Raw genomic sequence first — 144,179 nt, forward strand, 5'->3', positions numbered from 1 at the left:
AGTCACCTCCAGAGATTGCACGCTGCATTTTGCTATTCACTGCTTTTAAGCTGGGATTCTGCCTCTATGGAGAAGAGAATGGAGGTGGTCATGAGATAATGGTACTTTTGCATAGATATCAGTGTGTTATTCACATGGGTTTACAGGAAGACACAGCATCTAGTAGTCCTACAGACTGAAGCACAGGCAACCAAAATGAGCTCTTCTAGAGCAAAGTCCTAGAGTAGAGGAATGAGACTTTGCATCTGGTGAATCCAACAGCTGTCCTATTTCTGCTTCAACTGTTAGCTGAAAGGCCGTAAGTGATTAACCTGTGAGCCAATACAGAGAATTGAGCGTGCTGGCTGACACAAGATGACATTGAAATGACCAAGGTGTTGCCTTTCTTCTCAACTCTGGAGCCCAGGAGGCATAAACACAGTATTAGGGATATCTCAGAGAGATCAGAGACCACCTCTTAAAGAAATTTGTGGAGGAATGTGTTTGCATGGACACTATTTTGGTGTTAATGCAACACCAAACAAATGCTATGTAAATGGATATTGTAGCTGTAATCCTATTAATAGAGGTAGTAGAAGAAAAGAGACATATCTGTGTAGGTAGAACAGTATCACTGTTAACTAATATCTTTTTTTAGTTGTGCAAAGAATTCCAGATAATATTTAACTTTTTATGTTATTTATAATACTTTTTTTTCCTTTGATGTTTGCTTTCTTAAGAGCCTTTTCTCTCTGAACACTGGCTGGAAAACATTAGCATCTGCTTATCAATATTTTAGCTAAGTTTCTCTGAAGCCCAATGTCATGTAATGCTTTTGGAGCAAATAGAGCCTTGGCTCACATAACAGCAGAGAGTTAAGCTGAGGGGCAGGGAAGGGAGAGCTACACAGAAGGTTGCCCAATAGCCCTCTTTCCCAACAGGAGTGCAAGGAAAAAAACAGGCAACACTGGCTAGCACCATCAGTGGCTGGCACAGGGTGCTAGCCACTTGACTGCAGTCAGGCTTTCTGAGACAGGAGAGGAAGGGTGTTATCCATTCTCTGAGTTAGCGTTGTCAGAATGCATCCTTCACAGTGAGGTGAGTGTCACTCAAAACTTATTGTACCCTCCTCACCTTTAATATTCTGCAGATGCAGTCTTCAGTTAGGGATGAGATGGATTTGCCAGAAAACAGCAGCAAAGAGCACAGAGGAACTCAGGTATTTTTTCTGGATTCAGACCTTATTTATCTATTTATTTATTTTATTATTTTTTATCCATATAAGAGGCTAACATTTAAAAGTAACCCCAAATGCTCTTGAGTTTAGGGATGTGGATGTTGAATTTTGAATCAAAATTCCAGCTTTCTTCACTTTAGGGCATTCAGATTCAGCACATTAGAGCAAAAGAGGCTTGAACTGTCAGTTCTCATTTTTTTAATATTGCACCAAGCTGGTAGGAAATATCTGCAACACTCGCTAAGATATGTACTTTCCCTTACTGTTCTAACTGATGAAGTTCAAAAACTGCAATACACTTAGGAAAAAGGTCTCATATTTGGCCAAACTGAGCTAGTTAAGAAATATTAGCTCTGATCATGATTTTTAATTTTCAGATCACACGGGGACAAAATTACAGGAGTCCCAGAAAGAGCTCTGGTCTGCTTAGTCTAAATCTTCCCTTCACCTGCAAGATAGTACATGCTGCCATGGCAGCTCCTGCTACTCTTAAATGAGCATAATGTGTGCTCCCATCCATGTAAACAGCAAGTTAATTACCAGGGGCCAGAACCATTGCACAGTCCTGCCTGAACCTATCATCAAGCAAGTGTTGCTGTAGGCACAGACTTGTAGCAGGACTAAGATCAGGATTTCATACCAGAATCAGCTTTGGCTGTTGAAGTCAATTCCCTCACTGTAGGTACAAGATACTCCCAAATGAGCTCAAAGGTCCTTGCTCCTCTCCTGTTTCTGAGGTTTGTATCAGTCAGAATAGAAGAAATTAAAATCAAGGCGGTGGAGAAATCGATCTAAAATAATGTGACTCCCAAGGTAAGTGAATACATATTACAAGCACCTCTGGTAATGTGAAGGGTTGCCATGGTATATTTTGAGTAAAACTGAAATGTCAAATGAATGCAAGAGGACCAAATTATAATGATAATAACATGGCAAGCACCAAATTATCAAATGGCTATCCAGCAAGACTTTGTTGCTGCTGTAATTTGTCTGAATGAGAAGATTGTTACAGCAGGGACTATGGAAAATTACAACACAATAAAGTGTTAGTGGCTTATTCTGAAAGTATGTATTGAAAACATAGGTGCAAGTGAAACTTTAAAGATACTAAAGAAACTTAAGAAACTAAGTGAAGGATACCCTTCACTTCTTGTCAACCATGTTCTAAGTGAGATGCCCAGTGAAATAATAGTAATGTTGTAATGCAAACACTGAAAAAAAAAAATACAAAATTAAACTTTTTGTATATCTATCTGAATTTCTGTCTGTACAGCCCTGGGCTGTCCCCTTGTTGTATATGAATTGTGGCAGTTTGACTGAGGATCACATACTGTTGTTTCTGTAAGACTGTTTCATTCAGTGCCCTGGGTGGACAGCACTCAGTGATTGAGTGGCTCCACAATATTTTTGTTTTACCCTCATATTACAGTGAATGGCCTATGGACACATTTACTTCTTATTGCTCAAATCCCTTCATGTGACAGAGTCACAAATGCTCTCAGGGGATCTTTCTATGGTCTTACTCATTATAAGCTTTATTTACTCAGTATTTTTTTGGTGTGAGGGGTGATATTATTGGCATTTTATACATGGAGAAAGGCATACAGATTAAAAGTGACCTTTAATTTGGTCAGTTAGTTTGAGGCACCAAAGACCGTATCTTTTAGTGCATTTAGTATAATGACTAATCTAGCTATAGCTAGGAATATTCATCAGGGATAGGGCCAGAATCATATTTAAGCTGTGTTAATCACAAGACCATTTTTTCCTTACAGAAATTCTTATTCCCCTTCAACACAAACCTTTCAGCTTGTTACAGCTGCATTAAAGGAGTTTACATCAGAAACCTGAGTCATTCCAGAATATGGTCCACATCATGCAACTTTTATTCTGGTATTTTCTGCTTTCTGAATGATCACAGAATCACAGAATTTCTAGGTTGGAAGAGACCTCAAGATCATCGAGTCCAACCTCTGACCTAACACTAACAGTCCCCACTAAACCATATCCCTAAGCTCTACATCTAAACGTCTTTTAAAGACTTCCAGGGATGGTGACTCCACCACTTCCCTGGGCAGCCTGTTCCAATGTCTAACAAAATTATGCTACTGTTTGAGTTAGTGTAGAAACTTGGGGATGATAATAGGTTTATATCTTTCATGTTCTTCAGATGGCATTAGAAGTAAAGCATGAACATTACATGCAACTCAACACCCTCATATTCAGCCTTTGGATGGTTTTGGAAGTTCACATTAAATCTAGTTATTTTACAGTGCCATTCACTGAAGGCGGAGCAGTGTGGGCTGCAGCAGCACAAGCAAAATGGTGCTCAGGTCGTGGCTGCAACAGAGCCACCCCAGTCTACCTGATGAGAACAGCTGGAGGGAAGCAGATGGCACCAGGTGTCCAGAATAAAGCCTTGACATGATCAGGAGGAAAACTAATGAACAGTTATTGTCACTCACCCTTACTCCTACATCTTCCTACATCTTCTTGGCATTTCTTAGAATAACACTAGATGCCTCTTGGCAGCTGTCACATTATCGCTTCCCCAGACAAGGAAATAGGAAACTAACTGTTATGGCTTTAACTGGTTGCAGGGTTACATTTCTCCTAGCAACTTTTAACCTCAGAGCAGAGAGCTGCGTTAGATCTTGTCAATATATGTTCCCTTAAGATAAAGATAATTAAAGTTTATATTGAGTCAACATTTTTATCTAATCTTCTTCTTTCCATGCCTTTATCCTCTCCAACACTAGGTTCCTTGATACATACTTAAACCCTTAGTCTTCTCCTACATCCTTTTCAATGCTTACTGCCCAAATCTGCTGTTCTTTATGGACTTAGTGCCTTGTTTTCCTTACCACACACTACCCCACAGCAGTGCTGTTTTATACTCAGAGCCTGGTTCTTTGCCCCAGTCTTTCCACCCCTGCTCTGCCTTTTCATGCCATCTCTCAGAGCCACTTTTCTGCTGGCCTGTTTCCTGTATCCATCCCAAAGCCTTGTTGACAGTCAGACCCCTCTGCCAGCAGCTGTGTAGCTGCCAGTACCCTCTCTCCCAGTTTTCTTCAGGCCTTTTCTTTTCAGTGCCTTCTGATAAAACCACCATTGCTCATCCTACTTGGTTTTCCTCCTCCTTATCTATGTCCACTTTAATCCCTCATCTCACCCTGTGTCAGTGCTGTTCCCATCTGGGCAGCCTCAGCTCCTGTGCCCAGCACTGCATGACTGGGGCCAGCAGCCACAGGGACACTGCTCTGCTCTCCAGCCAAAGTCCAGAAAAGTTGTGAACAAATGGACACAGGGGCTTGTAATGCAAACTGGCAGATGATTTTGACTGGGCATCACTACTCACTCTGCCAGTGCTGGTGCTATCTGTAACAGTGAATAGAGAGCAGCAGACAGCTGATGTGTCATTTGAATTACCTGTTCTTACACAATGAAACCATTTTCTAAAGATCTATTTACCCAAGAGTTGGCTAAATTGCAGAGTTCCTTCTGCTTAAGTCTATATCTTTGATATGTAGCTCATATAAAGCTAGACTTCTGGGACAAATAGAAACAATGGAGAACAATCTGGAAAAGAATGTTCTAATAAAGGGAAACTTATTTGGACCATTGTCCCCACTGAGCAAGCCACATTTCTCCACCAACACAGATAATAAAATTAGGGCTGCTGACAAAAACATGTATCAAAATTCAAAGAGACAACTGCCTACCTGAGCCTGCCTACCTGTGTGTATATCTGATGGCCTTATGAAATGCCTTATCTTCAAAGCAATCACACTGCAAGAGGGCTGTCCTGTTTCTCATGAACAGATAATTGGCAGTGATGTAGGATTTGTACATAGAGATTTTGTTTTGTTATTGATTGAAAATCTATCATGTGGGCAAATGGAATTGCTGAATTAGCTAGGACATTGCCAAATGTTCAGCTAAAAGGGAGTATCACGTGTCAGTGAAAAAATGTGGAGCTTGGCTGAAATCATTATATTCTTTGAATTTGTCCTTGCATCTTCTAGTATATGGTCTGTGCCTTTCAAAACAACAATGGATTTGGGGAGGAAATCATGGGGGAGCAAACATATAAAGGAAAAAGAACTAGCTGGGTATGACAGTTTACAATCTAATAACTTATAATTTTGAGACGTGTTAATTATGATTCTTGCACTCTTAAAAAAGACTGGAATATTTTAAAGTACAAAGCTGCCACATAAAAGCATAACCAGTTTGAAGCTTCAAGATAATGATCCATGTAGTGACATCCCTGCATCCTAGCCCAGGCCTACCTCTTTATAGGAATGTGCTCAAGTCTCTGTAATCAACAATTGTGGAGTCATCAGGGTTTTTTTTTTTTTTCCCAAAATCTCCTAGTAGTTAATAGATGACATATAGACATTGTCTTTCTGTAACTGCTTATCCTCTTTAGTATACTGATAAGCTCTCAGATTCAGTGATAACCAGTGAGAATGAAAGTATGATAGGTTAAAAATAAACAAGATTCAAGAACTTAACATTTCGCTTTATCAGGTATAAAAGGTTGCTTTTGAATATCTATGAATAATTTAAATATATTTAGCTGTTTTTGGTTCATTCCATTCATACAGACAAAGAAAGTAACTTCCAAGTAAAAAGAGGTGTGAAAACTTTAGGCCAGCAATATTTATTACGATATGTTCTGTCTTTTTACATAGTAGAAAACAGATAATCTGAATCAATAGTCCCCATGAAGGAGCTGTTTTGGACTAGAACTGTCAATAATGAGAGATATAAATTTTATTCACAGAATAAAAGTTATTATGCTCTCCTCATAATCAGGTCTCCCAGTAGTTAATTACTGCCATCACTAAATATTGGCACATTGCGTCCAATCTGCATGTTTTTAGTTTAAATTTCTAGCACTCTGATACTGTCTTTGCCTTTTTCTTCTAGGTTAAAGATTTCATAAACATTCTGATGAAGTTAATTTTATTTTGATTATTTAATGGAAAACAGTTTCCTTCAATAATTCTTCCTTATTCTGACAACTGTTCTAAAGTTAAATAATACAAAAGATGTATTGAATCTACAAAAGATTTGCTGAAGGTACAACAGTCATTAGACAAAATCCTTTTAAATAGAAACCCAGTATTCTAGGACAGCCAATAAGGCACTGGGAGAGAAACCATCTGCCTGTAGCAATGCCACAGGATGTATACACAAGAGTCTGTTCCTCAGTGGACACCAGGGTGCAAAATACTGAGAATAAAAAGAAATGCAAATGCAATTGACAATATCCAGGAGGACAAAACAGCCTGAAGAGCCTAAGCATGAGATCTGCCACGAATCTTCAATACTACTGCAGAGCACTCCCCAAAGGGACAGATGGTAGGAAACACTGCAGTCATATCTGGTTAACCTGAATGCATCTTTAAAATCAATATTACATATCCTTTTAGACTGGTTATCACCTTTTCAGTGGTTATCATCTTTGAGAATGTGCTCAGCTAAACTGATAAATCAGACCTATACTACCTTTATCTGGTTCTTTCCCAGGGAAAGAAGCTGTGATTCTAAAGATCTACTTAATCCCACTCCATAGACATAATAATTTATCATTTTCATTGCTAGAAATAAATGGAACAGAGGAAGACTGCATTTTTTAATATATATTTTAAAACATTCTATTTTTTTTATTATTATTTTAAAAGGTGTTTTCTTCATTCGAGATTTTAATTTCCATTTTGCATGATTTAAGAGGGTAAAATCCAAATGTTAAATCAGAACATTTCATTGTGTACAGCTACTGTGTACCAGCAGCAGCATGTACCAATCCTCTAAGGAAGGATTTCATCTGGGCAGGCTCTTGGACCTCCTGTGGTCTCCACTTTTGGGTACGGGGTCTTACTCTCCTAGAAACCACAGATCAAGATTTTTAATGTCACATACAATAGCAATTTGAACTTTTTAACAGAGGGTGAGATTTCTGGAGGGTTCAGCAGGAAAATAGATTTCTAGGCAGTGAGGTGAGTTAGATGGGAGTCATAGATCTGCAGCATGGGAGTACACAGGCGGAAATGAAGATGAGGCTTTATACCCCTGTCAATAAACCTTTTATCAGGCTAAGGTTTTTATGAATGCTCACTTGTGCCATCCAGGAAAGAGAAGCTTTACCTGTTTATGATACCTGTATGGCAACTATCTGAGATTTCCTCTCCGTGGCGAGTCACTAATGTAAGCAGAAAACTGAATCAATATTGTGACCTTCCTCGCTAGATACACATGCTGCATATATATAATGATTTATCTCACGTTTAAAGTGCACAGTGTTTAAAAACAATGAGCTCCAAATAAAATATAATTCACATACCAAAATTCAATTAAAATAGCACTGATCCCAAGAGCTGTGGTTCCCTCATGGAAGGGTGATCCAGTTCATTACGTTAATCATTTTGTTCAGTCAATTTGATCAGTCCTAGATCAGGAAAATGTCTCTGATATCATAGCACTGAGACCTGCAATTCTTTGCTATTTCCAACACACGAAGTAGAAAAAATACAAACCTGCTTCAGGAGGGGGCAAACAGGGCTTTGTCCTTGCTCAAACACTGTACTGGGCAATCTTAATATGATAGCATTGTGATGCAGCTCTGGAAGCAGAATCCAGAAGTGTGATCCTACCTCTCTGTCTCCACATGAACATCCTGATCCTTACACTAGCCTAAGCCAGGTCCCTCAGGTGGATGAGCAGAGGGGCACTTGGTTTGTGGACTTCAGGGGAGTTTGTGTCACTGTCTGAGTAAGAATTGAGGAACTTTATTCATTAAAAAATCAGGCATCTACAGATTTCAGGCACTGACAGAGCCAGACAGCAGCTGAGCAGAGTTGTCAGGGTTCTATATTTGAACTGGAGTCCAGAGAGGCAGTTGGGTAGGATGTCAGCATGACAAATGTGACAGGTTTACACAGATCTTCACTTTCTCTTCAGAAATATAGTTAACAGGTTTTGCAATTACACAGGGTGCAGATGCGAGCTGTATTTCATGCCATGACTTCAGTTGTCTGACTCTCACACTACATCGGTAAGAGAATCCAGGTGATCTGTGCTTTAGCAACTTCTTATGCCATCCTTTCCCTGACATCGCCAGCAAAGCTCTTCCGCCTCCCTGTTTCTCTTCCCCTCCCTTAGCCAACAGGCACTTTAAATATACAAGTACAGCTGAAACTTTCATTTAGATTGCTGACGACTGGCACCACAGTTATTATATCCACAGACTGACAGTTCCTGCTGATTGGTGCCAGTCAATTCAGAAAGCAATATCACTTTGATATATCAACCTGGCAACTGCCTGCAGGAAGCTATTCTAGTCTTTCTCTCAGAATTTTACTCTAAGAAATATGCTCCTTTCAACAGGATTTTTCATGGAAAGAAAGGCACAGAATTTAAGAGAGGGGATGGGAAGCTCAGTATGCCCCCCATTGCCTCAAACAAGAGCACCTTTTTTCTTATTGAGGAGGTAGTAACTCTACAGGAGACAAAGACCCTAGGAAGAGCCTTTACTCCAGCATTTTACACACTTGAAAAATCCAGGTCTTATTCACAGAGAAAGGAAAGTTTTTTAAAAAATTTACCTCTGACCTATACATCCTTTATGAAGAATTTGACATGTTGGTGTTTTAAGAATACGTTGTTTGATGTCTCAGTGCTGGCTCTGTTGTGGATCTTGAGGGTCAAAGAGTCAAGATGCTACGGAGAAAAAACCATTGGGAGAGTTGAGCTCTGCAGCACTTGAGCTGGGAGGGGTAGGAGAGAGTTCTCTGGGATACTTACAGTACTCAGCTGCCAAGTCAGGGGACAGTCCATTTGACTGTGTGGGAATCTGCCAATAATATTTGAAGGTGAAGAGTAAAGACAAAAGCATAAGTTCTGAGAGTTTATCTCAAAGAGCAAAACTAACACAATTGGAATATATATTTTTTAAAAAAGGTAAACAGTTTTTATTTAAATTGTCTAGAAGGAAGGAAATCTGAAATCAAGGAGTTGTAGAACCAGAGTATAATTAGATCAGTCACTACATATTCCTATATATGTTCCCACTGATGACCTAGTAAGAAGCTAATTGTGTTTTCTTGTTTCTGACTACCAAAGTACCTTCTAAATTTTCCTAAAGACAGCACCAAACAAACCTAGCCATGACTGGCTCTTTCCAGTCTTAATTTGAACAGTAGTCTCAGAACAGAAATTTCCCCTCTGTCCCATGGCACAAGTGAAATCTGAATTTGTGTTCCATATGAAAACATCTGGGCTAACCTGCAGGGGGACCCTAATACATACAGGGAGCATTTTTGGGATCTATCTCTTGGCTGTCCTGTGGTTCATCTGCTTAGGTAGTTTTCTCTGGCACTTAGGAAAGATTCACTTGAGTTCCTGGGGAAGAACGGCATGGGTACTTCTTATTTCTAACAGCCTTTCCTACTCCTAAGTAACAGCTTTTCATAGAGGCAGGTTATTCTCACAATAGCAATGCAAGCCAGAGCCTGTGGTTCAATCTGAAAGCTTTGGGAACAGACTAGGGTGTATGCTGTGAAGTGTTTTGCTAGAATTGCCAATAGCAAGTGCCCAAGGACTTTCTAGAAATGCAGGTGGCTGCTTATGATTTCTCCATCTTCTGTGAATGTGATTGCATTCCCTTTAGCTATTGTGTGTATCATCCTTCCATTTAGAGTTATTTTCTTAAGTGTATCTGGAGGGCAGTGGAAGGCTTTTAGTGAAGCTATATTGCATGCTTCAGTAGTGCTGTATGAGAATATTCATTCAATGGCTTATTTAAGAAGGAAGCAGATGTTTTTGACATGTCAGAAATGTAAGAACATTTTATCTTGGTGAACTGCTTCTATCAGTTTCTACAGATATTATTCACCTGTTCATGTCTCTGAAGAAAGACAGCATTTGCAAGCAGCAGAGAACTCCTCCTGAATTCTCCAACGTGCTGCTGCAGACAGAGGTCAAAGCATCTCTCTGCACTTTGTTATTAACACAGTTGTAGATGGAGCTGATGGCAACATCTATTATTCTGAATCCTATTAATTGAATGCCCAGTTAATTTTTATTTTTTTTTTAAGATTACTGTATAGCTACTAGTTATAGTGACTTAAAGGTCAGTTCGATAGCTCATTTTCCCAAAGATTTGTAATGATCTCCTTGCAACAATGAAAAGACAGTTTCTTCATCTTCTTATCCTTCCTATTCCTGCTTTCACCTCTTGCCCCCTTTGTTAGGAAGTAGCATTTTACACTTTATGTATCTCTTTGCATACAGCGAGAAAAGTAATTGTCTCCTTCTTCAGCTCACCTACAAATGAGATGCCATCATGTAAAAGAGGCTTTATTATCTCGTTTCTTTCAAACCTACTGTTACATGCATGAAGCTGTATTTCTGAATGACTTCATTGCCAAGAAGCTAGAATATGAGGTAACTGACAGATCTCTGTATCTGCACACCCTCACATCCTCATTTACATGCATAATAATGAGTGAGAAAAAGAAAAAAAATGTTATATTGCTATGTGACTGCTAAGGCAGCTGCATATAATATTAAGAAATGTAGACTTCTAGTGTTTGTGCTGGAGCTGGAAGAACATGTAAAATGTTTCTGTCCAATTAGCAGGTAGGTTGATTAATGGACTACTGCTTAAGTGAAGCATGGGAGAATCAATGGTTTGTGGTCAGGCCACTTGTCAATGTAGAGCAGGTGTTAGGTTTGCAAGGCTGTACACGTACACTACATCTGAAAGGAGCAGTACTAGTTGCCTTTCCTGGTACTCACCCTAACAGCACTATGAGACAGCTTATCCTGCACAGGTAAATGCATCTTATTACACACACTGTGAACAATTTCAGATATTTATCGAATGGAATATTGAAATAAATCTACTGTCTTCTTTCTGGTTATTTGGTTAAGGAAAATTTGCATATTTTTTTCTAAATCAGAAGCGTATAAAAATCCCTCCGTAGAACAATATTTTGGATGGTATCAAAGATGATTTAAAGAATCCTCTGTGGGAGGAAGAGAAAATTTGGCACTATTCTTGTACTTGAATTACCTTTCCCAGACAAGTCAAAAAATGCACCCAAGGAAAACAAAAGGGTGACAAGGGAAAATGTTTCTATTGCTCTTTTTGATGCTGAATCCCTTTAACATCCTCTGTTACAGAAATGCAGCACCTGGTCAGATGGTCTGCTCTTATAGCTGGCAAGTCCTTCCAAGTTGCTGAAGGCGTTTTATCTCACTGTGTCAGTCATGGCTCACAACAAAGCAGCAAAATCGATAAACACTACAAGCATGTGTGTTTTTTTGTTGTTTTGTTTTTGGTTTTGTTGCTTGCTTGCTTGCTTCCTTGTTTGTTTGTTTATTAGTCACACAATGAAGGATGGAGATTTTAAAAGAAATAGGAAAAAAAAAAAAAAAGCTGGAGATGGAAATGACCCCTTGGGAATGGTGGTAAGATACATGTGCTTCTTTCCTAAGCATTTCATGGATGTGGGCTGAGATGGCGAGGCTGCCATAGCTGGATATCACTGAGATATCCCAAAAACTAGTAAGCTTTAGCAGCACTGGGAGGACACCATGGTGTTGGGGATATGGAGAAAGCCATGAAGGTTTAGCTTGCTGCTTGTATCCCATACACCACTGCATTTGCTATCGATGAAATTTCCACTCAAAATGGCCGAAAGTCTAGTTTGAGAAATTTAATTTAAAACATGTGGACAACTAATATTTTTTCTAGTCTGTTCTTGAATACCCAGTTAATATTTAATCCTATGTACATGTAAAACAGTCTCTATATGTTGAGCTAAACAGGGAGCACATTTTACAATTTTCTATGGTACAAAGGGAAAACCAAGGACATCCCAGGTAATTCACAGGAAATCTGAAATACTTAGATGAATTAACAGTCTGATTTATAGTGTGGGCAATGCCAGCCATGTCTGGGTGTGTAAGATGCCATTGAAGATGGGAGTGAAAGAGGAACACAAGAAAAGAAGGGGAAAAAAACCTGCAGAATTAAATCCAAGGTTTTTATAAATGGCCATTACTCTACTGATTTTACAGGCTGGTTTCTCAAAGCCTGGAATTCAGGCACTTCACTTGTCTTCAGACACTTCACAGTGTCCTCTACACTGACTCAGAGGAGCTGGTACCACAAGACCTGTTGCATAAATACTTCACCTATGTTTCTTCCACAGCAACAAAAAGTGTTATTAATAATGAGTCAGACTACTGAATTCTCTGTAAGTGCTTTCAGGATAGCATAGCAAATTTATAAATTCTCAACATTTTCCATCTAATGGTCTTATAGCAAGAATACCTTCACAAATTCCACTCATAGATATTTGCAAACCTCACTGTTAATGGGAAATTTTTTTGTTATCATTTTTGTCAGTTGCATTTGTAGAGGGGCTACTTTGTTGACAAGGTTATTCTTAGTTTGCTGTTGTTTTCCTAGAGCTACCCTGTACCCATTTTCAAATGAACTATTTCTTCATAATAAAATATGTCAAACCACTTTTGCAGTGAATCAAAGAGATTCTGCATTGAAGTGACTTGGGAAAACTTTAGAAACTGAAGTGTGCCTAGAATTAAAACCTGAATTTAGGAAGTTTGTCCTAACACTCAGTTATTAAACATCAAAGATTCCCCCCCCCAAAAATGATAAAGGATACTCTCTGTAGATGATATTCAGGGATGGTTAAAAGAAATTTGATAGCTTTCTTGTTTCTCACAGTTCTGCATTCAAGTTTGATAAAGTTCCCCTGACACACTGGCCAGGTGCATACTTGAGAATATATACTTCTGAAAATTGTTAGAGGCACAACCTGAAGCTGATTTGGTCTTTTTTCCTATGCTTGTCAAGCTCAAGGCCTGTTTTGAAATTGTTTAGAAGGCTTCCAAAAAGATCCATATTCAAGAGGCACTGTCATTAACGCTTCAAAAGGTGGCAGTCTGCCTTTGAGTTGCAAGGGAAAGCACGCTGTGAAAGTAAGGGAATCAAGTGGTGAACAATACATAAATTTCAGTATCACAAAGTACTAAACACCCTGCTACTGCTACAGTAAAGCACTTAAATTAATGACCAGTCCCTTCCTGAAAATGAACACATTCAAACATACTGGACTGGACTGAACCAAAATCTTTGTCACTTCGCAGAGCTGGGCTCAGGAATGAGCTATGGGACACATATCTGGGTTATTTTGGTCATTTCCAGTAATAGCCTGCATAATTGGTTTCCCATAGTAGGGTCAGGATAATTGTTCTCTATTTATCTGTTTCCAACATCATATGGTGAACACTGCTCAGCTGCTAAAGTACAAGTGGGGCCTGATTGAGAAGCTTGCACTGCAAGAAAGAACAAAAGATAGATAGAGAGAAAATATAAGAAATCAGGTAAAGCATCCAGGATGTGATGAACCATGTATCTATCTGTGTTTGCTAAAATAATAGTAATAAATAAATAAATAAATAAATAAATAAATAGGACAAACACACCACACTCCAAGGAGTCTTGTGGCTACAATTCTTCTCCCCTTCCCTTCCCTTCCCTTCCCTTCCCTTCCCTTCCCTTCCCTTCCCTTCCCTTCCCTTCCCTTCCCTTCCCTTCCCTTCCCTTCCCTTCCCTTCCCTTCCCTTCCCTTCCCTTTCCCAAAATAACTAGATTTCCCAGCTTTTCTTTTATGTTCATTGTTTTCTGTGCATAACATATGTTGCTTCTTGGGATCCCTTAAAGTAAGACAGATTTTGCAATTTATTCAAATTATTTCAGTAATGTTACATGGTTTCATAATACTTTCTTTTTCACTAATATTAAAAGTATTAGAAGAATATATACAATAAATAACATTTTTTTATGCTAAGAAAGCATCCATAAAGAAATAAGTTTTATTTGGACACATTAAAGTGTCATTGCATATATTGCATACACATTCATGCAAACATTAGTCTTGTAGTGCAATAAAAATTATTAAGTGCTATAACAAAATTATCAGCACCTGACCATATCCATGAAATATTTCAAATACAAAAGTCTGTGATATGTTTGTTTCATTAAACTTAGAGCACAAAATAAAAACATTTGCTTATGCATTTTCCTGATTAGTTTTTTTATCTCTTTACAAAGAGAACATCAGTGCATGTGAACAAACATCCACTCGGTAGGGCACATAGCTCAGAGCATTCTGTCCCATTTTCAGTGACCTGGAAAACACAAAGCCTCTTTTGCTGAAAAAATAAAAAAGAAAGAAAAAAAAAGAATAATAAGAAGAGAATGAAAAAAAAAAAAAAGAGAGAGAGAGAGAGAGAGAGAAAAAAGTCTTACTAGGATAGTTGTAGACAAATAGTACTTTCATTATTAACACAAATTTGAAATCTATTTGTTTCCTGGGAGAAAGTGATTATCAAGGAAATAGAAGTGTGGTGCTCTATCTCACCATTGTTTCATTTGGGAAATGTTGAGAAACAACAATGATAATGAATTTGAAAAGCAACATCTCTGTTACTGTCATAACAAAATACTAATAAATGAAAGACAAAAAGGCCAAACAAAAATGATGCCTCTCATAGGAGAACTCTTATCATGTAGGACACCACTGGCTAAAGCACTATTTTACTGCACAGTCTTTCTTTGTGGAATATTACACAACATAATGAGACATTATTCTGGTTATACAAAATCAATTGGAATGAATTTCATAATTATCACACAGTGATTAGAATTCACCACAGCCACATTGAAATAATGAAGACAATAGGGCTTCTTTCCACGGCTGTATACATGACCTTTTCCATAGACACCCTGTTACTAAAGGATGCATGTCACTGCTTCTCTTTCTCTCCTGAAAAATAACCATGTAACCCACCTGTCAAGCATTTAGCCTTTAGGGTAAGACAAAGGCACACAAGGGGATGAGCATAGAAGGTATTTATGATATGAATGTGAGGGGAATTTTGGCAGTGAGACTGTTGGGTAAGGTAGAGATAGTACTCCAGATGATGAGAAAGATCACTGAACAGGTACTGTATAGATGTGACAAAACCTTTGTTAACAGTAGTAGTGATTCTGGTGGATTTTCTACACACCACACAAGGTAGCAGGCAAAATTACTGTTGTCAAATTAGTTGTGGGACCAGAGCATCAGTGCAGGATATGCAAGTGTGATTAGTCAAATAGAAAAGGAAGAGTTGTTTATTCAGTAAAAAAATTATCTGACTTAGGGCCATGATGATTATTTGTTTCTGTCTGGTTTAAATGAGATATCTTGTTGGTGACCAATGGAGAATTCTAATGAGGCACTGACAGCACAACCCCAACTCATGATATTTTGTAGTGGAATGAATGCAAACAAAGAGGTAAATTTCCAAAATGGTGAGACTTTGAGGATATGATTTGCCTACTAAATTTGAACATGCAGTTCAATTACGCATAGAAATTTGAATAGTTCTACTGCTAACTACCAGATGGCTAAAGGCTAAGTCATCTAGCTGGAGGCATATGCAAACCTAGCACACATTTCAAAATATAAAGACTATTTTTTTCTGTAAACTTGGAAAGATGACCTTAACCTTGCTAAAAATATCCACCAGTGACTACCAGATTCACTGTAAGTTATTCTTAAAATGCTAAATTCAAATGTCTGTAGAAATCCATAACTCTTTCTCCTCATATTATAGTCAATCTTTGGATATTACAGCACAGAAAAAAATCTGGTTGACATTGGGATACTGTGTATTCTACCTTTGTTTTAATGTTATATAGAGTTGAGAGCTGGTCACTCTTGCTAAAACTACTGGCATTACAAGTAGGTAAAAATAAACAGTAAGTTTGAAGGAGAGGAAGAAATTAGTACAATGAAACAGAACTTAAAAGGATTATGCTATTTTGTTATATATAAATCTGCAATTAACCATGTTTGTTTTTAAAATTCATGAAATATATTACAGCATGATGAAGGTCTACTTTTATAATTCCTCCCATGAAGATTATTTATAAATAGATTCAAATATGCTTTTAAAATTATTAGAGACTATTAGTATTTTTTGACTGGAAAATAGATGGCAAATCTAACACTCAGAAATAAAACTTACTTAAAACTGTAAAACCTCAGAACAATACAACCAAAGACTAAATAACTATCACTGATATAAGAGACTATCTTATTCAGAGCAGTCCCATAAAAATCTAGACACAACCATATCACATTCAACTACCTCCTCAATGAAGTGAAAAGCATTTTAATGTAGTTTAAAATCATTAGAAAATAAATACATTTGTTTGAAAATGGAACTACAGTGGTGACATCTAATATGTAAAAAGGCTACCCAAAACAATACCAAACAGTACTTAAAAATATTTTACGAATATACCATGAAATGCTGTGGAAAAATAAAAAAGGAAGCAGTAAAATAAAACTTAAGATGTTGATTTGCTGAATGAAGAAGTGGGATCAGAGAAAGAGTATAATCTTTGATTAGTAGATCATGTAAAAACATCAAAGCTATAAATAAGAATTTTCCAAGTGCCCAGTGTACTAAAACCATGTAATGAGAGTAACCGTGCTAAAGCTAGATACATAAGCCTTAATGCTAATATCCATATTGTCATTTTAAAATACAATAAGATATTATTATTGCCAAACACATTTGCAGACTTAAATCACACACATAAGACTGCAATAATAAGTGTATCACAGTTAAATGTAAGATCATAGAATCACAGAATCATTAAGATTGGAAAAGACCTCAATTTTTCCAACCATCTGGTCCAACTATCCCTATACTACCAATACAACCCAGAAACCATGTCCCTAAGCACCATGTCCAACCTTTCCTTGAACACCCCTAGGAATAGTGATGCCACCACCTCCCTGGGTAACCTGTTCCAATGCCTGACTACTCTTTCTGGGAAGCAATGTCTCCTAATTTCCAACCTAAACTACCCTGGTGCAAATTGATACCATTCTCTCTAGTCCTATTGCTAGTTGTCTGTGAGAAGAAGCTGACCCCCAACTCCTCACAACTTCTTTTCAGGTAGTTGTAGAGAGTAATAAGGTCTCCCCTGAGCTTCCTCTTCTCCAGACTAAACAACTCCAGTTCCCTCAGTCACTCCTAACAGGACTTGTGTTCCAGGCCCTTCACCAGGTTTGTAGCCCTTCTCTGGACATGTTCCAGGGCTTTGATGTCCTTCTTGTAGTGTGGGGTCCAAAACTGAGCACAGTTCTTGAGGTGCAGCCTCACCAGATCAGAGTACAAGGGGACGATCACCTCCCTGGTCCTGCTGGCTACACTATTCCTGATACAAGCCAGTATGCCGTTGGCCTTCTTGGCCACCTGTGCACACTGCCAGCTCATGTTCAGATGAGTGTCAAACAACACCCCCAGATCCCTTTCCTCTGCACAGCTTTCCAGCCACTCTGCCCCAAGCCTGTAGCGTTGCATGGGGTTGTTATGAACAGAGTGCAGGACCCAGAACTTAGCCATGTTGAACCTCATCCCATTGGCCTCTGTCCATTGATCCAACCTGTCCAGGTCCCTCTGCTGGACCTTCTGACCCTCTGGTAGATCGACACTTCCCCCTACCTTCATGTCATCTGCAACTTTACTGAGGGTGCACTCAATTCCCTCGTCCAAATCATCAATTAAGATATTAAAGAGGATGTGCCCCAACACAGACCCCTGGGGAACACCACTGGTGACCTGTTGCCAGCTGGATTTTACTCTGTTCACTACCACTCTCTGGGCCTGGCCATCCAGCCAGTTTTTAACTTAGCAAAGAGAGTACCTGTCCAAGCCATGGCCTTCCAGCTTCTCCAGGAGAATACTGTGGGAGACTGTATCAAAGGCTTTGCTGAAGTCTATGGAAACTATGTCAATAGCCTTTCCCTTATCCACCAGGTGGGTCACTCGGTCATAGAAGGAGATGAGGTTGGTCAGGCAGGACTTGCCTTTCACGAACGCATGCTAACTGGGCCTGATCCCTCAGCTGTCCCACATGTACTGTGTGATTACATTCAAGATGACCTGTTTCATCACCTTTCTGGGAACCAAAGTCATGCTGACAAGCCTGTAGTTCTTTATGACCCTTCTTATAGATGGACATCACATTAGCAAGTCTCCAGTCATCTGGGACTTCTCTGGATGACCATGAGCACTGACAGTTAATGGAAAGCGGCCAAGCAATCACATCCACCAACTCCCTCAGCACCCTCAGGTGAATCGCATCTGGCCCCATGGACTTGTGACAGTCCAGGTAGAGCAGCAGATCTCTAACTTTTCACCTGAACTGTGGAGGGTTTCTTCTGCTCCCTGTCCCTCCCTCCCTCCCTCCCTCCCTCCCTCCCTCCCTCCCTCCCTCCCTTCCTTCCTTCCTTCCTTCCTTCCTTCCTTCCTTCCTTCCTTCCTTCCTTCCTTCCTTCCTTCCTTCCTTCCTTCTAACTGCTTTTGTACTATTATTATTATTTCCACTTAATTTCTGCTTCTAGTGGGGACAATAATACCCTCAAGTCTCAGTGGTTTGATAACATCAAGTCTGCTGCTACAGTTCTGGAGAAAAGCCAAGATCCATCAGAAAATGCACTGAGTACATATCACATAGACTTCAGTTCTGTGCTCTAGTCTGTTACTATTGAGCTTGTGATGTTTGATAAATTGTTGAGCTTTTTTTCTTCTTACTCTTCATTTACCTTCATACAGGCACAGCTTGTGGAAGGTAAGGTTTTTGTTTATTTGTTTTTTTTTGTTTCTAAAATCTGTTTTACTGACTAGGTATAGACAGGAAGTATGTGATGCTCATTGGTGAACTGCTCTGTAGCTGGACACTGCTGTTTCACATTTACAAATGGTTGGTCAGTTAGCTGTTGGACTGAACAGTGACAGCAGAAACTCCTTGCCTAGTACTCATATGGACAGTGCTAGCTCTTGTTTTAGCTACCTGCACCTACTTTTCAGCTTTTCATGCTAAAGTCACATATGACACTCTCCACCATTAGTGGGCATCTTGATGATGCCACAGGGCTGTTAACAGATAGTTGGTTGCAGTCATATCAGGGTCCTGAGTTTTGAGGGCAGCCATCCTGTATGTGTTTACGTGGATGGGGGATGTTCTTGGAGAGATCCCTCATGTGAGCTGTCCCAACTGTGTTGGCAGAGGTAGAGACACACCAGAGGCACTTGTAAAGATCAATGTCCTTTGAAGTATATTCCTCTGTCATGTCAATCGGGCAGCTCTCAACATAGCCTGGAGTCACCTCACGAGCAAGGCAGAATGAATAGTGAAGTAGTTTGGCCTGAAGGATCCTGTCAAAGATGATCTAGAAAACTGTGGAAAGCTGTGAAGTTTGCTGTGAATGAGTAAATAGCTCCTTAAAATGTCAGTGTTGTTAACATTATGTGATCAGTTAGGAAAGGCTGTGAGTACCTGAAGTCAGCTAAACATCGCAAGGCACTTCAGTGAGGTCATTACAGTGCAAGTTGATCTGAACTATTTTGTATAGTCAGTACAATAGGTATGTAAATTTTTAACTTGAGAAGTATGTTGGTATTGATCATGAAAAGGGCAACACAAATATATACAATCTCTGTTTCCCATTTTTTTTCTAGACCTTTCTCTCCTTAGTTTTCTTCTTTTTTCCTCTGTTTTCACTTTCTTTGTATCCTTTCTTCTGTTTCTCTCATCTTCCTTTCTCTCCATCTGGTCTTTTCAAGATGTTGAAACAAATCTTAATATGTGCTAAAGAGTATTCCTAAGGAAATTTAAAATTTACATAAGGAGGAGCAGAAAGAGAAACTGAGCTGAGGAGAAGAAAGAGCATAGCTCAGAGTTGCTACCAGGTTTAGCTCATTTCCATAGTCAGCTGTGGTAAGTCCTATGGTATTTACAGTAGCACAAAGGAAAGAAGGGAGAAATGCAGATGGACTTTTTTTTTTTTTTTTTTTTTTAATAAAGTAATTTTGAAATTCTTCAGAACATCTTTTTTTTTGGCTCCAAGTACAGCTGCTTAGTCACTGTGATATTTTTGAAAACACAATTATCACCTGTACCTGAAAATCCATTTCTAAATTAAGAAAAAAATAAATGGCATTGTTTTTACATGAATTAACTTGAGAGCAGAACCATAGCTGTCATGTTCATTACATGCAGCTCTACTATTTTGACTCCCTGAAAATTCACAGCACAATGTAAAAGCCTCAATTCCTTGTACCGATAGATGGAGCTCTATGAGGATGAAGGTCTGCTGCAGCCAGTATTGAAAAATGAAGAAGCTGAGGAAAGCAAGAGAAGCCTGGTGTACAGCAGTATGTTGCAGTGCTTGAGTTCATCATGGGGCTTACAGATTTTGTGCTAGATGAGTATGGACTTCTTGAGCACAACAGAAGGAGCTACCCTTGCAGCCCAGGCTGGAAGAGGCAGGGGTACCATGGACATCATACACAAAGTGTTCTCCAGGGCCCAGTGGCACCAAGAGAAGGAAAGTCATTGCTCTGTTGCACTGGAAAGGAAATATTGATGACATGAAAACTATGACTGCCCTATTTTGTGCTCCATTCCTTCATCTCCTAAATGAAGATGAGAACTCTCTGGAGGATTGTGAGGGGAACTCCTTTAGTGATTAAAAGGTGCTCAGACACTGTACTAGTGAAGGCCATATAAACTGATATAGACAAAGCTCCTAGTAAGAGGGAGACACTAAATTAGGGTGAATAAGAGAGTGTGCCAAACTTTAACCCTTCCTCAAGACTATAGTTTCCCTCTGCATGAGGATTTTCCCTGAAACATCTTTGTTCCTTTCTTTTTCCTCTTGTGGTGTAACATCTCTTCCTGCTTCTAATCCCTGAACACCAAGATACTATCTACTTCCTAATGAAAGGGCAGAACAATAAGGCCCTTTTTAAAAGCTCAAATCAAGCTATAAATTATATGTTATTTTCCTTTTTCCCTGAAATACTGGTGGAAATGTCTGTGGTGATTTTTTTTACTGAAAGGAATGCTTTGAAAATACTATCAACCAAGACAGATCCAGATGCAAATTCCATCCCTTATCTCCTCCATCTCCTGTGTGTTTGACTGGCAGGCTACTGAGTGAGGCTTCCAAGCCCACAGAGCCCAGCCATGAGGGACAGTCCCACTGCACAAGCAGCAGCTGTTGGCTGCCAGCTGAGAAGCCAACAGTTAGATATGGCAATACGTGGAGCTCCCAGTGATTTTGGCTTCCAGCTCTGTCAAATAAGCCTCCATCCTAGGTGAGCCTTGTCTTTGCTCACAGGTTATCCTTGAACTGCAGCACTGAGCAGGATTCCCAGCAAGCTGGCAGGAATTCACCGAAGTTTGGGATAGAAATGTGCCTGACAGGCCAAATTCCTTCAAATGGCTGCCTGTGTTTTGGCTGGATTTGCTGAGTTAGAACCCTCTTCAAAAAATATTTTAGTCTCAACAAATCAGCATTTTGTTGGAAAAGCAGCTTTATCCAAAGAGGTGTCTGTCACTGAAATCCATATTCAGAAATATTCTGCTTTGTGGATAGGAAGGGATTCTCTTGTCCCCACAGGCTGTTCTAAGAAGAACCAGAGAGAAGGTGTGCCAAAATGTGGGAAGGCTTTAAATCTCTTCTCATCCTTTCACACTGGGATCTTTTCTAGCCCTGGATATGTATAAGGATGTGTATCTGCATTCATAATTATCTATTTAAATTGCAGTTGTTGTACAATGTCTGAATTCTTAGTAATGTATGGATTTTTCCTCACAGCTCTTCTGAACCTGCTACCTGTATCACAACAACTGAAACACAAATTGGAGTTACCTACACAAGAGTAGGTGCTGAACAGAACACAAATCTCAACACACTGCCTGTTCTTGAACCATCATTTTCTTATTCCTGTTTTCACAGTTTCTACCATCATGTTTTCTGCTTACAGTCTGTTTCCTGCCCTGAGAGATCAAATTAAGAATCGCCAAGAGTGGAATCTTGTGAATATTTCCTTTTTAGAGCTGTTTATACTTATTTTACAGTAGAATGAAAGGAAAAGACATGGTCAATCAAAGCTTTTCTTGAATTCTGGAAGGACAGAGTACCACTACATATGCACTGAAGTACTTTCCTCCAAGAAATATTGTGGTGTTCCTTTTTTTTTTCTTTTTTTTTTTTTTTTAATTTTAATTTATTTTATTTGGGATGAATGATGTGATTTACATATTTACTTTGCTAATAGTAGGCTCTGTATATGAATAATTCTAGATTGCTTAAAATATTTCCAACAGAGTACAATGTGTTATTCAAATTATAACAAATCCTTGACTTCCCAAAATTATTATATCAACGATATAATTACATCAACGATATGTACCATGTACACCTTAGAAAATCTTTCATAACTTCTCTGTCTTTCACTTTTTGTTAGAAAACGTGATCACGGTTCTTTTTTTCTTTACTATCTGGGGAATGCTGCCCTGTAATATTCTTACCCATGCAGCCATTATAATAGAAAAAGCTTTGACTTTTTAAGTACTGTATAGAAAAGCTGGGAAAATGTTTTCAAAAAGCCCAAATGCATGAAAAATATTGCTTCAGCTATAGCTTCGATACATTTTAATGGAATGATGCTTCTCAAAGGGTTCCAGTTATCTACCCTGCTTCAAGTGCAGCTGAAGGATCTCACATGTAGCTTCTTCTTAATTAAGAAGCTGGTGAAGATTTCTATATTTCTACTTACATAGATGCCAAACCAGTCATTTCTCGGTTGCTCATATCAGAGCTGACATGACAGAATGGAGCAATTCAGTCTAGGTAATGTGAACTCTTCCTTCTCCTTTGATTAATGTTAGGCATAGAGAGGAGATACAGTCTTTTAAAAGAGAAATCTTGTACACTTACCATGTTTTAACACATCTCTGTATGCATATCACTGTAGTTAGAGTCTTGTCAAGGAAGAAAGAGTGAAATTCTTAAGCAAGGAATTCCTAACCAAGCTGAAATTGAAAATACATTTTGACAACTGATGTTCTCCAAACTTAACTGATGTCATCCAAACTTAACAAGGAACCACACTGGTTCTCCCTTGCACTTCTTTAACAAATATGAACCTCATGTTTTTGATTGAACCAAATATTCCATCCCATCAGATGACTTTTAACCTCTAGTTACCCATTAAATTGGCCAAAACTTCCACATTCAGTTAGCCACTTTCATGGCTCAAGTGTTCCCCTTTTTCCTTTTTTTTTTTTTTCTCTTTCTTTCTTTTTTCCTTTTCCATCAGCACTTCCATGGTCTTGTCTAGATACTTCCCTCAACTTATTTTCTGAAGGTTTTCTTACCTTCAGAAGGGATAGTGGTTGCAATTATTGAAAATGAGAAATGTATCTGACTGTCAGGAACATATGGCTGGCAGCTGAATGAAGCATATGTTTTTCTCTTTCAATGGATTCATGTGTATTTTGAAGAGCACTACAAAAAGTACCAGACCTTTGATACCTTGGAAAGAAAGAAGAGCTACGCTGTGGTGGTTTTACTCAGCTGGGCAGTTGAGCTCTTCCACAACTGCTTTCTCACTCCCCCTTCTCAAAGGGAAAGAGGGAGAAAATAAATGGAAAGGGCTCAAGGGTTGAGATAAGGGCAGGAAGATCACTCAGCAATCATTGTCACAGGCAAAACAGCCTCAGCATAGGGAGATTAGAGAAATTTATTGCCTACTAATAACAAGCTAGAGCAGTGAGAACTAAAAGCAAAACAAAATCACCTTCTCCCCATCCACCCTCCTATCTACCTCCTCCCCCTGAGCAGTGCAAGGGAACCAGGAATGGGGGCTGCAGTCAGTCCCTAACACTTCGTCTCTGCTGCTTCTTCACGGTCACTCTCTGCCCCTGCTCCACATGGAGTCCCTTCTACAGAATGCCATCCTTCCTGAACTGAGCCTGTGGGGGCTGCCCACAGGCAGCAGCTCTTCAAGAACTACTCCCACATGGCCCTGTACCACAGTCCTCCCAAACCCCCTTATCCTGCATGTGCTCCTCTCCATGTGCTGCAGCTCTGGCCCAGGGCCTGCTCCTGCAGGGGATCTCCATGGGCCGCAGCCTCCTCCAGGCCACATCCACCTGCTCCAACGGGGGCTCCTCCACGGGCTGCAGCGTGGAGATCTGCTCCATGTGGGACCCATGGGCTGCAGGGAGACAGCCTGCTCCACCAGGGGCCTCTCCACAGGCCGCAGGGGAACTGCTGCTGCGTGCCTGGAGCACCTCCTGCCCTCCTTCTGCACTGACCTCAGGGTCTGTAGGGCTGTTTCTCACCCCTCTCTCCCAGTCACTGTTGCACAGCAGGTTTGTTGTTATTTTTTTTCCTTTCTTAAGTCTGCTCTCACAAAGGCACAAACATCTCTAATTGGCTCAGTTCTGGGCAGGAGAAAGAGCAGTTGAAACTTTGGAGCAGCTGAAACTGGCCTTTACCTAACATGGGGCAGCTTCCAGATTCTTCTCATAGAGGTCAACCTTGTAACCTCCCGCTACCAAAAGCTTGCCACGTATATATACATACTCATCATCTCCCTTTTCATTTTCCCATTGGCTGCCCTGCCTTTGTTGAATTGGAACACCAGCATGTTGTCCTCATTTTTTTAGGTTTACAAAAAAGCTGAGAGTTTATTATGTGTAATATTCTTTTGGGGTTCCTACTACAATTATTTCTATTTGCTTACAGTGCTTATATATTCAGTCTGGCAACATAGCTAGCTGGCAGGCTATGCATCAGTTTGTGCAGCTCAGCTAACTGTGATATTTTGATATCTTTATTTAATTAGAATCAGAGTCTCTGACAATAATGTGGCTTGAAAGGAAGCTCCAGAGGCAGGTGTAGCGACTGCAGCTTGCTCAGAGCCTTCTCCATATTTATTTATTTATTTATTTTTGTTCCTTCTCCAAGGATGGAGATCCCCCAGCTTTCTGGGTGACCCCCTCCATTGTTTGAACATTTTCATGGCAAATAACTTGTTCCATGTATCAAACAAGAATTTCCCACATTGCATCTTGTGTCTGTTGCCTCTCATCCTTCCCTGTGAACCTTTGAGGAGATTTTAGCCTCTCCTTCTCTGCATTCTCATACTAAGTAAGTTTAGATAAGAACTCTTCAAACCTTCTCTTCTCTGTGCTGAAATAACATGAATATCGTAAACTCTTCTCAAACAGCATGTGCTTCATTCCCTTTATGTGTTGGCAAGCCTCCCCTGGATTTGCTCCAGTGAGTCCATGTCATTGTTGGCATGGGGTTCAGGGTGGGGATTGAATTTAAGACTGTAAGATCTCGCAAGTGCCAGACAGAGAGAGAGAGAAATAATCATTTCACTTGACCTGATTGCTACACTCACATTAGCACATCCCAGGCCTGCCTTGCTGTCGAAATACACCACTGGATAATGTTCAATTTGTCGGTCACTAGGTCTTCCCAGGTTTGTTTGTGGTTTTTTTTTGTTTTGTTTTGTTTTGTTTTGCTTTGTTTTGCTTTGTTTTTGTAGAATTATAGAGTGGCTTGGGTTGGAAGGGACCTTAAACATCATCTAACTCCAACCCCCCTGCCATAGACCAGGGTGTCAACCACCATATAAGGTTGGCCAAGGCCCCATCCAAACTGGCCTTGAACACCTCCAGGGATGGGGCATCCACCGCTTCTCTTGGCAACTTGTTGCAGTGCCTCATTACCCTTACAGTGAAGAATTTCCTCCTAATGTCTAGTCTAAATCTATCTTCTTTTAGTTTAAGACTAAAACATTTTGTTTTGTCTTTTGTTTTGTTTTGTTTTGTTTTGTCAAAACTGCTTCCTGGCCAGTTAGCCCCAGTCTGTACAGCTGCATGGGGTTATTCCATCCTGGGTGCAGGACTTCTTTATTTAGAATCATAGAATCATTTAGATTAGAAAAGACCTATAAGATCATCAAGTCCAATCTATCACTGCCAAGTCTACTGTTAAACCATGTCACTAAACCATGTGGTGCTCCATGTTTCCACGTATTTTGAATATGTCCAGGGATGCTGACCCAATTACCTCCCCAGGCAGCCTGTTCCAATGCCCCACAACTCTTTCAGTGATTTTTTTTTTTTTCTAATATCCAACCAAAACCTCCCCTGCCACAACTTGAGGCCAGCTCAGATCTAGCAGCTGTCACATCTGTGTGTATATTTTGAATCTGGTGCTAAGAGTAACTAATTTCAAAACTCTTTATCCAGCCCCACTAATTCCTGCTTGGGAACTAAACACAAGACAGCCTGCTTGTAAGGTCTGTGGTTCCTAGGGAGATCCCAAAATCACTGACATTCATTCTCCTTTGTAGATCAATGGAAAAAAAATCTTATAAATATTAAACATTAAAAAATAAATGAAACAGGACTTCAATTTTTGTCAATATGAGTCCTTTCTTCCTACTTTGGAACTGCATTTCTTCATATGATGTGAGGTCCCTCACCACCCCTTCAGTTAGGAATACAATAAAATCTGATTGTAGCAGTATATACATGTAGATATACCCCAAAGTGAAATTGTGCAAACTTTGTAAAATACTAATTGATTATCTCAGATAATCAGTAAATACATTTTACAGCTTGATGAGTACATTGATGAGATTACATCAGAATAAATGTTTTCATTATGTAACCAGTGGGAAGAAGCACTTTTAGGGAGGCATGTGATCTATGTTTCATTCATCTTTCCGACCTCTTTCACCCTAGTCTCTTGTAAGGTTTTAGCTGAAAAGTAAGGCAGCCAGGAAGAAAGATGATCATAACAAACACATTTATAAAAGCACACATATACAGAAAGAAGAACTGAAACTGCAAATTGCAGTCATTTGCACATAGAATTTAACACAAATTTGATAACAGATGTTGACAAATGTAATTGTACACAACATCACAAACCTATTCTTGTCTCTGCTGTTATGAGGCATTTGATTACAGCCAAGACACCTGTAATCCTGTTTAAAATAGGAGAATGTTATAGTATCTTAGGATGCAAACTAGAGGATTTTCCATAGAAAGGAATCAGCACAATTTTTTTGTACTGTATCTCCACCTGCAACTTATAATAAGGAACAACAACAACAGCAAAAACTCTTCAAGGGGCTACTACAAAAACAAGATCCAAAATATAATGAAATCACCATGAGTTTTACTCCATAGCCCTATGGGACCAAAACATGGGGAAGTGACAAGATAGCATTAGAAAACACTGGGAATAGTTGTCTTCTCATTGAGTAGCATTAATAAAGCTAGTAATACTATTTTCCATGTTGTTTGCCTCTATTATTATTATTCATTTGTAACTAATTCTCAAAAAGTTATGATTGTGTTTCTTTATTGTTTGTCTTAGATTTTAGAAGGCAAAACCTGCAAGCAGGATAAGATAGGGCTGTGAAGTGCAAACTTGTGATTTGTGTGATAGAACTTCAGGCTGAAAAGACAAATGCAAAACATTTTCACAATGCTTTTCTTTAAAAAATATATATACACAACAATGCCCCTTTAAAAAAAATCTAGACATAAAAGCAGACAATGATGTTAACATAGGTGACATTCAGTAAAAAGTATTTTCTTTGTTAAAAGATCATGTAATTTCACTCAAAATTTGCTGTTATTCTTGTTCCTCAAATAATCAGTGCTGTAGATCAGCTTCCTCTCCCCAGTGTAACTCCAGTTGTGCCTTTTTCCAAAATACTGAGCTTAGTAAAAGCTCAGTTAAAGTATATTTTTAAAGCCCACAATTTAGTTTTAAACCAAACGAGTAGAAATTCTGATTGAAAACAGAGGAATGAGAACAGGTTTTGAACAGATGTTGGCAATTTTTTGTTTTAATTGAGGCAAAGGATTCTGAACTTCAGATGGCATGAATTAAAGCACTTATTCTGGGGAAAAATGACATGATTTAGAAACTAATGCAGAAAAATAGACAGAAACATTTTGACAGTCTGTTTAAACTTTTACCTGGTTGGGGAGCAATGATGAATGGGAAAGAGGTGAAGGGGAGGAGGAAGTAGGGAAGAGAATCAAGGAGATTTGATAGTTTCTCTTTAAGCAGTCTGTATTTTAAAGCATTTAGAACAAAGTTTTAAAGCTTTAAAAATCAGGTCTTTTTTTTTTTTTTTTTTTTTTATTATTATTATTACTTTACACTTTGATTAAAGAAAATTTACTCAACCAGAGTATCCCCTTGATACAGCAAATTGAAAATTATTTTCACTACCCAAGCTCCAGTGAAAGTTAAGAAACACAGAACCAAGATTAGTCAGACTGTCACTTTCAAAAAATTCTCATTTAACTGATTTCTATACAGCAAACAGAATCTGGGAGAGCTGGACTGGGAGGCATTTGGGAGCTAGTATAATTTCATGATTTTATGTACTACATTATGCTGGCCTAGCAAATCACAAATGACTGCAGCTTTTGTCCCAGCTTGTAGCAGAGCAGATGAAATATGTAAATCATTGTTTGGATCAAAAATGATATGGCAACTTTCCTTAGAATAATATTCTTTCAGCAACGCTAGAAATGAGAGGTAGGTCAACCATGCTGAAAGGACTCTACTGTTTCAATTCATAAGTCTATGACCAAGGAGCTGCAACAGTGTTCTTACATCTCATTTTATGTTTTGAGCAGCCTCTGCAGAATGGTGCAACATTTCCAAACACATATTTGACATGCTACCCAAGAGAAAATATGCTATAGTCACAAACTACTGACATTGACTTAGACACCTAAGTGTGTCAAGAAGTTAAGCACTGATAGCTCAGCCTAAGTCAGGCTGAAGAGGTGTATGTCTAAAGCACTGTCTCTGTCTCTTAGACATACACATTGTCTGTAGAGTTCTGAAAAACAGTTCTGTAGAGCTTGAAACCACTTCAAGCACACAGGCAATTATCATTACTTTGTGTAGGAATAAGTAACTTAAGGTAGAAAAAAAATGAAACAGAAGAGGTAATATTATTTTCCATCAGTTATGACTCAGTCACCAGAAATGTGATAGAGATTTTTAAGATGACTTTAGGCTACAGAATAATAAGGTGAACTAGCTATTTTGAAGATAGAGAATGAAATCAGAGGATCCACCAGCTGCTTTAGTCGTTACCTGTACTGCTATTTTATTTTATTTTTATTTTTTACCTGTATCATCAACAGCATCACCCAATTCACAAAATCCTTTATGTTGGAAGGGACCTTTTGAGATCACCTAATCCAAACCCCATATCATACTCATGATTTTCTTGAACACCAAGTCCCTGCAGATCAAGCCTCTGTACTGCACAGAACTGCAGTGAAGGCCATTACTTACTGACTGGCTGTGACATTTAGCAAGATTTTGGAATCTGTCCCAAACAGACCTGAAAACAAAAGCAATAAACTTAATGAGGTAGGTATTTCCATGAGAAGCTTCTGGTCTCCTGCTGACCAAGCGTTTCAGGTAATACTCATCTATGCATTTCCCCATAGGTTGTTCTCATGATTGACCTGTCTTAATGGTCCATAATTGGATTCTTGAACATTACAGATTTTCCATTACCACCTTTCAATCAATCTTTTCAGAAATGTCTCATTTAGAAGGGGCAAAGGAAACTGCAGACATTTTATCAATCATTAACCATAGATACTTTCATTTTAGAATGCATGTCAACACTTGACATTTTTTTTTGGTTATTATATATAAAAACTGGGACTTATAATATAACTCTTATCTGGGGATATTCCTATCACTTGTTAAGAGCAGTTCATTTATAACAGTTATAACCCCTGAGTATTTTTTCTCTGTTTTATAAATAAGTAAAATGAGTCACAGCTAAGGAACTGAAACAGGGCTCTAAGTGTCTTTGATGATAACAAAAAGCCCATTCATTTCAGTGGGAGCAAATATACCCCAAATGACACAAAAATGAGGGTAAAAACCTCAATTGCACAAAAAAAGTGCAATTCCAAGAATAGGATTAAGTTCCAGATTAATTTAAATTTAGGACCTCAGTTCATTTCTTAAACACAAGCATCTGTCACCATTTGAACTGGCATGTATGATACAGGAACTACAGGTACATGCGCCCTCCTGGACTGTTATACGGAGGCCAGGGCAGATACCATCTGCCAACTCAGTTGGTACAAATGCCTATGTCCAGGCAACAGAATCGAGCTCCAAGTGTTTACAGCAAGTGTCTTTATGAGAAGGTAGATGTCTCTGCAATTTGTGATCTAGTCAACACAGTAACTGGAACCTGGAGAGCAATTCTGTTCATTCTGCAATGGACATCTTGCAGCTGAATACCTCTCTGAACTTCTTTGACTGTACAGGCTAAAGGTGTAATTCTGTTTACCTAAATATAGGTGTTTAATAACATTTTACCATCTTGTAAATTTTCGATATATTTGAGGCTGAAAGTTGTGATGCAGGTCCTTCAGGGGATGCATATCATTCTAAGAATGAAAGCTGGAGACCAGAGAATGTGCACACAGTTTCTGTAATGTTATCAAATGCCTCTGTTTCAGTCAAATTCTATATTAAGACAACTACAAGTACATGTATGTCTGTATATCCAGGGACTAGGATCAATAGCTAACTAGGTAATTTATGTATTTTCAGATGACCCTGATGAATAGCATCATTAGGTACTTAAAGTGTGTCTGGTTATTTTTTAGAACCATGAAGAGTCATCTGAAAGATACTGTGGGAAAGAAATACAGTATCAAAAGACCAGAGAAAGGAAAATCTTCCATTAAAAGAAGATGAAAAAGGAGGAGCCAAGTACTACATGTTTTCCATATTCAGTTAGACAAATCATCATACTGGCTCTTCATAAGCACCCACAAGACAGCAAGTTGTTAATCATCAGCCAACATGGATTTGCCAAAAACAAAGCATGTCTAGTTAATTTAACTTCCTTCCTCATCAAGATGACAGTCTTGTGGACAGAGAAGAAACGATAAATGTCATATATTTTTCATTTAGAAAGACATTGAAGTTCTCATAAGTCAGTCTAAATGATAAAACTGTAGGACAGAAAACAGTGTACAGACTGTAATTATTAACAGCTCACTCTCAAGACAGAAGAATGAATTGAGGGTATTTTCAGGAGACCATTCTATTGTTCTATTAAATTTTGTCATTAAAGTATTGGTTGATTGAACAATAAATTTACTTAATTTACTATTTACTTAATTTATTTAATTTACTATTGGAGAATAGAAAATACATTCAAAATAGTCATGTTAAAACTGAGAAATGGAAAAAAAGTAGGATGAGATTCAGATCAGATCCACAGGATTCCCCACTACAGTTGGGAAGGAATATTCAAATAAATAACATATGCAGAAGAAATGGTTGGGGACCACAGAACTGAACTAGAGAGGTAAGTCATGCTATTGTGAAATGGTGAAGAATATGAATAGATGTAGAAATGGGAATATATCCTCTAAAATATGTGAAATCATTTCCCTGCTTAGCTGTGCATTGGAAAGATCTCAGCTGAGGTATCATATTCGATTTGAAATACCACTGTCAAGAAAAATATGGACCAGCTGCTTGGTTTGAAGGAGAAGAATGAGAATTTCCAGAGGATTAAAAAATATTCTCCACGAAGTAGGAAGAAGTGCATGTGGTTAGTCTGGAGAAAAGAAGATGGAGGGTAAACATTTTATCAATCTTGGCATCTGTACCAGGCTGCTTGCTCCAAGGAGAATACACACTGGTTTTCCAAGTCCATGGTGACTGGGCTTAACTGAAGCATGGGAGTGACTGTCTGGGAAAGCTTGGGAGTTTCCAGTATGAGAGGCTTTTAACTATATATTTAAAGAACCTCCCAAGTAAGCTGATAATGCTTTTAAGTCTCTGAAGGTATCTTCCAGTAGTAACATGGAAAACAAATTCCAGTAGTTTCAAAAGAGAATAAGATAGGCACTATTTTTGTATTGTTTCTCCATGGGTATGTAAGAAATAGAATAAATAAGTTGCATAAAAGGAAAAATCCTATACCTAACTGAAGAATTTCTATTCATTAGGAAGGAGGGAAAAATGCAGGTCACGGATATTTATGATCTAATATCTATTATTCATTTAATATACAACTTTTTGTGTTTAAGCATTTATTCATGTCCTTAATAACCACAAAGTAATAATTTAGTTAACGTAATAGTTTCTGTTTAGAAGCCTTTTTAATACTATTGAGATTATTATGCTAGAAGAAATTGAATAGAGCCAAAGGAACTTCCAGTGCTCATGAAGGATTCAGATATGCTTTTCTTGGTTACTGTGCTTGGTCTAAAAGAAAAATAGAAACACATAAAGCAATTGGATCAGAGGTTTTCTTTAAAATAAAAGAATTCATACCATGCTATTAGAAAGTCCATTTAGCTTTTTAGAAAATATAGCTATTCCATAGATGAATATTTTTAGTATTTCCTACAGTAGTTGAAGACAGCTAAGCTTTCTTTTCCACAGGTTCTATCCAAAGTTCTCTAAGCAGCTGGAAGCATTTCCTATTAGCTATCTTTCCAAAATCTGAATTCTAGTGTTTCTGATCTGTGTGTTGTTATTGTTTGGTACATAACAGTAGGAATCACATAGTCTAGCCAAAATAGAATAAATGTATAAATATCTACTATGATGATGAAAAGAAGAAAACAAAATGCATGATTCATACGCAATGATCTTGTTGTTCTTTTATTATTATATCAGTTATCTATTTTAGCCAAATTAATAAATAATAGTATTCAAAGCTAATTGATTGTTTACAGACCAAAGATGACCAAACCACAAAATATAGTTGGTACAAAATTAGGAAAAAATTGATGAAGGGCTAAAAACTCTCAAAACCTGAAGTCTTTGAAACCAAATCAGATCCTTTCCCTCTAACACATAGCTTAAGCACTACTGAATATACAAACTGTATGCATCATACAGTTTATCACAAGACTGAAAATTAGCAAATTAACACATAATAAAATAATATAAAGCAGCAGCTCCACAGCAGGATACCGCAAATGTTTCAGAGAATAAAGATCATTTCAATTATAGGCCATATGTGTAATATTATCGTGCTATGCTAGCCAGGTTGAAATTAGCTTCCCATTTTTCATCTCTTTTTCCACAACCTACACAAAACCATCAAATCTACAGGGCTTTCTACATACCACTGTAGAAGACTGTGAACTTTCCACCCAAGATAGTCTGGATTTAAATCAGAGGCACAATTTATGTGTAATCTTCCTTCTCCACTGTTTTGCTGTCATTCAAACAAATAAATTTTGGCAAGAAACAAATTGTGGAGAGTGGTTCTCACTATCTACTGCGGTGGTGGTTTCTTTTGGATTGCCTTGTGTTTTATTTATTTATTTACTTACTTACTTATTTATTGTGTGTGCATGTGTGTGTGTGTTTTTGTTTGTTTTTGTTTTCATGGAGAAGGCAAAATACTTTTTTTTTTTTTAATAAGAGTAAACTTGTCAATATGTGCGTTGAGTCTTTTTTTCCTTTCTTTTTTAAATGTTTACCACAAAGCCAGGACCATGAATTCCCATGCACTGAAGCAATATACAACAGAACCCTACAGCTTCTGAGCTTCTCCAAGATCAGTTAGAGGAGTTATATTTAGTTTCATTTAGTCTTTGTCAATTTAATCTTGTCAATTTAATAATTTTCTGCTTGTATAGGTACAGATACAGATTTAGAGTTGGTTTACTTTAAAATAACTTCTAATTTTCTCCAATTAAGTATATTTTAATAGCCTGGCATGCAACCTGCAAGTTTGTTTTGTTGTTGTCTTTCCTGAAGAAAGTTCTCACAATGGTTGGAGAAAAATGAGGAAATACACCTTATGAATACTAAAGGAAGAACACAAGAGGAAGCTGGATCACATTTGAGAGCCAGAAATATTACAGGGAAGGAGGGAGGGGGAGCTTGGCTAATTGTAGCATATTATTCACAGTCTGAAGAAAGCAGCGTTAGTGTCCTTTGTTTGCTGAGGCAAACTAAGAGTCAACTTGGTCTGTAGAAATAACAGGGGGGGAAATGGCATACTGTCATTATACTTGCTTTATAATTAATTTTTTTACTGGCTAGCTTGCAACATCTGCCTTGTGTATGCTTACTAATTTTGAAGAGTTACTTTTTTTCTCCCATGATTCCCCAAGAAAAACTTTAATCTGTTTTGAAAATTGGAGATGGATCTGTTAAACTAAGAATAAAAATTGTGCCATTTGATTAAATCTGAGCTATTCTGAATTCCAAAACACCCAAAAGCATCTCTTGAAATATTTCACTGGTATCTTTACCAAGCTCAAAAAAACTATTAATATAAATATCTTCATATAATTTTTCTGATGTCACAAAATTTCTCAGTAAACCGTTTTGCAGAAATTCTGTTTTAACAGTTAAACCTACATTATTTTGAACTAGATTCCTATTATTTTTCAAATTAATCTATATTTGCAATATCACTGGCTGAAATGCATGAATATTTTAATATATGAATATATATATACACAAATATAATTTATAAGCACCAATTAATAGGAGTATCTTTTTGCTACTGACATACTTGCTGCAAGTGATTTCCTGGCATTGATATGCAGCACATATGCTTCTTCTAAGAATAACTAAGAAGCAATCTGCCTAGAAATTATCTACCCCTGGCTCCATAAAGCTCTGTTCATCTATACTACCAAAAATGACAGCTGGTTCTAGCCTATTTCAAAAACCAACAACAACAAAAGAGACACTTTTGTGTCTCATTGTAGAGACACTTAAAAGAATGCACATGTTATCGAAGAACCAGCTTATCATAACCATTCCTGCAATGAAACATTATAATCTTAGATAATTTTATGTAAACTACACCATGAAACTGTATAACAGAACCAGTACTTATATCCATTGCTGACTTTACAAATAAGTACCTTGTACTCATCTCTCGCACACGTGCTTTACAACAAAAATGCCACCTGCCATCTGTAACAAAATACTGTCATATATTTTTGGATCTATGGTGACAACCAGGTGTCTACTCACCATTAAATTGGTTTCCACAGTTTAGATCCACATTGTAGGTCTTGTTACATATTTGCTGCCTTATCTAAAGTACCTAATTTTCCACCAGTGAAATTCTCTTTACAAGGAAATTTCTGACACTGAAGCGGAATACACACCAATCATATCATCATTGTACCAGCCTATTTCTTGCCAAAGTGTAGTTAGATAAGGCATAAAACAAAATAGCTCATGGAGACCACAGCTCATTACTTTTTTTTTTTTTTTTTTTTTTTTTTTTTTTTTTTTCTGGCTAAGCTGAAAGAAAACCCACTTAAATATCAGTTTTCTAGTTTTGAAAGAATGATGCTAAGAAATAAATCTATTGAATTCTCCCACTTGTACCTCAAATAAAGTAGCATTCATTGGGCCAGGGAGACAAACTGAAAATTTGACTTAATAGAGTGCTCATATCAGATGGAGGCATCTTATATTTGACTTCCCACTCCACCAATAATTAGTTATACAAAAGGAAACCACTTCTACAGGAACAACAAAGAGATATGTGTTTATGTATGTATTGCAATTCCAAGATTTTCCAAAGAAGCAAGTTGAAATCTGTTCTCCAAAGCAGGTGAATGAGGCTGTGAGCATATGTTTCTGCCATCTTACATGATATCTATACAGATAAGCAAACATCTGGGTAAAAGGAAAAAAAAAAAAAGGGCAGGTAAAACCTTCTGACTGTGTTTGGCATGAAAAAGGATGGATACAGCTTAAAGGTTATGGTGTGGGATCAGAGGACTGCCTGAAGTGCCATGTTGAGAGCAAATCAACAAACTTACAGGTAACATTTAAGGAGAACAATTTGCCCATAGCATTCATTATCTGTTTCTCTCACCTTTTTCATAAATCTAAAAATAGATGCTGCAACAGTTTCCTGAAGAACTATATTTAGCCCCACATTACCTTAAATTAAAGTCTGCTGTGGTACATCACATTTTAGAAAGCCACCTGAGGAAAGTATTTTGTATAGATTCTCTAGATATGAATTATCTTGAAGCCAACAAAACGAAGGCAAATATAAAGCAGAAGAAGATCTATTTCTTTGTGTGCATGAAAAATCATGTGGATTATTAGTAGGAAGAACGTTAGCATAGAAGGTGGAATCCAATTTAAATATCTAAAAGCTGGAAATTTGCATTTAAGTCATAACCCTAGGCTCCCTTTATAGCTATGAGAATGGAACAGAGACCTTCAGAGATTGACTCCTACATTGGATGCTCAGGGAAAGATTCATTTGTCACAACACAGGTGTCCACTGTCTCACTTTTGGCACTTCAGGTAACCAGGATACATAACACAATGACGTGGGTCTCTTACCTATCCTGCATCACATCTGCCAATAACCTACAGATATTTGGATCTCAAACAGCCCTGTTTGAGGGGAACTGATTCTTAGATTTTGCTGACAATGAGATGAATTGCCTGATGAAGAGAATTATTTCTTTCTACTGATTATGAAGTAAATCTACGGTAATGAAGTAAATCTAGCTCTGATTCTGAGCTAGATGCCCAACTACTGGATGCCTAACTGAGGGCAGAAGAATCTCAACTTCCCAAATCTTTGGAGTGAAATAATGATATTAAATGAGCATAAAGAACTGGTACACATCTACATATATATAAATGTATATATATATGCACTACTTTTTTTTCTTTTTTTCCCCCAGTACCTTCTACAATTATTTTAAGAACCCTAGTATGGTGTTTTGAGAATAATATGATAGTTTATTCAACACCAGTTGCAACCAACAACCTTAGATTTATGGATTTTTCAGATTATTTCACTATATGACAAAAAATACCTTTCTGTGTTAACTTTTTTTTTTTTTTTTCAGTCTCAATATTACATGTTTCTTAACCTTGGATTGTATCTCAGCAGTAGTGGCTGCTTTAGTGAATATTTCATTGCCACTTGCATAAATATTCTGATCATTATAGCACACTCTCACACTATAGGCAGGTCAAAGAAATGTATATTATATATGCACAGATATTGAGAAATGAAGTTGTCAGCATCATTCAGTATGTCACATAAATATTTCTCTTAAGAATTATCTTCTGCTTGGTGGAGATTTGTATTTGTATTCATAAATATGTCTCTGTTCTGATAAAAAAAAAAAAAAAAAAAAAAAAAAGATTATATAAATTCTGTTTTTCCTCCAGTGCCTGCACAACATTCTAATACTGTGGTGCTCTGCAGTTTCTCTATCGTACTTCCTTTACTGTTTTCTGATTCTCACCAATGTTTATTCCACATTTTAAATTACTTTTTACCACTCAGATGCACAAACCTAGGCTTGCTACATTTTTCTGTAGTCTGCTTTTGTTCTTTCAATCTGTACAGAATTGCAACTTTAAAGTGAAATAAAAATATTTAAAATATTTACAAAAAATGGTATAAGTTCTGGATTTGTTGATTTCAGGATTGTTACCACTTTAATTCTGTTAGAGGAAACTAACATTTTAGTGGCAATTCTGACTCCTCATTGCTAAGTGGTTAAGTCATAGTAATTGACATAAAAATATCTCATGTTTGTCCATACAAAGCTTAGAACAAAGCCATGATAACTTAGAACAAAGATATTACTCCAATACTGCAATCAACCCTCCCAAAACTAGCTTAAAATTTTCTGCTTTTTGTTTAGATGGCCAGACAGATTGGATTTGACTTAAATAAACCTTACTGGGAGTTTTTTATCGGGTACAAGCCACATTCCTAATGGCATTCTGTGGTCTCCTGTCTTATCTCAGAATAATGAATACAATTTGGATCAATTCATTGGAATACTCCTGTATATTTATCCATTTCAGAAAACTAAGATATAAGAAAACCAATTGGTCAAATCTCTGCCAACATCTTATAAAAGAAAACCATCCAAAAATAAAAAGAACAAGTGTGAGTACAAAGTAGTAGCTATCTTCTCATTCATCCACTACTATTGGCAATGTTTCATATCTTCACCGCATTCCATACTCATTATTTTTTAATTTTCTAAATTAATTTGATCAGTAAATGAATCACAGAATCACAGAATTGTAGGGGTTGGAAGGGACCTCCAGAAATCATCAGGTCCAACCCAAATGAACATCTCTTAGAAAGTATATTTGGATTTGTTTGAGTTTCAGCCCTCATTGTTTAAATCAAGAAATGTGAAACTGTATCAACAATCTTGCTTTTCTCTGTGTATATTTTCTAGAGAATAAAAGATTGAGGAATAACTTTCTGACCACATTAATCAAAAATACCTTATTTTCCAATGCTATGTATTTCAAATAAGGAGAGGGAAAAAAAAAAAAAAAAAAAAAAAAAAAAAAAAAAAAAACAGTTAAATTTCTCCTGTAAATGCTTGGCTATTTTTGGCTGTTCCAGAACAAGTATATACCTCTATTAGTAAAAATAAAGATATAGTTCCCCATTCTTCTTGTGGTGTCTTTTACTTCTCTTTTGCTTTCTTTTTTGCAGGAATTACTTCTCCCCAGTCTTTTGGGAACTTGGATAGACAAAAACATAATACAGTTGAGACACCTTGTTATTGCAATGCTTCCATTCCTTGCTGATTTTGCAGTCTGCCATTTGAGGCAAGACTAATATCTGCAGGTGCCTCTGTCATGTGATTTGTTTGTATCTTTTAGAAATAGAAATAGATCCTGGCAGTTTCTGCATCAGGAATGTTAATAGAGAACTGAAGTTAAAAAACTAGTTACATTGCTGTAGCAACAGGGCTTAGATCTTGAAGTGCTCAACAGTTCCCAAACTGTCCTGTGGCAGGATAAATACTGTTTGTAAATGAGGGTGGTTTAAACTGAAATAATCTGGAGATCATATAAGGAAAAATTAAATAATACTAAAAAGAAGTCTGACTGAGAAAAGATGGCAAAACAGACCTGGGAAGCTGTGCCACATCAGTAGTACTTGAATCCCACCACCATACTCACCAGTCACACAATGAAGCCACACAAACATTGTGCACAGGAATGCCTTAAATTATCCCAAATGAAGGGGTCTTCCTTTAAAATAACTTTCTGTTATTATCTGTGTGATTATATTAACCAAACTGATGCCCATAAAGATTCATGATACACTGTGTCAGAACAGTCTAATCAGACAAAGCTGCATTACTAGGTGCCCATTGCAAGGGGCACAGCTGAAGATCTACTAGCTACTTACATTAATTATCATTACTTAGCAAATGACTGCTAGATAATTTCGGCAGCATAAAGGGCAATGCTGGAACAATTCCAGTGCAGGAGATGGATCTATTTTTGTTTGGCTACTACTGTAGTTTCTTAGAATGGTGCTTGCCTGGAGCATGGTTAAATGCTTCCTCTGAGAACAACGAATTATACCTCTAATAGGTAAATTTGGCAGTATAATTTTTAGACCCTCGGAGTGAAATACTCACTTGTGTGCGCAGGCACTGGGCTTTCTTTACAGAAGGAGAATAAGGCACCTTCGAAAAGGATGTAAACAGCAGGGAGTTCCTAAAGCATTGCACATTATTTGTAGCAGAGTGCTTGAAAACCCCTTTCTCTCCAGAGTCTAAGTTCTCTGGAGAGAACCAAGGCTGAAGGAAGCTGGATTTGGAAGCTAGTAGGCAAAAATATGTTATTTTTCAGAAATGCATTCAAAACACTGTTCTTTCAAAAAGTCTAAGCAGGCTGGCACTTTTGTTGAAAGGGGTGGCATGCACCATTTATGATAACCTCATGCTTGGACCTAGAAAGGTGGGTTTGATTTCCCCTTATTTTCTTCTGAAATACTTCCTTATCCAACAGGGGTTCTCAGATATTCAAAAGAAGAGGCATGTAACTGTAGCATTAGAAAGTTTAATGGACAAACAGCCCTTCACAAACTGCTCTAGACAGAAGTGCCTCTTGGAATGCCAGGACATCACTGTAGTTTTGAGTGTCTGGCTTCACCCAATATCAGATAAAGAGAACTCATCTGCTTGAAAATATTGATCAAACTTAATTTTGTCACATGGCTTTTATGTTGGGGTATGAAAATTGCACACAAAAAACTCGGGTTTACCTCAATATTACACACCATGTGGAAAAAGTCATGGGGTAGAAAAAGCTGAGCAAAACCTCCTTGCTCAGTAATGATTATGCTGTACCTCCTCCCACTCTTTGTCTGTTTTGAAGACAGGCTTTGTAAGCAGAAATCTTTTCTTTAGTTTTTAGTTGTGAAGCAGCTAGTATGCTGCAGGTGTCATAAGATAAATGATTAATAATCATCATCATAAGAGAGAGCAAAAGGGTAAACAATGGTCCCAGATCAGTACTGAATCCTATTTTTGGCTGACAGCAGCAAGTCACAAATCTGATGGGTTTAATAAACGGTTACTGGTATTTACTTTATTTATTTATTTTTTTTTTCCCAAGTTTTTTTTTTTCATCTGGATAGAAAAGGGTATGTATTCTATTAAAAAATATGAAGCAATAGCCAATAGAACTCAGTGTCAGGAGGCTTAGTGAGAATCCACAAGCTTAGAAGAAATCAAAGTGGGATTAAAAATGAAAACTGGTATTGATAACAGGCAGTATTGTACTAGAAAAAAAAAAAAAAAAAACAGGTCATAAGAATCCATGTTTCAGGATTGATTTGAGGCATACCTGTATTCAGCAAGGGCAGCCAACAAGAAGGTGTATTTCCCTGAACTTAATTTTTCTCTTCTGCCTGAATATAAGTAGGGCCATTCTCAACCCAATTTTTTGTTGTTGTTTTCTTAAAAGTTAATCCTTTAAATCCAAGATCTCTGTGCACTACATCTTGCTAATGGCAACATCATGATGCATCAAAGTCCACACTTCAAGGTATTGTACAAAGGGTACAGGAAAGGCATGAAGCCACAGAGGAAAAAGTATATATATATATATTCAAAAGCCTAAAGATATGCTGGCCACATTTTGTCTCCTTCGCCCCTAAAAGTAACCCTGTCAGAGTGCCCAAGGTGGAGCATCTCACTAAATCAATAACGCAGACCTGGAAGGTATATTAGGGTGTTCTTCTTGAGTCCCCACAGCATATTCTGTGTTGCATTAGATTAAATTTTAATTACAGTACCTGACAGAACCAAAGGAACACATTCAGTGAAGATCTAAGATTTAATTGACAGCCAGCTGACATTAATGAGCGAAGAGTAGTGAACAACTTTTCACACTCAAACTGGTAATTTGAACAAGTTCTATCTAACCAGGACATTGAATTAATCTTCCTTATATTAGTGTAATTCAACAATATAGAGTTCCAGGTAAACAATTACATGTTCCTTGCCAATAGCATCTGTCCAAACATCTGGAAGTACAGACCTAAGAAAATAAAAACATGAAAAACTGAAAGTGGTTGGTAATAAATAAGCAACTGAAAAAATCTCCCCTATCCAAATCAATACTTTTTGTTCTAACATATTCTGCATTATCAAATATCAATATGGACCTGCGGAGAAGGACCCAATGTCCTGCTTAATTATACAGTTTTATTTTTTTTTAACTTCCATACATAGCTAGAATATTTTTATTTTTTTTTCCAGAACACTCAACACTTTGAAAATTCATGCTAAGACATTAAGACATTAATTTTTAACCTAAATCATTCGTGTTCAAGCACATGATCATTTAAATGACAATATATAGCAGTATATCCACATCGATGGATATATGTACATGTATAAATGAATCTTCAGATTGTACAGAGTCAACAGAACCTCTCCGGTAATATCTCCATCCTTGAGGCTGATGGAGAAGAGAGCAGTCAGAAGAAAAGACGATGGCTCAAGAAATTCAGGATCCAGGAATTTTCAGAAGAGCACAAGGGGTCAGACAACAGGCAGCCCTCATAGTTAGAGCAGCCCTCTTACTGCTTTATATGACATTTTACATTTGGTCCAATGATAGAAACTTTCACTGATTACAGGATCTTCTGGCTTTTTCAGTCTTCTCTATTCTGGAATAATGAACATTTATATACGTATTGGAATGATGATGAACATATTCCCTTCCATTATCAGAAATGGCTGAAAAAAGCATCTTTGATTAGCCTGCTGGGTTGGACAATGAAGCCTCTGTGAGGATCATTAGTGGCCAGGTAAGTGGAGGCTTTTTTGGAGCTGTCTGCCAAGCAAAGAGTAAGCATTTTACCCTTCCAAGTCAGAACATTTTTTATTAAAATTGATAAAACTAAAAACTAAAAATTTTATTTTTTTTTTCAAATACAGCCTCTAAAGCAGAATATGCTTTTCAGTCACACTTTTAATGTATGGCATAGTTCTGAACTGGATTTAAATCAAAGCTAAAACCAGAGTGTAGTTTGATTTAGATGGCTGAACAAAGGGAAGAGACAGCCTCTGTGACTTTTCTGCCTTCCTATCATGTATAGCACTCTGTAGTATGTCTTATGCTTACAATTATTAACACTGTTGCAGAATTCAACCAGCAAGATCATTCCCTTAGACTCTCTGGGACTCATCCCTTTTCATATTCTTCATACTCTTGCCTTCAAAACAGTTTCGTGGCTTTAAGGCAGTCTTAGCTTGCCTCTATGGCCTGCATGGATTTCTGTTGTTATAGAATCATAGAATCATTAGGGTTGCTCCAGCAGGGGGATTGGACTAGATAACTTTCAAGTTCCCTTCCAGTCCCTAATATTCCGTGATTCTGGGAAAAGATATCCAAGATCATCTGGTCCAACCATTACGCTACCACCACTGTCACCCACTAAACCATGTCGCTAAGTGCCAGGTCCAACTTTTCCTTAAACACCCCCAGGACCGGTGACACCACCACCTCCCTGGGCAAACCATTCCAATGCCTGACTGCTCTTTCTGAGAAGAAATGTCTCCTAATTTCCAAGATAAACCTCTCCTGCTACAACTTGAGGCCATTCCCTCTTGTCCTATCACTGTGAGAAGAGGCCAATGCCCAGCTCCCCTCACCTTCCTTTCAGGTAGTTGTAGAGAGCAATAAGGTCTCCCCTGAGCCTCCTCTTCTCCAAACTAAACAACCCCAGTTCCCTCAGCTGTTCCTCATAGGAAACCACACTGAGAATTAAAGATTTAAATAACAGCAAAACAGAGAGAAATTTGCTGTAATCTACATATTTTCACACCTCCCAAAATCTGAGGAGGTTCTGTAGGTACTGACAAATGTTTATAGAAACCTAACTAAAGGTGACACCTCATACCAACAAATCCAGCTTGCCTTTCTTTGCCTAGACATAGAAAGAAAATATTACCATAAGAATGTGAGCATTGATCAAGACATGATCTTTTTTTTTATGGACTGTCCATTTCTGGTCTCCCTTATACAGGCTATACTATGATTGTACCACAGTTTGGAATATCAGTAACATAGTGAACTATGTTTACTTTTGAATGCATGTCTGTGAGTGATTGATACATGTAGTTCTTACTCAAATCAGGCATGTGTATTCTGACAGTTAATAATGCTTAATCAAAGGGGAGGGGGTGGGGAAGTAGGGAGGGTGTCACTGATACATGAAGTTTGTGCTTAATGTGTGGTACACATTAAGAATATGTATCTCTTGCAGAGTGATAATTTTGAACCCATCCTTATTAACCATTTCAATTAACTGAGCTACAAATAATAATGTTTTAATGCATTTCTAGTAGACCAATTGCATCAATAATTCAAATAGTAGCCAGCTAAAAGCATATCCTTTGTGACTGCGCTAACCATAAATCTATTGACCTCAGAATGATAATCAGTTCCAGCATTTGAATTTTTTTTTTTTCCAGTGCCATCCTGTACTCTTTTTTCCTTATTTGGTTCTGTGTTTTGTTACATAGTCTGCTACATGCTCATATTCTGACATTAACTTGATAACCCCATCCTGCAAAAGTATTTCCCTTAGAGAGGCTCTATACAAAGCCAATCAGTACTCTGCCAGATGAAAACATGGGTTCCCTGGTGTGGTATTGGAACTAGGCTGAAGCTAGGTCTTGTTTTAATAGCTGAGCAAGTACATGTGTGACTGGATGTGTGGGTGGGTATGCCATTCCCTGCCTAAACTGTTGAAGGTCATTTCTCAGTGTTTATTAAAAAAAAAAAAAAAAAAAAAAAAAAGGCAAACTTTGGTATTAGGCATTGTACAGGGCCAATTTTTCATCTAGACAGCTAAAATCAATGAAGCGATGCCAATTTACTCTGGCTAAGAATAATATTTTTTAAAATTAAGATTATTTTACCTAAAAAATTCTCTCTCTTGCCTGTTTTGGTTTGGTTTTATTTTGAAATAATCATGTTAAAAATAACAAATAGAGATTTTTTTTTTAATTGCTTTTAATGAGCCACTCACTGGTGATCCAGACTAGGGAAGAAAAGGAATATTTCCTAATACTAGAATTTGATTTCTTAGTTTTCTATTTCATTCATTGTGAACTGTGCATATATGTCAAGCACTTAAGAATCTTGTCCAAATATTTTTTACTTCAATTAACATGACGACCTGAGGAAATGAAGCAACTTAGATATATCTGCAAGGACATGGCCTTTCCTGTAACAGAGATACTAAGGAGAGCTATTTTTGTACTCCACAGTAAAGAAGATTTCTGATTCTGATTCTTCTGGAGAAAATGCTTCTTTTAGCCACAAACATCAAAAGAATTTTTTTGGCGCATGCACAGAGCCAAAGCCACTACCAGATGCACGCAAAGTGACAATATTGCAATGATGAGACTGAAGTTAAAGCAAAAAAAATGCACAATACTGCAAAATTACTGTCAGAAAGGAAAAAAATACTTCCTAAGAACTGGAAGCAACTATATCCTCACCCTGTTTTGACCAATCAGCCTCCCATTTGTCCAGGTGATATATAGTACTATTTGTCCTATTGGATTTAGGACTTTTCTCTTAACCAATAGGATTTATGTCTAAATAAAGGCTTCTTGATGAAGACTTCTTTTACTCTGTGACATCTTCTCTATTTGGACTTTATCTGTGACTTTATATGTAGTGTAACCTATTAGCACAAACTGAAAACAGAGATGATTTTATTCTGCCTTTGCATCTTTTATCTCACCTATGACATAGGTTAATCATCCAGACAATATCCACTGCAAAACATTTCCCTAATATGCTCTTCAAATGCTCTTTCCATGTCTTCCTCTTGTAGTATTGATTTTTTTTCCTCTTGTGGAAGCATAGCTCGACAGGTCATTCTTCCAAATCCCAGTGCTGCAGCACTGAAGCTATTTTTTATCAGTGGTCAGGGAACATGAGTTACAGCTTCTGACTGGAGAGACCTCTGTTAAAGGGTCTTTAGAAGCACTATACCGTTCTCATAAAATACAGTAAAAACTGTGCATTGATTTCTGAAAGAACAGTTGCAACAAATTACTCACAAATTCCTTAGCCATTAGAGAGGTTTCCAGGTTAATATCATTACACCTGGGTCTGAGGTTTAAACAGCCAATATTTATTAGTATCTAATTAAAAGTTTTCATTTGCTTATCACAGGGTTTTGACACCAGTAGCCTACAGTGGCTTCAGTGAGAAAGCAATACTCATGAATATCAGCCCTTTGTCTTTGACCATCTTGAACTATAAAGAAGTGCCCTATAGATGAGCCCTTAATGACCTATTTAGGTTGTGATTGTTAATTGTTAGAGTAGTAAGTAGTTTATAAGTCACTGAGAGTGTGTGTCCAGAAAGGATAAGCTCCAGAGTATAGTAAAGGGAATACAGATGTGCAAACTTTATTAATCTTAAACCTGTCAACAAATTTAGCTATACATAGCAATAAATGATATAGTCTTGTTAGGCACTCTGATTCATTGGCTTACTAAGATCAGAGATTCAGAAAGAAATCAATCCATTTTAGAGCCACCAAACCAATTACAGGAGCAACTGCAATATCTTAAGGGGGTCTAAAGCTTGATTTATTTCAGCATTTCCACACCTTAGATGGGACTGCTTGTATTGTCACATGCAACGTTGCTGCAAGCATGTATATTTCACAGACAGAAAGAAAATCTCTTTTCTAAGCCTGATGACATTGAAATGAGTGTTCCTCAGTGAGAGATTACCAGTTGATTTTCTGTTTTTTCTTTCAATTCTAAACAAGGCAATTACTTTTCTTTAAGAAGAAATAAAAGTTTATTTATGGTCTGTAGTCATGATATTCTCCTTAGTGGCGTATTGAGTAATAACCTAAAGGATTTTAACATAGTCACAGTAAGATTTCATTCTTTTGGTTATTGGTGAAAAAGGTGATCTTGAAGCAGATCTCTGAATGCATCTTCAAGGATTTGAAAGCATAATATCTCTGAGTCTGTATATACAGTCTAGAGTACTTAATACGAACAAATTCTTGGCAAGACCTTACACAACATAAGCACAAAATATAAATTCATTGAAGGATGAAATAGAACTAGTTAGATGCAAGTCAAAGCACTTTGATAAGTCACAACTAATCAAATTCAAATAAAAATAGGTGCTGAATTTTTACATAAGATACAGTTGATTAGATTGGAATCATTCTGTATTATTTAGCAACAACAATTTTATGCAAGGTGGGCAAGCAGCATTAGCATTCAGCATTCTTTATTCTTTTAAAAGCTTGCTTGTGCATGGGTTCAAATTTGTCTATGTTCTTACTGTTGTTACTGAATGAAAGTGATATAATATTACAAACTGGAAAACATTGATTTGGTGTTTCAGAGATACACTAAAACAGATTTAAAATATAGTGCTGAAGTAAGAATGACAACTTTTTATTACATATCAGTCTGGAAACAGCCATTAAGTAAATGGAAAGGCACTGTGGAACGGAGCTCAGCCATTATTGCCATATGATTGAGTTACCATTAAGTTTCATCATCCTTCTTGCTAAAATCGTCTGTTTGACATTTCTCTTTTAGCAGAAGACAAAAGCAGGAACAATTTGCTATATATAAGTGTTTTTCAAACACATCTTCAGTCACATGGCTTTGAACCCAGCTCATAGAAAGAGCTCTCCAGCACACCCTCTAGGATACAATAAGGTTCATTCCAAGCCTGTCAGCTCTCTGCAAAGTACTGACAATTTCAACTTAAATAGACTGTTGGCCTGCATATTTTCAGATGTAAGGTTATTTCTTACTGTGTTTATCTAATACCAACACACCATTAGAAGCCAGTTATTTACATTGGTCAATGCATGTATGGAACTGGTAGAGCCTGGTAAGCCATTTTACAATCCAGATGGAGCAAAGCTTATGTGTTCCAAAGTTTGTAAACTCCAGTTTTTAAAGACCCTATAACTCTGGTTGATAAAACAATGCTGTTGGACAATAAATGTCAAGAATGTCAGTGTGGAATGACCAATAAGTTATTTCTAGACAATATCTGAATATCTATTTCTAGATATTCAATCAGATGTGGAATATGGTGCAGTAGGATTTACCAAACCTGGATTATATTCCTGATTTTGTTATTTCTGCAATACATGTTACTTTATTTTACACTTACCTGATAGGGTCTTGTTTGGACACGTATCTGGGTGTGCAGTCTTTGTCATTTGTTATTGTTGTTGTTGCTGTGGGGTTTTAAATTTTTATTTGTTTTTATTTTTATTTTTTATTTATTTATTTATTTTCCACCTGAACTTAACATGGATGTAAATGGGGAGCAATTGAATTTTGCTCCCCAGAGGTAATGCTGTGTGTTGTATATGCCCTTTCAGACAAGGATACTCATTAAGCACTCAGCAATATGGATCTTCCCTTATAAATCATGACCTAAAATGTGTATCTCACTTGAAAGGGAAAAAGTTACCTTCTTCTGAAAGATAATTTTTGGATAACTGTAATTTAATATCTAGGATGTGCTAAACTACCATCCAAACAAAAGCTACATAATGCTTAGAATGTATTTTGAAGCTTTGTAATACAAAAATATAATAAGATATCCAAGTCCTATTTATAAACCCTACAGAGCCTTAAAGGCTTGGTCCTTCTGCCTGACTGAATCGGTCAGGAGAATCAAAGTGTTGTCCATAAACAAAATTCACTGAGGGTTCCTGGGACCCATGAACATCTTAGACCCCCAATTTTATATGTAATTTTAAAACCTTCACCATTATGGAGATGCTGAACAAGATGACGTATAAGATGACATATACATAAGATGCAGTTTTCTTTACCTGTTCTTCTAACTGCCATTTACCAGCCTGTCCAAAATTACCCCTCCAAGGATGAGCTGGTACCTTTTGTATTCCGAACACCTAATAAATATCTTGGGCATAAGAAGTGTTCTATCATTATGACTTCACATGCCACTTATTGTAATACCCTAATGAAAGGAATTCATTTTATGTTCATACAGCTGTCATGTGTACTGCCAGGGGTGTTATGTTCTAATTTAGTACTAGTCAACAGGCTTATAAAGCTGTTACTCATCAAATCTTCACCTATACTGCAACCAAAGCATAGGGTAGACATAAACAGCTTCACACTGACATTAATATGCTATAATTTCATGACACATTTAATGTTTATGCTTATTATATTATAGAATGACTCAGGTTGGAAGGGACCTTAAATATCACCTAGTTACAACTCCCCTGCCATGGACAGAGATACCATCCACTAGGTCAGGTTGCCCAGTGCCAAATGCATCATGAAGATAAGCTAATAGAAGAGAATAATTAATTAAATTACATTTTCTTTTTAACACAAACTAAACTTGGTATTATGCTTTCACCTAAATTGAATCATTCTGATTTGTATTATAGAGAAATTTTGAACTAAGGTTACTGTAAGAGGAATTAGCATCATATCTTTAGTTTCTTTGTGCTTCTAGTTTCTGTGAATTGCCTAGATATCCCGTCATCTTTTCAAACTGCAACATATATGAACAAAGATTGCTTAGCTCTTCTTTTTTAAAACAGCTAGGCAAGAAAGAATATATTAAATGAAGAATATATTAAATGAAGAATATATTAAATGAAGAATATGTTAAATGATTCTTGGAGTTCTATAGTTTATTCCTACCATAAAAGATGGTCTTTGTGGTATGCTCTTTGTGCACTAAATTCAAACTATTTTATATCCAGGAAAAAATATCAGATTCAGGAGTTGGGCAGTTCCTAAAGTCCACTGAAATTGCTCTAAACCTTCTGGTCTGGGTATTGCACCTAGTTGTGACTGATCATGAGAGCATGTCAAAAAAAATCCATCCAGGAGCTGACAGTCCATATGTGACTTGTAAAGTGGAGGTGTAGTGGAGCTCATGAAATTAAAATCAAGAAACAGACTGAATTTAACACTGACTCATCCACTCTGAAGTGAATATCTGATAAACCTCAGAATGGTTTATGCTATTGCACATCATACTCAGTGGCTGCACTACTAATATTATCTACATAAAATAAATCTACATAAAAAAATAAAATGAAGTTGCCATTAACTATGAATCCTGGACAGAAGACATCTGTGGTTCACTAGTTTGAATTTTAAAAATAGTTCTTGCCAAAAAAATGTTGGACATTTCTAGTATAAGAAGATGAATATTCACATAAATTAATTGCATTTGTTAATTTTGACTGAATAAAACCCTAAGATAAAGCCATTAACACAGTTATGCTGTTGGGTAGTGTCCCTTCAGTAGTCAATAAACTGTAGTCCCTAGCTCAGTCCAACCGCAAAATACACTAGAAAATGAATACCAACATTTGTAAATTAATTATTCAGATCCTACAACTCAAAAGGAACAAAAACAAAATGCAAAATAGTTTAAAATGAGACAAATTATAAAAGTTTGATCAAAACTTAGACCAATGCAGTGGCCAGCATTCAGATAAAGACAGAGACTTTGTAAACCCAACCAAAACTGGTAGAACTTAAATCCATGTGTATGAGAGCAATCAAAAAAACCTTTTCTCCAAAACTGTCCAGCCAGAAAGGACCTGTTGAAACTCTTTAAATATCTCAGTGCACAGCATGAAGGTTTCTTCCAGGAACCAGTGTACAACTGCCCATTCCAGATAGCTGAGCACTAGCCACAAACTGCCATGATGCCTACAGGCTTGGAAGGTCCTTGTCCAGGTGTGCCCATGGTTAATGCACCAGGTAAAGTGAAGTAGTGCAAAGCACAGGAGTCACACTTACACCAAACACTTAGCTGAGGTTCAAGGTCTGTCTGGGCTCTTCATGTCATAAATCTTGCCAGAGCTGTAAGCTGAAAAGCTGTGGTTTTTTCCTCAGCCTGCAGATTAAGTTAGACAAGAGCACTTTCCAAGCTGGTTCACAGATAAGTGTTTGAACAACTAGGTTGTTGGCTAATTCACTCAGTGAGTACTCTCCTCTGGAAGATGTGCTAATATATAGCTGAAAATGCAAGTATCCTGGAGGGGAAAAAAAAAATAAAAAAAATAACAGTAGGACTTTATAACCTAATAGTCTCTATGCTTTGCTGTGTGGAATCACAACCATGTCCCTATCACTATTTGCCTGCATGGCAGAAAGTAGCTCAAAATTAGATACGAGTGGGAAAGTAAAAAAAACACAAGAGGCTTCACCCTTAAGCTATAGAGTCAGATTTATTTGCTCTCTTTTTCTTTCTTGGCTACAGAGTGGTGCAAGTTAGGAAAATGGGTGAAATGTTGCCCACACTTTCCAGGTTCTGTCAACAGTAAATTCCAAGATTTTTACCAACACAAAACATGTCAATGGCAAATATGCTATGTGGAGCAAGGCAGGGAATTCTCCACATTCCACTCTGCCATTTTGGTTGGCTTTCCTCTTTGTCCCAACATGTAATGTTCCAGTTACATGCATACTCATTAATTTTCTGCAGCGAATGAGATTATTCTTTCTGAGAAGGAATTTGACTGCAGAACTTTGATGCCAATGAATTCCAGTCTCTGGAGACAGTCCTGGATATAGATCATGCTGAGTCTCCCTCATAGAGCCCTGGATAAACCTCAATTCTACCCAAACTCCCTTGGACATGCTGTCATGTATGCAGTACATTTGCACACATGTTAGTTACTTGCTCATTGCACATTAGTTAAAAAGGGAAAACTAGTGGACTGAAAAAGTAACCTTCTCATTATCTCTTGTTTAACTTGTTTTGTTTTGTTTTGTTTTTTGGTGGTGGTGGAAAAATAAGAGAGAAAAAAAAAAAAAAAAAAAAGAAAGAAGAAAAGAAGAGAAAAGACAGAGAAATTTATTTGGGATTGCTGAGACTAGGGTCCTTTGGGCATACAAAATTCTGAACCCTGTCCTAACATAAATAATGGCATGTCATGCTCATAACATCAGACACTTCCAGACTCCTTCCCTGAAAGTATTTATTTTCAGTGATTTCCTCCTGAGATAGCAGAGATAGTTTCAAATAGTGCAGTCTGAATGCAACAAAAGGCCAGTGCCCTCTGACCAGTGAAGATGGGAAAAAGCCATCCTAATTAATGTAGTTACTCGTTTGCCTAAAAGCAGCTGGGAATTTAATTAGTTTTGTAACTTGTTAGTTTTGATGGATATCTGCCCTCTGCCACAGAGCAGCTGTTATCTCACCTCCAGCTGCTTCTTGCAGATCTTGCAGCTCCCAATCTTTTTTGGAGCAAGCCTCACTGCTGCCTGTCTTTCCTTCCCCCTCTGACCAAGCATCACTTTCCTCGCCTGCTTTTGCCAGAGCTGGATGCTGCTCCCTTCATCCCTGCAGCATCCTCAATTCTCCCAGAACCCAAAGCTCTGCTACAGCCTTGCATTGCCATGCCTCTGCCTTCTGCTGGTGTTCTGGTCTCCCCCAAGCTGGCTCTTCCTCCCTCCTCCTCTTCTGATATCTAATGCAGTGATGTTAGCGCATAGACTGTGCTGACAAGCCCAGCCTGGCTTATGAGACTGAGATCAATTCTGTTTTTTTCTTCTGACTTGTCTCCACTGTTAACCTCCCACATGGAACAACAGCCCTAATGCTGCTGCTTCAGAGTGAACACAGTAGCACGGTAAAGCTAGAGAACTGGGCATTACCAGCTAAGGCAGAATGATCTCTGTTAAAAATAATAATAATAATAAAGTATATTTTTATACATATAAACTAGATTCATTTAAGAGAGTGAATTTCTGGTCAATCTGTAACAGAAAATGTTAGCTTTATCTCACTAGAATGAAAACAAAAGGGAAGAAAAAAAAAGATTTCAATTAAGTGCTTAATTCAGTCCAAAGCATAGTTTCTGTTTCATTTTGCTGTGTAATCCTTTTAAAAATATTTGGCTAAATTTAAAGCAAAAATTATTTAAGCTCTTCTATTTTTATATTTTCAAACATGTATTTTTTTGACCTATTAAAGCTGTTCATATTCTAACCATTATGATACATTATGATACAGTTTACAGTTTTCTGGAAATAAACCATTTATGATAACTTTGTCTGAATATGTCCTTAGCCATTTTCCCTCCCTCCTTGTCCCTTGGTGGATCCATAAAATAAATGGTTTTGGAGATTAACATGATTGTGTTCAAACTGGATGCCCCACTAAATGCGGACATTGCTTGGAGATTTGGTAAGAAATGCTTTTTGCTTATGTCTATATAAGAAAGGGAAACTATAATAGAATGGTTGTGTTAGTTTTATATTTATATTTCTGTAAGATTAAAACAGACAGACAAACAAACATAAAACACAAGAGATTTAACCTACTGTTAAACACGCCTGTGCTTTCTCATCTTACTGTTTACTGTTATTATTACAGTTTTTGTTATTATGACTAAGACTAAAGTTTAGATGAATTTGGCTAGATGCACAAGATTTTCATACAACACTCAGGCATAGAAAAACTTTCTTAAACTTAAAAGAGACTTTTCTCTTAAAACTATTTATAATATGGACACAATGTTACTCCCTTTTTGCTCAACTGTTTTTTTCTTCTTTTTTTTTTTTTAATTTTATTTATTTTTTTAATGATCCAAAATTTGCCCTTGTCATCCACAGCACAAACAACAGCATTTTAAGATGTTTTACTGGAGTGACTCTGTGCTCACAAAGTCATTTTTCACAGTTTTTATCAGACCACATACTAATAACATATGCATACTCACTACCAGCTTGTCTGGGACAAATGATAATTTTGACACTCTCTAATGCATCACTTTCACTGTGTTTAAAGATTTATTATCCTCAAAATGTTCATGGGCACTGTAGGAGAATCAGCTCTTACTGCCTTTTTGTAATTTTCTGAAATCTCTTCCTTAATCAACATTTCTGTTCTTCAGCAGTTAGATGGATTCTCAAAGTTAAATAAAGTAATACCAGCCAGTTATATCTGGACTTTTTGCTTTATGTCTTTGCTGAATTTCTTTTTAGTCTTGAGTTCATATTTCACCTTCAAAATCCATGAGGATCCAAATGTTGCTCATATAGGTACCTGTGACCCAAATATAAGATTTTTTTTGGAGTAATGAGATATTAACTTCAGGTGGCCAAGATGTTGCTATCAGCCATTTGAGGAGTTTACATATAGCCTCAGCACATTTTATAGTGCTCAAACTAAACTACTTGCTACTCAAAAGAAATTATTAGTCTAATTAGTCTTATTATTAGGAAGTCCCACATCAATGAAATTTAAGAATTGTTCTTCCACATTTTTGTAAAATACATCAGTAGAAATGCAATGCTAATTTTCCTTTTTTTTTTTTTTAATTTTTTTTTTTTTTATGTTTTGCTTAAAATATACTATTTAGGAGATAATGTTCGAGTCTGGATCAAACCTCTGAAACTTCAAAGTTGGTTTCTTTTTCCACATTACAAAACTCTTCAGTGCTTTTGGAAAAACAGCTCTGTGTGGTGGTTGCTATTTGAGAAGTGCAGTCAGAGGGGACAGAGAGGAGTATACAGAAACCAGGGGCTATGTCTACTGAGCCCTACTTCAGCTCTTCAACTCCAGAAACGTATATCCAAAACATGGTGTTTTTACCATCTAGCTTTCTTTTCTAAAATCAGTTTAGTTACTGGTGCTTGGTTACCGAGCACTGAATAATGCTGTGATGACCTACTGTGAAAGACCAGAAAACCTCAGTTCAGTCTGACCAAGTGCTAGCATATGACTCACAGGGAAATCTGTATGGAGGCCTCTTGCCTTGAGTGCTCATTAAAAATGTTTGGTTTGTGAATACAGAAACTTTGTTTGTCTGATTACTGAGAAGTTCATGAGAATTTTTTCCACTCTCATAAATTGTTAGAATTGTATTTGAGGTCCCTGAATGACCCATGCTTTTGCTTTTGTTGCTGTTGTTGTTCTTCTTCTTCAGTTTATGAACACTTAATAACTTTTAGAACCCCAAATTTTAACTTTTTACTAGCCTGAAATGGACAATCAATATCAAAGTCAGGTTTCATCAATTAAAAATTGGACAGTGAAAATACAGGTCTTGGTCTGAAGTTTGTTCTCAAACAAAATGTCAAGAGTAGTTAACATCAGAAATCTGTCATTAAGTTCTTACTGACTGCAAAATCTTCTGAGCGTGCTTTACCAAAACAGTTACACAGAAGTCAAGTTTTCAAGCACCAAAATTTTAAAAATGAATCTTCCAGTTCTGGTAAGAGGCTCAAAAAACAAAACAAAACAAAACAAAACAAAACTCCTGTGAAAACACTCTTGTGAAATCTGGTGGAATAAAGTATGAAATCAGTGGAATAAAGTATGAAATCAGTGGAATAAAGTATGAAAGTAGTTACATACATGTATAATGATTTCAAAGATCGGGCCCTGAAATGCAGCAGGCCAAAACATTTCAAGAATTACCATGTCTGCAAGACACGTTTTCTTAATCCACTAATTCTCTCTGTCTCTTCTGGTACTCAGTACTTCTCAAATGGAAGCAGAAATAAAAAGAAAATAACTTTCTACATATACAAAGAGTGAAAAATTCTGGGGTGGCATTTTTACTGCCAGCCCAGAAATTTTTGGGACATCCACATTCTTCACAAGTCAATGCAAAATAATAACAAAGAAAACAAAGAATTGGCAAGGTCTATAAATGTAATTGAAAACTGAAGTTCTTCCACATTTAAATTTCTTTAGCCATTTTGTGGTTACCTCCACCACATTAAACCATCTCAAAATTTCATGTATTAAAGCTTTCTCATTTGCCTTCTGGTCTTAAAATATAATACATACAAAGCTCAGATTCTTTTATAATTTATAAAATAAAGATAATAATAATGGTGGTTTGGGTTTTTTTTGTTTTTTGTTTTTGTGTTTTTTTTTTTTTTGTTTGTTTGTTTGTTTTTTGAGTTAAATTCTTCCTTAATGTCTAGGTAGATGTTTTTTAAAAATGTAAACATCACTAGCAAAAGCAGGTTTCAAATAACAAAGTAAATATTAAGAAGAATTACATGAAAAGTCAATCCTGTCAAATAAATAATATCCAAAATCAGAATAAAAATTAATTCTGCAATGGAAAATAAGAAAACATGGTTCTATTACAGTGATATTTTTCAGAATGAATCCCTCTGCTCATGTGTTCATTCATGCACATGTATTGTTTCTTTTTTTTTCTTTTTTTTTTTTCACATATTCAATATTTCTAATTAAAGAAGGATGAAGGATTGGTCAAACACACAGAAATGTGTTGTTATACTAACTAAACTCCATTGAAATGGCGTGTCATCTTTCTTTTCTCTTTTCCTATCTTTAAATCACTGATATGGTCATAATTCAAGAATATCTGTAGAAGGGAAGCATGAGCTTCAGTATTTGTCTGATGCAGTACAAATGGAGACTTGTGTATGCTGTGATATGCAAATGCTGTCCAGTTTAGACACTGCATTTGGCCTGTAAGAACCTTCTGTACAGTTAGTCTCCTCTTCTCAAAAAGAAATGAGGAAAAGCTGGTCAAGCAATAAAATCCATCTGTCCAGTTAAATGTCTTTTTGTATCAAAAGTATTGATACAATCTTGTATGAATATCTTGTTCATCAATCAACCAAGTGCTCTTTGCCCAAGAGTTAGTAAGAGATTGTTCTCAGCAAGTTTCCCTTTCTCTGGAGGGAAGCTGCAGCTACACAACTTGTTCTTCCTTTCTTCAGCTCCACAGTTTCTTACTTGGCAAAAGATGTAGTTCTCTGCTAAATACAGAGGCTGTTACTGGAAGAACAGGGCCATGAAAGGCCTTCAGAAAGGTATCTTCCCCTTCCAGATGTCAAGGTAGGACCATGGAGAATCACTACCACATGACTGTAACTGGAATAGTGATTACTGTTGTAGAGATTTTTTTTTAGTATCCTCCAAAGAAACCTAGAAAATTACATACCTGAAAAACTATGCTGCAGAAATTCAACAGAGTTCATAGCTATATGATCATTCTTCATCTCTGTTCCTTTCATTGACCAAGCACAATAATGAAGATGACCAAAAGAAAGTCAGATAGAGCAAGCCCTGAAAAACAGATGACTTTATAGTGGAATTTCTGTGACATCTCTAAGTTTGTCTTTTCTTGGTATGAGAAGATGGATCAGATGACTCTTACTGTTTCTTCCTTATCTGTTATTGTATATCCTGAAATTTGCTTAAGTGTCTTTTTTTTGTTTGTTTGTTTGTTTTAAATATAGCCGGATTTTTGTATCAGGAACTCCTACATATTTCATCTTAAAATTGTAAAGAGGTGTATGTCCCTCATAAAGCTAGTTTATCAAAAATTTTATAAGTGATTTTTAATTAAAGTTTTAAATTTTTAATCAAGTGATTTTATAAATATATATATATTTCTTTAAAGAAATCATTTAATCTATCTATTCTGGGATTTAAGGTGTTACCACTTTACATATAATAATCTGATTACAGAACAATCCCAGTGGCAGAGAGAATGAAGAATGTCTTTCATGCTTTAATGCTAATACATCTGTTACATTAACATATGAAATGTTAACTTTATACACCAGTGTAGAGTAATCTTAAGGCTTCCAGAGTTTGCAATGTTTCATTCACTGAAAGGTGGAGTGTTCTGTACTTTCAAAACCCTTCCAAGTCAACATAATATAACATTTATTGAAGAACATCAAAAGATTGTTATTGGGTACGTTAGGAGACACTTTTTTAGGTGAACTTCATGATGAAGTAGTTGTCTTCCATTAACTGCAGCAAATTTCACCCTAAAGAACTTTTTGTTCTCAGGCACAAGAAAAGGCATGCATAAAATAGCCTAGTCTGATATAATGCTTAGCATAAATTATGACCTCAATTATCTAATAGAAAGAAAGAAAGAAAAAAAAAAAGTCAAATATTTAACTGCATATGCCAACACTTAATATGTAATTATGCTGAAATTAAAATTACATGTGCAATTTCTCATGCTACACAGAGACAGTTTTGAAAGTTAAGAAAAGCAGTCGTAAACAAGAAAAATAAAAACCTTTTTAAGGAAACAACCGAGAATCTGGTCATCTTAAATGATGGCAGAAATTTAGTGAAATAACAGCATCTTCCCTGCAGGTATCCCTCAGTTTCTTTGGAAACACTGGAAAATTGTTACTATTTTCAATCTATTTTCATTCTTTGTCTATAGACAGTTTCTATAGAAATGCCTCCAGTAGGCAACATCTGCTTGCAAAAGGATAAGCACAGTGATCAGCAAAGCATCTCAAAATCTTACGTCTGAGAAGCTAAAAGAGTTTGAGTTTTCTTTCCTTACACTAGTGCACTAGCCTCACATATATCGGACAGAGACAATTAGATATAGAAAAGGTCTCAAAGCCTGTAGGAAAAGAGCAATCAGCTAATGTCTAAGATTTGGAATATTCGGCTTATATTGTTTAGAATATTCAGCTTATGCTGAAGCTATGAAGGAGACTGTGAGATCTCTCACTTTTTTTCCATTACCTTCTCTGCTCTCTAATCCTAGCACAGTCTGCTCCATCTATGACCGCAAATATGTATGGCATGGCTGTTACTTTAATGACAGTGGAACAGGAATCTTTTCTTCTTTTCTTCCTTTTAACAATTGAGACGGATCCTTCAGAAATGTCAATTTTTTAAGTGATTATATCATGTGTGTCTTTTTTGACATATGCATGCTGTCTTTTTGTTTCATATTTAAGGTTATGAAAGAAGTGAAAAGAAACAAACATTAACAGGGGTATCACTGTCACTGGGTATCACTGGATGATTCTGTATTCCTTTTGAATTTTTGTTGTGACAATCACAGCTGGGATTTAGAAGGCCACATGGGTTTGACAGGATCATTTTGATTATAAGATACAAGACAGTTCTGCTATGGAAATTTAAAAGATATTCTACACACTGCAGTCTGAACTGTATGTTATTTAACATGTCAAAGGGCTAAAAGAAGAGTGTCAAGCTTGACATCGAAATGTGTGCTTTGCCTGACATTAAAAATGTCCTCCCTGTAAAGATAGAAACTGATTCATAATCAAACTTCAGAGGACTATCTCATGTACTAGACCAGGCGTTCATGGAGCTTAAACCTCCAAAGAAGGAAAGAAAACCTATCAATGGAACAAAATGTGCAGAAAATGCTATATATTTGTTAATTCTTTTACATATCAAGTATTCTCATACTTGATATTAAGAGCACTTCTGAGAGTCATAAAACAGTTCTGAAAAGTTTAGATTTAGATATGGCATTTATATTCATGTTGCGTGAGATATGTATTGAATGTAATGAAATGTTTGACAATCAGCATTCATCTGTACCTGACAGTAAAATTCTTACTATATGAGACTGTAATGTAGCATTAGTTCATAGAAGAATGAATACTGACTGCACTGTGTTAGCTAACCAGGAAAAGATCATAACATATTAATGTCAAAAATTGTGATTTTGGAAACTGTAAAACTGTAACTATTGAAATTATGAAAGCTACACTGGCAATGAAGAGATATAACATATTCAGAAAACATTAGCTTGGCATCTATACTATTGTTACTGAGGTAAACTTAGACCCGGTGAAGTTTATACAGAATTTTTTTTGCTATTATGTGTATCATTAATGACCACTGGCTTATTCCTTTTTTTTTTTTTTTTTTTTTTTAATAGACAACTAAGTTTTCAGTTTTCTGTGCAACACAGAAGAAAAAGAGGTATTACCTCTAACCTAAGGACCTATTATCACTTAACCTATTACCACCTAACCCAGGACAATGCTGTGGTTATAGCCAGACTGAGACAGGTTCCTCTTAAATTGGGATTCTGCTCTGATCTGATATCATAGAATCATAGAAACATAGAAAAAGCCTTTCCTTCTACACTGAATATGTGAAGACTCAGAAGGCTAAAGTTTTAGTTTAGTTACCTTAAACATTTAACATAATGTATGCATTGTAATCACATCCTCTACTCAGGAGCTTGTCTTGATATTAGCACAGTCTAAATGAAAGCACTATTAAGTACATATAGGCATTCTCAGAAGATGGAAGTTAAACTCCACAGGTAATCCCAGGAAGAAGTGAAGCACAAAGCAATGGATTGCTACACAACAGTGTGATACAGATTGTCATAAAGCAATGGATACAACTCAGATTGTGATGATATTGCGGTAGCAGGTATAGGAGGGAGGAAGGCTTCTCTTGTTCAAACTGTGTACATGCATTTTATCCGTTTGGAGGGCTACCCCACACTTTCTGATGACAAATTATTCTGAATCAAAGATCATTAGCATAAAATATAGAGGAAATTCTTCACTAATCAGTAGCTACAGATGGCCCAAGTCAGTCTATAGTCTAGCTCTAATAATTCACAGGTTTTGCAGATATGCTACTCAAAGCTGCCCATGATGCAAGAGAGCTCTGCATGTTTAGACCTGGTGCTGTCCCTTGCAGCCATGGAATACATCGTGATTGAGGGAGTCTTACAGAATCACAGAATCACAGAATTTCTAGGTTGGAAAAGACCTCAAGATCACTTGACCACAAGAAAGAATTAGTGTCAAGTTTTAAAATATTGTAAAATCAAATAATTATTTTTCTGACCCTTTAAAGTTTCCTAGCTGACATTACTCATGTGTAGTTATTTGAAAGAAAGCAATACCCTTCATCAAACAAAAATTGCAGAATTTTAAATGGACTCACTGTGGTGACTAAAACTAGAATTTGGCAAGTATCACCATATTTGTTGTTCCTAAATCTAGCTATATATAAATCTACTTTCAGCAGCTAGAGACAGCAGACTTAACCATTTATGTTAGGCTAAAAAATATCAATGGATATGCAGCCTTCTGAAGATTTTCTATATTCTGACTGTTTAAAATATAGTTAGTTATGGTCAATCACAGGGATGATCTTTATTTAATTGCTGTATATACAGCAGTAAGATTTTTTTTTCCATGTCAGGACTCTCTCCACTCCTTTATAAGTGGAAAGTTTCACTGCCTTCTACCAGTTCATCTCCCTAATCCTATTTGCATCTTACCATGCATCCTATTCATACTGAATTTTACTACACATTTGAGAACCCTAGAGCCAGGTTCTAGGGTTCTAGGCTCCAGGTGGAGGGACTTAGGTGAAGAATTTAGGTGAAGGAATTTAGGTGAAGACCACTGTGTGGACCTCCTTAGAAGTAGCTATGTATCCCTCAATTTATTTTAGCTTCCATTTATCTTACAAGCAACAGAAATTAGCTCCTTTACAAATATTGGATGACATCAGTGTTGCATACCCATTGTATTGGTGATGTGATGACTACTTAGGTGTATTAGTTTGATTCAGTGATCTCTGTTCCACATCCGCAAAAATGCCCAACCCCTACTTGGAAAGCAAATGCCTGTAAGTTTGATGTTTGTGCCCATTACTGAACAAGGACTGGTTCTGCTCTTCTGTGCTCCCAAGCAGTCTGAATCTGGCCCTCTGCCACTTGAGTGCAGGGACAGAAAAGGACAAGAGCAAATGTCTTTTTCTAATTCATTCTTTAATAAAACACTAACCTTTTCAAGAAAAATCTCTCTAGTGTTTGGCAGCCTGTATGGAAATCAAAAGCCACTTTTCACAGTGCTTACTGGTATGAAGAAAAGAACAGTATTTTAATACATAGAAATCAAACTCTCTTCATCTTTAAATAAAACACATTTAAAAGTGGGCAATGAATTTGACCCACTGTGGCCCACAGTATGTAATGGAACACACCTACACTCTTCTTTTGTTTATTTCAGGCTATAGTACAAGACATTTCTGCAAGAGAAAATTGTTCAGTAATCTCAAGGACTAAGCTAAATGGATTTTTTTAAACCAAAGTATTAATAGTTCAAATATGTAGAATTTAAAAAATTATATTATTATATTAATTCTGAGTAACTATGCTTATTTAGGTTGTCACCTTTTTTCAAGCCTTTCCTTTAACCAAAAAAGAATTTCAGAAAGAAAAAATTGATCATTTTAAAAAAATAAATTATACAATAAATCATACATTCTTAGTGGGAGTTCTTAAGTGAGTTGCAATGGTTTCTTTTAATATTTAAAATTACTTACTAAGTATATATATTAATCCAGTATATAAATATTGCAGAATTTTAACTCCTGAAAGTTCCTTATGTTAGAAAAAAAAAAAAAAAAAAAAAAAAAAAGGAACTGAAAATAGTAAAATGATGAAGTTGTAATTCATCAAAGAAATGATGGTTTGAGTATGGAATGTTAGTGTGGTTACGGGGACGTCAGTTCCCATTTGAGTGTGGGACATTAGTCTTGTCAGTAGTATGGAGAATTGAATATTAGACCATATATGATAAATCAATATATTTCTGAAAATGTTGTTCTGCACAGTAATTCATCTAAGAGGGAGAAAACCACAGTAAAAATTTCATTCTATTCACTATATAACATAGCTACCTATACATTAAAAAAAAAAAAAAAAAAAAAAAAAAAAAAAAAACCTTGAAATATCTATGCTTTTATTTCCCATTATTGTTTTTGTTTTGTTTTGTTTTGTTTTGTTTTGGTTTTTTTTGTAAATAATCTTCAACAAATATTTTTAAAGGATATTCCCTTCAATGCTGGAGATTGTCTTGTCTGTATTAGTTCCTATAGAACTACTCTTTATTACAATAATTATTCTCTGTGTAGAAATTCTATGTGTAGAAATATTGTCCTCATTCTATATTGACCAAAAGTGATGCTTTAACTATGATTATGTGAAAAAATAAATCTTTAAAATATTTAAATAATGATCTTGATGTGTTTGTTGTGCTGTGACTTGATTTTTAAGTGATATTTACAGTTTCTAATAATATAACTGCAGCTCTAATTATGTATCCTTAATTCTTAGTTAGAAACAAAGACACAGGGTAGCCATTATACTTTAAAAAACATATATTTAAAAAAGCATATGCAAATAACATTTTGGGATGGCAGATGTTCTGGTACGCACACACACAAAATAGCAGAATAAATAAAAATGGGCAGATATTTCCCAGAAAAACAAAAAATAATTGTTAAGGAAAAAGTTAAAATAAAAGTCAGAAATATAACCCACTCTTGGGTTATAGATGAACAATAATAAACTCACTAGCAGTTTGAAAACTTCTTAGCATGGTTGTGTTTGAGTCTCAGAGCCATGCTTTTTGAAAAAATACCATAAATACCACAGTATACTGCAGGATTATGAACCTCCAGTTAAGCAAACACAACCCATCCTTTGAACACTGGATTCCGTCAGGTAGTATTGTTATCCAGATACGAGTCCAGCAGAGCTGAACATATTTCCCTAATTAATATAAAAGTTCTCCGTGTGGCAAGATAGAGAAGTGGGTAAAAACAAGGCATCATCTGGCTGAGGGATAAGACAAATATAAAGTATCCACTCAAGTGTGTGTGTCATCCCCTTACCCATGTGAGGCATATGTCCTTTCAATTACTGCCCTGATGGAAGATTATTCTCTTGAAATCAATGACAGCTCTAAAGCTTTTTAACTGGCTGGTATTTTAAGAGAGAATTCTGTTGGAAATATCTGTGTGCACAGACAGACATGCAGACACAATACAACAGAGCTTCAGAGAAAAATAATGTGAGAAATACAAAAGGTGTAGAGTAGTCATTAATAGCAAGATAAAAATATTTAGTCACTATATACTGGAAAATAAAATTTCTCATTATTTGTAAAGGACCTTGTAGCTTTCTCAGGTGCTCCCTTCTTCATGCTTAGTTCCTCCATGCTTGTTTCAGCACACCTGGGGGTACCCAGTGAAATACACATGAGAAATACTGCATGAGTGTGTCAATGCATAAGGACTCTGACGCACACTTAAACATTAATAAATGATTAAAAAATCAATAGAAACTTGTTACAAGTTGCAACGGGTCTCTTGAGAGAGCTGCCTGCTTGAAACAAATCCACTGGTCACTTTGTCACCTAGAGAGAGTTGTGTCTCCTTGTCCATCCCTTTGAAGGTGCCATTGACTACCAGATTTTTTCATTGAATCCTCTTGTTTTCCCCAGAACGCATATCTGAACAACAACAAAAATAACATTTTCCAAATTGCTTACATGCCACAAGTGTCTAAATTCCCCTTCTGAAGAAATTCCTTCAAATTTCCAGTAAAATACCATAAACTGAGGAAAGTAAGAATACACAATGGTTTGAAAAAGGCAACATCCTCCAACTCTCTTTTCAGCCTACTGTCTTTTTCTTAAACTAAACTTGGTCAATGTTTCTGCTGTGTAGAAATCTGTCATTTACTTACTTGCAGATACATATGAACCACCACAGTCATACCCATTGGCTTAAATTATGGGAGAAACAAATTTTGATTAATGTCATTCATACCTGGCAATCTAGAGAAGTGTGATAACTTTTGAATAAAATATTGATGAGATTTTGGTATTATTTCATGGATTATGCCATTTTACTAAACCAAACATTTTCAATTTTGCTTCATAGCAAAAATCTTTACATTTAACGCATAGCATGTATCGTATTTCAGGATTTCAGCTCTGAAAGTGTTTTCCCTTAACATGCTTACACTCAGGTATAAATCAGTAAGAAGTAAAACTGACATCCAAATATGAATGTAAAAGTCAGATCATCTGCATGAATTGTCCAAGCATGTACACTCAGCTATAGTATAGAGCCACAAAAATCACCATTTGTCCACAAATCCTTTATTTATAGGAACCTGTTGATACAGAAGGAATATAAGACCAGAGCCCAGATAATCAAACACAACCAAATCTTCCATTATTGCAACTGACAGACTTATGTTGAACTTTTTACAAATAAAACACTCTAGGTCACTTGCTGTCTCCATTGAAAAATATTTAGTCATCTCACTATTTTAACAACTTTTTGTGGCAACACTGTCTGTTAGTTGTCTCTTCTGGATGAGGCTTTTCTGTCTCTTTATTGTTGTTTGTGAAATATTTATACAATACAATAATTTTCCCTCTTAGTTTTCATATTGTACTTAACGGTTGCTTAAAAAGAGAATTAAGGTATTGCTTGGTAGATGGTAAAAACATCAGCTAAAACTACATCTGTCACTTAAAGTTACATTTCCTTTTCATCTCTGACTGGATACATTTATCATACATCCCTTGACCTAAACAATAAACAACTGGAACAAAGGAGTCTTAAATTGGCCAGACTCTGGAAAAAAAATATATTGGCATTTTACTGTAATTGATCGTGCTACTGAGATTAGAATTGTAGAATTCAGAATTTAAGCCTTCATTTATCAGACAAAAAGCTAGTGAGATGGAAAGGACCTAAGTAATTACCTCAGCAACTCATCTGTCAAACCTTTCACAATTCTCCAGCTAGGGTTTACTGAATGGAGACTCCAGTGCTCAGCAGAGAGTAATTGCAACATAAAAAAGTGATGCTCATTTTGGTATACCTGCATTTAACAGGACTGCATTTTTAAGCTGTCATTCCATATTTAGTTTTCTCTTTTATTCTGTATTGTCCTAAAACATTTAATCAAAGCAGATTTAAGTGCTGCATGAGTTAGAAGTCACTCAAAAACCTGTGAGATTATCATCAGCAATCAATGCTGCAATATATATTATTATATATATATATTATGTATATGCATTATATATTGTTCATAAACAGCTTAGCCAATTTCTGACCTACATTTATTTTAAGTAATTTGAAATTCTAACTGGGAAGCAAAAATCAAAAGAAACTGGGTTAGAACATACAGGAGTATCTTAAAAATAATTCTTCAAAGGAGTCTTAAATTTAACTAAGATATTTTTAAGATATTTAATATTTGATTAAAAGGAGTCAGAATTCATGTTAATCCCAAATTTACTTCTTAACTAACAAGACTGCACAATGATGAGATGAGGCTTCCTATAGAACAAAAAATTGGTGAAATTCTTTTAAAAAGTCCTTTAGGCCCTTCTATGCCTCTATGCCTTGTATTCCTTCTATGCCTAAGAACTAGAAAGAGAAATTCCTTTCAAATGTTGAATATTGATCCCTATTTCAGAAAAGGGTGTTTGAGGTATCCACGTGGAGAGAGATCACCAGATGCGAGAAGATGGACAGTTGTGGCCATTCCCATGGTGCTTTGTGACTTCTACTAGAGAGATCCTAGAAGTGGTCTTTTGGATTGGGTAACAAGGCTCTTTCCTCCCTGTGTGTGCTCCACAGGAGGGAACCTAACTCAGGTTTCGGCTCCAGGTATTAAAGTTTAAACAATAGACACTGAAGCTTCTAATGTGCTAGTTTCAAAGTCCTTTACCAAATTCAGCTACAGGTACATAGCTGTATAATGTATAATTAGTGGATATTAACATAAAACTATTACAATTAAAGCAAGTGAACTGATGTGTTGTATTCATTGGCCTTTTGAACTTAGCATTATCTTGAGAACTACTATAAAAAATTATTCTCAGTGACACCCTAATTTATGGCAAGATTAAATGTGAAGTTACCATGCATGAATGCTTTGTCATTGTCCTGAATTAATATCAGGCAGGTCAAAGCATGTGCTACTAGCTCCATTCAGATAGTGGTGGCTTTGAAGCTAAAAATTTTTTAAATGACAGCAACTCAGTGATATATGGAACTGATGCAATGCATTGAAGGGTACAGATTTGTCCAGAATTGATTTTGCCAATCAACAATTAAAGTGCAGCTCACTGTTTCAAATATTGAACACTCAATATGTTTCATCAGTATGCAATGCCTCACCAGTTGGCCATTACTTACAATCAAAAAATTTTTCAACTATGAAAAATAAAACAGATTTTTAATATCTATTTAATATCTATTGTTATAATGATACCTGAACAATCCAGGACCCTTTGAAATCTTTTCTAACATAAAGCAATGAAAGTGATAGATGTAAGGCCCCCAGCAGATGGCCTGAATCTTGACTGTACAGCCTAAGATCAGAAAAGCATTTATGCTCCTGTACTTTCCAACATTTTTATTTTAACTCTTCACAGAGGTCAGACTTTGGGGAAACTGATATGTCTCAGACAGATTACCTTTTGAAAATCAGTCTTATCCCTTCTTTCTCTTGCTGATTCCCAAACCATATGCTCACACATCTCTCCATAATGCAAGCAGTGAAAAGCTATAACCTGAGCCTACTTTTCTGGAGACAAAAAAGACATAGATTGTATGACCTAACTGTAGACCAAAGAAAATGCTGAAAAGTGAATCCCAGTCAAACTCAAACAAAGTGACAAACTCTGTGGGTTTTCTCCCATTTCTCTGTAGTGATACAAAGGTAACCATGGAAAGGGTTTCTCTGTTAGCTAGTTTGGCAATAGGAATAGCAGAGTGTTATTTTTACGTGTTTATGACATGTTTATGATTTGATATAAAATTTTTCAATACTAATACATAATAGCATACTTGACTTTGCTACTGCATTTCTGGTTGGCAGAGGAAAATTTAAAAAGTTTTATACTAAACATTTAAGCCATGCATTTAAACAAATATATATTTATAGGTGTGGTAATTCGGTAATTCTTATGACATGAAATATGAATAGATTGTCCTGGAAAAAAGAAAATAAAAAAAAATCCCCACCACTAGAGTAAAAAAAAAAATACTTTCTTGGCCTTTAAATGTCTTTATAACAGTAACTTGAGTTAAAATTTTAATTCAGCTCATGTCTATTTTTTAATAGATATATGCTGATTTTGTTTTAATTGTAAAACCATTATGCCACATTTACATAAAGCACATCCTTTCATTTTATGATAGCAAAAGTTCCAGAAGCTTCAGAAGGGGTCAAAAATTTATTCTTAAAATTTTTCCTTTAAATATTTGTTCTAACATTCTGGTTTTATTTGAATGTATGATTTTGTCATGAGTTGTAAAAGAATATTTTTTTCCATTATTTTGTGTTGACAAAATGGGAAGTAAATGATATTAATAACACTGCATCTTATCTATTACAGTAACCAGTGTTTGGGAGATTTTAAGACGTGAAAATACTCTGAAAAAGATAATGTGATTTCAGGGGTGGGTAGAATATATCTTTATATATATATATATATATCCAAGTATATATATATATATATCCAAGTATATATATAGCAATTTAGCAATTTCTACTTCCAGTAATCACATTTAATTTAATTTATATTAGGGCTTCAATTCATGGTTTCTGTATATATAATATTCTAGGGGGAAGGGGTGTTTGTTTTTGCCATTCTCTTTAACATGCCAGGAGCTTACTCATATTTTAGTAGAATAAATGAGTTATTTGTATGCATGGCAAATGTGTAAAACAGCACACTTATTAAGTCTTTGTAGGAATTTTGCTGGTCTCTAATACATAAACTGCCTGCATAGGATAAATCTAACCCTTCCAGTATTACCAGCTGCAAACAGAACAAAACAAAAGGAGGATGTGCTATACTGAGGTTGTTTGTGAAGTATGCAGTGTTTTACTAAGTGATTTGGAGTCAGATTTGTGTGCATTGATGACAGAACTATCCTTAGTTGCATAAATATGTATATTAGCCTGGGACCTCTCCTGCCACTGGACACAGAGCTCTACAGGATGCTTCTCAGCACTGTCTCTCTAGTTTGTCTGCTCTGCCTGTGCCTTTCTTCACTGCTCTTACTTCAGACTGAGTACATAATTTCATTTGCACTGTGCCTTTACTATGAGTTTTATTTGTGTATGTGATGTAAGGTAGCTGAGCTACCTTATCTGTAGCTGAGCTGTAATCTCCTTTGTTAGTAATGATGTAGCAACTCCAGCAGTTTCTCTTCCCAAGAGATTTTATTTTATTTTTCCCCAATAATGTTATATCAAGCCTAGCTTTAGTTAGGTCATAGCTGACATTTCTCCCAAGGAAGCTCATATGCTGTAAGAGTAGAAACCTCTGTTTTTTCCATTGCCCTTTGAGAATTTTCTAACTTTTTTCTAACTTTTTTCTTACCAATATTGCTAAGATCCAATCAGATAATCATAATAAACCAAATCTTAATGCAAACGCATTATTCTTAATGCACCTGGTCCATCAAAACTCAAATGCAGAGATAAAACAAACTACACAGAGTCATTTTCCATCAGGGAAAAGAGAATTTTAGTAAGCTCAAGAACTGACAGTCTTGCTGGCATCTGTTTTCTGGGGGAAAAAAAAAAAAAAAAGTAATTGAGAAAATCATTTACATACTGCACTTTATATAAAACACTTATATCAAGAGGATTTTCTTTGAAAATTAAAAAGATTAATCCTCAAGGAAATTTAATTGTACTACAGAGAAAACATTTTATTTAGTTCTTAATTGTGGAAATAATGATATAGGTAATTAAGGTAACAATTCCACACAATTTATGTCTAAGTAAAATTAAATGTTTGCTCTCCAAGCTAATTTTTTTTTTGAGAGAGAAACAATGTTGAGTGCTTCTCAACAGAACGACAATGTAATATTAGTTCAATCTAATAGAAGACCTGGATACATGTAGTTTCCAGCATCTAAAAGACCACTAAGAAAATTATTTCCTATATAGGAATGCACCAAATCCAGATGCTGTTGTATTGTTCAGAGCCCTACCTCAAACATGCAGATGGGATTCACAGCCAGCACATTTTCCAACACACAGGGTTCACTCTGTGAGATGTTTCCCAAATATTCAAAACCTGAATACAGTGAAAAGACAAGACCTGAGTATCTTATGTCCATGCCAGCAACTATTATGCATTACACTGCAACAAGCATTTTGAAAACATACATTCAATACCTTGCTTCAAATTCAGCTGTGCTCCTCAAAACAATTTTCTTATGATCCAGCTGACCACACACATCAGCCACCGGTTATTATGGATAAATATCTGTGTTGCTTTTTTTATGGAAGAGCTTGCCTTGATTAGATACTTAATTCTTCTGTCTTTTACCTGACTTTTCCTATTGACTACTGGAACAGACTCTATGCTCTACACTTTTATAAAGCTCCTTGATAGGCATGGAACTTGCTCCTCCTCTTTTTCTTTCTTTTTTTTTTTTTCTTTTTTTTTTCTTTTTTTTTTTCTTTTTTTTCTTCTTTTTTTTTATTGGGGGGGAATTTGGGTCTCTCACTTGGGTTTGAAGTTACTTTAGGATAGAAAGTGTAATCTTTAAGGAAAAAAAAATGATCTCTACTCTGCTAATTTTTACAATCAAAAATAAATAAATAAACAAAAGTGGTTTTTTTTTTCTATTTTCAAAAAAAAAAAAAGTTTACTTTATTTCATAGAATAATGTCTCTGTTTTTTTCAGAGTGGTGAGGGGCAAGAAGAATTTTGAGAAAATGTGAATTGTGATAAATTGCTCCTCTTTTTCTCAAGACCTAGAGTAAACAACTTATAATTAAAACTGATGGAGGTACTGAAGTTTAGAGCTGGTGTAATTAAGAGCAAAACATGGGTCATCACATCTCAGAAGGTCTCACATTTGCTCCTGAAATATCTGAACAAATGCGCTAACACTAGTTCTCTGCACACTGAACAGAAATGTGAGGAGTAAACTGTTACATCTTTCTCCATTTCATTGTTTTCTCTTTTTGGGATATGTTGTCTCCCACCTTATGTGTTATCTACCACAGTCTAACTTCTTGGACACATGGACAGATGCTTATTTTTACAATACTCCATCTAATTAATGGAAAGGAGTGAAACATAAAGTGTATATATAACTGATATTTGGAAAAAATGTTTTATATTTAAAAATAATTGCTTCCGTGTGGATATTGCTAAGGGACAAATAGTTGGTCACTGGCTGCCTCTGGGTACAATTTATGCTTATCGGGCACCAAATAGTCACATTTAGAAATGAATTCATTTTAGAATTCTTGTCATGTTTCTTCCCTTCAAATCCACTCTTTTCCTACTTTTGACTTTCAGACATGACCCTTTCTCCCAGCTTTTTTGGAATCTTTTATCTCCAGAGCCCAAAGATTTCAATAGAGTACAGTATTTCCCAGATGGAGCAAGACTTTGGAGAAATACTAGGTAAAAAACATCTTTTGGCAATGACAGGTGAGGACAGTTAGAGCAAGAGCAAAGCATCTCTCACACACATAAGAAAGGGGAGTTTCAAGCTCCCCTGTTGCTCCATCTTCAGGGAACTGATCAAACACCTCACTTGGGTCAAAATAATTACACAGTAATTGATTCTGTCCTAATTTGCAGGAATAACAGGACACGAGAAGTTAGTAAATTAGATCTTCTGCATAGACCAGTTTAGACTGCAGTAGGGGTTGCTGGGAGTAGGGATGAGCTTCAGCTGGGGAAGCAGCACCAAGCTCAGGGAACCTTCCCTTCTTGGGCATTCACATCAGAAAATTTTTACTTTGCACAAGGAGACTTTTCAAGCAGGATATAGCCAATTTAAGAGTACAGTGCAATTATTTATTGGCTAATGCACATGATATGTATCTAGGATTAATGAGTTACTGAATTAGGCATTAATATTCTCACCAACCTTAATGAGACATTCAATGCATCTTCACTGGCCAGGCAATCATCAGTCACGTCAGGTACGGCTGATCTCCATTGCTGCTTGGAATGGGCTGATCATCAGGATTGCTGAGATTTCATCTAATTTTCTGCTGTATTTTAGGGATTTTAGACATCTTAAGGCAGTGTTTTCCCCATTTAATCCCTTTCTGCTAACTACTGTAGTATTAAAAAATTTATTTCTATGTGTTTCTTTTCTTAACATGCACAGTTTTAGCTCAAACCTTCAAGACAATTTTCTCAGTAAAATCAAGCCAAAGTTACAGAACTCTGATGCACCTCACTAGACCTTGCATTCAAACAGATGAATCCCTCCTCTGTGGAATTATCCTACCTTGTTTCCTAATTTTTCCAAGTTTTCCATACTTTTTCCACCTATATTTTAATTAGTTAGTGGCCCTAGTGGGCTAGTGGGCTTTGCCTTTCACACTATATACAAATCCTGTCAACTCAAAGGCAAAATTTCCTGGGAGGGACTGGAGCAGAAAGAGAACAATGTATTTTAAAGGTCACAGCTGGTTATATTTCTCCTTATGTTGCATATAGGTTGTGAAGTTTGCATCCCTGGGCCCAGCTTATGTTTCTGTTTCCCTGCAAATGGCTGGCTTCAGCATGTTCCAAAGTAGGCCCACAAGAAGTATGGCTCAGTCAAGTGACCTGGACAGCCTTGTCCTACTTGAGCAAGAGGAGAGCAGCTTCTATTTGAAGTGGCTCTATTTTTGTTTTGGCCTGAATTAATCAGGATTCTGCCTCCCTCATGGTGCAACATCCCTAAATGCACAACTTGGAGAAGCCAGACCCTTCCAGGGTAACCTGGGCACTCTCAGAGAAATGAGAAAGGGTTTTGAACAAAAAGAGTGCTGCAGAATAAAAGAAAGGTGGTAAAGAAAAAGGAGAAGGTCATCTTTCACATTCCATCACTCCCTCACTCAACCATGCAGCACAACAGCAGTTTTATAAATGACTCCTTCTAAGAACTAAGTCAACTCTGTCATATCAACAAAACGTTAATCTTCCTTAAAATATTTTCAGTTAGAGTATTACCTATTCCATAAATACATTCATCATTCAAAATCTCATTTAAATCCTTAAAACAGGGCCTCAGTGATACATAGATACATAGATGTAAATAAATGTAGAAACTGAGAGCTATTATGCATTTTGACAATTTTTAACTCATTAATTCACTTTTTCTCATACACAGTAGGGATGTTTTTTACTCCTGATATAATTTCAGATATTTTTTATTTTATTTTTTTGATGACATAAATGAAGTATTTTATAAGGTCTTTCTGGTAGCTAATTCGTTATTTGTTTAGAAAAACATTATTGAAAATGGCCTTTTGCATCAAGTGTAGTTTTAACATTGATCAATTTAAAAAAAAAAAATTCCCCTCCCAAAATCTCATATAAAACTTTAATTTTGAAGGACCTGCAGCACTTACACTTGTAAAGAAATAATTTTTATGTTTTCAGTCAATGTGTAAATTTCCTAGAGTGCTCAAAGTAAGTTTTTTTTGTTTGCTTGTTTTTGTTTTTGTTTTTTGTGATATACATGTGGATGGAAAAATTTAAAACATGGAGCTAGCTTCAAGGTTTAAAATATGTTTTTCTAATAAATTTTTTATAGATTATTAGGAAATAGAGTCTTTAGCACTACTTATTTTTCCAAAGTCTTCTGTTAGGATAGTTACTTCAATATAAAGCTGCACTCATACAATTACTCTTTTGAAATATTTTTGCTGAATATATAATTTCCAATAATATCAAACTCATGGAAATTGGATTATGTTTAATCTTAAAGAGATGTTATAATAATTCAGGAGCTGTCACTGTGTGAATTTTGAGTTCTAGTCTGATCCCAGGTGTTGTTCCCCTATTTCATACCTATGTCATATAACTCTCTTTTCCTTTTTTCTACCTCATTCATCTTGCATTAAAAAGGCAGGGCAGTGCTGTCACAGGCTGATGTGACACTATCAACAGCTGAAAAGATCTGACTGTCAGTTGAGCCCCAAGATAAAGCCTGCTTTCACCCTGCAAGGAGCTGAAGTTTGAAGGAGAGAACAAGCATTTCAGAAAATACAGGATTTCAAATGCATAATAAAGTTGGTTAACTTTGATCAGACAACAGCTCACACAGTCATGTGCAAGCTGATGACTTATAACAATAGAGCTAACAGTGTAAGCAAAGTCGAAAAAAACTCAGCCTGAGTCAACCACCCACAAATTTACTCAGTTCTTTGAGCTACACTGATATAATATCTATAGGGCTAGTGGCATCTGAGCTAGCTAGCCTGTAATTAAAATATGTGTATCCCTGTGAGCTGAAGTTATACAGGGAAAGATAGATCAGAAAAAAAGCCCTACAGAGTTTTGTAGAAAAATGTCCTTTTAACTGTAGGAACAGTAGAAAGCATATTATAAAAAGATCCATTCTAAATCATATCAAAGTCCAAAATGCTGTTACCGATGGCAGCTGAAAGTAGTTGCTCAGAGAAATGCATCAGAAGACAGTGTGTAATGATGATGATTTCCTAGAGTATTCCCTCAGATTTAAACACATGTGGCTTAGGGGCTTCCTGAAGAAAGTAGCAAACTGACCGTACAGGAAAGAAAAATGGAGAAAGATACAGAAGAGCTGTGTACATGGCTGTGAGGAAGATCATGGACTTTTGTGAAAGAGAAAGATCTTTGGCAGGGCTTTAGGCAAGAACAGTGGCAAGTGGTGAGAGCAAACCTTTCCTGTTCCTTTTTTGTTCCTTCTCAAAGACCAATGTATTTGTAGTGGGTTTATGTGGCAAGGTTTTGGTAGTGGGGTTGGAGAGGGGGACTAGGGATGGCTTCTTTGAGAAGAATCTAGAAGCTGCCCCATGTTAGAAAAGAGCTCCGCTGCTGGCCAGAGCCAAGCCAGTGAGTGATATTGTTTGCACCTCTGTGAGAGCAGATTTAAGAAAGGAAAAAAAATAATTTCTGGGGGACAGCAGCTGGGAGAGAGAGAAGAGTGAGAAACAGCCTTGCAGATGCCAAGGTCAGTGAAGAAGGAGGGGGAGAGGTGCTCCAGGCACCAGAGCAGAAGTCCCCTGCAGCCTGTGCAGAGGCCCCTGGTGGAGTAAGCTGCAGCCCACGGGTCCCACATAGAGCAGATCTCCACGCTGCAGCCCGTGGAGGAGCCCCTGGTGGAGCAGGTGGCTGTGGCCTGGAGGAGGCTGTGGCCCATGGAGAGCCCCCGCAGGAGCAGGCTCCGGGCCGGAGCTGCAGCCCGTGGAGCCCACGCAGGAGCAGGGGGGCTGGGGAGAGCTGCCGCCCGTGGGGGACCCGTGCTGGAGCAGTTTGCTCCTGGTGGATGGACCCTGTGGTACAGAGCCGCGTGGGAGCAGTTCTTAAAGAGCTGTTGCCTGTGGCCAGCCCCCGCATGCTCAGTTTGGGAAGGACGGCATCCTATGGGAGGGACCCCATGGGGAGCAGGGACAGAGAGCGACCGTGAAAGAGCGGAGGAGACGAAGCGTCAGGGACTGACCGCAGTCCCCATTCCCCCGTTACCCTGTGCTGCTCAGGGAGAGGAGGTGGAAGAGGGTGGATGGGGAGAAGACATTTTTGTTTTCTTTCCTTTGTTTCTCACTTCTCTGTCTTGTTAGTCATAGGCAATAAATCTTATTATCTCCTTACTCTGAGTCTGTTTTGCCTGTCATGATAATTGTTGACCGATCTCCCTGTCCTTATCTCAACCCTCGAGCCCTTTGCACTGTATTTTCTTCCCTTTTCCCTTTGAGGAGGGGGAATGAGAGAGCGGCTGTAGTGGAGCTCAGCTGCCCATCCAAAACCACCATAGTATGTTAGGCCAGTATTTGGGTGAGGCTCTCTCCAAAATAGATATTTGCCATGTGAGAAGAAATATTTTTGTGCCAGATTTAAGTCAGTTTGACTTAGTGGCCTTAGGGTTCTTGCTGAAAGGGCACAAACATTGCCTGTCACAAAAGCAGCTGGAACACAAGCAGATTGAATTATATGATTTTTGTGTGGGCTTCCATGGACAAACCCAGGGCATCCTGCAGGTGACAGTGTAGTGGGTGGGCCACTTGGTACTCTGGGTTTTATATATTCCCATGGAGATCAACAACAGCCTCCATAAAAGCTTTCTGGAAGACTACCAACAAAGAAATAATAGTTACATGACAGATTATGTCACAGGGAACAGGCAGCCTCCTACCATCTGCTTCCCCCTTTGGGGTTCTTCTGTCAGAAAATCTTATTTTCAGGTTCTTTCTCTGCCTGAGGGCTTTCAGATCCATATCTTCAAAGATATGTCTTACTGACATGTTTATAGAGGCATCTGAATTTGAGGGCATAGGAGAGTGGTCTCGGCTCTACCTCTTGACATTGTTTCACAATGCATAAAAAACAAGCTAATGTCCTAAACTTCAAGCAGCATTTTGTCCAATCCTTGGAACACGGAATGAAAAATTTTCAAATGCCCTGAGTCACTAGGCAAGAGAATTTTTTTTCTTTTCTGACCAAATCAATCTTGAGCCCTTGTCTGCTGATAACAAAATCTCAGCTGGAAGAGTGGAAATTATCTTCTCTTCTCCCTTAACAAATAAACAATATACTGATAGATGATGCACACCCTGGAGAACTAGGAGTCAAATTGCTTCAACAAGAAGAAAACTGTACACTACGTACATCTTATGGGATCTGCTGTTATTCTCACAAAAGGTGGGACTCCTCCAAGTCCAGCTATGTGATAAAAAATCTGCTGCTGCTGTAGTTCCTCATGTGGTAAAGCTCCGGTGAGAATTGAAGAACACATCCACAGGGACACAGAAAAATGCCTAACTTCATAAACAGGTGCAAGCTTGGCACTGCATTGCTCTATGGAAAACGAGCTGGAGTCCCTTATCAGATCTGGTTAGTATTGACGGCAGATGAAGAAACTGGTAGGTGCAGTACAGTTCACAGAATCATGAGGCAGTCATATCTCAGGAGCACTGCAATCATATGATGGTATCATCCGGCATTGCTATTTGAAATGAAAAAAAAATGCTAGTATAGAAAAATAGTTTGTCAGATAAAGTAAGGTGAAATACGGAGTGAATTCAAAGAAATCTGATCTGATTTTGAAAACCTGTAAAAATATACTGGCTTTTATCTTAAACTATGTCTTCGTTAGTGATTTATATTCTGTATTTACCACATAGGCAAGCATCGTACGTGTTCTCATATGATTAGGTATTTAAATACTTGCTCTTGGTACAGTATTTATACTATACTTTGAACTATATGGTTATGGGTACATGTGGGAATTTCCTCTCACATTCTTTCACTCATTGAATAGGTTTCACAGCTTCTGAAGTCACACAGAAAGTGAGCTGAAAACAACCTTTTTCCTGTACCTAATATTTTTATCACAAGAACTTACACCCAACTTCCATATGAATCACCATTGCATCAGACTTTATAGGAGAGACCATGGCAGGTGCTGAATGGTTCGGGTTCCAAAATGGTGCTTGATTCTAGCACCAACTTTGCCCATATAAGTGCAGCCACTAAATCTACATTGCAGTTAGAGCTCGACAGCAGTAGAGAGATTTTTCTGGAGAACATTGAAGTGTTTTACCCATAGCAAAATTCTCGTCAGATAATTTTTCTGTTATTCTGAAAAAAATAACAAAAATTATGTATTAAAAGTTGTCATGTTATCTTGCAATTATTAAGCCAACTCATATTGCACACCCAGATTCTGTGCTGTTCTGTAATACTTAACTTGTGGGATAAGTGCTATGTGGAGTAATAAAACCAAGTAGAAAACCCAGTGGAACTCTAAGAGTCAGACAAGGGAGATTCTGCACTGAGAGTGTTAGGAAGTAGGAGGCATCTTATGCACTTTTGTTCTATCATTCTGTAATATTGCATACTAGTTTTATAAATGGAAGAAAGATGTTTTTTGTAAATATTTTTAGTCACATACAAAGATGCAGCTCTAGGAAGATTTATAAGAATAAACAGTATGTAAATATCACTGGATACTCTACAGGTGCGTGAAAAATATATGTGCTGGCTTTGCCTGTGTACATCTAAGTGTACAAAAAAATCTTGCAATATATATTGAATTACTTTTTTTTTTTTTTTTTTTTTTTTGTCTGGAAGGCTATGAAATCTTTTATGAGCTGCTGAATGCTACCCACCAATGTCCTTCAATGATGTGGTTTTACTAGGTGAAGTTGTTGACCTATTAATAGTTGCCCACTACATTTCAATTGAGGGGCATCTGAATGAAGAGATTTTATGCAGTCTTCACACATAGATAGCAGAACTGTGGCATGGTGGCTAGAATTTTAATGCAGTGATTTAGTGCTGTTCAGCTGGTTGCCATTCCATGGTGAGTGCTGTAATAAACCCAGACTGGCAAAGGGTGGGACAGAAAGCTAATTTTGCTGTGATGCCTTTTTCACAAAATGATTTATTTTAATGCTTATATTTGTTGTCACAGTAAGCCTAAGAAGCCTGCTGATGGCCAAATCCCTATGAGATCAGTCTCATTTGATATCTGAAGATAATTTTCTAGGATGCCAAGCTTATGTTTCCTCCAGAGGTGATTTCATTAGTGATGTCATGACATAAAGCATTTAAGACTGCTGCAACTAGTTACATGTGTCATTGGTGGATGTTCTGACTCAAACGCAGAGACTGACCCAAGGCAGCAGAGCTCATGCATACATCTTCCACAGATGTCTGTTAGATTTCTAGCAACGAGACAGGAAAAGTTCTGTCATTTATTAAATAAAAAGGAGAATTTAATTTTCACTAAATGTCAGACATACCTCAGGAAACAATCCTCTTATAGAGTCTATTTTTTTAAGTATGTTTATTCACCTCTCTAGTTACTAATCTGATTTTTTTTTCATTAGATCTTTGAAGTCTATCCTTGTTGATTGATATTAGAATTGATTTAATAAATTTAAAAATAAAAGCAAATATAAGAAATTAAAAACAGTCTAGGAAACTGCAACACACTTCATGATTTGTTAATTTTGTACAGATGACAAGTTCACTAATTTAGAAACAATGCTTTGATTATATTTTATCAAGTTTTATTTATCCAGGATAATTCTTCATAGCAGAACAGAAAATAACTAACACAAATATTTTATACAATATAGGGCTTTCAAAGGAGCTCGTTTTGCTTTTGCTTGCTATTTTTACCAAGACAAAAGTCTAATTTCAGGTAAACTGAAACTAGATACTATGGAAAGATTCTATTTTGCCATCAGAAAAAATCCCGATTCACAGTTAAGAACATGAAAACGGAATCAGGCCCTTTTTTGTTAAAATGCAGTGGAGTGCAATGGAAAAACAGGAAACTTAAAGAAAAAGGATCCAATCCACCTCATGTGTTACACTGCTATTTGTGTTCTTTAGAGCTCCAAGTTCCCTTCCACATGCATTTCAATCTTTCTTCATCTCCAGCTGAAAGGGGCTGGAGCAGCTGGGTGCCTTTTCTTACCTGTTGACAGCTCCTCAGTGACATTTAAGAAAAAGTAGTGACACTGAAAACCCCAGAGCTTGTCTTGAGTTTAAATGCAGCTGACTCCAGTTTCTTTATCTGAAACCAGTTTTTGAATGCATTCTGTGACATTAATAATGAGTTTCTATGCTATTCATTAATGACCACTATGCATTTTTTAAAATGTGATTTAAGTACAATTATTTCTTTATTTAGCAAGAGAATTAAATAATATTTGAAATACAGCCAGGTGTTACATTTCTAATTATGTCTAATTTTTAAATATTTTTTCTAGCTGTCTTTATTGGCATGTTATGTTACCATTTTTTTCTCTCTCATGAATGTCACTGCAGCAAATGAATTGTCATCTTGTCACAATGAATCAGAAACTTCCTTCCCATGTCCCTCACCTTCAGTGTTGCATTGTGATAGAAACACCCAGCCTGATTATATTGTGACCCTTTCTAAAATGGGAATTACCACCAGCACCACCACAAACTCAAAGCCAAGGGCTACATCCCGCCAAATAACTTAGTCTCTTAGCATGCCTTTTTTTGCTGCTTCAATCTCCAATAGCTACATTTCTGCTCATTTTCAGAAATGTTCCCCTTCATGCCTGACCCCATAGATAATCTATGGCTCTCAGCACCTCTTTTCCTGTCACTGGGAAACTTTACTGATAGCGGTGGCATCAGGTGGCTCTGGGGCTGCCCAAGATTATCTTGACTGCCCAAGATTATCTTGACTCCTTCTTTCACTGGATTTCATGTCAACCACCATGGTCAACTCCCACAGCTGGACGTGGCCATTAAGAGTCCTGACCCTGACCCTGACCCCATTTACCCTTCTGTTGGGCAGGGTGCAGGCTGGTGAGGAAGGTTGCACTGGTTACTGTTGGTTACTATTGTTGGTGCCACGTCCTCACTGCCATCTCCACCTCCTTCCTAAATGACTTGGAAGGCAAAGTTCTATTGCTTTTAGTTGGCTGCTCTGTCAAATTGGTCCTGGCAGAATGACTTGGTCATGTGGTGGGTATTTCTGCCATGATCCCGTGACATGTAGAGGCCCTGAGGACTGAGATCAAAGGTTAAACAGCTTTTTGCTGCCATCTCTTGATAAACCAGAGGAAAAGGCAGCAGAAGCTGTTTGGGCAACACCCATCAGGTCCAGGCAGGCATTTACCGCCTGCTGATGAGGATGAATTTACCTTCTGGGTGGACAGAGTACTAACGAGTTGTCAGGAGTGTTTGATGGATGAGCATCAGAGCTGCACTGGGAGAAAGGCTTCATTATAAATAAACCTCACCACTGCTCCCCTGGGACAAGGCTGCAGGAGGCTGGAAGGGAATGGCAGTTTCTCTCTTTAAGGAAGTGAGTAATTTCCTAATTGCACACACACTGGCACTCCTCTGTGTTATGGACAGATCTTCCTGCTATAAAAATAGGCTTAACATACAGGCTCCATCATCATAGGAGACTCTAGGTGTGCCCCTGGAATGTCCCAAAAATGGTGGCTGCAAAGCTCCATAGGGATCCAAAGTCTCTGCTAAATCTCAGTGACAAGGACCTTTCTGTGGCCATTCTGTTTAATCAGCTTCCCTCAGTTTCATGTGTCCCACAGTTTACCACCAGTAACTACACAGCTCCCATTTTGTTGGCTAGCTAGATCTTTGGTGATCATACATATATAGATCACCTATAGCAATAAATATCCACCATGGTATATCAAGTAGGTCTGTAGCCCACACCTCAGAAGCAAAGAACTCTAAATAAACACACATTCCTTTCCTTTGTCTTTGTAAAATGTATTGTGAAACAAATAGAAATAAACAATTTTAAAAAGAGTAGATTAATTCTCAGTTAAAGATTCTGGAAAACCTGGGTCCATGAATACTGCTTTCATGATCTTCAAGAGCTTCCATAATTTCTGCTTAGCTGATTCTCCAGGATGGGGAAAGATTAAAGCAGCACAAATTCGCGTCACTAGAGAACTTGCTGAGAAATTCCTTGAAAAGGCATTTCATGAAACGCATCTGTAGTTCCTGAACTGAACCCAGGATCCCTACAGAAAACCGTGATAGCCCTGTGATACCAAGTTTCATTCCTGCTTGTTCTCTCTTCTGCTACTCTGTTACCAACCAAATTTAAATATTATCCGATGATTCAATACTCTCCTGGCTGAAGTGGGATTGAGGAAGCAACTAAATGAATTCTCATTAGCTGGTGGGTTCTGAAATGTGTAATTCATACAAGTGCTCTATAAAATAGAATTTTCCTAAAAATTTTTCCAGTGATACCTTGAGTGAGATGGTACTCCTCCATTAGGTGCCAGCAGAGTAAAGGGGGCTTTAGAATGAAGTTTTGTTCTTAAACACTTTTGTCCTACATTACTGTTCTCTAGAGATGCAAAGTTGTTTGTTGGTTATTTTATTATTATTATTTTTATTGGATATTATGCTGAGAGAGACAGAGAGTGAAATGACAGGGAGACTATAAATTAGCAGAACACCAAGAGGATTAAAATTGTGATAAACCTAAACTAGTGAAAAATCAACAGATGAATTGTTGCTTTTTACTTTATTTATTTGTTCTTAATTTTTCTCTGGAAATCATTTCCCATTATGGAAGATTAGTTGTAAAGTTTACAACATTTTTATCGTTTTTATCAAGGAAGCCATCAGCAAAATTAAAGCAAAATTATAATAATTACAACCAGTACTCTCCAAAGATTTAAGACTTGAAATACACATCTGTAGATCATTAACATGTATACAGCAAATACATACTTTTCATTTACTTAGATTGATGCTTATATACAATATCTGTCATTATTTAGCAAATTAAGGAAGCAATTGCAGAACTACTGTGGCTGGTCCAAAGCTGTTGTTATAAAGAAAGACAATATGAGAAAGACACCATGAGAAATGAGAAACAAAATGCTGAAATATGTTACAGTGCTGATGGTGGCCTAAGCATATTCCTGACTTCTACTGAAATAAGCTTTACAATTAAACATGGAAATTACTTTGTTACGCCTATGAATGTCCCTGAGGATCTCCTTTTTAACAAAACTTTGTGCTCTGCCCAGGATAATAATATTTATTTTAATTGATAGGAGAATGTTTTGCTCCCTTTCTTTCCAGAAGTGACTAATGCAAATACAGTGAAGAGTAGTACACACTTATTAAAGGAGAAGGCTGGATATGTCCCGCTATTCCCTGCCTTTTCCTTAGTCATACATTTATATTAAGTCAGTCAGTTTTAATTGAGTCAGTTTAATTATCCCTTTTTTCCAGATTTAAATTTTATATGTAATGTCCATAATATTTCAGTGTTGTGGCCTCAACTGTACTGCTTTTGAGTCACCCTAGATCATCTAGTAAGACTCCTGGTTGCACAAGGGGGAGTTAGGCCAATGGCTTTCTAGTATGAATTGCTTAATCCCGGCAGGATACTTGGAGAAAATAATCCTTTTGAGCAGGAACATGAATCCTGTACATGTATTTAGAGCCATACTCCAATGCCCTGCTGTATCCTCTAGGAAATTCTAATTGTGTTTAGCTGTCATCTTAAGTTCTTATGTGATTTAATGATATGGGATAAGAAGATTATTCTGATAGGATATTAAGGAGAAATATCAATTTGATTTAATCCCATGTTTCTGAATCAGCATCCTCAAATGACCTGTGCTGCTGAGCCACTGTACTTCCTAATGAGAACTAAGCTTTCTGCCATTGTTTCTGTACAACCTCCAACACCGGTCCAAGAGCTGTATTTCAACTTACTCAGCCGTGGTCTGAGACAGGCAGGCAGATAAATGTACAAATACAAAAGCCTTTTTAAAGAAAGAAACAAAAATCACACTGAGAGATTAAAGATCTGAAAAAAAAAAAAAAAAAAAAAAGTGACAGTATACTGACTATCCAACTGCATGACCCACAAGAAATCATAATTTAAGTTTTCATATTGGGAACCAGAAAGTACATGCTTTCTTAGGGGTCAATTATGTTCTCTCCAAATGGCTCCATGCATTACAAAATGTTGCTAAATTACTATTTAGCTGCTGCTCCCCATTTTATTCAACAGACAGCCAGAAAATGAGTACTTTTGAATCTTTGGAAAATACACAAAACTAAAAAGAAAACTGAACAAACTAGATCTCCTGCCTTCTGTTCTTGATCATCTAAATGACCTCAGATAGATTACCTTATTTTTGGCAAAAATATTTTTTCTCTCAAAAATGAAAACAACCATTTTCTTGACTTTATCTCATTTCGTGTTATTATAGGACCCAATATTATTCATAGTTTTATAAACAAGTTTAGTGGATCAGATTAATGTACAGGCCACTGCTTGGTCTGACAGCCATTTGTCCTCTTTACCCATTCATGTCCTCAAACAACAGTTCCAGCTTTGTTAAAGGCAGTAAAATTTCTGTCAGATTATGCCTAGACTCTTCCAAATCTGCAGGTTAGAACATTACTTCCTACCCATTCATTGGACAACTGGCCATGAAGATAAAAGTAGCCTATCCGGCTCAGTTAATGAAGATCAGTATGTGAGGTGGTAGCAAGTTTAGATACAAGTTCAAACATACCCTTGACCATCCTTAGCTCTTATTCCAGTGTTTTCATGTTGTACAATAGTGCAGTATGAAAATGGACGTACAGCTTTGTCAAAACCAACCTTATGATGATTAAAATTTAAAGTTCAATTATTGGATTTTTTATTTTTTTCCAACGGAAAACCTGGCTCTCCAAATATATCATAGCCATATAAACATCAAATAAGTATTGTAAATGGAAATACACTTTTTTTTTCAGTGCTTTGAGAATCACTACTCCACTACTCCCTTTTTGCTCATCAAATTACACATGAGCTTCAGTAAAAAAAAAAAAAAAAAAAAAAAAAAAAAAGTTAAATTTGAATCCTAGCACGATTGCACAGAAAATTCTAAAAATTTCATCATTTAAATTAAAAAATGAATCAGAATTTTGTAAATTAATCCTACAGATGCAAGGTAATGCACAATTAAGTAAAGTAATCTAACATATGTCCTACATACTTAGATACAGTGGGGGGCAGCCATAGAATTAGAGCACCAATCTACATATTGTAGACCATATGTCACATTTGTAGACCACTTGGAAGCTGCAGCTGCTGCAAAATGAAGTTCCTATTTGCTTAGCAGATCTGGCAGTAGGAGCATACCTTATGTTAGTGTTGTTTTTACTATATGTTCCCACAGTGCAAATTCACGCTGTTGATGCTGATTGCTAAACCTGTATGTTTTTGATCCTTGTTACCAGAAAATCCCTATTTCTTCTTGGTGAAACTCTTGCAATTTCTCTGAAGTCTGCAGTGCTTTCTCTGCTTTTGTTTAGATCTTACCTCTTAATTTTAGGAAAATTATAGTGCTAAAACCCTTTTTTACCCTGTAGCTATTCATTTTCATTCTTCATAACAGTTTTTGTTTGTTTGTTTGTTTGTTTGTTTGTTTGTTTTAATCTCCCTTCCCACTTCACTAAAATTTTAATTTAAAAAAATCACTAGATTTTTTCAGGAAACATTTCTCCAACAGCTGTTCTCTTAGAGTGCCATTAATTACTGAAAGATTAGGAAATATTGATTATTTATACTTCTCAGTTTTTAAGAGGTAGGTCTAAAAAAGGATTTAAATACCATTACACCTTATTTAAACACATACCTATTTCACTCTCTGGAGACAAGAAAAAAAAAAGTCTTATTTTAGATTTTGAATATCTCTATAATTCTATTTATTCATCTAGAGATCTAGAGATGCATTTTATTTTTTCTGTCCTGTGGGACTTTTTTTCTTTTTCACTAGGTGATATGTGAGAAGTTTCCCTAATATCTCCCCAGACACTGTGCAGCAGAACTTCTTATTTTGTCCAAGCCAGTAATTAATTTCTTCTACCAGTTTTCTTTGGAGTACAACCTATGACTGATCAATCTTTTTATGATATAGTACTAACCCTACACAGGCTTGATTAATTACCTATCTTTTTCAAGGGTGTCATTTGCTACTAGAAAGAAAAAAAAAAATGTTTTCTCCCCAAGAAAATCCCTCTAGCATACACAAAACATTTCTTTATTTCAATTTTAGATGATGAATGATGGGCTAGGGTGGATTGTACTTGTCCCTAAAGATGCCAAGCCTGTAGAACTCCAAAGACTGTTTAAATCTGTGTAGTTTATATCTGTTAGTTTGCATCAAATGAATGTCTGGGTCATTCTCTATTTATTCTCCTCTGAATGTGACATATGACTTTTAAAAGGGAAGGATTATTTTATATATAATATATAATTTTTGTGTGTGTGTTTTGTTTTGTTTTTTAGAAAATGATGATGCTGAAGAATTGTGAGAACTGCATAGAGCAACATTTTCTGTAGAAAATTAATTTCTGAAAGCTGCCAGTTTTTCACCCTGACTCTATAATTGCCAACCTACATAATCATATAATGTTCAAGAATAGCACCAAAATGTATTAAAAACACATTTTGACTCTCAAAGTTGGAGTGAGAAATCTCAGATTCTGATGTCCTTCTTTTGCATATTCAAAATTGTTACTTTTACATTTTAAATAAACAGGAATAAATTTTTTCTTCCCCTTGTGATACTTCCAGAAGACCTACAGGACGTGTATTTATGCAAGCATGAGGTGTTCCTAGCTGATCTGGTCCATAAAGTGCTGAGCTCAGTCTAAGCTCACATCACAGGACCAAAACCCTCTTGTCAAGGTGGAAGTGCAAGCCCTGGGCTGACACATGTGCATACGTAGTCACAAATGGAGCAAAACCATTATGGAATTTTAAATATTTCCCTGAGCCCATCCTCTTTTTGGAAAGCATTTAAGCTTTCACTTTAATACTTTGCTGAATCAGACTGCTGATTGGGAGCCAGTTTCTGGCTGAGATGTTAAATTGAAACCACTTCTGCATGGATGCTTTGATCTGCAACAGGAAAAGAAGAACTGTCCATCTTGTTAAATTTTTATTAAAAGAAAAGCATTTGAGAGGGATGTGCTGGCCATGCTGTCCTTCTTTTTCTTTTTCTTTGCTTTTGTTTTTGTTTTGGGAATAGGTAATGTGAAAAGATCTTTGCTGAGTGCATATAGCTACTGCACTACCTGTGCCTTTGCAGAAACTAACCGGTTCTGAAGGTTTTTTGGAAGCTTAAATTAAATAAATAAATAGATAAATCACTGTGTAAAATTACATGCTGTTCTATTACATCATCTTACAAGTGTATCACTCTTTTGTTTCCTTTAACATGCAGCTTTCAACTTGCAAGAAAAGCATTCCCGGTGATTGACACCACAATTGTATGTCTGCCTTTTTAGCTAAAGAAAGACTCAGCTGTGTGCAAGATGACTTTCACTGCTCACTTAACACATCCTTGTTTTTATTTACTTGCGTTCCTTTCTTTATTTATTTCGAAGTGCAGAAAGCAGTCGGGCAGGCCACATTTTAGCCCCCGCTGCAACGTCACCCGAGGTGTTGGCAGCTGCTGTCTCCCGGGCAGGTGACATCACCGCATCGGTTCAGCAGCGCCTGATGCAAACCGTGCCCGGCAGCATCCCGAGCGCCCCCCCCACCCGGCGCTGCCGGCTCTGCGGCTGTGTTCCACTGCCCTCTGCAGGAGAAGCACCCGCACCGCCGGCTCCTCCGAAAGCATCAAGCTCAAGCATCCCGACAGTCTCACTCCGATAAATCGTATCAATTCAACGCTCGTTCACAACCACATTTATTCAGCTGCAATGTAAGCATGCCAGAATTTTGCAGTGGTCAGGGAAGTGTGGTGGTGTTTCCTTCTTCCTGGATCGAAAACAGTTGAATTTATAGGATGCTCTAAAAGTTTTAGAAGTGTTTCCCCATATTTCAGTAGAATAAGTAATGTTAAATATTTTTATACTCATATTTTTCTCCCCTACTTAGCATCTCTTTCTGTTGATGGAATGCATTTTCCTGGTACTGGAAGGACTGTGTCTGTGTTTTCTTTCCATGAAGCTTGCATAAAGTACACCATCATTTATAAGGGCCAGATCACATGTCTCTGTGGCTAAGGAGGATTACTTGGGTTATGGCTTTGTGATGTGTGGCTGCTTATTTTTTTTTTTCCCTATTTGTATTAATGTCAGGCAATATATTGTAACTATGGTATTGCTAATATTGCTGAAATGTGTTTAACGACAATTACAGTAGCAGTATTACATGACTGGTGTTCCCAATACAAGCTGATATGACTTCTGTCACAGTGTGCGGTCCTTAGCCCATGGCTGGAGTCAGTAGGTGACATCAGTGGAGCTTCTTGCTGTGACTTCTCCATCTGTGCATCTGCAGAAATGTTTTATCTGAGTTATTGGTAGCCTGCATTCATGACCATCACTCCTCTCCAGTTAGTGTAGAGAAATAAATTAACCCAGAGCTCAGCACATAATGTAGATCTGTTTATCACAGATGAAAGAGCAGATTCAGACAACTCTACTCTGTGAGTACTAAAGACATTGCCTCCCAATGCACAGCAAGCTCCTACTTGCTAAGGACACATATCAAGCAAATGTACAAGACAGAAGCCTATTTGGTTTGTGAAGCTTTGCCTTAGAGGAGTATTAGGTTGTTCAACACCCACCATTTGTTAGGACAGTTGTGTTTATTGAATTTGTTTGAACTGCATTGGTTTGCTCTGGCACTTTCACCACACAGTGCTTGAACAGGCAGAAAATGTGGCTTTAATGGTGGGAGGGAGAAATTAAAGACACTGAGACAGCAGACTGACCTTCCTGTAAACTTGTTTCTTTCTGCTTTCCTGTGCTCCACTGACAGCCAGTCCCACATGATGCATGGTGACTGCTGAAACCTGCTACCTGCTGTGTGTCTGCTGTTTTCCAATGGCTGATTGTAGCTAAAAACTCTCTGACCCTTGCTCTCACTCATACACACAATACGAATCATATTTATTGGGCAGAAGCAAGAAGAGACCTTTTTCTGGTCCTTCACTCCACATAGGGAAGGCACTGCCTATTACTGTCTGTAGTGGGTTTACGTGGCAAGGTTTTGGTAGCAGGGGGCTATAGGGGTGGTTTCTGTGAGAAAGATCTAGAAGCTGCCCCATGTTTGGGAAGGGCCCCATTGTTTTCCAGATCTGAGCCAATAAGCGATGTTGTTTGCGCCTCTGTGAGAGCATATTTAAGACAGGGAAAAAAACGCTGTGCCAGACAGCAGCCGGGAGAGTCAAGGGAGTGAGAAACAGCCTGCACGTGCCAAGCCCATGGAGTACCACGGTGGAGCAGGGTTCCACGCTGCAGCCCGTGGAGGAGACCATGGTGGAGCAGGTGGCCCTGCACCGACGGAGGCTGCCACCTGTGGAAGACCCCTGCCGGAGCAGATTCTGGGCTGGACCTGTAGCCCATGGAGAGGAGCCCACGCAGGAGCAGGTGACCCGGCAGGAGCTGCTGCCCATAGGGGAGCCAGGTTGGAGCAGTTTTCTCCTGAGGGATGGACCCCGTGGTACAGACCCATATCTGGAGCAGTTCTGAAAGAGCTGCTGCCTGTGGGAAGCCCACGCCGGGTCAGTTCATCAAGGACTGCATCCCGTGGGTGGGACCCCACAGCACAGGGGACGAGAGTGACCGAGAAGGAGCGGCAGAGAAGAAGTTCTGTAGACTGACCATAACCCCCATTCCCCCGTTCCCCTGTGCCGCTCGGGGGGAGGAGGTGGAAGAGGGCGGATGGGGGGGAAGGTGCTTTTGGTTTGCTTTTTCCTTTGTTTTCTCACTTCTCTCGCTTGTTAGTTGTAGGCAATAAATCTTACTATCTCCTTATGCCGAGTCTGTTTTGCCCGTTACAATAATTATTGCTTGATTTTCTCGTCCTTATCTCAATCCTTGAGCCCTTTTTCACATATTTTCTCCCCATTCCTCTTTGAGGAGGGGGAGTGAGAGAGCAGCTGTGGTGGAGCTCAGCTGCCCACTCGAGCGGAACCACGACACTGTCTTACTTTAGATATGGACTCTGGGCTTTTTGATACAGCATGTAACATCTGGGCTATTTTGATACAGCATTTAACATTTTGTACTCTGACACATATATTATTACACTGCCTGTTTTTCCCTGGATGTAGAAACATGGAAACATGGAAATGTCTTCATACACAATGCATGCGAACAGTTCTTTTCTTATTCTTACATCCCAAGTGGTACTTTCATTGACTTCACTTTTGCCTCCTGTAATATGAGTTATTGTGCTGGCAGCTTGGACGGTCCCTACTGTGAAGCTCAAGGGCTTTTTCTCCAGTGCTGATATTCTCTTTTTGTTATACGCCTACAGCAGAGGTGAGAAAGAATGAGAAGTATGATGTTAATATCTTACAGAGGTCATGAACTCAGCATGTTTCACAGGCTGCTCAGGTAAAATATGAACTGTTTTAAGTGTTACTAATCATGTTGTGGATCGAGATACTTAACATCCTATGAACTACATACATTTATGAACTGCAAACAGACTAGGAACAATGAATGAGAGCCTACTTTCAGCAATAGATCTGATTTAAGAGTTTCCCATTCACCTCTGAGGTGCTCATTCCTCATTTCCTGCAAGAGATCACTGGTCCTTGGTTGTACCCCTTCAAGGGTGCAACTGCATCCACTAGATCAGTGTATTCTTATGCCTCAAAAAATGATAATAACCTGTGTTTAAATATATATATATGTAATTTCCCAGATCACATAAACAGTGTAATTGTTACACTTAAGGTATATGTATGTTAAATTATGGGAGAAGAACCAAAAACAATTGCCAGAGTGTGTGAAATTGGGAAAGAGACATCTAAAACCCTACATGCTACAACCAGAATAGTATTATTGAAACATACTCAGGTAATGCCTGAAATATATTGTGAGGTGAAACACATAGCTCCAATCCAGAATACAGTCTAAGAGATGAATAATTGTGGGGAAAGAGACGCTGCCTGCAATTAAGATTTTGCCCCATTATTAGAAGCAACATGATTTTAAAACTATCTTAAGTGTATTTTAAGAATACCTTACATATCATTTTCTCACCTACCCGTTTTTTTTCTCAACACCATTCAAATAAATTCTTAAGCAGTATTCCAAAACATGAGAAGATTCGTGGTTGTCCTTTCAGACTAAATGCATCTAAGATTAGAGGTATGTTTTAGCATTATCAACACAGAGTTGCGAAGGTAATGAAATTATATCATTCTTCCATGTTTCTTTCCAAATAAGTTTTCATTACCTAACCTGGGGGAGAAGAAATCTATCAAAAGTTGGGAAAGTTTTAAATCCAGGTGTTTTTAATTACTATTTTGAAACAAGTCAACTTTTGCTTTTATAAAATGATGAACATTTCAGCAAGAAAACGTATGTGTTCATAAAACACATAAGATAACTTCTCTGTGATCCTGGCATTAGCCACAGTGTTTTCACAAATCATAAGTCATGAGTTATTTTTGCCTTGCTGTAAGAGAAGGAGCCATCTAATTCAGGCCACAGGAGGCCCCCACAGAGCAGGCAAAAAGCAAACTTCCACGGCCTCCCTGGATTTCATATTAATAGATATGCAGGATGTCTGCTCTATGGTCTTAGAATGCAGAAGAGACTCACAGCTGAAAAGTTGAATAGAGCATTAGCAGTTCTGTCAAGGAATAGATACAGATTCTGTATTTAGGATGCTGATAAACAACAAAGCTCAGTAAAATAGAGATAGTCACATCAGATTTGTTATTAGAAGTCTAAGAACAGTATCTTTCACACTTTGAAATAATTTCTATAGTAATAAAAGTCACTGTGACAATATAGTTCCATTGTTGCAAATTTCATCTATTCCTCTCTTGTTTATAAGCTCCACTGTAATAATACTTTGCCCATCAGAATTCATTGAAATGCATTTCATTATCCCAATCAGCCCCCTGAGTCACTGCTTTATTGTATTACATTTCCTTCCTACTGTATTTGAACTTTCTTCTAATACTAAAGCTGATTCCAAGCCCATTACAACCAGTTGCAAATTAGCTTTTATTCTGCTCTGACTGCTGAAGTGTGTTTTAATAAATTCATGCCAATAATTTTATAACCTAATATTCATGCACTTTATCTTTTAATTACTCTACCCTAAATTAATCTAGTTATATTTCTGATTTATTTCATGCTTTTTCTTAGTCCCAAGATGGGCTAACATCGTTCCCATTCTCTTGAGCACAGGCAGTTATAGTAGTGGTACATTCTCCTTGGTTTTAAGATCAGAAATTAGCATAATGTACCAATGTTTTCTAAGCAGAAAGGGATACACTATGTATTAAGGGTGTGTTTTCTTGGGAACATACTTCTGAAATGAGCTGGAAAGGCTTTGTAAGTTAAGAGTTATATATATATAAGTAGAAAACATACTCTTGAACAATTTGTTAAGAATGAAAAATAAGGTCCAGCTCCCTGATTAACACCATCTAAATGTTCTTGGAGAAGTTAACTGCTCAGATACCCTTACCATTCAGCTCTTCCAGTGGATTCCAGCATATAGATTTTCACTGAATCTTCACAGGTCAGGATTATGTTTTCAGTATCACACATATCACAGATTTCAAATACACTTGTAAGAGAACTGTACCTTTAAACCAGTGAGTGACAGGTCCAGAGAATATTTTAGAACTGCTTCAACAATGCAATTAGAATAATTTAAATTCTACCATTTCCAGCAGTGTTCTTTCTTCCAGAAAAAAAAAAATATATATATATATATATATATATAATTAAAAGTCATTCATGTTATGATATTCTTTGCTGATTAAAGCCCTGTCTTGGATCAGAAGGCTAAGAACTGTAATGCTAGATTGTCCTACAAATGTCTGATTCTGGGGTATGAAGACATATGTGTCTCCATCTAGCTAGAGAAGATATACGTTAAGAAAGAAACAAGAGGAGGGGCATCAGCAAGCCCTATCTTTCAGCTGACTGACACTTTCCACTGTGAAAGATTTTGGGGAATATAGTCTTTGAAAAGTTTCCACAACAATCAGTGAGATGCTGATACTTGACAAGAATACACTGTTAGACTGAGGAGTACACATTCTTTATCTCACAAAATTCTCTATATATTTGCTGGGGTAGAATTTGCTAGCAATCACCTTTCCCTGTCTTTTCTACATTTTCCAGGTCAAATTTTGTACTATGTTAAAAGTAATGAAACAAATCCTGCTACTAAAGCAATAGCAGCAACACATACAGTGAATTGGTGTCAGAAGTAGGAAGAGCTTGGGCCCACATTTTCTTTCTTGATTTTTTTATTTACTTATTTATTTTAATCATTCAAATGGCTTAAGATTGTTAAATAAAAGGGATGATTAAAAAAAATAATAACCATTTATGGTGCTGGTTCCATGTTATCAACATATATAGCCACACATTCCTCTGTGCATATAGAGGAATGTGTTCCTCTGTTCCTCTAGCATATATCTTAGTTATACAAGGATATAGAGAATGTACTGAACTTTAGCTGACACACTGATATCTTGTCTAGAATTTTATTTGCAGGGACATGCGGGGTTGTAGTTCACCCTACTTTAAGTAGCAACAAATCGTCTTCTGCCTGGTCTTAGGACAAAAGATTTTGCTGGATGTAAAACTTTCTCCTCAGCATGTGTTGCTCACAAAGGGCATTGCTGCTGTGTCCTGGCTCCACAGAGAGGACTCACCTGGCTTGCCTGTACTGACTTTCATGTGTTTCTAGTATGAACTGCTGCTACGATTTAAGTGTTCGGAGAAAGTTGGTTCAGAAAGATGCCTCTGAAGATGATTGCTGTAGAAATTACTTGGTAGGTGACACAATTAAACTAGTTCTGCAATCACAATCTTACAGTAAACTATAAGAAAGTGAGAATTGGATAAGCAGAGAGGATCAGGAAGAACAGCTCTAAGCAACTGCAGAAGAGTGGAAAGACTGATGAAAGATGGAAAATGTAGGATATGCACTGTACAGTGATGGAAAAAAAAAAAAAAAGAGAGAGAGAGAGAGAAAAAAAATAGATATCTAGACCAAACTAGTTATAGAGAGAACAAAATGGGAAAAAGGCACAAAAATATTTTTAAAACATAAAATATAAAAAAATTAGCACAATTAGCTATATTAATATCTTATTGCTTTCCTTTACATTTGTATTTCAGGTTATAGGAAAGCAGACTTTTTCTAAGCAGAAAAAAAAAAAAAAAAAAAAGCAGACTTTTTCTAAGAACTGTTTTTACTGCTTTCTTCATGATTATTCAAAATCTGAGTTTTAGACATATTTTTGTGTTCTACTTTTATCTTTTTTCTTTGCACCCTTATCCTTTTCCAGATTTATGGAATCAGGACTTATCAATAAAATTAGAATAATAAGTCCTTCTGACCCTCAGACACTATTGTTCTTTGTGCTGCTAGAAATTCAAAGATGTTTATTTATACAGACGTTTATTTATACAGAAAATAATTCTTATTAATTTCAAATTGAGAAATTTTATGCTTTTCCACTTATCATATATCTGCACTTGACAATGTGCTGTTCTTCAGATGAAAAACCTCCCTTCTTCCTCAGTATTTATTCCTTTTTATTTCTCCTCCTAGCACAGGTTCAGACGGTATATTTTAAAGTTTGACCTTTTCCACTAGATGGCACATGGGGCCATGTGAGTGGCAGGAAATAAGCATGTTGCTGGACCATGATTTAAACTGCATGTGATACTTAAACAAGAAATAATCAATTTAATAGCAATATATGCATTAACTACTGCTAATCGGAGTATCTGTATTGGCTTTACTATTACAAACCAGCAATGAACTTTAATAGCCAAAACTTAATGTGTACTGTATATAAAATTGTTTTCTGAGCTATCCTGGAACTAACTCCTGTGTTTAATACAAAAAATGTCCCATATATTATATCCTAATATCTTATTAATCTTATTTCTTTAGAGACCATTAATAAGAAGATTAGATCAGATAGAATTGTACCGGCTACCATATCAAAATACTAGTAAAGGAGTATGCAGACACAGTGCAATGGATAAAAAGACACAGACAGCTATTTCGTGAAAAGAAATAAAAATGAAGCACATCACCAGTTCTTTGGAGATCTGCTATCACTTTTAAATTGTCCTGAATTATGGTCCTTCCTTTTTGTTCTTTCAGCATCTTCAGAGATAATTGCTGAAGCCTATACTTCATCAGAATTTCTAAGCCAAAATGTGTATATCCTTCTTTGCTGCCAGAGGACTAGTTTTCCAACAACCTTTGACTGCCCATCTGCTGTTGCAAGAGGCTGTTATTCAAGCTTATTTGTTAGAGTAATTTTAAAAAGCTTGCCCAACATGGAGGGTGAGAACTTCAAGATAGCACTTCTGGGTGAATCTCAAGCCTGTCATTTATCTGGGGGGCACAGAAATCATCCCTGTAAAGACCCTCTTGTTGCTTTAATTGCTCAGATTACATTTGGCTTATACCAAATATAGTGACTTCTGTCTTTCATTTCTTGTCTCGGGCCAGGGTGGAATTGATGGTAGCTGGGAAGCCCTCCAGCTCACCGAATAAAGTCCATGACTGCATTCCACAGGGTCCATGGCACTTACCCAGGTCCTCCCAATTGACATTTTCCCTGTATGGAAAATCCTTTAGGAGATTTACACTTAAAGGCCTTTATGCAACTGGTGCAATCACACAACATTTGTTGCCACTAGAGTGATTTCCAGCTCTTTTTTGTCCTGAAGTGAACTCCAAGCTGTCTCTAAAAATAGGCTTTTATTTTTTCATTATTTTTTATTATCACAATGACCATTGTGTCATTTATGACTTTTGCAGTTATCAAGACTCCAGAATACTCATTATCAAAAACTGGCACAAACCAAACCACCCTAGTGCTATCTTTCTTTCTTTGGCTGTTAGCCCAGGGTAATGAAAACCTAGAGTAAGTATGACTTTTATCTAAGCTACAAATCTAAGCTACAAAGGAGATGACAATTTTCAAGGCAACATCTTTCCATGAGAAATGCTTTGTTATTTTTTCCCCCAAAGGAAAGAGCTGACAGAAGTGGTCAACAAGATATTTGATTTCAAATACTGTTCAGAAACAAAGATTCATGGCACAGAAAATGTCTGATCATGCCAGCCTTTCTCACATAAAAAGTGGGAAGTAAATGAGATAGGCTGAATCTTTTAAGTGGTCTCTAGAATTCATCTGCAGAACAGACTATTGCAGTTGCCCACCTTTTTGATATGAAGACAAAATCATAAGTTTTGCTCTAGGAACACAACATGAAATATCTGAATACAGTGTGGTCATTTCCTGAGGACAGTACCTAAGAAAGATCTCCAGATCCTACCACACCCCAGTGCCTACTGTGCCTCATCTACCCTTCAATTGTGCATCCCTGTAGTTGGCCACATCAGCTATTACTGAGCTTTTCCTGCCTAAAGACTCTAGATGGATATCCAGGGCTGAAAGGTATAGGCCTGAAGAACATCAACATTAGCAGCACTCTTCTTCATCATAAAGAAAACGTACACCTGGAAGCTGCCTGAACAGGAGTGGAAATATCACCTCTGCTGGGCAGTAGGACTTTATGAACAACCATCCATTTTTGTGCCGCACAACAGTGTGGCCTCAGTTTATCTGTTCTGAAAAAATATATATATATGTTCTATGAGAGAGTACATAAACCAAAGCCATGAAAGACATGGAAGAAAAACACTGATAGAATTGAAATTTTTGACATGGCAGTACTTAATTAACTCAAGAGAAAAACATCATCATGATTTAAAACATAATCTGAGCTAAAAATCAGAAAACCTGGAGATCTCGGAAAGATGAAGAAATAACCTATCCAGCTTCTCTTACCTGATTGGTGACTGCTTGGCCAGGAGGCAGTCTAACTCCTGGATGTCTGCATTGGTATAGTGAGCGTGTTAATGCTTAGCCTAATAGCATGTGAATCATACCTAAAACTCCTCTGTGTATTACCCAGCAAAAAAATTGCTTGCTACTCTTTGATTTTGCATAGTACCACTTCCATGATAAAAGGTATCAAATAAAAAGTGATCCAGTACATAAGGGGTTACAAAAGGGAGGAGAGAAGGTTTATGTGACCATAAACACTTGGTTTTGTTCATTGCTTCATAATGGGTGGTCCTTGTATTTTGTGTGGTTTTTGTTTTTGTTTGTTGTTGTTGTTTGGTATATGTGTGTGTGTGTATTTTTTTGACGGTGGTGGTGTTTTTTGTTTGTTTGTATGTTTTGTTTTGTTTTTAATGAAAGGACATTTTAAGGACAATATGGGCCAACAGCCTTCTCTTAAAACTAGCTATCAGTTTTGGGGTGCAAGGGGGACACTACACCTCTTACCTTCATTAGGTCTGCATGGTAGTACCTTGGAGCTATTCTTATTTCCATCCATAAGACCAGCATCTAAAGTAAAATACCTTAAAGTGTCAGATCCTTCACACCAACTGCTGTTCTCAACACTTGTGCTCCTGTTGGACAGCTCCTACTTGCTAATGTAATCACAGCTTTTATCTCTGTACTTGAACCAGTACCAGCGAGGACTTTATTTCTGTTTCTGGCCACTTATACCACATCCCATTCTGTCACCACTGTCTTCAATTATTAGATACATACTCCACAGAGCTTCCTGTCTAACTGCTTAAGTATTCTGCTCAGATCCAAGTCAGAAGAAATGCAGTATATACTCTGTATTTCCTGTTTAGTGGTAAGATCCTCACAAATGGAAAAAAGACATTCAGTTCAATTATGTCTGAGTCCACTGTTTGACAATGGTCTTTATATGCTCACAAATACAGGTTTTCCACTTGCAAAATTGTCTTGTTATTTCTTGATTCAATGGATTTTGGAAAAAAAATCCTTATTTTATAGTCTTCAATTCCCCATAAAAATGTGTTGAATGCAGGTTTTTTCTTGATTCATAGAAATATCTGCTCATTCTTGGCAGACTGGTAACTTCTTTCTCAGATAGAGGGAAAATTATGATGGGAAAATACAGGGCGATTCAGTGGATTCTGACTTTGGGAAGGTGAAGCGTGTAAGGACTTGGGAGGGTCAAATCTATGAACAGCTTCTTGCTTTGCCAGTTTCTTGCTTGGCACCTTAGAATGTGCTTAGCATGTCTGTGGTGGGAAGGGGAAAAGCACAGAGAGAAAATATAGATATATACATTCTCTACTTCTCATCACTGAGCAATGTTCAACCACACCCCAGGAAACAGGGGTGTGGTTGAACGTTACTTGTATTACTTGTGTTGGTTGAACAATACTTGTTGCTGTAGTTTGGGAGGACAGATGTCTTCATAACAAATACCCCCTGCTCTCCTTCCCCTCTCCCACCATTTATTGCTGAGTGTGATGTCACATGGTATGGAATATCCCTTTGGTTGGTTTAGGTCAGCAGTCCTGGTGATGTTCCCTCCGCACCTCTTGCCCACCCGCAGCTTGCTAGCTCTGGGGGGTTTGGAGGGAGTCTTGATGCTCTACCAGCACTGCTCAGCAATAGCCACTGATATTAGCACTGGTGCGATACCAGTGTTGTCCTAGCTACAAGTGCAGTGCAAAGCACTGTATGGGCTGCTGCAGGGAAAGTTAACTCCATCCCAGCCAGACCCAGTACACATCCCATGACAAGAGGTGTGAGGCAGAGACTCCAGAAAAACAAGACCTGACTTAAGGCAGAGAAACGGAAAGTACCAGGAGTTGAGAGAAGGGGAGAGATTGTAGAAGAAGAGAGGACAGAGCAAACATTGTTCTCAAGTCAAGACACTACAGACATCTCTCACAAAGGAGTTGTTATCATCCACACAGTTTCAACTCAGCGAACCATCTAGTCCTGTTACTGGAAGCAAAACTTGAGCTTTCTCTGCTTATACGGTGTTTGTCTGAAAAGGCAGTCTGGAAAAGACAGCCAGAAAAGAGGAATCAGGTGTAATCAAAACCAGAGGCTCCAACACAGAAGTTCTGTGTTTTCTAATACACACCTCTTACTGTCCAGCATTGTGGGAACGCCTTGAGCCCACCTTCCACAGCTCTGGGCATTAGCCCCTGCAACAATGGCTTAATCAGAACTGTATGTGCCTGTACTCATTTGCTTAGAGAGACATACCTCTTCATCATTGCTAAATGTGGACACTCAAATGGTAGTCTGATAGAGTGATTATATGTAGTGAACATAAATTCATAATGTTCCTGGATTATCCCTGCAGGCCAAATATACTGAGAAGGAAACATTAGCAAGATGTAATCATAAAAGACCTAACAGGATACCTTTGAAGAAGACTAGCAATAGTGTACTGCTGTATTTTCAGTTGCGCAAGCAGGAATGGAATAAATAAATAAATAAATAAAGTAAAAATCATTTCCTGCTACTGATGCTAGACCCTGCAAATGAATTAGCTGCAGTTTGTAATCATCTGTGTAAACAACTGCCAAAAAGATCTAATGAAACTGGCATGAGTCAGTTTGTAGTTCGAACTCAGTAGTAAAATATATCAACAAATTAAACGTCCCCACACTAGGTATGGTAGAACATACCTGATTTCCAGATCCTGGAAATTAGATAAAATTGCATATTACTGGAACTTGCTTTTTTCTAGGTGTTAAAAGAAGTGCAAAACTTGATAAGCACAAAACATGGATAACTTAGGAGCATTAATATATGCCTAGACAACTGCAGCTTCTGATATCCATTTAGTCGTATTAATTATCAATGGAATAGTTAATAAAAAGCAAGGTAAAAGAGCCACTTTAAGAAGTTAAACACTGCTTACTCAGCATATCCCAAATATTGCTTTGTGAGCATGAATGAAACCTGACCAGGGAAGTCAGGGTTTTATTTTTATCCCTGACTGCTCAGTCACTGTTTCAGTGGAGTCAGGCTAACTGCAGTGTCATAGGTCTGCAGAAACCTCATTAGCAGATTCAGGATGTTTTACTTCCTGGAAATTTACCTTTAAACCAGAAAGGCCAAGTAGAATGGTGTATATTTTGGTATACTTTTTATGTGATACAGACAGATTTTCCACATGAAACATGCTTGTTTCTTAGAATTTTATTTCATTGCTCATGGAGTACAAGAGACAGCCAGCCAGTCTTTTGCCTAAGGAGACCAAGGGTTGCAAGGATTGCATAGAGAGCAGTGATGTTCTTACTTACACAAGGAGCAGCAGTTACCATATTTAAGACTGGATCGTAGAACTTCTCAAATTCTTAATGTGCACCAAGAGCCCAACAGCCCAGAAAGACACAGTAGCAGCTCAAATGCAGAGAAAATATAGGCATCACTTTCATAGTGGTTTTCTTTCTCTGGTTGTTTCCAGATTCCTCTCAGTGCCCTGTAAGTTGTGGCAGACAGTTTCTGTATTTTCTTTAAGGGGAAAACAAACAAATAATCAGAAAGTAATGTCATGAAAGACACAAGGTTGACTATTTTCATCCCTTTCAGGTAGGATGCATATAGGTCAGAGTTTGCATGAAAATGTTCAAAATTTTGACATTTCCTGAAAACAGACATGCAAAATTCCATCACTAGAAATTTAAAATTCTGTATTTTTTTATTCCTTTCTAAGCTGATGGACAATGTGCTAAGAAAGGCCATGAACTAAATTTTTATGGGTTAAAAATTGATCTTACAGGTTTCATAGACCTGTTAAAATTGTAGCAACACTGTTCTACAGCTTAAAGTTTCTTGATTCTATGAAAGCATGTCATAATTTGTTATAAAGATCCTTTACATGACCATGAAGTCCTAAGTACACCTGGGCTAAGGAAGTTCTCCTCTTGCAGCTTTTGGCTGCTAAAACACCAGGCAGTGAATATTTGTCTATAATTTCCTCAGTTTGAGTGCTGATGAGTCCTGAGAGGTTCCACTGGAAATATTGTCCTCAGATGTTCAGGGTGTGAATTCTCCTTTCAAATTTGCATGGCAGTTGTTGCCTGTCACAGATGGAAGTGCAAATTTATGTTCCTTGTTTGCTCCAAGAACCTCATATTAGTAAATACAGCAAAAAAAAAAAATACAAAGGAAATATGACAAACACAAAGACATATTCTCCTATCTAGCTTCTCACATATATGAGGTGATTTTTGCTTGCTTGATGTGAGGCTTCCTGACTGCTTTTTCAAGTTGTTGACCTTGAGAGTTTGCAGTGACTCTGCTTGACACATTCCTTAGTATTAACTTGATTTCCATTTTTGACTCTCCTTTTCTCTCTGCATATTTCTTTTATTCAGTGGATTTAGCGTGAATCATGGAAATATAACTAAAATGGTGAATAAGATTTTTATGTATTTGGGTAGAAATTTCATCTCAAATTATACAGCAAATGAGCACAAATTTTATTATTATTTATATTGGTGTAGCAGAGAGGACTGCCACACTTGAACAGATTAAGCTAGCCTTCCTGAGTTAACAGCATAATTACTGGAGAAAGAGAAACTCTTCTGGAAAGTGATTCGGAGCAAGAGCCTAGCTTGCTACTACTCTCTGCACCTTCTGAAGGAAAGTATTTCTCTCCACTGAAGAGCATTTAGATTGACTTTGTGAATGCTTTTACCTTACACTATCTATTGTATCTTCAGAGTGCTGAAAGTGGTTCAGCCCTGCTGGCATGCTGGAGCATCCCTGGGCTCCTGCAAATATCACCCACTTTCAAGAAGAAGAGCAAAGAAATGAGCAACCCTTCTGCCTGTTAAAACATATGGATAGTACAGCAGGAATTCCCAGCAGGATATATCTGACCCTTTCTGAGCTCGTGTGTACAGGCAGATCAGTCTGGTGGGCCCAGAGCTTAGCAGAAAAGGAGAGTTCTTATACCCTTTCCTTCTTTTTCCATGTCTCCTGAAATTTTACAGCCTACGATATGGGATTCCTAATGATGTTTTTCAAGTTCACCTCAAAAAAAAAAAAAAACCTTCTGAAAGTAAGCATTGTTATGATAAATTGTTTTTGTCATGTTATAAATCGTTTTTGTATTACAATAAATTTCCATATATTATGAAACATACTACTACACCACAAGAATGTTCAGTGGCCCTGATGAACAGTAGATCATATGGTTTTACAAAATAATAATCATAATAAAAAAAAATACAGAAATATTTCAAGATATATTTTCAGCTTATTTAAAAAACAGTTATTTATCGTATTAGAAAACTTCCACCACAGAGCAGAGAATACCAAAGGAACAGTTGGATGGCTTCATCTGAAGGACCAGTAAAATTGTGTAGCAATACACATGTACGTATAGGAATAGCAATATGTTATAATACTGTGGAGTGAATGTTTTGCTGACTATCTACAACAGTGCTGTCAGTAAACCTACAGTACCCAGGAGCACCAACTCTAGTGATGTGCAGATGATGTGTTTTTTCTCACATGGCCAGTAACAAAACACCTTAAGATAAAACTCACACATAATTATGAGAAGACATGCCACTGTGAGAACTGTGGATCTGATAACCATGAGACATGGCAATTTATATTCTCATCACTGAGACAACCATAACTGTCTCTACTCCCAAATCATGTATTTATTATATCTAAAAATTCCAAGAGGGCAATTAAACTTGCAAATAACTCCACAGTCCTCTCTGTATTAATTAAAACATTATCTCTGTTCTTATATATATGTATATGTTATGAATACACATATAATAAATTAGAATTTATAGTGAACTGTGGATAGGATTAGAGTAGAAAAACCCACAGAGGGGAAGGAACTGGTGAGTCATCATTTTGACTCTTATCTTCTATGAGGTGACAAAATCCCACAGAACAGTGGGGGCAGCTCTCAGGTCTAGGGTGAAATTCTTGATAGATGTCAATTAGATTTTGAAGAGGGCAGTTACCTTAGGACCTGCAGGATCCCCTCCGGACTTGCACACCATCTGGAGGGCTAAATCACCTAGTGTATCTATGGTGACATTGGTGAAGGATGGGTCCTAACCACTAATTTCAAACTACATCCTCCAGAAGTCTATTACTTTAGACTTCTTTCTTAGCTTTGTCAAAGAGATCCTGTCACTTCCTTTGTCATATAAATCTAACTGAGGTCTCCAATGTTTACATACTGCTAAGCAAGCAAAGAAATCTGAACATACATCTTCAAACAATCTGATAATATGAAATCTGATGGATTATGGAAAATAGTACTTGTGAAAGACACAGGAAGATAAGGAATATTTCTCAAAAAAAAAAAAAAAAGGCAAGAACAATGAGTAATATCTTTGTCAATAGCTACTGGGCACATAACAAATTAAGTGAGTCTGCTTGCAGTTTAAGATCAGCTCTGAGAATTTAAATGAGTTTTGCTCAGAAAATGTGAACCTGCCTGAAAATGTTTTCTTTTGTTTGTTTGTTTGTTTTTTTTAAATTCACAGATCAAAAATCTTCACTGAATGGGGTGTTTGCCTTCTCTAGAGTCCAAGTCTTCTGGGTGTCTAGGCGTGTTGCATGCTATGGCTTCCAAGGTCTAGGATAGAGTTACAAATATCTTAGAAAAATAGAAAGGGCAGAGTTTATAACCCTCCCTCATGCCTTTTTTCAAATGTACATGCTGCACATCCAACGTCATCCAACTAACTCTCTCTTGAAATGAAAATCTGGAGGGATCAGCAAGCAGGTTCAAGGGGAACTCAAGAAGAAAAGAGAACACAAAACAGGCCAAGTGTAATATCAAATACCATAAAAACTCTGTCTTCAGATACATATTGGGGGTGGCTGCAGCTGAGGCACTGACTCTTCGCTACTTCAGTGGGGGTCCCACTGCATCCTGCTTTCCCCCCCCACACACACACAAACAGCTGTGTACTTCCACTAGCCCCAGCCAATGCTCATCTGATGGCATGACAAACCAATTTAATTCAATAAAACATCAGAAAAGAAATACTGAAAAAAAAAATGAGGGGGGGGGAGGGGGAGAGAGAGGGAGGATGAGAGAGACAGAGACATAAGAAAGAAAAAAATAGCATTTTTTGACAGGTTAGTAGATTGACCCAGCTTACCGTGTGATCAGATAAGTACCACAGTGATGCAAAGGAGGAAAAGATCAAGCAGCTGGGAGCAGAGGCATGGGGAGGAAGAACAGAGTAGGCAGGAGAGGGACTTACACCTGCTGCTTTTACTGGAAGCAAGCCATTAGTTTAGTTTAGATGTGACACAAAACCATACCCTGGGTATATATACCCTGACTAAGTGTCGCTGCTACATAAGAACAGCATTCAAGGCACCTCCTGAAGTGAATGAGCAATGCATGCCTCATAAAGGCAGATTTTCAAGCCTTCTGCTGATTCAAATGGGCATCACCATGCCAAATCCTATTAATAGATTATTTATAGATCCATGTTTTCAAAGTGGTGCTCAGCATAGTAAGAACTACTGGAAAGGAGGGAGGAGAAGGAAAAGATTATTGTTATTCTCTGCACACCTAAACAGTGGTCCTGTCTGAGAAACCCTGTTCTAAAAGTATATATATATATATATAGATAAATATATGTATTTGGGATTTTTTTTTTCTGCTGACAGATAATTATACTGTGGAAAGCCCTAGTTTTATATCATATAGGGATTATGCTTAAGGATAGTGATGTCAGATCACAATGGTTCTTGCTGTTATTCCCTTTCAGATCACAAAAGTAAAAAAAGACAAAGTAAAGCTTGGAGACTGTAAACAGTGAAGCCAATTTGAAGTCTGTACCTTCTAAATTTAAGGGACCAGCCCATAAATCTGACAGGACAGGAAGTGGTATAATGATTAGGATGCCACAGGGAACAAATATGATATGTAAGCCTGGTGGCATAGGCTGGATTTGATATAACCTACAGAATCACTGTAGTTGGTGATGTTACATGTATTTCTTCCTCATAATACATTTGAAAACTTTGTTTTCTTTTAGAAGAGACAAGAATACAGAGGGATGAGGGAAGGGCCAGACTCCATATAGTATACTTATTAGTATGCTATATACTATACTATACTATATATATACTATATATATTATAATACTGTAGTATACTTATTAGAAATTTTACATGTTTTAAAACAGCTCTATGATAAAGAAAATGAAATAGTTACACCTTTTTTTGGTACAAAATATTTATTAAAAAATATGAAAATAGATATTATTCTGAATGTAAAACATCGCATTTGTGTTCAGGTCCGCACCTAACCTGACAAACCCTTAACTGAACACTAACAACCCACAATGATTGAAAATTCTGATACCTGTAGTAATAAAATAAACTTCTGATTTTTTTATAAGTTATATGGTGTACAGAAATTTGGGGTTAGACCCTCAAAATGGACAAAGGGACCATTGAGTGCTGAAATACCCAGCTGCTATGTATCCTGCCTCGTTGCAACCTATTAGGTTCCAGGTTCATATGGCACATGGGAAAGGTAAGCTGGTAAAAATGGAATAACCCACAGTCAACAAGCAGGCTGGGAGCTGTGCAAACTGCCCAGATGCACATGCTGATTTAAATCAATATTCATTGACCCATATGACAGTAACTTGATAATACAGTGTCTGGGAATACAACTGAGGTCTGTGTGCTAATTAACAACTACTTTACACGGACACTTGTAATACTGGTAGATGCTCAAGGTCTCCACTCCAGGATACCCAACTGCCTGGGAGCCCTGAAAAGACGGGATGGAGATGGAACTTCTGTCACTGACCTTCAAGCAAATGACTACATAACTTGCATTCTTTACTTTGAAAATATTGAGTCATTTTATCTTTCGTTTACATTAGTCCAGTCTTCTATATTGGATATTAATCATAACTTGTCAGTGTAACCTGGAGGAACTCAAACAGTGTTTTTCAAAGCAACCATTCATGACTCCATGCTAACATAAACTCAAGGTCACCTCAGCCACTTCATTGTCTTCTTTGCTGCTTTGGTGCTAATCTCCACCTTCTACATCTTATCAAACAACTTCTACATAACACAGTGTTGAATTTATGACCTCTTCTTATATGATATTCATCACATTTGTTTATAAAATCTGTCATATAATCAAAGTAAGAGGCCAGTCTTTTCTATTGTGATCATCCAGGAAAATCCAATTTGCCTCATATTGCACTTTCTTTTTGTACACATATTATTAATTATCAATATTTGTTCTTTTATTCTAGTAGAATGTAAACTTAAAATCAATATAAGATTTCTTCAGATATCTGATTTTTTTTTTTTGTGAAGTACAAAATGTGCTGCTCTGCAACCAAGCAGTAGCAATGTAGGTTTGTTTAGAATATGTGTTATTAACTGTTTTAGTTACCATCTCTTCAGAACTATAAGAAATTACTCAATCCTTGCATTAAAGGAGTGTTAACTATTTTTTCATCATGTTTTGGGCAATCTGTTCTCCATATCTTCATCTTTGTTGCTAGTCTTGTTTTTCCCCCTCTTTTTACATTCTTATTTTTATCAAAATGCACTGATTGGCATAGTATGACATAACTAAACACTGCCTTTATTAGCTGGTTTTTTTCTTCATTCAGTACATGGAAATTCTAGAGCACCCCATAGTTACACAGGGTTTCTCACTGGAAATTCTGGTAGTTTTTTGTTTGTTTGTTTGTTTTTAATTTTCTTATAGTATTCTGAATATTCCTTACCATGTTCAAACACTACTCTGAGTTGAGTCTGACTCCCATGGGTATTCATGAGAAAGTTTTTTTCATCTTATGCTTTTCCTTTTATTATTGTTTAGATTCAATAATATTCTGTATTATGTTTTATCTCTTTTTGTTTCTTTACAATCTTTTACATCATGACTTTTACATCATGACAAAAGTCCCAAAATCTAAATTATATTAACAAATAAAAATCATACTATCACAGGTACAAACTAGCACTATACAACATATTTATTACAACTTAATGGAAATTTTTTTATGTTGTGCCAGTTTTCTTATATCCCCGTGACTTTGTCAGTTACAGTCAGAGAGATTTGTTGGTGTTTTACCTCACTCAAGCTGCACTTCTTGTTTCTCCACTGCTGAGTCATTGTTCTGTTAATGCTCAGTCTCAAGCCAAAATTCTGTCTGTTCATCATAAACTTATTTTGTTTCATGAATTAATTGGTAAATAGGGTTCTTTCAGTGAATATTTGTGAACAGCCTTCTCTTTTTCTCTGAACTTCATAAATAACTGTCTCACAGTGTGAATGTAAGTGGAGAAGCCTGGTAGAACCATTCAGCTTTGAAATATATTCACTCTTTCTGGGGGAAAAAAATCAGCAACAAAACTAGATTGGTCTTTCTCTACTGTTCATTCTGTATTAAAACCATACTCCTATCTGTCCCTAAATGTCAGAGACAGAAACTAATGAACACATGAATAAATTACAAAATCACACGCTTTATTTTATGCTCTCCCACTGTACCATTTTGAATTAGAAACAAACTTCATATCATTAACCTATTTCATTTTGTAAAATTAGTTCTCTAACACATAGAAAACATTAAGGAAATATTTCTTAAATTTTCAAAACTAATTTCCAAGCTAATATGAAAGTTATTACTTGAAGCTTAATATTATCATATGTACCTGTAAAGGTTGGTCAATTACAAGTTACCCATAAACCCTTTTTTGTTATTTTAACATCATAAATAGTAATCTGGCATTAAATATTTGTGATCTGGGCCAGTAACCTTTTTCTGTCTCATAGGACTTTTTTTAATTAAACTATATCTTTGTCCCATGTCTATAATCCTCTCTTTGACATTTTATATACAAGACACCTTGCTGCAAAAAGGTCAAGCAGTACAGTTATAAATGGAAAAGAGATTAAAAGTATTCTCAAGCCACAGTGATCTAAAAGAGAGTTAAATATGGAGTGTTCTTCACAGGCTTCCTTAGATGAGTTAAGAGGAAACCCTGTTGGCAGATTTTTATTATAAGAGCAGCAAAGCAAATGAAAATTATTTGACAGAAAAAAAAAAAAAAGAAGAATGCACAATTTTAATTTGCATATGGAATAATTATTTCTAAAAGAATCCTATAGGGTTTTCTCCCCATAAAACTTTTATGTAGACCAATGAGAAACATGGCTTATATATTTATATAATTTTTCCTTCTAACATACTTTCATTATAAGAATAACAACCCAAACAACTACAGTAACATCTTGCTATGGTTAATTGCTTCTCCTTCTTCCTCTTCTTCTTTCTCTTCTTCTTCTTTTTTTGTTTGTTTTGTTTTGTTTTGTTTTGTTGTTTTTGTTTTTGTTTTCTGCAAAAGAAACATAATGGAAATAAAACACTTCTTCCTGAAAAATCTGTGAGAATTTCAGGAATGGGAAATAACAAGAGATGTTACAGGAGCTGGTGTAAGTCAGGAAGGGTAGTTATAAAGTACTGTAAGTAAACATATCCATAGTACAAGTGACTGGCTTCTTTATTTTCATCAGAACATTAAGCAGAAACTGAAGGAACATTTTTTCCCTAATATTCTCCAGCTGGCATATTACGACCTCAGTTTGCTCAATCTATGCCACACTGGAATAGTTTTAATGGTGTACATGGGTAGAACTAAACAATACATTACTTGTAATGTCTTAAGTAACCTAGCAAAGCATGGTACCCAATTGCTGAAATGCTGTTGTATATCTTTTAGGGTCTACTTTGTTATCCCCAAGAGGCCAAACCTTGATCTGAAAACTCTTTACTGCTAATTTCTTTCTATCAGTTTTATATAGTCCAGTGAAAGAAGGATGTTTTATTCTAACTCCGTCATCAGAATGTCTGTTGTTTGGATGCAAATGCCAGAGATAGCATGCTTTACAATGACCCCAGTTCTCCATTTCACTTTCTGATGATCTGTAAGTATGTGTGTTTTCAAATGGTACACTGATTGACTTCAGTACTAAAGAGGATTTTTTTTACACTATCTACTTAAGACTGTCTCAGTTATCTGACTTAGGTGTGACACAGAGCACCTAAATTCAAGAGCTGAGTTCCCTGTAGTCTCTGCAAAGAGAGACAGACTCCTCCAGATTTAGTGTACCTAAATTAGTTAAGTTAAGGTGAGGATATCCAAAAAATCTCAGTGCAGTCATAGTATTTGCAGGAACAAAACAAAACAAAAACAAAAACAAAAACAAACAAAGAAAGAAACAAAACAAAAAAAAAGAGTCAATACAGTTGTATTACAGACCTAAATTTACATGAGAGTGCTATGATTCAAAATCTTAAACATAAAATGATCTTAATCCTGCTGTTTCTTTTTTCTTTTTTCTTTTTTCTTTTTTTCTTTTTTCTTTTTTCTTTTTTCTTTTTTCTTTTTTCCTTTTTCTTTTTTTTCCCTTGCTGCCATTTTAATCTTTGTCTGTCCTAAATAAAAGGTTACTTACTGTTTCCAATTTCTTTCAGCTGTTAGGAGGTTGTATAAAGCAACCGAACTGTTGGTATCCAACAAATCCAGCGTCTGTGCAAAGAAACTAGACACCCTGTTTGTAGAACGTCATATATGACAGGGCTAGATTAGCAGCCCTGAGCCTGTTGACTCAGTCTTATTAGATTTGTGTGCTAATGAAATAAACATTCAAAAGAGAATCCATAGCAATTTATAAGGTTCAAACTTGCTAGCAGTGCAAAGGCAAACTGTAACAAATATGTGAAGCTCAACTATACATTAACGTGAAGAAGTAGCATGATAAACACACACATTCAGGTCCAGCTTCATTACGCATGTGAAGACCTATCTGCTTATTTGTGTAAGAGATTTCTGTTGCCTTTTCAGCTGTTCAGAATAAAAGCAAGCTTGTGATGGTCACATTCCACATACCTCTAAGGCAGCTTTCACTAGATGAGGGATCTCCATTACAAAGGGAACACTGCAGACCTTGGGATTTGAGCTTGGCATGCTATGAGACCCCACAACTCTCCACCCTCATTTCATCTCTTTATCGCTTACATGATCTGGCAGTCCTGTAACTCATGATTTTAAGCAGCTTCCACAAAACATCATAAATTAAAACAAACACTATTAATTATTTTTGTATTATTCAAAGTATGTTTCCACTAGAAAAGAGAAATCTATTTGAACCATATTTTTGACACTGCAATGGACCAGCATATTGTTTTAAAAACAGCAGGTTTTTAAAGGTTTTTCTCACCTGAGAAAAGGCTGAGAACAGTTGACTGAAGTCAATTGGAGACAGTGTCAGTAAGTAGAAGTGTATGGCTGGGACAAGGGAGGAAGGAGTTAGGATTCTACAGAATTGTCTTAATAGTGACACATCTTTTCCCTCTGACTTTCTTCTGCTCATGGTTCAGTTGCATAAACATAATTCTGTGTTGGTATATCTGACACCTGTCCTCTATCCACTCCTAAAGGTCTCAGATCTGTGTCATGTCTGCCAGCCCCATGTAGATGTCTTAGATATCCATGGGGTATCTCAAATGGCACTCAGTTTTGGCAAATGAGTTTAATCCCATGGTTTATTGCTGGGGTTTAGGTACACAGACCATGCATCAACAACAACATATAGATAACTACTTCCAGGTACCTTAATCTCAATCTGAATCCCATCCTGAAAGTTCAGTTTATTTCTTAAACATATGTGTCTACTACCATTTTGGCAGTCCCAGAGTATCTCAGATATCTAACGTAGGATGCATAAAAGAGACCTGTGTCCTCTTTCAGTGACAGCTTGACGCAAAGTACATTACAACAGGATGTAGCATTAGAGATAGCATTAGGTGCTAATATTTAGCACCTAGTAAGTGAGTCAAGTCCTGGGCTGTTCAGTTACAAGAAGGCTGTCTGAAAGGAATTGCCCCAATATATAACATCCTACACAGATTTCTCAAGTTGTTTTTTTTTTTGTTTGTTTGTTTGTTTGTTTTGTTTTTTAATTAAATGTTTTGGGTGTCTCTTTCCCTGAGTTCCATACCCTCATATGAGTGAATGCCCCCAGTTTTCCAGTCTGCATCAAATTCCTGCAGCACCAGCCTGCAGAACCTCATCTCCCTTTGGAGGTATGTAATGCACATCTATCTGTTGGTGAGCTGTGGCCAATTAGCTGCCAGGAAAACACCTTTTCACCTCAGACTCCAGGAAATCTGGCCCTCCTCCTTTTTTGTTTGTGGTCTCTGAAAGGAAACATTCTGCTGTCACGTGGCTTCAAAAGAGGGCATTGAGGAAATGCAAAGTAAAATCATAGACTTCATGACGTACTCCTCAGGCATCAAGGATACACTACACACTGCCAAGGATGTCCACCTTGACAGATGAGAATCAGCAGTTTAGAACTAGAAATATAAAAATGTTGCAGGAAGCACAATAGGGAAACAAAGAGTATATTAGTTTCTTAATCACTGCACTGTCTTATTTGAAACCAAGGAATGTATGAAACTGCATATATGTTTTTCCCTCCATGGAATTCAAACTATATTGCACATGAGATAAAAATGGCTTTCCCGTAGTAATTTACTTTCCCATTCGCATCAATATTCATACCCTAGTGTATGGCTTTAAACAGATTTTTCCATTGCATCTGTCCACAGAGCAAACAAATCTTTATGCATATTCTTCAATTAACTTTATGTGGAGCTGACTCCATTAACATGTAAATGAAAAAGTCACTCTGGCCTGGTCTACAATGATCTGCCTTAGAAAGTTTCACTGGCATATTTGGTTACAATTATGAAGAAATCTTGCCTTCAACAAAAACATCCAAAAGCCCTAATACAATGCATTAAGAACTAGTTTAGTTTATTTTTGTCTTCCCTCTTGGAATGTAGCAGCACCTCATTAGTTATGTGACTACGATAACAATTTAAAGCATATTTGTCTACACCTCACCAGCTCAGCAACAAAAAGAATAATCCATAAATACAACAAAGACACAATTCTTCCTTTTAAACATTAGCAAAAACTATCAAGGTTCACTTCTTGTCAACATTGAAGTTGTTAGGATGTCAAAAGCTGTATTGCTCCAACTCCACTGTTGTCAATAATCATTGTAGGAATTACAGTTACTGCTTTACTAAACAGTAGTTCCAATTTTAACAGTGATTACAGTAAGCGAGTTAGCACCTGACAAAACTTATTTATAGTTCTGCTAATGAAAAAAAAAAAAAAAAAAAAAAAAAAGCCATAAAGTGCTGGATTTAGATGCAAATCACTTCCTTGAAGCAATCTAGCAATCTACTTCTTTCACGGGTGATCATAGGTTATGAGAGAACTTGGGATACAGAATTATTTGTGAATTATTTTCTGTCTAGTAATTCACTGTATATAGCTTTGTGCATTATCCCTGATGATTTAATGCCTATCTTCATTATTCCTCATAATTTTCACAATTATTTCTTTCTGTAACTGTCTTCAATATTTTAATATCCCTAGAAAACTAAAAATTCTCCCAAAATTGTTATTTCTTTCATGGAACAAAAGCAAAAGACAAGTTAGCCTTTAGCTAACTGCAGTAGTGAGGTAAAATGAGAACACTATGGATGTTGGGCTCGAAGAATTTTCCTGATACTTTTGCTTGCTTTTTTGGGACTACCCTATTTCTACACACTAAATAGTGACCTTTGTCCTCCTTCAATGGCTTTATTTTTGCAAGCTGCATTTTATTTTTAAATATAAACCTGCAGCTCTGCAGAAGCTCTGCTGCCTTCCAGTACAGCACATCTCCTGCAGGTCCTGAGGACTGAATAATAGCCTCATGCACTCCAGAAATGCCTATGTTCCTATGACTCAGAAGAGCAACTGGGAAGTGCTGGGCTGTCCCACACATTGCCATAACGATTCCTGGTGTCATTGTTTAAATGATTGTAAAGCAGAACTCCTCGCCTCTACAAAATGAGAATTTGCCTGGGAAAACTGACAACACGCAGCTCAGTGGTGAATTTAGGTTACGTTAATTTCAAGTCCCCTGGACAACCTGCCCAAGGAGTATTCATTAACCAGGTTCCATCTCCCAAACATTTTTTAGGTATATGACAGAATTTTTTATTTTATTTTTTTTTTTTGCTCTCAGTTAGTATTTGGCAACAATCTTTAGCAAGGGACATTGTCAAAAGTTTTTAGAAGTCAAGGTAAATTGTATCTGCCTGTATTCCTAGCTGTATCTCTGTGGCTTCCTTCCTAGAATTCTGTAAGGTTGGAAAAATAAAAAATTACACCCCAAGAAGCTGTGAAACCAATTTAAAAGTGTATCACATATTTATAGCACTAGTACCCAAGTAATTTTAAAACATTCTTTAAAGGGTGGTTATGGAAATGGTTTTGGACAATTTCAGTGGTACTAAACCACAGTTCCTTTTTCTATAATTCCCAAGGTCATCCTTTGTTCTTTCTTTCTTTAGACAAAAATCAATCCCCAGGAATGACTTCTGCTATTAGAGGTATATTATGTATTTTACTTAGTAGTTCAGCTACTTTTTTGTTTTTCCCTTTCAAAACTCTCAAATGAATACTTTCCAGCCCCAGGGATTTTCTACCATTAACTTTATCTAGTTTCTCTAATGCCTCATCTTCAGAGGCCACTCTCTGACAATGCTTCATCTGTAAAAATTAACCTTGACTTAGGAATGTCTGCCTCATCCTCATTAGTGAAGACTGATTACAAAGAATTCATGTAATTTCTCAACAATCCCTTCATCCTTTTTAATTACAACTTTAGTGGTCCAGTTGACCTAGACACTTATTTAGTGTGTTCTTCCTGACACAGTTAAAGAATTTCTTACTGTTGGCTTTAATTTGATTTTACTATTAGACTTTTCAAAAAACCTTTCATTGAAAATAATAATTCATTCCATACAAAAATTGTTTTGTCCTCATAAGAAGTCTAATGGCTTATAACAAGATTGATATCTGTTTTTCAATTTGCATAATGTGAACTTCCTCATGAGGAGTGTTAAGCCAGAAAACCAGCTAAGGGATATTGCCTACAGTGTTGTCTGTTATTCAGGTAAATATTAGCCAGAATTCTGGGATCTGCAAAACACCACTTGGAAGAAAGGGATTCTTTCTGTCCACATCATCTCCAGCAAGAAGTGTCAGCATTAGGAAACATGTGCTGGATCTCAGCTGGCACTGGGTACCTACCACCTGTGGATCATTCTGTAAAAATTGTGTTGTTTTTTTTTTTCTAAAAATTGTCCTTGAGTTTGTGTACTATAATCAAAGATGATAAAATTTTACTCCATTTATTTGTTTTATATTCACTGGTAATTTTTAATTATTTTACCAGAGGAGATGGTCTAAGTGGTGCCTGTACAGACCTAGTCACTTCTTCATGTCTGACAGGTATTTAGAGAGAAATTCTGCATTGTTAAGAGAAGTTGCGTGAGTGGAAATAAAACACCTTTCGTCTACACCTATCACAGGGTATTCTGAATAAAGATTTTTCTTTTTCCCCACTTTAAATTGTATATTACACAGCATTTCTGAGAAATCCACTTTCCCAAGCCATTTTCACTTTCTGTCAATTGCACATCCTTCAGTAAGGTTTCATAATATTCTATAATACATCTTAACTGAGTAATACTAAAATATAGCTTTAGATACTCCAGTACTTTCCACTTGAGAAAGTGGAATGCTGAGACATTCACCTTTGCTCACTTATACTTTCAGAACTAACAACTTGTCAAGTCTCTAAACACACACAGGGACACACACAGACACATACACACAAAGCAGAAGTGTTGGTAATAATAGCAAGTCTACCTATTCAAGAAAATTTCATCCCAACTTATTCCGCAAGGGCTTTTGTTATTTAAGAATAGTTGTATATAACTATATTCTCTCTCTCTCTCTCTCTCTCTCCCTAACTCTCTTTCTTTTTGTAAATATTTAATAAATTCATAAGTATATATTTTTTAATATTCAAAATTACTTTTCCCAGGAATGCATATTTGGAAATTTTTGATTTATCCTAAATAATTAAAAATCCAGAAAGTAAGTAAACTGAATTTTCATCTGGAAATTTGTTTTTAAGAAAACTCAGCCTTAAAGAAAAGCAACATATCTATTGCAGAGAAAACTTTAATATAAACTATTATACTCCAATTTTGATGTGTCCTGCCTGCTAATCTTTCATAGTATTGTGCTGTTCTCTGTATATCTATCTTTAACCTCATATTAATCACACTGTAAATCTATTCCTTAATGCTTAGTAAACTGTCTGATCAACAGCTTTATATCAGCCATCTAAATATTCATTGGTAGATAAAGAAAAGTATGATTCTGCATGCTGATTGGGATTTTGCCTGGAAGTGTGTTGCTTCCATACTGAGTTTGTGTCCTAACTCAACTGTGTATGGAAACCAAGAGCTTGTCCTCCTGCCCTTTCAGTTCTGCAGCCTAGATATTTAATCCCCAACATAACAGAAGATTTCTGTAAGGATGACACATACATCAGCAAAATGGTGTCTATTGCTGAAAAAAAAAAAAAATCACTGCTATTTCAAGCAGTACCTCATAGAACTAGGTATTATTTGATTGCCTCTTTTATTGCTTACTTTTAGATATTCAGGCTAGTAACAAAATGCCATACAAGCATAAGCAAACAAACTTGGCTGAGGCAACACAGTTTCTGAAGACATCTAGCTGTATTAGTAGGGCTGTATTGATGATAGCCAAACCAACTAATTGAGAGCTAGCAGGAACATAGTTTGTCACACATTATACTGCATTTTATCCTGAAGTTATTGTGATTTTTTTTTTCTTTATACAGTACATACAACCTTCTTATGCTGATGTTTTAACTGTTGCTAAATGGTTTGTTAGCAGCTTTAAGAATAAATTATTGAGATACTCAAGATCCATTCTTCTCTTCTTAATCCTATTCAGGCTATTTCTTCTCTATTGTGTCATAAATGGAAACATCTCTGTATTTGGAATTAGAGCATTCATGCATTCTTATGTGTGAAGGTAATTTACCTGTTAAAAGAAAACAACTTAGTAACAAGTTGTTCAAGCTTTATTTAAAATTGCAGTCTGATTTCTAGAAGTTCAGATGCCAAGAAACTAGAGGTTAAACAGGTCACAGAGACCTGCAAAGGGACTTGACCTGAGTTCAAACCTCTGTGACTTAAGGCAGCTTCCACTGGTGATAGTAGCAAGATAGTAGAAGTGGCATAGTAGCCCACTTCAGTGTCTATTATCGTAACTCAGAACAGTCTTCATTAATGCGGGAAAATGACTTACATTTCCCACTAAGATGAGGGCAGTATTGAATTCAGGTCTTTCACACCATCAGTGAGTGCTCCAACAACAAAGTTGTTGCTTAAAACAAGAAGCTATAGTAATTACAGGTTTTATGCAGAAGAGTGAGTCCGCATCATCTGCTAAAAGGAAGGTGCATGGGACCTGTACTTCAGCAGAAAGTTATAGACTCCATGTCCCTGGGTGATAGGTCACACACCTAGCGTTTGAACTAGCTTCAGAAGAACCCAAAACATTCATGGGATTGTTCTTACACCCTTAGCTCTTTCCAGATTGGCATCTCACCCAGAAGATGAAAATGCAAATGAGCTGACCTTTTAGACCTTTTAGAACCAGAGTTCCAGGCCTGTTGTTAGTTGGGGTCCAATTCTGGCACTGCTTTGAGCAGCACCTTATTGCACATAGAGAACTGCTGAATTCAGTGTGACTAATTGTGCACTAAAATACTAATCAGGTTGAATAATGGCAGCAGAATAGGGCCCTCGGTAATAAGAATTAATCATACCAGATCTTTGAAACTGATTTTTTATTGTACAGCTGAGCTGACAGAACAGATGAAAGCAAAAGAGACAATACTCAGGAGCATAGTTACTGATAAATAATTACAACAAGGACATTATAATTATTTAATTAAAATTTGTGCATGGGGAGAGATTATGAGTCTTTCAGCTTTCTGCCTCATTTAGATGATACTAGTCATTAACCAATTTTGCTGTAGTCAGCTACTAAATGTCCACACAGCCTGCCTTATTTTTTAAACTTCTTCAATCAGCAAAACTGGCTGCATGCACTGTGCAATGCTACTGAAGAAAAAAGTGCCACACTTTGTACTATAATTAAAGGCAGTCTTGAGTTTTTAAAGGAAACTTGTATGTTAATTAATCAAGGCCATCAAATAAACAGGAGCAGTAGAGTGTTTCTCTCTGCTTCTGAAGTTATTAATTACAGAACCACACAGAGATCATTGCAGAGTTCACAATGACCCTGTAATTTTTCCTACTGGAATTATTTTGTTCCTTTCTTCCTTCATTTTCTCCTAGCTTTTGTCTGGGAATGTAAACTTCATAGATAAATAATGTGACAGAACAGTGATATCTACACTATAGTAGGAAACACTTTGAAGAGCACTTTCCCCAGGAATTTCTTCACATCTACTAATTTTCTACTTTGAATCTTCCTTTAGGAACTTTTTTCCCAGCGTGTCTTTCTGCAACTTGCCTCCTGAATTTGCACCCTTAAAGCCAGCATTTTGCAACCAGCTGTATCTTTTGGTTTTCCAACTGGCAGATATTTTATTTTTTCTTGTGTTTTCCCTTGGTTTCCAGCTGGTAGGTATTCTAACACCTCTAATGTTTTCCCTCAGTTTTCAGCTTCCCATTGCCAAACAGATGGCATGTTCTCACATTTACACAACAAATCCTAATGTTCTTACAGTTACACCAGTACACAATAGGAATGACACTTCTGAATCTGAGAGAGTTCAGGCTATGTAAAATGGGTATTTGCAATGGGGAAAAAATGAGGCCTACAAACATAAGGAGATATGAATATAAAAAATACACAGCTTTTATTGTGACTGACAGAATTTAACTTGAATAAAAGAAAACAAGCATTTCAGAAATTGATATATAAATACTACAGAACAGTATGATCTCGTAGGCTTTTTGAAACACTGTGTTGCATTTTATAGCATTTCTTCAACATTTTATATTTTCCTTTTCTTCTAACAGACTTTATAATAAGTAATTATATACTCTGAAAATCCAGTATCATTGGAATGGAACCATTTAATTTTGTGGGACAAAAAGGTGCTCAAGGTCAATGTGTACAAGTATTTTGGATTCTCAGTGGGAGCATCCTGACCAAAACCAACAGAAGCCCTCAGCCAGCTGACTGGAATTTTAGATGGAATCATCCCACACGGGCAACTTTGTCTTCCTGGGCTGAAAACCTAAGATGCTAATGTAAAAAGTAACAAAAAAAATGAGAATGTGAATCAAAAAAGAAAAAAAAAAAAGTTAAAGTTCTTGGATCAGGGCCTTCTAATAATTCTCAACCAATAGGCATGAAATATAACATTTTCCCTCTAAAATAAACAAGGTGAGAAATAAAGCAAAAATATTACTGTAACAATGAGCTCCCATAAATTTCAGTTTCATGAAAACAGAAAACAGATTTTCAAATTTATTCCCTCATCTCTATTTCAATAGTAACTGCTCTGCAATAATTAACGATTAGTAGTGATTGATAGTATTTATGCAAGTGATATTAAAGTGATAAAATCTCTTCAGTTTTTTGCTCTGTTCTCAAAGTATTTTCTCATTAGGACGTTTGCAATGCTTACATAACACCTGAAACCCCACTTTCATTTCATGAAGAAACTAGGCTACATATAAAAAACATTGATCAGAACAGATAACAATTCTCCAACTTTTTTTCTATCCTCCCTGCAGGGACAAAATTACTTTTTATTGTACTCAGCATTTCTCTAGAATAATGCATGAACCATCTCCTTTAACAATTTGAGTATTAAATACAAGTGTGGAAGACAGCTCTCATTTATCTGAGATCACCATTTCTTAAGAACTAACTACACTTTACAGCTTTTGAACCAATCAAAAAATCATGTCTACTTTCCTCTGAAAAAAAATTTTTATTAATTATTAAGTTTTAAATCAGTATTTATCAATTTCCATTTTCACATTTGCAATACAGAATGATCAAACCTAAGAATTTTCTCTAAAGACAAGATCAATTCTATTCTGAGGACCAGGCTGCAAAGGGTTGAGGGAATTCTGTGGTTGTGCAGTCTGGAACGTCTAAACACAAATTATTTTATGACAATTTAATTCTGTCTCTTGAACATCTTGTTTCATAACACTAGAGAACTGAGTGCCTATAAATTATACTGTGATTTTTTTTTTTTCTCAAATTTTACCAATTCTTTTGAATAGAAATCTTCCCCACATAGTGGTCATTTTAAGTTGCATCCTAAGTTAAGTTCAGTGATTAATCTTATCTGGACCATATAATTTACTTTCTGCTGACATTTGTAATTTTTCTGCTAAGAATGAAGATTTGACATCTATTTATAAAGGAAATTTATATATAGTTTAGATCATGGCTTTTGATACCTGGTCTAAATTAAGTCCTTTTCAATGATGTTCCATCCAGTCTTCCCATTGAGTGACTTTAATGCAGATAAAACTATGATGACAGCAGTGGAACAACTGGTATATGAATTAGAATGGAAATTTTTTGTCCATGCTACGCAGCACTCTCCTAAGACAGAGACTTGGTTTGGAGGATACCATGTGCCATTTTCAAAAGCTTTATATTTAAGATCCTCAGGGAAATGTTGAAGAAGAATAAGTACAGTGTTTCAGACTGTGCATCCACCATTCACCTAGCTCTATTGATGGAAGATACCAATTCATTCATTCATGCAAAATTTATTTTTCTGAACTTTATTTTAGGTATACAAGCCCTTAGATAATGTGATGTTTTTCTCTTTCAAAACACCTTAGGAAACAATAGTGACATGTGCCTTTTTTAAAAAAAAAAAAAAACTAGGGATTCATAATTTAAATTCACATCATGTCCTAAGGAAGCACATATTAATCAAGCTATGACAGAGGGCAGGGGAACATTTTGATTCTGTCTGTGTAGACTAGTTATATATTCTTGGAGCCAGAAAAGTGTGACTTCATGTGTGTGACTTAGTGGTTAAGACACTAAGCGCTCAAGGACATTAGAGGCTGACAGTAAAGATGGAGAAGACCATTTTAATGAATGTTTCACCTAAAGATACCTGACAATCCAATGGTTGTGAAAGTGTCATGGGAAATGTAGGCTTACATCCTCTTAGACAAAGCTGAATGTGTTTCCCACATGGCAAATGACTACTAAAACCACTGAGCTTTTGGGAAGACCACTTCGAGCAGGACTTTTTTTCAGACCAATTCATTAGATTTGATCTAACAATCTTATAGATCACGCTCTGAAGACAAAGTGAATGCAGAATCATTCATGGGTCAGGAATGAAACAGCAGTCATATAGGAAATTTTTCTGGAGAAAATGCTGATGCTTACTATTTTGATGCCTCTCAGCTTTTTGAGCAGACTAGAGGGTAAAGAGAAAGGAGACCCAAAGCTTCATTTTGGTTTTCATTTCTTAAGCCCTACCCACAATTCTTTTTCTGATCTGGCCATTAAAATCTTTGCTTTAAAAAGGTGAATATATGTGGTAGTACTGGTGAGTAACTTGACTAGAAAACAAACACTATGAGACATTTTGCAGGAAAATCATCACTCTTGGATGAGCAGCTGAAACAGTTACAAAAGTAATCAGCCACATTTGCCAATAAGTTAATTGACAGACAAGTACTTCATAGTTTATTTTAATTCAGAAATACATCATATTTAATACAAACTCACAAAGATCACAAACTTGTTCTTTTTATAGTAGACTAGCAGTGGCAATGACAGGCTGGGATAAGGCTGGTGATTATATGCTACCTCATCTGCCAGTTTCCCAGCTATTCCAAACCTTTAAGCCTTGCATACCCAAAAGTCCTCTCGACTTTACTGTAGTGAACTTGCTCTCGCATGTTCTGGTTTTCTCAATGTGTGTGTTTTAGTTCTCATGATTTCAAGTACTCCTTGTATGCAGATGAGGTTCAAATTTCTTTCCCAGTTTTCTCTGAGGACATTGTGCCTCATAGCCATTTCCTGCTATTTATGTGAAGTATCTATTGGAATGCCTGAGAAATATGCTAAGATAAATAAAAATGATATTTTTAGGTTCAGATGCTACTCTGAGGTCTTTTTCCTTTGAGGTGCATTCCAAATTTATTTCTTGTTTCCCCTGTTGGCAGGGTAGACAACATGCCCATCTGAGTCAATCATTTACCCATCAAGCCATCACTTCCGTGTGAACTAGTGCATCTCCTTTGCAACAGCAGTCATACAGGTGATTAGAGACAAAGACATAAGACAGAGACTGCATACAGGAAAGTGCCTCACTATAAGGATCCAAAATCCCATGATACAGAGCTGCTAAGACCCTAACTGAGTAACCAAAATCTGGACTTTGTAGTACTGTAGCCGTGTGAAGGTATAGCTCTGCAGAGCCTGCTCATAGAACATGTTAAATTTGGCCCACTTCCTGAGCTGGTTTCATCAGATGCAGTATAGATGAAGCCTTTGCATCACGCTCACACCCTGTGTAAGAAAAGTGTAGGGCGCTCTTCTTTAATTTATTGCATTCCTTAGGTGGGTTTGCTTTACATTATTGCTAATGCTCTGTTGTCTCATTTGAAAATACACAAGTGGCCAATGAGATTGCAGCCCTATTGGGCACCAATCCAAAGCAATATCAAGCCTCCCGTTAGCTTCCCAGCTGGGAATGCCACAGTAATTAAAATTAGTCACACATACAAGATGAGTGGATAAGAGCGAAGCTAAAGAAAATGAATTAATGGGAAGTGAAAAAGTACAGATAGATAGTGAAAATTAAATATAAAACAACAAAAAAAAAAAATTTCCTTATGAAGCTTGACAGCAAGACAGTGACCAGAAAACACGCAAATTATGCAAGTGGCATTCAAGCACTACAATTAGAGGCTAGCAGCGTTAGTGATGAACTGCATGTACTTGACCAGCAGGCTTCAAGGACCTCTGAACTCCAGACAGAATGTTCAAGGGCTATACAAACTGAGGGAAAGATCAAGAAACAATATCAAAAGGATGTTCCCCAATACTGTTCCCTGTGCCTTAATACCTGCATGCTGAAATCCCAGGGTGGTTGCTTAAAACAGGAATCTTCTACTGCTGGATTAGACCTAATAGTATGGCCTTTCTTTACTCTGCTGAAGCATATTTTAGTTTACTTCTGACTTTATCAGTCCCACTGAATATACAGAAAATGATAAGACACCAGAGAATATTTCTTCTTGGCAGTCTAAGAGAAGACTTGTTAAAGTTTTAGAAATAAGGTTTTTGTAGATATGGGAAGAAATCCGTGACATAGGAGGGCTCATAATGTTGACGATGGGAACTAGGTAACTTAGCTTTTAAAAAATGTAATGACCTCTTCCCAGAGGATGGCTGGATTTGAACTGAAATAGACCACTTCCATTGCTGTCTTTTCTTTGTAATGCTTCAGGTTTTGGTCAGGTTTTTTGATTTTTGTTTTTCTTTTGACCTCTTTATGTGCTCTCTTTCTTTCTGTTACTGAATCTTCCATGCTGATGACCAAATTGCAAAATTTCTTAGGTAGTTCCAGTGTGCTGTTCCTATGTGTTATACTCCAAACATCTTACTCCTGCACAACTGTAGAAAGGGAATGACCTGACTGCTTTTTCTTGTTGTTGTTGTTAGTGTAAATTCACTGAACTGTTTCCACTGTATAAAGAATTTACTCAAAAACGCAGACTGACAGAAGGTCCCCAGAAGAAATATCTCTGCTACCGCCCAGTAGTTTGTACAGGAATATACATTTACAAAGAGAATTATGTCAGTAAACTCTCTTGTCAGAATTTCCCCATTATTTTTTTCTTGAATGGTCCAAACTGTGCACAAGGTTTGAATTAAACAGTAGATGGGACTAAACTTCATGAACTTCATGCATGGCAACTTCTTCACAATAACAATCAGTACATGGGTACAGACATCAGCAAATAGGGATACACTAATCTGCCAGGTACATGAGGTACAAAACTAGTAACTTCATATCCAGTAATTGTGCCACTTTTCTTCTCTTAATACATTTTTGCTGGTGCTGCACAGTGACAGGCCTGAAAAGAAGCTACAGGACAAAAGAAGCTACAAGGACAAAAAGCATCGGCAATTCTAGAAATGCTTTTTTTTTTTTTCTTTTTCCTGTTCCTTACTTATTACCTAATTGCATTCATTAATTTTAGCAAGGATCTGTATTTATCTGAATCTTCATTTTCTGGAGGTAAACCATGACAAAAAAAAAATAAAAAATAAAAAATAAATAAAAAATAAAAAAAAGGAAAGGCAATGTACAGCACCCCAGGAAATATGACAGCAATAGTGAAAGCAAAGCAGCACAGAGATTCCTCTGAGAGACTGTGCCCAGAGAGGAAGCACGCTTCTGTGAGGGGAGCATGGCAGGAACCTTCATTTGAGGTTCTCCAGCCTGAAGTTTTCATCATTCAACAATGGAAACAGTTCTGTTCACAGACTGGCAAGACAATTGTTTAGGATTCCTATTTCAAGTTAGCTTTCTAGCTGATTATGGTATTACACACTGGAGCCTAGATTTATACAGTCTTTGAGCATTCACGGAAGCTTATTAAAATTAATTTTTTCCCTAAGGACTTCTTCATTCTGCTTTTTCACACACAATCTTCACAAGAGAAATGGCTCTTCAAAACATGTTTTTTGTCATAATAATTGCTTTACACCTCTTGGCAACTTTTCACACCATGTGTAAAGTACTGTTTCATTAAGGTTCATTAAGAGACAATATTTTCATTACAGCAAAAATCACAAAAACGTTTGCATATTGTTTTTAATGTTAGCCATGGTATTTCATTTCTGAAGAAGAAGCACAGATGTATATGCAAACTTACACACAAACATGGAAACAACTTTCATAAAACACTCTTGGAACATAAGTGATAGGATAGCAATTATTGATTGAAAGACTTTGTTCTGACAGGAGGACATGAAAAATAACTTAAATTGCAAGGTTGGAAAATGATTTTTTGAGAAAACATTTTTTTGCTGTGAGAACTTCATGGCACTTCATTAGGCCTGCATATTCTTTTGTTCTTTTGTTGTTTTTATGAGAAAATTTTCATTTGTGTTCAACTGTGTTCTATATATATATTGTGTTCTCTCTATATATATATTTAACAAGAAGAAAGATAACAGAAAGATTAAGTTACTAATGTTAAGCTGTAATATTGATTAAACAGGATGTATTTGCAGACTACTAAACAGAACAGTCACAGAAAGGTCTTCAGGCCAGTTTCTGCTTCTTCAGATGGGGAAGCCTGTACTGTGGTAAGACCTCATCTAATGATTATGAGAAGCATCCAGAGATTCTCCTCCAGAACTTACCTATTTACCTTTAAACAAAATGGAAAAATGTTTTTCACAATTTTCATACCAAGTACATAAATTATGAGTGCTCTGAAAAAGAGGTGTCATACCTGGTTGTCTATATTGTAGTTGAGAGATGTTATACCAAGTAACAACATCCAAAAATAGTCAGTATTGTTCACTGGTGAAAGTTGTACACTGCAAATGGCTTCCCATATGTAGCTCTTTATATGTTATCACTAAGAGCTGTTACCTAGGAAACAAAATGTGTGTACATACTATGTATGGGTTTCTTCAGTTACCTCTTCCACTAATAAACTTAGATAGTTTAACACTTTTGAGGAAGTGCTTACCTTTCACTGAATACCACCAGAACCACAAAATAACCAGATTGGCTAGTGTGATTTTAGACAAAAAAAGATTTAATGTTAAAGCAAACTTTTTCTTTTTCTTCTTCTTCTTGAAAGGGTGAGCATGCTGCTTGTACACTTGTGGGAAGTAGCAGTAAAAAGATGACACAGAAAGGATTGAAATATGTATCTAATGTGCAATTAAACTGATTTCTTAAACAACATTCTTTTGATACCAAAACATTTGAAAGTTGAAATGATTTTTTATAAATGAAAAAATATTGAATCCAGGTGCTTATTTCCTTCCATGCTATGTGTTGGTGACAAAGATGGCACAGTTTTCAAAACTTTTGACTCAGGAAATGTAAATATTAAGGATTATCTTTGCATCTAAATTTAGCAAGAGATGAAGTTTGGAGTTTGAGATGAATGGTCAGTCTGTACTTTGGGACATACAGATGCAAACTGTATGTAAATATGTAAAACAACATCATTTCATATGTGGATAAGGAGTGATGAGTCTCTTGGCAAGGTCACTAACTCTGAAATCTGTGGTGTTAACAGGTAAGTGTTGAGAGGCTATATACATCTAGACCAAATGATTTTGAATAAATGCAGATCTGATCTCTCTCCATGCTTAGGTTTTCATAAATCTGTTGTAATAAAGTGACTGTCTTTCAACAGTAGATGATTTCTGTGAGGGAAGATACTAGAGGTCTGTCTGCTACAACAAAAGCAAAACATGATCTAAAACAAAAACACATAATAAGGATAAGAGAAATTATGAATGTAAATGTCAATAACCTAAGGTTTAGAAATCCTTACAAAAACTCTTTACATTAAAAACTGGGGGGGGGGGGGGGGGGCGGGCAGAAAATTTAGTTCTAAATGTAAAAACTATCACAGTGACAATCAGAATGAGACATTCTGCCCACTCTAGCTATCCTTGACAAAGTTTTATATTATTGGCTATGACAAACAGCTCTTCGCTGTGTATTTGTTGTGCAAATTGGCTAATTTTTCTCTATGGTCATTCCATACAAAAGAAAAAAAAAAAAATCAACTCAACTCTTGTTTAGTCAATTAAGGACTTGTTTTCTCCTTTCATCATTAACAAACTGATTCTGCAACCAAGAATTATAATTCTGTAAAAAATCAACCACCTAGTTGTCATTAGGCAACTTTCATGTACACTTCTTCAGACTTAAATGGAAAGTCATTTCATTTACATAAGTCATTTCATTTACATGAAAAGGGGCTGGACAACTTCCCAGGAAGACACAGCATTTCTTATAAGGCTTTACATCAGGAGACAGTGTAAATGCAATGTTTGGTAGTGTATCTTTTATGAGAAGATACACTAGTGAGGAGATCAAACCTAAGCATCAGAGTCAGGAAATCCTAGATAACTTAAGCTGTCAAGTCATTTGTCAGAGGCTTACAATTAACCTATTGATTGAAAGGTTTGGGTTTTTAATGCTCAGAATTTTTGCTGATGGTAGAGATTTTGTAAGAAATGTTCAGCTATTAACTTCCAGATTTGAACTTTCCATTATCTGTACTGAAACAAAGATGTTTTGTTGGGAAATGATGCACAAAATTGATCTGGTGACTCCAGAGCATCAAGGTACTCCTGAGGTTACAATCCCTGCAGCAGAAGGAACCTTTTGTTTTTGCTCCATCTTGTTTTGGTCTAACTACTCACCTCTAGCAGAACCAGAAGTATTTATTTTCTCTCTCCACCCTGTGAGTTCAGCAGGAGCTTAATTACCAGCCAGTATATTGTGATTGGCTGAGGAGTATCAGAAATGAGCACATGTATCAAGGTTTGCACCACAGCTCAGGAGTAACAGCTACAGTCACTCACCAGCCTCAACTGTCAGCTCCATCTTCCTCCTGCATAAAAATAAACATTTCCCCCACAATAAAGTCTTTTATAAAAGCAATAAAACAACTCAAGGGAGCATTGTTATCATGAGCTAATCACCCCCTTAGGGAATTAGAGGCACTTAGCTGCATCTAGAGCTTCAACACCTGAGGGGCTGTGATTATTTCATGATAACCAACAAGGCATGACAGACTGGGAGGTTAATTAGATAATATTCAAACTTGGTAATATTGAGTTTGAAGATTTCTTTTGAAGTTGTACAAGCAAAGCTCTGCTTATAAAACAGCAGTGGGATATCAGCACAGAAAGGATAATTAACATTTCCTACAAACGAACCAAGGTTTTGAATAGCTAAAGGAAAAAATAATAAAGTCAAAGTACTAAACCCTGAGGCACTCCTTTAACAATGAGTAATCCTGATGAGTTCACTCCCTGGAATCTTTGGGAGAAATTGACTCAAATTATATAATTCCGTTTAGCTTCTAACCCATAAATGGTTGAGGCACTTCAGTCAGCCTCATACCACTTAATGGTCCATTGTCTTAAAGAATTTAGTGAGGTAGTAAATGCAGTATTAATAATAAATAATCATTCCAGCTGCAATCATAGCCATTAGTTTGAGAAACTGCAAGAACCTGTGCCAATGCACTGCAAGAGATGAAAGACAAAGAATGCTACAAATATTTAAACCAGACATTTTTCTAGAATAATATTTCATTTTTCTGCAGAATGGCAATGAAATTTCAGAAGTATTTGCATGTTTATGCAGGTTTGGAGCCATACCGCAGCCATGTTATTAGTGGCTAGTTGCTTTAGCTGCCTGCTGGTCCATATACTGCTGCCATTTCCCTCACTCTTGATCTAGCACCCAGGGAACTATGGAGAGAAGTGGCCCACCTGGCTGATCTGGCTACCAAAACAAATAATTTTGTTTATATATCAGCTCATTGACCTGATTCATGCTGTGGCTACCTGGTCCAACAAAAGGTATGGCGAGGAGCTGCAGCTACTGAAAAAAGGATGTTTCCTCTTGATGGACAGCTGGCTGCAACATCAGCTTTTAACTCAGAGCTGTAAAGTAACCTCTAGAAACTACGAGCAACTTTTAAAGGTAATTATTTATAAGGACAATCATTCAAAAAAATCTATCTCTTGATTATTAAATTATAAAATGAAGATAATAGTTGATGTCCCAAATAATCTCTATCTTTGGATTAGTCTCTTCAAACTAACCTTTGTTGAATTATCAGAACTGGCATTGAATTAAAGAGCAGACAGACAGTTCCGATCCCAAACTGCTTATATTCTGCAGCATACATCTCTGCTACAAAGCTGAGATTGCTGGTCAGTCAGAAATTTACCAGCAAGATGCTTTATCATCGTGAAGCTTAATAAAATCAAAACATTTCACTGGAACCTGTCAATTCCATCAAAACCTTCAACAGGTGATCATGTTACTTTGTGTGTTTTCTCACAAACCTCCAGCTCACCAGTCAGTCAGTCAGCTCACCAGCCAGTCAGGGGCTGGCACTCCGCCTGGCTCCACAGGCTGCCTCCTACTTGTGCCACTGGCTGCCAGGCTGCCTGCATCCCTGAGCTCCCAAGCACTCACAACCACACACCCTGTTGCTCTTTCAGCATTCACTGTGTAAGGGTCTTGGTATGCCTGGTATGGAGCCAATGTAGCCAACGAAGATTTCCCTCCTTCAAAAAAAAATATAAATAAATATACATATATATATTATTTATATATATATATATATATAAAATATAAATAAATAAATAAATAAACAAACCCTACAATGTGTCCGTCAGTACAGATTTTCTAAATGTTTTTTTGTTTTGTTTTGTTTTCAAAATGTTTCTTAAAACTTTGCTTTTAATGCTTTTAATTTACATGTTAAATAATAATAATAATAATAATAATAATAATAATAATAATAATAATAATAATAATAATAATAATAATAATGTAACTCTGGAATCCCACACAGCATTTAAAATGAAATAGAAAAGAAAAAAATATCAATTTCAGATAGGAAAGAAGAAATACATATTTAACTTCCTGTGAGGCAAGCATGGATAGATACTAGAAAAAGAAGGAGACACATCTCACTTAATTTTTGGCAGAAGTTTAAGAGTTTGGAAGTTATTTCCTCTTTTCATAGCAAAATGGGCAATTATAAGTACAACCCAAAACATCTCATGTTACGCCAGGAAGTGTATCTGAATGAGACGAGCCAACTTTTGAAGGTGCCTCTTGCAGACACTAGAGAGGACAGTCTGATGGCCACCTTGATTTCTAGGAATAGATGGCTCAAGCTGGCTGAGAGGAATTCTATGCCAAGAAAAGAATAATGGGAATACAGAGCAAAGGATAAAAATTACATTAAAATCCTTAAACAACGTCTTATTTAGTGATATGCACACTAATGATTACCTAGAGAGCAATCAGACTGCTCTTTTCATCGTCCCCTTCCTTATATCATTTTCCTCCTTCACCAGCATTCTCTTTAAGTGCTTTCTTTCATATTTACTTAATTATTTATTCCTTTAGGTGTTTGTATGCTTTTATCATTAAGACATCAGATATTTAAGTCACTAAGAACACAGCCTACTCTCTGGAGTGTTAGTTCAGAACACTTGTCCTTTATCTTATACTTACGAAATGCCTAGTGACACTTGTGGAATAAAGCACATGAATGTTTCATTAAATGAAAACACTTGAAGTGCCAGTGCAATTTCATTTTAGGAAAAACTAATAATAATAATAATAATCTGTTCCAAATAGATGCAATCCAGTACCCACTAAAATCAGAGGAAAGATAGACACTGGAGTCATTGGAGTGTTTCAGATATATATATATATATAATATATAATATATTATATATATATAATATATTTATATATTTTTTTTTTCAGAAAATATATGTTCAAGAATAAAACTCTGGAAAAAGATATGCCAGAGTTTTGGGAAGGTTAATTAGTGGTCCCCATTGCTGTTGATCAATATAGTCTTTGCTGTTGCTTCCATCCTTATCAGATATGTCTTAGAGATCAATAAATGAGCACCAAGATTTCAAGAATCTCAGTGCTAGTAGGGATGTAGGGAAGAGCTCTTATCACCAGACTTGTCTGGAAGAATGATCACAGACTTAAGTCTGTGGTAAAGGTTTAGTCAGGTTTTTCTACACTTGAACATGACCCTAACACAATTTGACCAGTAATGATCAGGGTAAGAATTAAAGTCAAACCTGGTCCAAAAAAATAAAAATAAAATAAAATAAAATAAAATAAAATAAAATAAAATAAAATAAAATAAAATAAAATAAAATAAAATAAAATAAAATAAAATAAAATAAAATAAAATAAAATAAAATAAAATAAAATAAAATAAAATAAAATAAAATAAGGACCTCAACCCTAGAAGAATTCCGTAGGATCCTCTCTTTCATCCTACACATAGTACAGCTTTTTTTCTCCATCTTGTTATGGCTTCACACTTACTAACATTGTCATGTTAGATGCAGCTTTTCAGCGTGTTATTTAATAATTTCACATATCAGTCAGGTTTACCAGCTATACCTTCTGAGCCTAATTACTAGCAATTTGCATGGACCAACATTCCACTGAGGCTGGCATAGAGTGCATCTGTGTGCATGGGTGGGCTGGTACAAAATCCTTCAGCTAGCAGGTGCACCAGCAAAAAATAGAACTTGAGTGACCTGCTTTCACTGGTATGAAACTCATTTAATGTTCATGAAAATCATGAGGATGTTGTTTGCACTGCTGTAAACACTTAGCTATACAAAACATTTTTTCTAACATTGAGTCCCATGAGGTTGCCAGAAGAGAAGAAATATATGTGAGTCTATACAATAACTGTTTTATACCCTTGTCTGTTGTTTATAAACCCTTGTCTATTTTTCACATTGTCCTCCATACATTATCTTTCTTGTTCAAAGAATGAATCAGGACCTATGTGTGAACACAGATACCTATATACATTGTAGGCTATCGGCTTATTGATATGTAGCTAAATTATACTATTTTTAGTTACAATGCATAACATTTTACTCCAGAGAGGGTTACACAAGTAGTCAGAGGTATATCCATGCAGTCTTCCTCTTCTCTGGTCATTTCTGTATTTGCACTGAATCTCTCCGGAAATCTCAATTTTTTGCTTTTAGTTAAGAATTTCAGAGAAGAAAATAGTTTCAGGTACTTAATTTGGTAGATTCTTTTTGCTTAGCTGAAAATTTTGGGGAAAAAAAAATCAGCTACTAAATGTACATATTAAAAATAATAACAAACTGATTGATTTATACAGCCCTCAACCACAAATGCATGTTTTAGGTATCTTTCTGATCTTTTATGTGAAACAACTGCTGCCGAAGGTAAATCTGTCAGAAATACTATCTAAACACTGAGAGGAGATGTGAGGGACGTGGGGAAAACAAATAACTGAGAGTCATCTCACAGAAGTCAAGGACTTTTCATATGAGTAAAGTTACTCACAAATAGCAAGTGTTTGCAGTCAGCCTTTCATGCTGTAATTCAATCTAACCTCAGAGAAAAAAAGATTAAAACTCATTATGTTTTCCTTTGTTCAAGGATGCTTTATATAAAGCTTCCTCCTTGTTCTCTGTTTCTTTCTCTGATAATTACAGCACATATCAAACTCCATAGGTGAGAAGTTTTCAAACACATTCATAGGGGAGGCCACAACTTAACAGTTGCAGCTTTGCAAGCTGCTTTTCTTCCTACTTGACATTTTGTGGACAAGCTCCCTTCTCTTTACTGAGGGAATAACATCCCTGTGGCAATTGCAGCAGTGGCTCACATGGAAAAGTAATACTAGGAAAGTATTTAATGTATGTGCAGCTGTCTGCAGTGTCACTCTAGCTGGTGGAAACAAGCTGAAGAGATCAACCAGTTATTTGGGAAACACCACTGGCTGATAGGCCACAGTGAGTTCTTATCTACATGCTTATGCGGCTTACCAAAAATTTAAATGTCAAAAAGAAAAACCTTCTGAGAGTCTTCCCAGTTCCCAAATGTACATATTCACCCACAAAAATCTCATATACATGGTTCACGTTTTGATTTAAAGGTGTTTCCACTAGCTTTGGCCAAAACTCCTGTCAAACACATGAGTTTTTAAAGAGTTTTCTGATTCTTTTGTTATTTTTGTATATACTTATGACATTTTTTATGGGATTTGTATATTCTATGAGGCAGTTCCTCTTTACTACTAGCAAAATAATTGGAAGAGCCACTCCATATGCTTGATAAAAAGGAAGAAAAATCTGTTCCAAAACTCCAATCCAATCAATAAAACAGATTATATCATGAAAGAAAATGAGGAAAAGACAAATCAGAAGGAAAGGAATGAAGATAACTGAAGAAGGAAGCTAAAGGTACTAGCAAAAATTATATGGACAATTTCTTAAGAGCAATAAAGAGGAATAACTGTGTTAAGAACAAAAGGCAGAGTTTCACTAGCAAATCATCATCGTATAGAATACTAAAGAATTATTAATACATATTTCTCCTCCATTTTGAAAGAAGGAGGTTAATGAATTCATAATTTATTTCATTTTATATGTCATGGTTTTTATTCCTTTAGTCACTGGGGAGCATGTTAAACAACACAATGTCTCTATATCTTCAGGGCCAGATAGCTGCAGTCAGGAATGTTAAAAGAAATGGCTTTAGAAAGAAGTGTAAACCCATGTCTTCACTGCACAATGCAGAGAGGTATTGGGCTGCTCAAGTTAGCTGGGGTATCAAAATAGCTGCAACAACATTCTGGTAGATCTGTTAACCTAGCTGAGAAACAGCCAAATACTGTGCCACAGATAATCAACATCACATTGCACAGAAGAAATCCCAGAAGACTCAAAACATGAATGTCAAACTGATACTTTAAGAACTGGGTGATCCAAGTAGCTATATGGTTAACACAGGCAAGAACACAGGGTTGCATAAGGAAGCTCTGAAATAATCTGTACAGGAAGCACCCTGGATATAACCAGGAAGGAACTTTAAGCAGAGGGCCAACTGAATGTCGTCTCTTGGTCACCAACATTTGAATGAGAGATGCAATAGAGCCTTCTGCTGGCTGATGTTAGACTGCCATGGATCAAAGGAAACATGAGCCATGTAGCCAGGAGAAGAATTGAGGAAAGGGAGACTGACTATGTTGTGGCGATTATAGCATGTATATTGGAAAATGTGTCCTGGAATTTGGAACCTGTGATTCATTTTATTTTTCTTCCAAAATCTGACTCCTAGATAACAATGGTTATTTACTTGTTCATTTTTAGCAGTCAACTGTATCATTCTTCAGGCTGTGAGAATCCGTGCAGTGGGAGTGTGTGACTGGATCACTGGGTCAAGAGTAAGCCTGTGGTCAATATGGCCTCCTGGCCTGCTGACCTCAGGAGTACCCCTGCATGTCCAGAATGGTCCTGGGGTCTGGGTCTGCAAGTGACAGCCCTTGGAGGTATCTCAGCCATCGTGGGGCGATGCTGAGCATGGCAAGACTAGTGCAAGGGACAGCAGCCCAGGACCTATTGCCAGCGCAATGGTGGTGTCTGAAAGAAGTTTGCAGAGCAAGTTTCACAGTGTCCCAGACTCGACAGCTACAGTTTATACATTAACCACTAGATGGCACCTGGTATTTGGCAACAATGTGCCTTTTTAGGCTTTTTTCTTTTTTTCTTTTTCTTTTCTTTTTTTTTTTTTTTTCCCCACGAGTTGAAGCTAGTACAGCCATGGGAATGTCTGACAGAACAAACATAAGACCGGCCCCTCATCCGTGAGATCTCCACTTCCACGGGTTTACATTTAAAATTAGTGAGTGTCTGATTAGAAAAATACTCTTCAAAACTGCCATAATCTCTCCCATAGCCTGCAAGGAACCGGCACAGGCCTAGCCTTTCTGCAGCCCTGCTGCCTTGCTATGTCTGCAGACACAGGCTGGGGACTCACTTTCAGAATAGTTGAACACCTACTGTAGGCAACCATGTGTTTACATATATTAAATTTTGGGCTACTTGGACTGTTATTTTTCATAATCTTATAAATATATATATTCCAAATGTTGTTTCCTGCCATTGTTTCCACAAAATTCTGTTCAGTGCAGTGTTGTTATCATGTTTACAGTAGTACCTGAGTTCTCTATTATGCTGAATTTATATCCATTGCTGTGGGTGAATTTCTGGGTTTATTGAAAGACTTTCCTTTTTGCTCCAAGAAATAAAATGTAGTTTCTTGATTACAAAGGGTCACAGCACTGGAATTTACTTCTCCTCTGCTTTTGGCAACAACAGCCTCTGTGCAAATCTGATAATGTGGCTGGCAAATACATGTTAGGTTAAAACACGGTACAGCAGCTGCTGTGCTACTGGTAGTAACTTAGTCAAATAGCTTCAGTAATGTCCAATATTTAGACATGTACTCTTGCAGATACAGTGGGCCTTTGGGGTTCAGGAAACTTGATAAAACAAAAACAGCTCCCTGATTTTGGACACTTAATATGATAAGGCTAATCATAATAACACTTTTGGAAGGGAAATTCCCAACCCTTCCTGTTATATTAGGACTAGAAAATGTAAAATAATATTTAAGGCTAAAAGCTTATCACAGCTGCTTTTTTTTTTTTTTTTTTTTTTTTTTTTTTCTTATTCAAACTAAAATTCTGCAGTATTTTCATTCCCTATTTGCAAGGTATCTTTCTCTTGTGAAATATCTAGGAGATGTCCAGCTGCTCCAGCAGTGGAAAACTCTGAAGCAAAAGTTCATAAATAGCATTAGGAGAACAATACACTGGGTTGGGTACTGTCCTGGAATTAATATGAAATGGGAGTGCTGAAACACCTCTCCTGCAATTTGATTCTGATTTCTGATCTGGTTAAAACACTTAGTATTGGTGTTGTTAATGTTTATTACAGTAATGTTTATAAGCCAAATATTGCAAGAGACCCCATTGTGCTAGGCACTGAGAGCAGGCACATCCTCTCAGCTGTTGTTTCCCCATCTGTCAAGTGAGTACAATGTGCTTGCTTTATACAAGTACATGAGCTCTAATTAATTAATATTTGTAAAAGGGTATGTAAATGCTAAGTATTATTTATGAACAGTATTATAAATGAAGATTGGTGGAGAGCCATGGAGAGAACACCGAGATGACACTGAGGGCAGAGAGAGCAGTGCACGGTACAAGGATCAGCCTGGAAACAGTAGAAAGGAAGCAAAGTGAAGTAAATGGTTACCAAAAAAGAGACGTTTTTGATTAACAAAAGGAAAGAGAGAATGCGGGGAATGTTAACAGTAAACTAGCGAGTTTTTTTTTTAAAAAAAAAAAAAAAAAGAAAAAAAAGACAACAACAACAGTGATCTGGAACTGGGTGGAACATGATGGAAATGAAAATGGTAATAAATACATAAATAAAGTGAAAAGGTGAAAAAATAGACAAGAGCCTTGTATTGTATATAATACTGTGACCTATATATACTCTTTATTTTAAAGTAGCTTCTGTACCAGTAGAGCATTAAAGCCTTGTTCAGCATAGCAGAGTATAGACGCTTCAGTGAAGTGATTAGAAATGCACTGTCAAGGTGAACAAGCAAGTGTTCATAAGTTTGGACCTCAGCATAAAGAAAGGAATGTTTTAAATTTATTTTTTTTACTGTGTTGAAAATTCTTTTTCCCCCGGGTTTATAAAACATTAATTTGTATTTTTTATTTTACTATTTTTTTTAATTTTAAATCAATAAGTAATCTAGGACTAGCACTTGTTTTACTAGTCCCAGCATTGCTCTGTACATAAGCTTCGAAGTTTCCTTTCCTTTTTTTATTTATTTTATATTTTGCAATGTTTTTCTCAATATTTAATAGTTTTTCCATGTTTTGATTTTTTTTTCTTCAGAGAAGCGAAGTTCTAGATTGTAATTCCTGGATCTTTTTATACATAAACTACAATGTAATTGACAAAAATGTTGTAGACACATAATACTGTGTGTTACTATGCTATATGAGCTGTTCTGAACTTTGTAAATAACTCCACCAATGAACATTCAAATAAATAGGGAAGGTGGCTCTGGATAGAGCAAACAATTCATTTTTTTGATCACATCCAAAGCCCATGCAAGCATCTGTGGGTACATCAGTTTTCTCCTATATAGTCTAGGTCAAATGTCCGATTAACCTTCTTGGTTAGAGAAGTGTATTTTAGCAGCACAACAGAACACTGTGGCAGCACATTTTATTACAAATACTGGGATAAATATATATATTTGTAAATATCATATTCGATTTCTAAAGGAAAGTTTAGTTTGATTCATTCTCATCAATCAGTTGTTTCCTTGCCAGGAATATTCTAGCAAACAGGTTTTATTACCATGAATATTCATGAAGTTCAGGCTTTGGAGGTAAAGCACTCAGCTAATTCAAGAAAATCAGATTGGAAATTGCATTGCGACTTGTAACTTTTACAATTTGCTATTTGAGTTACAGCCGAAAAAGTCAAAGAGTGTCACCTATGCAGGAGACCAAAGCAATGTACGCTGCTTATTGCAAGAACATGCAGTAAAGTGTCTGTGAATGGTCCTACACAAGAACTTATGCAATGAGGAAATAGCCAAATATTTGGAAGGAATGGACAAACAGGATTTTATGATCTACTCAGACAACTCACAGACAGGACCAACAGGCAACATTTTCCCAGGAGATTGTTCGTGGAAATTATTTGCTTCATTTCAGTTGTTAACAAGCATAAGCAGCTGAGCTCCACCTCCTCTGCTGCAGAGGAGTGATCTCTGAGGTTTTTCTTACCAGCATTACTAGAAAATGAATGAATTATGTTTGGACAGTTCTCCCTCAGTTATTTCAATGACCCTCAAAACCAGAAGGGTGCTTTGAGTAAATGTAGAGAAAAACATGAAAAATTATATATCCTGAGTTGACTTTGATCTTTAAAAATGAGAAGAATTTTATTTTAGGTATATAATAATATTCCTAGCCTCTGTTCACTAGGCAATCCTTCCTTTTCCCTCAGCTCTCAGTTTGACATATCTCCAGCATGAAATGGACTAAGATTGCCATGAAACTGAAAGCTGGTAGTGTGAAAATTGGGGAATGCATAGACAAATTCTTCTTTCCTTTTTAAACATATGCCAGTGAATAGGTCCTCTTTTTTTTCTCATTGGTTTTCTGTATTTTTTGGTAAATATTACTATAAACCTAGACTAGAAAGCCCAAAGCAATTTTCTTTAGAGGAATTCCATTAGAGATGCAGAATATCGGACACCAAGAACCAGGCACAGACTCAGCACAGAAATGGTATATTGGGCCTAACTGAAAATTGACAGAATGATCAGGCCATTTTCCTACCTAAGTTTAGCCGATGGGGAAACAAGAGAAAATGAGAGATCACCGCAGAGCACTAAAAAAGCCAGGAAGCATCTGCAAAAGTATTGATTCTGACATAACTGTTCGGCCACCATGGTGTGTTTAAAGAAGCAAACAGAGGTGCAGAGGTAAATCTCAGAAAGGATTGGCATGTTAATCTGTAGTTGTTATGTGCATTGCCTGATCAAAGTAGTGTGAAAGGCCCACCACATTTCTGAAATGTTCAGAAAATAAAATCTAACTGATGAACATAAAGTACAAACATTAAATCCTTTCATTCATAAAGTTTGTAGTGTGAATCTGTTTCTTTGATGTAAATAAACCACTGCAGCTTTGCTACCTGAGACATACAGGGCATAAAGATGTCTTCTAGGAAAAGCCAATTGCTCAAACATTGACAGAATATTCTTGGCAGTTTGTATGGCATATTTGCTGCATGTGATGTCTGGACAGAGCGACATCTGAGATGGGTAAGATTAAGATTTCTGGATAATTTTGGAGAGCTAAATCCCTCCTTGCTTGAACAAACAATCCCAAGCAAGATGGGCAGGTTTTGATGGGAGAGCAAAGAGCTTTTCATGATCAGTTTCTGCAGGCTGTAAAAGTATGTGCCAATGCCTACATATTGGCTTCTTTAACAGCCAACTGTCCATTAAATATATCATACTAACCATGTATATTTTGCCAAGAAACAGAAATGCTGAATGTCACAGAATCTACTGCTAATTTATTGCACACTCAAGTTCTAACTCTTGAGACACGTACAGTGTCTCAATGGGAAAAATTGGAATGTCTCTTCCAAAAAATGGGAAGATCTGTGATATATTTACTTCAGTTCAGTTTGTAAGTAGAAAGCAGTAACTGTTACAAATATGTCTGTATACATGGGGTTTAATTAATGGAGGAGGCAATCAAAAGCAAAATAAGTATTGAAGGTCATCAGATGTTTCTTTGCAGCCAAAGCCAGCCCTAGCAATTGCTAATCAAAGGCTGCCCTGTGTCTAAAAAAATATTAATAAATAAATAAATAAATAGTTATTTGCAATGTATTTGTTGATATTACTGAAAAGCAAAGTCTTTCAAATTGCCCATTTTGCTAGGTATAATTGAAGGATTTTGAAGATAAGTAAATGTCACAGATTTTACAGAGGTTTTATTTCGCCAGTGACGGAAAAGAATTTTTATATGTAGTTACATTCAACACATGAAGAGGAATTGGGAAACTCAGACACTTCTAAAAATATTGTTAAGTTATATGGAAAACCAAACAGGAATGGGAATACTTCTGAACTCCTTCCATGATGCTTAACATAAATGAAATTCAGCCTACCTGACTACTCTTTAATGAAATTTTCTATCAATGTAATTACTCATTACCTAATAATTAAATATCAAAAAAATATAAATAAAGAAAAAAAAAAAAGTAAATAAAGAAAAGCTGTATTAGTATATCACTGACATAACAGTGATCATTAGATCTTAGACTTAATTTTCTTTTTTTTTTTTTCCATAATTCATCTTCTTATCATAACTTTATTATGTCACCTTTTTAAAATATTCTTCATTTTGGCCATTTGTAAAGGCAAATCTAAGAAAAGAAATATATCTATATATGAAATCTCTAGGAAGCTATTATTCTATTTTGTAACAAAGAATGACAAACCAAAGGATTTGATTATACTTTTTCACTTTGTAATCTTTTTTCTGAGTTCAGTATAAAACAAGTGACCATGATTTGGTACATCATTTGTTCATTTATTTTGTATACACAAGCCACAGAGCCATCTACCTACCTCCTTTTATATGTGCTGGTAGGGATATTAGAGAAGAATGACATGTTTCTTGCTGCAACATATGCTTTCCAGGTAGGTTTAGTTGAATCATTTAATGCTAGATCCACGGAGACATCCAGACACAAAGACAACCTACTTCATTTCAAATTTGAATATAAAATGATGTGAGTGTCCCTAGAAAGGACATTGATAATCAAATAGTAAGTATTTCCCTAAAAGGTAGGAGAATGTACATGTATATCTGATTTCCTTGAGGTAGAAAAAGAGCTGAGCCCTGCTCTGCCTTAAATTATAGGCTTTTTTTTTTCCTTTTTCTTTAATAAGATGGATGCACATCACAAGTTAGGGATGTTTTTAGAAGAGTTCAATCCTGTACATGTGCTTGAGGGATGCTGGGATATCCTGAGCACATTGTATTGAACTGTTCCCAATATATGAGGAAATACCTTATCTGAGGATTTCAACAACACTTAGACAAAGTAGAAACCAATCTACACAGACCTTTTAAGACATTCAAGGCAGTCCTTTTTATAGTGCTTTTTTTCTAAGGACTTCAAAGCACTTCATAAAATAAAACAAGTAGCATTTCTTCATTTCACTAACAGGGAACCCACAGGTGCAGTATTTACACAGGGCACTTTACCATGTCTTCACACAGCCATGAGGCGATTTCACTCCTAATCCTTCTTTCCCAGCATACTCTAGGTTGTAGTAATCTTACTGTGTTCAGAATTGCTAGCTCAAACACCTTAACTTGTAGAAGATATTAAAACCAAAAATTAATGTAATGCTTAAAATACTCATGACCAAAACCTTTGAGATTTTAAAGTTTCTTTTCTATATATATTTTTTTAGGCAAAAGCAGAGATATTTTTCTTTGTAGGCTTGGTTGAAGATTTTTTAGACTGTTTGTTTTAAAACTCTTTGAGAAAATAGCAGGAAATCATTGCCTTCCTTTATAAGAGCAGTTAGGTAAGACAAATATGGTTTCCAAATCTAAAACACAACTTATATATGTACATCTGAGTCTATATAGAGATGATAAGGTGCTGTTGAGTAGTGTTGTAATGAAAAATGGCTGAGATGGAAAACTTTGACAGAAAAACAACAACAACAACAAAAAACAATATTAAATGTGCTAGCAGTCAGATATCAAATAATGTAGCAAAGAACCCAACCACTGCTGATTTATCATAACTCCTAAAATAACCCATAGGAACCCAAGTCTGACTTAATAAATGACTGGCTTAACAGATAACAGAAAATTGATCATAAGTGTCCATATCAAAGTGTGGTGGAAATTATTTGTTTTTGCCAACCTAAGCACAGTCTTGACTTGTGTCAGAAGCAACCTCTCTGGAGAAGCTTTAAGCTCCTATGTTCATGGCAAACACTAATGCAAGCAGTAAAAAACACCAAGAACCTAATATCGTCTGGTTCAATAAAAGTGCTAATCTAAATAATCCAGATTTTTATTCTTATATTAAAAAGTTGGAGTCCACAGAAAACCTGGGAATAACTCTCTCTAAAAAGCTCTTTAAATGTGGCTGGACTTCCAACTCCTGGCTGGAGGACAAGAAAAAAAGGATTTTTAAAAATCACACTCAGGAGCCAGTATTTGCATACTCTTCACTTCATCTGCTGCAGAACTGCTGAGGAGCACTAGCTCTAGCCTGTGCTCAGCTTCTGCATTTGGCACTCTGAAAGCCAAGGCTGAGATAGAAGCTGAGGACAAGGGGTGCTTTTGCATTTCCTTGGAAATACTGAAATGCCTGGCAGAGTAATGTTCATAGACATTTTTTCAGAAATCTGTGAATTTTTTTATTTTTTTCTAACTTCTGGTCACTCTGTAACATTCTGAAATCTATCCTCTAGATCTGATAACAGTTTGAAAAATGAGATTGAAAAGAGCCCACAGAAGGTGGATTTTGTGGAGATCTGTGGGGATCATTATAGCTGAGCTGAAATAAACAAGCACAAGCCTGGAGAAATGCCTGCTTTCAGTAATGTTGTTCTAAACTATAATGGGAAATCACAAGCCGTTTCTATCAAAATCAGCATTTGTGGGGAAGCAATTTTCACCTCTTCTGCTCCCCACTGCACAGTGCTTCCTGGGTGCTGTAGTTGCAGGCCCTGGGCCAGCAGCAGGGTCTCCTCAAACACATGGCCTGCACCAGAAGAGGTCACAGCCATGCTCCATTAGGACTGGCCCCTGGGGGACATGAAGCCTCTGCAGTACTGCTGGAAATGGGTCTAGGGTGGGATAGTTGGAATGCTCCTCCTTGGTTCTTACACCCAATTACTTTTATTTAATTAGGACCATTTCTGTACCTTTTCCTGTACATGCACATTCACAGAGTTGTTTTTGGGTTGTCTGCAGCACAAAAATAGCAGCTGGAATTGATGATCAACCATGGTATGGTCAAAGAGATGTATGAAGAGGCAGCCCAGGGAAAGCAGTATCTAAGGGTGTTGGGAATAGCTGGAGAGGAAATCTCTAATGGTTGTGTCTAGGTGATTGTTTGCTGGGATTAAAGTTTTTTTTTTTTTACAACTAGCTGGTTTGTATGAGGAAATGTTTTAGCTGTGCTCAGTCTCATTCTCTTCCCTCCATTTATTCAGAATCTGCTTAGGTTTGGTCTGTGGTGGTCTTGAATTTTCAACCACGTTTGCAGCTCTATTTTCCATACATTTGTAGAAAACTAGGATAAGAAATATGCATAAGAATGATTCATAGGCACTGGCACATAAAGAGGGAAGTAGGACAGCCACAGGCTATGGCTGGAGTGCAGTATGAGCTAAGCATGAAGGCAACAAATAGTGGCCATAAGTGAGGCCTGGGACTTCACTGGGGTGGCTGCAAGAGAATGTATCTTTACAGACCTAAGGCATACCTTGTGTATCTCCACCTGCCCTACATAGAGTAAAATGGGGAGATCTGCAAGATATTCACTAGGGAAAATGGCAACTTGGCTTGTTAGTTAAAATGCTTTACTACCCTGCTTAGATGTTTAGTACATGGATGAATGAATAAATAAAGTTAAGTTAATAAATGAGTGGCTTGCTCCTGGTGACTGTCATGCATTCTGGATTGTCCCGATCAAAATGAGTAAAGATAAATGCAGGAGACAGACACATGATAACAAAAAAGATAAAGAAGTCTAACTTCATAACAATGTGCCATAAAATGCCCTCCTCCCCCCTCCTCACCCCAAAAAAAAAAAAAAAAAAAAAAAAGGAAGGAGGAAGGAAAGGAAGGAAGGGAGAGATAGAGAGAAAGAAAGAGAGAAAGAGAGAAAGAGAGAAAGAGAGAAAGGAAGGAAGGAAGGAAGGAAGGAAGGAAGGAAGGAAGGAAGGAAGGAAGGAAGGAAGGAAGGAAGGAAGGAAGGAAGGAAGGAAGGAAGGAAAAGAAAGGAAGGAAGGAAGGAAGGAAGGAAGGAAGGAAGGAAGGAAGGAAGGAAGGAAGGAAGGAAGGAAGGAAGGAAGGAAGGAAGGAAGGAAGGAAGGAAGGAAGGAAGGAAGGAAAAGAAAGGAAGGAAGGAAGGAAGGAAGGAAGGAAGGAAGGAAGGAAGGAAGGAAGGAAGGAAGGAAGGAAGGAAGGAAGGAAGGAAGGAAGGAAGGAAGGAAGGAAGGAAGAAAACACTTCTACTCTGTGTTCATAGCAATGAATGTACAGCTGAGTGCTGGAGGTGGAGAAAACACCATTTTGGAAAGATTCTTAGAGGGTGACAGATTTAAATATCAGAAGAGAAAGGACATTCAGAAAACTACCTGTACTTGCTGCTTGAGGAAGTCTAGGTGTACTATGGGATTTTCTCTTTTCTTTGGAAACAAGCAAACCATTGTCAGAAAGTGAATACCATTCTAACTATAATACTGGATCTAGTTTGCATTCTTCTGTTGTTTTTTAATAACAAAATAATTATATTCATATATTGAAGTGTCACAGCAAAAAGAAACTTGAAGCACAAATTTAAATATGATTAGCTTGTTAGTGGTGGGTTTTAGGAGTCTTATTTTTTTTCCCTCAGCTCCCATTCTATTTTTTAAAAATTTCTCCAGGGCATGTCATATGTAGTGAAAAATTTCAATGGAGGCCCACAGGTATCATTGCTGTTTAGTCAGACATCACATTGGGCTTTAATGGTTTTAGATAGAAGAGCAGATGGAGTGGGTTTGTTCACTAGTCGGTGCCCTTGCCTCAGAGTTCACCTCAAGTTGTTTTCAGAAATTCTCACTCCATGCGCATTACTTATTTATATCATCACTTTTTTTTTCCCACTTCATAGATAATTGCTACTTAATTGATACTGCCTTTATACAAGCTTCCACAATAGCAAGCAACAAGACACACTGCTAAATAGAGGAATCATTAATCTGTGTATATATTCTGGATTTCCTTTAAAGATGGGCTGGAAATAAGCAAAGTCATTAGTAGTTTGTTTGCAACAGTGTATTTATGAAAGCTCTGTGGAGAATGTGTCAACAGTCAGTATGTAACAGAGCAATTAACACAGTACTTTTGTACTTTTGACTGTTAGCATGGGAGTAAACAGAAGCAGATGTGAAGTGTTTGTGCCGTTAGTATTCACAGACTGTTCTGACATATGCAAATACAACTAATGCTTACAGAGCTTGCAACCCTTATTGTACCATGACCTTACTTACGAAACCCTGGGACAGGACTGCTACATTTGCACACTTTTCTAATAATTATTAACAATACCAAGATACAGCCTTTTTGTTCTTAAAGCATTACAGACGACAATGGTAAAGCTTCATAGATAAATGTACTGATAATGTTATGCATATGTGTTTTGTTATAAATACTGTTGTGGGTTTTTTTATGTGTGTGTGAGGGGTTTTTTTTTATGTAAATAGAGAACAAATGAGGAAGAAGTAATGCAAAATTACTAAGTAAAGCAAGAGAGATTCTGAACAGGTATCATCTCTGAAATACTGCGTTAGATCTGATTATATGATCCCAATGAAGTTCTATAGTTAATGCATATATCTGATTCTGTATTTTTAGGACAGATTTTAAAATGAAATCTTTCATTGTCACAGTCTTAAAATACATATCTTTCTAAAGCATCTCCAGTCAGGCTGTTAAAATAGGATGCTAACTGAAATTATCTTCTGCCCTATAAAGAAAAAAGGAAAACAAAACAAAACAAAACAAAACAAAAAAATATCATGGACTGGACCTAACAAAATCACCTGGATTCTGGAAAGAAAAAAAAAAAAAAAAGCAATTATATATATGTCTAATAGTTTGTACAGTGATTTTCATCTTCAAATACTTAAACCTAACTATGTTACACAAACAAAGGACAGATGAAATTTAATTTTGAAGTTTTATTACAGATATGGGTTTCCAAATTAGGAATTAAACAAAGCTGAATGATAGTACAGAACTTACGACAAGGTTTGGTATTATGTACTAAATGGAAAATGTTTTGGTTAGAAATAAAACTATTCATAATAATAATAATAAATAAATAAATAAATAAACACTGAAAAGAATATTGAAAGGCTATCTTTTCTACCCCTATCTAAAGGCAAAAAGTACATGCAGCTAACTCTAACCATACTGTTTTTTTTCTTATCTTTAAAAACTTATGGGCTCATGAAATTAAAATCCTCTTTTACAAGCACATACATGCTTGTTTCCATTTCTTTTTCCTTCTAGCAAATCAGTTTAATTTCTGTTCTATGAGAATATGTTTTCTACCTTTCTCTCTCTCTCTCTTTTTTTTTTTTTTTTTTTTTTTTGAGGTACCTGGAAAGGTAACCTTTTGAGGAGGTTGAAGTTAATTCTGTTTGATTCAGTTTTTTTTTGGTGGTGGTGGTGGTTTTTTTTTTTAGTTTTGACATCTGAGAAACACAGGTGTTACAGTTAATTGCAGACATTTATTTTCTCATTCAGAAAGCTATGTGAAATAATAATTTTCATAGCTTTCTATTTATCTTGGCTACCTTTCTTTTCTACTTCATTTATGCATTTATTTATTTAATTTAAAATATATCACCTGCTAAATAAACAGTAGGCTGTGAAGAAATGAAGACCAGGAGTGTGATAGTAAAGTTGGTTAAAATAAATGCCATTCAGTATCACTTTGCTATTGTACTGCCTAAAATTGGACAGCTGTCTAAATCACAGAAACATTTGGAAGTAAATATTTGTACTGAGAGTAGTCAAGGAGATTGTATACTGTTGTGGGCTGATGCCAAAACAAATACAGTAGATGCGTTTATCTGGGCCCTTTAGTCCAAATGTGCCCTAGGGGTTCGAGCTGTTCTACCATGCACCAAGACTGAGAATGACTTTCCTCCAAGTTTCTGGTTCATATCACCAACTGGCTTGCGTATCTAAATAATCGTTTGTCCACAGCTGCAGGCAATCAGCATTTTGTGCATACAGTATAGATTCCCAAGCCAAATTATGAGATAATGAAAATGAATGTAATTACATGTTGCCATGCTAGTCTAAATATAATTTACACTTGAAAGAAGGGAAAGAAGAAAAGACAGTAACAGGTGAATGAGGAAACAAAGAAATGCATTTTAGAAATCTTTCCTGAACTCATTTTCCAGCAAAGTAGGTATACTCATTTATGCACTGTTTACTTAAATGATTATTTGTTAATTAGAAAGTTCAGCTCAGTGGAGAGGTTATGATTTCTATGGTGTTCAGTTGAACATTTGGGGAGAAAAGTCAAACTCGCACTTTGTGATGGCTGACATTTTCATATCAAT

This window comes from Aythya marila (assembly GCF_965140915.1).
Source record: "Aythya marila genome assembly, chromosome: 1".
In the NCBI taxonomy this organism is placed as follows: Eukaryota; Metazoa; Chordata; class Aves; order Anseriformes; family Anatidae; genus Aythya; species Aythya marila.